The following is a 139,427-nucleotide window of genomic DNA, read 5'->3' as shown; positions in this document are numbered from 1 at the left end:
AAAGTTATGACCAACCTAGACAGCATATTGAAAAGCAGAGACATCACTTTGTAAAGAAAGGTCCATCTAGTCAAGGCTATGGTTTTTCCAGTGGTCATGTATGGATGTGAGAGTTGGGACTATAAAGAAAGCTGAGCACTGAAGAATTGATGCTTTTGAACTGTCATTGGAGAAGACTCTTGAGAGTCCCTTGGACTGCAACGAGATCCAACCAATCCATCCTAAAGGAGATCAGTCCTGGGTGTTCATTGGAAGGACTGATGTTGAAGGTGAAACTCCAATATTTTGGCCACCTGATGTGAAGAGCTGACTCATATGAAAAGACCCTGCTGCTGGGAAAGATTGAGGGCAGGAGAAGAAGGGGACAACAGAGGATGGGATGGTTGGATGGCATCACTGACTCAATGGACATGGGTTTGGGTGGACTCATGGGAGTTGGTGATGGACAGGGAGGCCTGGTGTGCTGTGGTTCATGGGGTTGCAAAGAGTTGGACACAACTGAGCGACTGAACTGAACTGAACTGATCTGAACATATAGGGGAAAGAGGATCTATTTTCCTGAGGGTCTTCCTGAGGGTCTATTTTCCCCCGCCACCGTGTGGGGACTCAGGGTCTCTCATTGTCAAACAGAGCCAGGTTCCTTCCTGTCGGCCCACCCGTTCGTTCCCCACCCCCAAACTTCCCAGCTCCAGGACTTACTGGGAATAAAACCCAGCTTATATCAAGAGTCCTCCTTAACAGCTGCTCGCTGTAACCTCAGAAGCCCCAGCAAACCTTCATGAAGACCGTGCAAGAGACTGCCCCCCTCCCCCAGTCAAGTCAGAAAGGCATGGAGGCCAGGTCATCAGCAGCAGAGGCTGGAGGGCAGGGCCTGCCTCATCTGTCTGCAGAGGAGGAGCCAGCCTCTCCATCACTCACTTGACTTCAGTAGAAGAAAATCAGGCTGTTTACAAACAGAAGATAACGTTGGTGCAGACAGCAGCCCCGAGTGGAGTGGGGGTGGGGAGGCACAGGTGGCCTGTGCTGTATTCCTGGTCACGAGACCCGAGGCCACACAAGCGGCTGTGCCGGTCAGCGTGTCAGCCCCCAGGGGCGCGCCGGTCCCCTGCAGGTGGTGGCCGTGGTCCTGCCTGCTCGTCTCTGAGAGTCAAGACAGCCCGATCCTGTCAATAAACGGTCTCGTGCAAAACAAGCCTGGTGTGCTGCAGTCCTTGGGGCTGCAGAGTCGGACACGATTCAGCAACTGGGCAGCAGCAGCGCAACAGCAGTGTCTTCTGCACCGTCTGAGCCCCTGCCGTGCGCCGGGCTCTGAGCAAGCGTGGGGAGCTGGTGTAGCGCCCCGGAGACATAGGGGAGCCCGAGGCTCAGGAAAGAGACGTGTTTTTCTCCAAATCACAGAGCACTTAACAAGCCTTAGTGCTGAGACAGGGACTTGCAGCTCTGGTGGCCAAATCTTGCACGTTTAGCCAAAAGGCCCATCTCACAAGCACAGTAAAGCCGGCCCAGAGCGTGGGGGGCCTGGCTGCGACGTCAGCCAGCCTATCAAGCGTCAGCTGGACAAATATTTCTTGAGCCGAAAGGACATACCAGGCCCTGAGCTGGACCCCTGGGGTGCCCTCCTGCCCCCAGAACCAAAAGTGAACCAGCTCAGACCATCCCGCCCAGGGAGGGGATATTTGAGCCAAGGCTGAGGGGAGCAGATAGTGAGCAGCTTGAGTACTTCGGGAAAAGGAATGCGGCAGCACCAACTCCCAGCCCAGCCCCAGCCTCCTTGAGGTTCGTTCCAGGGTCCCCTCCTCCTGGAAGCCTTCCCTGATTCATCCCTCCTCAGCCTGGGTCAGGCACTCCTCTAGCTGCCACGGCTCTGTGTTCTCATGTTATTGTGTCTCTGAGTCCCCACCAGCCTGGGAGCAGCTTGGGGACAGGGATTCATCTGCAATACCGTTTCAGAGCCTGGTGCTGCCAGCCACCAGGCACCCCTCACTGGTTGGTGAGCTCCTAATGGTCAGCTCAGCAGGGTTCAGCTCGGATTCTTCAAGATCACTTCCTCTGAGCCTAGAATAGGACCCAGCCAGGGCAGGTGTTTTAAGCTGTTGTTGTTCAGTTGCTAAGTCGTGTCTGATTCTGTGTGACCCCATGGACTGCAGCACGCCAGGCTTCCCTGTCCTTCACCATCTCCTGGAGTGTATGATGCCATCCAACTATCTCCTCCTGCCCTCAATCTTTCCCAGCATCAGAGTCTTTTCCAATGAGTTCGCTCTTCACATCAGGTGGCCAAAGTACTGGAGCCTCAGCTTTAGCATCAGTCCTTCCCGTGAATATTTAGGAGTTCTGCATTTGTTGAAGAAATGAACTTGGAGTCCCAGTGTGCGTAAACAGGCATCTCGTGTGGTCCTCCTGACACACCTGTGTGCTGGAGGGTCTTATAACCGTCTCACGGTGTGGGCTGAGCTAGGGGGTGTGGTTGGTACATTTCTTCAGGTCAGTTCAGTTCAGTCGCTCAGTCATGTCTGACTCTTTGCAACCCTATGAGCTGCAGCACGCCAGGCCTCCCTGTCCAACAGGGAGCCCACCCCGGACCAACTCCCAGAGCCCACCCAAACTCATGTCCATCGAGTCGGTGATGCCACCCAACCATCTCATCCTCTGTCGTCCTCTTCTCCTGCCCTCAGTCTTTCCCAGCAGCAGGGTCTTTTCAAATGAGTCAGCTCTTCGAATCAGGTGGCCTAAGTATTGGAGTTTCAGCTTCAACATCAGACCTTCCAATGAACACTCAGGACTGATCTTGCAGTCCAAGGGACTCTCAAGAGTCTTCTCCAACACCACAGTTCAAAAGCATCAATTCTTTGGCGCTCAGCTTTCTTTATAGTCTAACTCTCACATCCATACATGACTACTGGAAAAACCATAGCCTTGACTAGATGGACCTTTGTGGACCTATTTCTTAAGTAGATAGATTGATTACCCTTCCTGACTGAGCAGCTGGATGAGGTCTCACGAAGAGGTCACATGCCTGAAGCCACCACCCAGATCAGAAATCGCAGACCGGAGCTCTGAGGCCTCCGCCCGCCTCCTGCAGGTAGCATGGTCCCTGATAGTAAGCGAGTCCTTCCTGCCGCAGATGGCCTTGCCTGGGCGGGACCTTCACGAAGGCAGCACGCAACGAGTCTCCATCCGGCTGCCCACACGGCCCTGCACCCAGGACCCACCCGCTCCATGTGGGGCGCCAGGCTGTCGTACTCCTACGCGGTCCTGCCGCAGGCGTGTCGGCTGCTCACCGTTGGGAGCCACTCAAGGGGTTTCCAGTGGGCGGCTCCTGTGCGCACTTCCGCTGGGTGTCCACCCGGGAGTGGGAGTGCTGAGTCACAGTCCAGCAGATGCTGCCAGACGGGGCGACCGAACTTTGGCTCAGAGCGCCGGAACCAGCTTCTCCCGCGGTGACCTGTCTGTACATCTCAGGCCCTCTTTCCGGGGGGCAGTTACTGACCCTCGCTTGGTGTGGTTCAATCTGTACTTCCCTGAGGATGAAGAAGCTGAGCGCCTGCTCATGCTCACCGATCAGCTTTGCTGAGCTGTTCTGTGTGTCTGCTTTATCTGCTTTCTTCCTTCATGATTTGCGGTTGTTCTTTATTCTAGATTCAGATTTTTTTTTGTCCCACGTATGCACCGCGAACATCTCCATCTTTGGCTCGCAGGTTCCTTGGTTCCGAGCCTGGAAGAGGATTCCGCCCGGAGCAGGTGTTCCTAGTTGTTCAGTGGCTAAGCTGTGTCTGACTCTTTGCGACTGCAGAGCCTACGCAAGGCTCAGGGCGCCGTGGCCCCCTGCTCACGGCAGGGCAGGGCAGTGCAGGCCCCATTCTGTCTCTTTTAGAGAGAATTACCCTTTTTCAGGGCCTCCCCTGCGGATTTCATTCCCGTCCAGCCCAGGGCACCAGAGGTACAAAGGGGGCCCTTGCTGCCAGCTGGGCTGGCTGGCTGGCACTGCTCCCACAGATCCCGAGGTATCGGGGCTCCGGTGTGAGCCCACCCGAGACCCATTTCTTGCCTGATCCCCAGCCCTGCCCAGTTCTGACATCACCAGGATCCCACCCCACACTCTGTGTCTCAGGGACCCAGACCCCTGCTAAGCCCAGGCTGAGTGTGGAGGTTACCAGCGCCTGTCTGGTGTTAACCACATGCCCCTTGCGCTGGGTGGCCCAGAGGTCAGCGGCTGCGGCCCTCAGCTGTCCTGCCCCCTGGGACACATGGGGATGGGGGGCAAAACCTACTGAGTACAGGCTCAAGCCGCGGGCGCCCCCTCCCTCCTCACCTCCTCGGGCCCCTTCATGGGAGGAGCTGGTCCTCAGGACGGTGCAGAAACCCTGCTGCCAAGGCTAGAGTTCAGATCTGTGATTGCTTTGTGCTCCTTTGGTCAACGCCAGGAGAGGTGCGATCACAAAAACCTCAGGCTTATCTGCCTTCTAGTTTCCGTGGAAACTCCAAAGGCTCTGGGTCACATGCTGGGGACAGAAGTAGCGTCTGGGCTCTCTGAGCAGGTCGGCTGCCAGCCCTTGGGGGCATTGCAGGATGGGGTGGGAGGCCGGCGCCTGGCCTGGGAAGGGGCAAGGGCCTCAGAGGACCTGGGCAGCCCAAGGCCCTAGAAGTGACTGGCCTGGAGAGGGGCTCCTCCCCCGACTTTACAGGCGAGCAAACTGAGGCTCGGAGAGGGGAAGGGACACTTGACCCAGACTCGGCGGACTGGAGTCTCAGGGCCCCGGGAAGCCTGTGTTGTGGGCACATTGTTGGCAGGCACATCACAGTGGCTGTCCGTCTTACTAAAACTGTGTGACCTTGCTCGGGGCTGGCGGGGTTGAGACAGGCCTCCCTTCCACGCGGTGCGCCTGGGGTCCGAGCATCCACCTTCACGCCGGTGACCAGAGACACCTTCAGATACATCGTCGGAGGAGGCCTCGCCCCTGGCTGGGGAGGGGCCTCCGGGGCTCCCGCCGCCTTCACCTGCCCAGTGCCAACCCAAGGCCACAGGCAGAGCTGGCAGCGATCCCTGTCCCCTCAGCCCCCGGACGCAGGTCAGCAGCAGCGTGAGCTGCCAGGACGTCACCTTCCTGCCTCTCCTGGCCCCATGCAGCTCCATGCGGGGATTTGGTGCTGGAAGCAGGTGGGCGTTGTGAGGGGTGTGCTGTCCCCAGGACGGGATGGGGGAACCGGTGTGGTCACAGCTCCAGTCCTGCCGGGCTGCAGGCTGACCCCTTGACCGGGCGCCGGGTGGGCTCTGAAGGGTGGGCTCCGACTGGCACCAAGGCCCACCCCTCCTCCCACTCCAGGCTGCAGCCAGGCCCTCAGTGAGCCCTTGAGTTGGGGTTTTCACTTGTGCCAGGGAAGGGCTCCCAACACCCCCAGCTGGGCCCCTGCTGGCGCCTGGGGAGCACGGGTAGGCGGGCAGGCTCAGAGAGGAAGGCCCGGCCCACTTCCCTGGGCACGGTCCCGCTCCCCGGCTCACAGGGACCCCAGCAGTGGGAGGGACCTGAGGTTAAACCAGGCTAAGGGAGTGCTGAGTGCCCTGGGGCGCTGGCCAAGGATGGCTGGCTCCGCCAGGGTCCTTCCTGCTCCGAGGCAGCCGCCGGGCGGGCTGAGAGCTGGGCTCTGCTTTGTTTTTAGTGGCGTCGAGTCCCCGTGGTTTAAACAGACTGTTTTAAGAAATGGGGGAATTTGGGCAAAAGCTGTCTTCTGGGCCACTAAGGATATAGAAGAAATTCCTTCCAACTCCCTGCTGTTGAAGACTCAGGGATGGGTTGTCTGGCTCTGTGACCCGCCCCCCCCCCGTGGCTCCTGGGTGCCCCTCTGGGCGCCCCTCTCCTTGTGAAGCACCCGTGAGGGCAGGGGGCCCTCTTAGCCAGCCAGCCTCGAGGCAGCTGTTTACTGTGCAGCCTTATGCAGATGTCTCACCATCTCTGACGTCTTGTCAACATGCAGAGTGATGAGAGGACACCCCTGGGGTGGAGGATGAGAACCCGGCCAGGCCAGCTCCATCCCACCCCGTGACCGCGCCGCCACACCACTGCCTCTCCAGGGCCACAGAGGAGCCCGGGGGGGGGGGTCTCCGCCCACCCCATGCCTGACGAGCAGAGCCTGCAGCACTGCCACCACCCCCACGCAGGGCACTTCCTGGGCAGCAGAGGCGTGCCCTGCCCCTCGGCAGTGGGCACAGGAAGCTGCCAGCCTTTCTGCCCAGGGACCCCCGCCCCCCACATCTCTTGCTCAGAGTCCCACACGGTGAGTGTGTTGCTTCAGGCTGGTTCCCCGGGGTCACATCCTCAGGCCGGGTCCCATCGGCTGCAGGCCCGGCGGGTGTGAGGTTGGGACTTGGGGTAAGAGCTGTATCAGGTGTGGTTTCCTGCTGCCCGGAATCTGACTGCCTCGCGGGAGACCAAGACAGGCCAGAGGAACCACCACCTCAGATATGCGGCTGACACCACTCGAAAGGCAGAAAGCGAAGAGGAAGTAATGCGCCTCTTGACGAGGGTGAAGGACAGTGAAAGAGCCGGCCTAAGACGACATATTAAAAAAAAAACTAAGATCATGGCACCTAGCCCCCTGACCGCGTGGCAAACAGAAGGGGAAAAGGTGGGCACGGTGACAGACTTCCTCTTCTTGGGCTCTAAGATCGCTATGGATGGTGCCTGCAGCCGTGAAAGCGGAAGGCTGCTTCTTGGCATGAACGCTACGACAAACCTAGACAGCATGCTGAACAGCAGAGACATCACTCTGCCAATATAAAGGTCTGTATAGTCAAGACCACGGTCCTGCCCAGTGGCCATGTACGGTGGTGAGAGCTGGACCGTAAGGCAGAGCGCCAAAGAATTCATGCCTTCGAACTGTGGTGCAGAAGACTCCTGAAGTCCCCTGGACAGCAAGATCAATCCAGCCAACCTTAGGGCAGATCAACCCTGAATACTCCCTGGAAGGACTGATGCTGAAGCCCCAATATTTTGGTCACCTGATATGAACAGACGACTCACTGGAAAAGTCCCTGATGCTGGGAAAGATCGAGGGCAGAAGAAGAGGGGGTCAGAGGATGAGATGGCTGGACGGCATCACTGATGCAATGAACATGAACCTGGGCAAACTCCGGGAGACAATGAGGGGCAGGGTGGCCTGGTGTGCTGCAGACCACGGGGCTGCCAAGAGGCAGACATGACTGAACAACATCAGGCGTAGCTCCACCAGGAGTGGAGTACTGAGTCTCAGGTGGATAGAGGCTGGGCCTGTACTGGGTGGACCATGCGAGCCCCCCACCTTCACACGGCTGGTGTGCACGTTCCCATTTCACAGACAGGGAAACTGAGACTCCCTCGCCTGCCCAAGGCACAGAGCTCAGAGGAGGGGACCCGCATTCAGACAAAGGTCTGCTTGGGCCAGTTTTGTTCTCTCACCACCGAGTTGGCTGCCTTTTTGCGCGCTGAGCCTGTGCCCACTGCCTCTGGTGGACGGTACATCTGGCCAAGGATGCCTAGGTGTAGGGAAAGCAGCAGAAGGCACCACACTTGGGGCAAGTGCCCAGCAGCCCTCACCCAGATAAAGCTGCCCGGATGTGCCCGGCAGCAGCGACAGGAACTACAGTTCTGTGGCTTCAAGGATGGACACTCCTCATCTCTGGGAACAACAGCTCAGAGGCTGAGTGGGGCTCAGAGACATGGAGGACCTGAGCTTCTCCCAGCGGCCCTCGCTCCCAATAAGCCAACTCTGCCCACTCCTGGAGCCTGGCCGGGTACCTGCTGGCTGGCCTGTCCTTGACCCGACCACCACGACCACAGCAGGGAAGTGGGGGCAGGGCCCTGGCCTCCTGAGGGTCATTCTGAGGACGGGACCTCACACCTCTCAGCAGCTCCCTCAGGCTGCCCTGAGCAGAAAAGAATGGGTTCTTTCTCATCCCCCATGAATGAACCCAGAGCGCCCCCAGGAGGAACCCTCCAAAGGGAAAGGCCGGTGGACACATTCCATGAAAATCAGGGGGCGCAACAGTGTCACTGACACGGCCTTTTGTGTAAAACTGTAAACAATTTACAACAGAAGCACATCCTCAGGGTTTTTTTTTTCTCCTGGAATCAAGAGTCAACAGTATCTGTGGGGAGAAGACCTAGAACAGGAGGAAGCCCACTCCCAGGCGCCTAGTGGTGGGGGAGCGCGGGTCCAGAAGTCCTTCCTGCACCTGAGGCCGTGGCTCTGCCTGCTGTAAAGACGCAGAGCAGGAGCGAGGCCAGCATTGGGGCGGAGGGCGGGGGAGGAGCTCAGGGTCCACAGGGCGTGGTCGGCCCACGAGAGACGAGAGGAAGATGGGGCCCACGACCTCGACCGCGGCCAGGACGCAAGCCCCCGGCTCGGCTGCTCAAAGAGCTGGCTTCTTCTTGGTGCGGGGCGCCGGCCGCAGCTCCCCGGGCCCGTGGGCAAACGGGCAGCAGTCTGCCGGCAGGACGCAGCCGTCGGGGTGATGAGCGAAGAACCAGCAGATGCGGGTTTTGAAGCTGTCGGAGGACGGCCTCCGCTTCGACTCTGGTTCCTCCTGCTTCCGCGGCCTCTCCTCCCGCCAGTCGCGGATGCGCACGTGCCCGTGCAGAACTGGGGTTGGAACAAAGACAAGAGACGCCGCAGTTAGCTGTGGGCCGTGGGCTCCTGGGGCGGGGGTGGGGGCTCTGTGGGTGCAGGCGTCCCAGGCTGCGGGCACAGCCCCCAGGAGGCGTGGCAGGGAGGCAGATAGAGCCCCCTACCCCCCCCCGAGGCCTGCAGTCGCCCCTAAAGTGGAGCCGGAGGCAGGGGTGAGGGGGAAGGAGGGCAGGGTGGAAGCGCGGGGCTAGGGGTAGTTAGGCGGGGCTGCCGGACACCTTGGGGAGCAGCGAGTAGCCTGTGCCTGAGGCCCTGGTGATGGCAGACCACAGGGACCACACAGGGCTGGGCAGCATGGGCACCAGCTCGAGGGACGGGCCAAGGAGCAGGCAACCACGAGCGTGGTCCTGATACAGGCAGGGGTTCGGGGCATCTGCAAGGCGGCCCTGGCCCCGGAGGACTCGCGGCCACATCACAAACAGGAGGCGGAGTGAGACGGGGTGGGGTCCTTTCTGGCCGGTGAAGACCAGGGGTGAGGTTTACAACCAGAGCAAGTGGGGGCTCACGGCAGCCCCGGTGGCAGGGGCGGGGGCGGCAGGCTGCGATGCGCTGGTGGGTGCTGGGCCACCCCGGGGAGGGGTGCGCCTGTCAGCTGACCGCTGCCTAGCGACCTCCTGAGCTGGTGCCCCGACTCGCGGAAGCTGCCCCAGGGGCTTCCACTGGCCTTTGCCCTGTCTGGAGAAGTCAACATCCCCACGGAAAAGGGCTGAAGCAGCCGAGCCCTGGTGGTTTCCCTGGAAGCGCTAAAACCACGTGGACACACAACGGCTCTGGGAGAAAGAAAGGCCGCTCACTCAACAAATCTGGCTCCCCAACCTCTAAGGAAAACTTCAAAGTGGGAACGAAAGCTTGAATTTCCCCTGCAGACTGCCTCCTGTTATGGCAATAATGGGACCGCCTGTCTCTGGAGACTGATGATTTACTAAAACTGCTCCTCGAAGCCAGAGGAAGGAAGCGCAGAGGCGCCTGTGTGTGTGGAGGACACAACGGGGGATTCAGCCTCTGCGCAGCCGACAAGCACCTCCGAGGGGCCAGGCGGGCCCCGCTCCTGGCGGGGCGAACAGAGAGCTTGGCTCCCCGGCCTGAGAGCCAGGCAGGAAACCACCGCCTTGACGGTGTGCCCACAGCAGCACCTCCTGGCACAGCCGGGAATGACACGGCCCGGCTGGAGCAGGGTGCCCCGGGGGTGCCCCCAAACTCCAGCAGTGTGCATCCGAAAGACGGGGGGCCCTCACTGCCTGGACGGGGTGCAAGATGTCCCCAACTCCAGCAGTATGCATCCGAAAGGCAGCCCCCCGCCCCTACTCCCTGGACAGGCTTGAGAGAAATTTGGGGGAAGACGGTGAGGGGTTTGCTGGGACCACAAGTGGGGACAGACCCCCGCCGTCCAGAGGGGGACTGGTCCCCGCCCCTCAGGGCCGGCAGGCTTGCAGCAGGCCCTCCACTGACTGCGTTTCAGGAGCAGTCCCCGAAGGGTCGGGAGAAGGGGTCCAGCCAGGACTCGTAAGGCCAGGAGAGTGGGCGCTCAGGACGAGGGGCGGCCCCCGAGAGGGCAGAGGCCAGGGCGTCCCAGGGCCAGGATGGCTGACAGCCTCTCCGTCCCCCAGGACACACCCCCTGCCTGGGCAGGCCTGTGCCCTGCGTGTGTGCCCCTCCAGCCAGCTCTCGGGCCAGAAGCAGCCTCTCACCGGGTGAAACATGCCGATTTTCAGGGCATCACAAGCAGGAAACGCGCTGTGCCAGCTCACTCTCTGCCCACCCCTGAGCCCCTCACCTCCCAAAGTGCGAGCCCTGCGGACTCATGAACCCACGGCTCTGCCCCTCCGCCATTTCTGACCACAGACGTCGCCTGGACCAAAGTGTCCCGAGGAAATGGCAGAAGGGTCTCCCAGAAACTCTCTGTGGTGGTTTAGTCGCTCAGTCCTGTCTGACTCTTTGCGACCCCATGGACTGTAGCCCGCTAGGCTCCTCTGTCCATGGCATTCTCCAGGCAAGAACACTGGAGTGGGTAGCCTATCCCTTCTCCAGCGGATCTTCCCGACCCAGGAATCGAACTGGGGTCTCCTGCGTGGCAGGCAGATTCTTTATCAGCTGAGCTACCAGGGAAGCCCCACAAACTCTGCAGAGGTAAATTTACTGGGTGCTGGGGTGTGCGCGGCAGCACCAGTTCTGGGGTCCATCTCGCCCAGGTGACCAGCCAGCCCCCCACTCGTCGGACACCCTGGGCTGGGGACTGTCCTCCACAGCTGGGTCCGCATCCTCAAGGCTGGGCGAGAATTCCAGCCCGGCCCACAAGAGGCTCAGCGCAGGCAGAACTGAAAGGTCTGAAACTGCCTTCACCTTCTCACTCGTGTAACCGTGACTGGAAAACCAGCCATGTTCGTTAAAAAAAATTCTACAGAGAAAAGCCTGAGCTCAGGCATATCTGTTGCGTGACTGGGAGCAGCGTGTTTACTGGCACTCGACGCCCAGGCCTCTGATTCAAAAGCGTTTCCAAAAATAAATGAATATGCCCCTCAATGCCAACCACACAGAAAGCAATCACACACGTGTATTTATGATGGGGGAAACAAGACACGATTTCAGGAAATCAAACCAAAACCGCACCAGGAACAGCAGAGGGCAGAGCAGCGCCCAGCACGGGGATTTTTAAGCCGCTGAAGCTCCATACAGCGGAGCCGGGCCAGCAGGGACAGCCCCGATCTCCACTCACCTGTGGGCTGCCCGCCACAAGCCTCAGGCCCCTACCCACATCGCACCAGGAGCGCTTAGTCCAAGTGGAGATGAAAACAGCTCCGAAAGGCCAGCCAGGCCACCCAGAGGCACCGCGAGTGTGAACACCCGCGCGCTCCTCCTGGGGGGTCTTATGGGCTACGGGAGGGGCTGGAGGTCATGCTCCAGCCCTGCGACCCCCCTACCCACCCCGACCCCATGGGAGGACCACAAAGGTGGGCTGGGAGGGGTACCTGCCCACCCCTTGGGCTCGGACGGCTGCCCGTGTCTGCACCTGGGACCCGGAGGCCCTGCCCCTCAGCTCAGGACCCTGTGTGCAGAGGTCTCGGGAAGCCTGGCCCTCCTCCCCACGAGGGACTCTTTGTGCCCTCGTTGGTCAGAGGCCTGGGGTCCACAGCCCCAACCACACCCACCTGCTGCCCCATCCCACACGCCACTCCCTCTGCCGGACATGCTTCTCCTTATCCCGGGTGCCATGACCAGCACAGATGCCACATCCTGAGCGGAAGCGTCCCTGACAGGCCTCCCTGGGCAGGGACATCACCCACAACAAAGGGCAACGCAAGGGGACGCCCACTGACTTTAAAGCCACACACGAAGTATTTAGGGGTGAAGAGTATGCCAGCTGCGGTCTGCTCTAAGATACTTCCAGAAAGAAAGAAAGTGCACACAGCTAACCACGGACCCCCTGGCGGAAGGGTCCACAGAACTCCCCTCGTGCGGCTAAAGGTGAACAGGCCTCCTCTGAACCCCGGTGCCACGTACACATCCGTGACGCACCCCAGGGAAGGCGGGAACTGCTCCCCACCCTGCAGAGCCCAAAGCCAGGTGGAACACGCAGGCCCAAGCCCTCCTGCTGCTCGCCTGGAAGCGGGGGCGGCAGGGCAGGGCTGGCTGGGAGCTCAGGGTGCTTCCAGTCTACAGGCAGCCAGAGGCCAAAGCAAAGCAGGTACCCGTGCACCACCGGAAATGCTCCAAGACAGGAGGCCCCGCCAGCAGGCTCGTCCCTCCGAGGGCGAAGGGGCACACCCTGGACAGGGTGGGGCTGAGTCTGGGGGCCAAGGCAGAGGCTGGGGAGCATCAGAGAGACAGCGGTGTGAGCCACGCTCCATCCTCGTGTGAGATGCACACGAGGGAGCCGTGCTCTGGCTCTGGACTCCTCTAAGATGCAGTCATTCCTCAGGAACGGGACAGGGGCCACCAGGGCCAGCGCCGGGGTGCACGGCTGTGCCTCACCTTGGAACACCTGCGGGCTGTTCCTCAGCAGCGTCTGCAGGCCCCCGCATTCCCGCTTCAGCCTCTGCAGCGTCTCCCGGTCCAGCTCCCCGGCCACCTCCGCCAAGGACAGGCTCCCTGTGGGAGACGGGGTTGCCCCCAAACATGAGAGCCGTCCACCAGCACCCCCCAAGTCCCGCTAAGAGGATGAGGGGAAAATTAAATGTGGGCCCAGACGGTCCTTGCTGCCCCTGGGGCTGCCCCTCAAGGGCTCCCCAACGCAGACTTGTGCACGCGGCCCCACACACCACCTCTGGCTCGCCCTTCCACGTGTGCGTGTCCCGACCTGACCTCCAGGGCCGGCCCACCCACTTCCACCCCGTGTGCCCTTGGCCAGGCTGCGGAGGGCAGACACCAGGCCCTGGGTCAACGAGCCTTGGTCACACAGGGCTCAGACACACGGGGGTCCTGGGCCCGGGGTCACCAATTCCCATGACTAAGGTGGGGAGCCTGCAGCTCTGGGGCTAAGGGTGGCCCTGCTGGCACCAGGCAGACTTCTCACTGCTGGCCAGGCAGCCAGAGCGCCCCAGGGCAGGCTGACGCTCGGAGACGCACGTGGGGAACGGGGGGGCTGCCTGGCTCCCTGCCATCTCCAGGGGGTGGGTGGCCTGAGACCCCATCCCTGGAGCCACCAGCACCCCGGACCTCCCCATAAGCCCAGGAAGAGACCCCGTCCTCACTCACTGGCAGGGTGTCCCACCCCAGGCAGAGGCCAGCACCTCCTGGGCACAATCATATAAAAGGGCCCCCCAGAGGAACGGACCATCCTGGGAACTAAGGGTCAGAGGCCTCACTTTCAGTGTGGCGTGCAGGGCTGGAGGCTCTGGGCCCTTCAAGGCTCCACGTGGAGCCCACCCGCCTCTTCCTCCTTGTCCAGCCTGGCCCACCTCTGCAGGGTGCCACAAGGAAGGGGGTGCTGACCCCCAGAACTCCTCAGAGCCCCTGGGCCTCGTCTATAGTTACCTGGCGGTCAGCCACCTGAACCGATTCCCCAAGAGGCTCTCCCGGCCAGATGGCCACGGGGTCGAGGATCCCTGGAGGGGATAGGCTTGATGGTGCTGCCACGTCGCATGGACACAGGGGATGGGAGGGGTGTGGGGGTGAAGGAAGAAACTCGGAGCAACGCCCTCCACGCTGGGGGCCGGGGGAGCCCTGCTGTTCACCACCGCCAGTCTGGCCCAACCATGGGGCCAGCAGGCAGGACCCCCGACTGACGGCGGGGCCTCGGCCTTCTCCCCGAAGGGTGAGCATCCCCGTCCCGGGCAGCCTCACAGAGCCCTCCAGGGGCGACAGGCGCCTCCCGTCAGCCTGTCTTAACACTCCTGATAACCTGATCCCTGGCTCTTTAAGTGAGGAAGTGTGTTACTCGCTCAGTCATGCCTGACTCTTTGTGACCGAACCCAGGTCTTCTGCACTGCAGGCAGATTCTTTACCGAGCTACAAGGGAGCCCCCTGGCCCTTTCGAGAGCCACAGACTCCAGCATGCTACTCAGCCTGGGAGAGCAATCAGATACAAACGTCTCCCTTTCATCACGCCTGACTTTTGCGTTTTGGGATTTCAGAGACAAGTCGATCATCAGAGCAGAGCATCTCCCAGGTCTTCCCAGGCCGGGGCTCTTCGCTGGCAGCCAGCAACCTGGCTGTCTGTCTGGACCATCTCAATAAATGGAAAACAAGGAGCTCTAGACCCTGAGACTTCCCCGTGACCTCAGCTTCCACCTCTGAGGCACCAAGGTTCTGCGTGTTAACAGAACTACAAGGAAGAGGGTTTTCTAATGAGCTTGGGAGAAGCCTCCCTGTTTCCTTAAAATAAATTTAATTTAAAAAGACCATACAGTTTCAAGGTGGCTCAGATGATAAAGAATCTGCCTGCAATGCAGGACACGTGGGTTCGATCCCCGGGTCGGGAAGACCCCTTGGAGAAGAGAATGGCAGCCCCCTCCGGTATCCTTGCCTGGAGAATCCCATGGACAGAGGAGCCTGGCGGGCCACAGTCCACGGGGTCGAAAAGAGTCAGGCACGACTGAGCAGATGTACACACGTGCATGTAGTTTCAAGCTCGGTCTGAAGAGAACGAGTGAAGAAGCTCCTGCCTGGCACCCAGTGGGAGCCCGGGCTGGGGGTTACCTCCTCGATTCCAGGCCTGCGCACTCCTGCCTGCAGGACTTCTCTTTCCCAGCAACAAGCGCGCCACCTGCAAAACCACTCGGTCCACAAACTCTCGAGGAAGGGCGGCACAGTTCCTCAGGCGCTCGGCTTTCTCCCGCGGCTGAAACCCAGACAGCCAGAGTCCCCCCGCTGGGGCTCTGGCCCCTTGCTGGCCGGCTCCAGCCTCCGCTGTGTGCCCAGGCCAGGTGTCCAGGGCTCCATGCCCCTCGGGGCCAGGGGCGCTGCTGGGAGCGGCCCCGGGGGGCGGAGGGGCAGGACCCCCGCTGCAGGGGCTCCTGGGGCGGCCCCGCCTGCTGTTAATATAGCGGGTCCTCTCCTCGTCCATGGAAGCCTCTCTGGCAGGCGGGTATGTCCTGGACTTCCCGATGAGACAGACCTGCACGTGGAGAGCAGAGACATGCTTTAACAGGTCCCAACGGTATTTTCCCACGTAATTCTCTCATCCTGGAGAACAAACTCCTCAAGCTTTAGGGACCTATGTTGACAGAAATCCTTATTTTACAAACAAATACGAGCATCAGTGACCTCAAAATAAGCAACTAACAGCAGGAGCCCACAAAAAACCTCACCACTCAGACCCCATGGAGCCTGACAAACATACAGACCCAGGTCGCCTTTACTGAGCTGACCAGGTTTGGCCCACCGTGAACACTTTGCTCGTGTCAGCCCCGCCGCGCACCCACTGCCCCACACACAGACCCTGCCAGGAACTCCCAGAGCTCTCGAGGGGCAGCCTCGCTGGTGGTGGGGAGCATGTGCGGCCCCAGCAGAGCACCAGGCGCTGCGTGGATGGCCCGTTCACGCTGCACGTCCCTCCTGCACAGCCAGACACGGGCTGCCCTGGAGCGAGAGGCCGGGGCTGCAGATGCCGCCACGGGGATGGTGTCTCTGGACGTCCTCCGTGGGCCGGAACCTGATGGAAGTGCCTCCGGTCACACTGGAGCCCCCATCACTGCTCTGCAGCTGCGCCCGTGCCACCCCGGGCAGGTGATGACTTCCGTGAGCGCAGAACGAGAGCGCCGGACCTGTGTTCAGTCCTTGATTAACAGCTGCTGCATGTGGACACCTATGCTTGCATCCAACCCCCGAACCAGACGATCTGTATGAACACTGAGGCTCGGAGAGGTTGAGCGAGGGCCTCTGGCCTCCAGCTCCCAGTGACGGCAAATGCAAACACCGAAACCGTAGGATCCCCAGACACACACGACCCAAACTCTGCGTGCGTGCGTGCGTGCATGCTAAGTCGCTTCAGTTGTGTCCGACTCTTTTGCGACCCCACAGCTTGTAGCCCGCCAGGTTCTGTCCGTGGAATTCTCCAGGCAAGAACGCTGGAGTGGGTGGCCATTTCCTTCTCCAGGGGATCTTTCCGACCCAGGGATTGAACCTGAGTCTCTCATGTCTCCTGCGTTGCCAGGAGGGTTCTTTTACCTCTGGCACCACCTGAGAAGCCCAAATGCTAGCCAAATTCAATTCCAACCTCAGAAGGCTGTGACTTGCCAAGATAGAGGGCATTTGACAGGATGACATGAAGGTTCTGAGTGCTAAAGGACGTTTCCGAAGTGATTCTGAGCAGCGACAGCAATGGTGCGCCTGAAGCCGACTGGGGCCCAGCACCGCCTGGGGGCTGCCGCTCCTCCCGCCTGGCAGCGCCTGTGCTGGCAGGAGTGCGCTGGCAGCACGTGGCGGGGCCCAGAGTTAAGCCCCATCTCCCCCCTTTCACCGCCGTCAGGCCGTGAAGCTGAGATCTGGATGACGGGCTTGGGTGTGCGTGTCTTTTTAAAAGCACTGACAAACCTAGAGTCTCATGGAAGAAAGCGATCAGAGGTTAACATAAAACCGATGTCAACACTTGCCCTGACTCCCAGAGGTTCAAGACCCCCGAGTGGTGAGCAGATCAGCCCCGACCATCTGGCAAGGTGACAGGCAGTCAAGGGTCAACTTCTCCCTGGACAAATTCAAGTAAATCTGAATTAATGAGGCTTTTAAAGAGAATATTTGAAATCATTCTGAAGTTTGGAAGCAATTTCAGCCCATTATTTGGGAGTCTAACTCCATGGTGTCGCAAAGAGTCGGACACAACTGAGCGACTGAACTGAAGTCAGAACTTAAAGCGTTCAGCCTCTGGCAGCACCGAGCCCACAATCCAAGGCCAAGCTGACGCCGCCTCTGGGAGGTGCCCAAGGGCCAGTCACCGTCGTTGGGAAGGAGATGGGGGCCAGGTGAGGGTTGCTGCAGGGGCCGCTGGCCTGGAGACGGGGGTCCAGGACGCCCGTGCGGGAGGGACCGCAGGCACACAGCAAGCCCTGGAAGCTGTCAGCGCCGTGCTGGGGCCGCCGGGTCAGAACCCACTCCTCTGGGCATCACCGACTCGTCTACGGGTCTGTGACGAGGACGGCCCCACGCTTTCCATCGAAATGCCACATGTGCCCGCGGGGGACAGCCCCGGTGGCCGGCACACACCCGCTTGGTAGAAGGGATCCGAAGGCAGTCCTCCTCCACGTGGAAGCCGCAGGCCGAGCCCACCTCGGTGACGAAGTCCAGGTACCCTCGGTACTGCGTCTTGCTGCTCTGCGTCCGCTGGAACTTCCCGACGAAGTCAAAGAAGCAGCAGGGCAGGACGAAGAAGCGGCAGGCGTAGGAAGACCTTCAGAGACAACCGGCGACACGGAAGCTCAAAGTCCTGAACAGGCTCGGTGCGGAAAGTGCTGCGGAAAGCCGCTCGGCAGCGGTGTGTGGGGCAAAAGGCAAATGATGGGCTACTGGCTAACGGTGCTTTTCATATAAAGAGTGAACCACAGCTCTCCTCAGTTTAAATCCTAGGAACAACGCAGCACAGTACCTTTTCAGTAAAACATGAATGTAATTACTCTATAAAAAGTACTCCTTCTGTTGCAGTTGTGATCATCAGCCGGAGCCTGAAACTCCCTGATGCACCTGGAGACTGCAGCTGTGGACACGAAATTTCAGAGGCAGGCGCCACGCGATTACGGTTTGCTGCTTGGCCTACGCTATTCTACAACAGTCCATGTTATGCTTCGTGAAGTAAAGTTGGACAGAGAAGGACAAATATTGTGTGCTATCACTTGTGTGCTGAATCAAAAAAAAACGAATGAAGATAACAAAGAAGCAGACTCACAGATATACAGAATGAAGCAGTGGTCACCATGGGGAGAACGGGGGTTGGCGGGGGGTAGGAGGGGCAAGATAGGGGTCGGGAAGAAAAGAGATACAGACGACCCTGTCCAAGTCGAACAAGACAGAGGATATGCTGGGCAGCACAGCATTTCATGATAGTTTATGATATAAAATATTTTATATTTATATATCATATATTTTATGATAACTACAGACAGTACAACCAAGGAAAATTTTCAGTCACCATATTGTACACCTGAAACTAACACTGTGAATCAACTGAACCAGCAGAGCGTCTTTATACTGACAGGCAATCCCTCCTGCTATGAGAAAACGTCCCAGGAAAAACACATCTCAACACTGGATACAAACACGATAGAAGGAATCACAACAAAAATACAATGTGAACATGTGAACCACTTACGTTACTTTATATTTTTAGATTTAAATACAGCCAATATGGCAACCCACTCCAGTGTTCTTGCCTGGAGAATCCCAGGGACAGAGGAGCCTGGTGGGCTGCTGTCTATGGGGTCACACAAAGTCAGAAGCGACTGAAGCGACTTAGCAGTAGCAGCAATATACCATCATCTTGACAAAATAAACTAGCCACATTTAAGCGCTCAACAGCCACGAGCAGCCAGAAGCTATGGGTCTGGACAGCGAGACTGAGGCAACGGAACATCCCCAGCCACCACGGTGCCAACAGGCCCGCCAGCTCACCTGGCCGCAATGACTGGGATCCATGGCGTCAGCTCATCAGAATGGTTACCGATCAGCCAGTCGACATCAGGGAAAAGGGTCTTATCATTTGGTGTGATTGCACTTTCCTAAAAGAAAGACGCAGAACAAGACTGAATGTCTAGTCCATGAAAGCAGAGCATGGGAGGAGGCAGAGACTGCAGCCCCTGAAGAACCACAGCTGCCCGGGGCAGGTCTCAGCCCCTCAGGGCTGTGGGTCTTCACCTGCAGAAGGTAAAAAGCTGGGTCAGGAGTGAGGAACGCGTGTGGCCAGCCCACCCGCCTGAGGGTATGGGAAATGACAACTTCGAGCATCATTACCCGAGGAGTGAACACCACCCTTCTGAGTGCTCATCAGCTGCGCATAATTAAAAACACCCTTTTTACATGAAGGAGATGGGGGCCACGTGAACTGCTTTACTTTTGGCAGAAGATGGGAGCAGGGAAGGCTTCCCAGGTGGCACTAACTGTAAAGAACCTGCCTGCCAACACAAGAGATAGATAACACGTGGGTTTGATCCCTGGGTGGGGAAGAGCTCCTGGAGGAGGAAACAGCGCCCCGCTCCAGCATGCTTGGACGATCCCAAGGACAGAGCAGCCTGGAGGGCTACAGTCCATAGGGTTGCAAGAGTCAGACAGGACTGAGGCACCGTAGCAGGAGGGCGTACATGGGAGCAAGAAAGGGCCTGAAGAGTGAGCGGGAAGCAGGGAGGTCTGAGGCCGGCCTGACATGCAACCCGACGCATTTACACCTCGACGGCCCGTCAACCCACAGCCTGAAGCGCGTCAGCGGAGAGAGACAGCACAGGAAGACTCCACAGACACTGCACACCAGCCTTTGCTGCTACAATACGACCTTGTGTCAGCACTCGGACAGCAAGCTTCGACCCACAGAACAAGCATGTTTGCCACTGGGACGATTTCTGTGGTTAAGCTGGGGACAGCTTGTTTTTATGATTGAAGAACTTTCAGTGAACACCTATCCCTTCTGCTAGTTAATTAGCAGGCCTTCATTAATTACTTCGTTAATTACTGAAGTCAACAGTCTCAATAGTTTATCTGTCAGTAAGAACTGGAGAGACAGGAGAGTCTATACAGACACTCAAAATCCTCCTAATTTTAAAACTGAAGAATGCAGGCCCCGAGGCAAGCAAGCAAAGCCCCACCTGTTTCAGAAAAAAGCTTTAACTGAAAATCTGAATACAGCAAACTACAATAATTCTTTTGATACAGAGTTTTACAAACAAAGATTTTTTGTGGTCATCACAGTGCTGCTATCAAAAGCACGTTTTTTCCCTTCACCATCTCTAGCTTATAATCAAATGAGGCATCAGAAAAAAAAAGGAGCTGTATCACAGACTTGGCCTCTGAATGTCCAGACTGCACCTGTTCATGGAGATCACTTGTTTACTAGTAAACAGACAAGCGCTGAGCACTTGTGTACGTGTACACACACACACACGCAATGGGGTAATAAGAAGACTGAAATAATGCCATTTACAGCAATATGGATGGAACTAGAAATTATCACATTCAGTGAAGCAAGTCGGATAAAAACAAACATCAAGCGGGACCACTTACGTGTAGTACCTAAAACACAACATACATTAACTTATTTCCAAAACTGAGAGACTCTCGGACACAGCAAACAAACTTACGGTCACCAAAGGGGAAAGGGGTGGGGGAGGGGTAGATTATGAGTCTGGGATCAGCATGTACAGACCACTGTGCACCCAACCGATCACCAACGCGGCCCTGCTGCAGAGCACCCCCATTCAATATCCTGCAATAAACCAGAACAGAAAAGGACGCGGAAAATATACACGTGAATAACCGAATCCCTCTGCTGTACAAAAGAAACTAACCCAACATTACCACTTCCGTGGAGACTCAGACAGTAAAGAATCTGCCTGCGATGCAGGAGACCTGGGTTTGATCCCTGGCTTGGGGAGATTCCCTGGAGAAGGGAGTCGCTACCCACTCCAGTATTCTTGTCTGGACAATCCCATGGACAGAGGAGCCTGGTGGGTTACAGCCCACGGGTTGCAAAGAGTCGGACATGACTGAGCAATGAACACTTTGATACTTCAACTTGAAAAAAAGGCCCCCAAAGTAAAAAAAGAAGTAGAATCCTCTACCTGTCCTGCAAGGGGCATAGCATGCCAGCCAGCTTCCACAGAGACAGGACTTGAACAGACAGCCTACTCAACTGCTATCTGAACTTTCCACGAGAAGAAATCATCTTGCTTCTTCACCTGGGACACACAGCATTGTGAAAACCACCATGTTACTCCCTTAGCTTGATCATCAGCTGCTGCTGCTGCTGCTGCTGCTAAGTCGCTTCAGTCATGCCCGACTCTGTGCAACCCCACAGACGGCAGCCCATCAGGCTCCACCGTCCCTGGGATTCTCCAGGCAAGAACACTGGAGTGGGTTGCCATTTCCTTCTCCAATGCATGAAAGTGAAAAGTGAAAGTGAAGTTGCTCAGTTGTCCGACCCCCAGCGACCCCATGGACTGCAGCCCACCAGGCTCCTCCATCCATGGGATTTTCCAGGCAAGAGTACTGGAGTGGGGTGCCACTGCCTTCTCCGTTGATCATCAGCCTCGTATTGCAATTCAGAGCCCAACTTCATTACCTGTGTAAGAATACATGGTCCGCGTATGGATCTGCAGAGCCACCCCTAGCAGGAGTCCGTTCCCTGGTTTACCAGAGTTCTTCAAACCTGAGACTTTTTAGATATTCTCATGTGTTGTAATCTATGAGCATATCCCTGTTGCTAAGTCATGTCTGATTCTTTGCGACCCCATGGACTGTAGCCTGCCAGGCTCCTCTGTCCATGGGATTCTCCAGGGAAGAATCCTGGAGTGGGTTGCCATGCCCTCCTCCAGGGGATCTTCCTGACCTTGGGGTCGAACCTGCGTCTCTTGCAGAGCAGGGAGATTCTTTACCCACTGAGCCATCAGGGAAGCCCTGTCTGACTGTATAAGCAAGTGCAAACCCTCACAGCATAAAGCAGAGCGTAAATATATAATGAAAACCTAAGAGGTAAAGAGGTGCCGGGCAGCTGCAATAAACATCACTTCCTCCAACCTTTTTAATTTTTGGCAACACTACTCTCAACTTTAAAAGAAAAGTGAAGAGAAAATATAGCCTTGAAAACTTTGTTTTCTATTCACAGGTGAAATAATATATTAGAGATTTGTTTCAAACACAGTGAGGCTAATGCTGGGGTTGTGGGAGAGGGGATGAGACAGAAGAACCACTGCTGAGCTGGCCCGAGTTTCAGGGATTTACTACAAACTTCTCTCTACTTCACAGGCTCCTGACGTCCTCCACACTGAAAAGTAAATGCTTCTCCTACCTGTCAGTCAGCATCCTGTCCTTGTGCACAGAGAGGTGGTGTCCTAGCCACACCCACGCCTCTTATCAGCAAGGGGACAAGGGTCTGGAGGCGATGTGGGTATTTGGGCAGCAGAAGCCCCCGCGGCACTCCAGAGCCAAGGACGGAGCCCAAGGCTGGGCGCCCCCCTGCTGATCTGGAGGTCTGGATGAGAGGCCAAGGCTGGGAAACGCTGGAGCCCAGACCTGCCGGGCGGGTGCTGTGGGGGAGATCCCTACCAGCCTGCCCCCGAGATACCTCCCTGTCTGACAGCTTGGACCTGCTCCAGGCCTCGGTGGGGCTGACTGCAGCCCTGCGGCCACAGCTGAGACCCGGCCGCCAGAGAGCTGGAAGCCATCGTGCTGTCTGCACGAGACATCCACACATCCGCAGCCCAGCCCTGCCCGTGCCTCTGTGCTCCCCTTCCTCTGACTCCCTGACAACTTCTCCCTAGCTAGAGGCCTCTCCTGGCCACGCTACTCAAGCAGGAGTGTCCACGCCACCCCCAGCCCCGAACCAGTCCCCGCAGGGAGGGCACCCACTGCCAAAGGAATGTTTCAACTGCAGCCTGCAGCAGGCTCCAGAGCTGATGCCCCCAGAGCAGCTGCAGAAGACCCGGGGCCAAGACAGCACCCCCGCTCCGGAGGCCAGCACCCTCGCTTCAGTATCACCGGAGGCAGGGAAGGTCTAAGGGGGCGTCCTCCGTTCAAGCCTCAGAGCAGCGAGCCAAGTGTGGGGTGCTGCAGTTACCAGCACCTCTGACTGGCTCCCCACACACAGACCCTCTCGTGGAAACAACCGCACTGGGAGCAGCCTGTTGAGGTCAAGCAAGGGGACAGAGCCAGTACCTCTAGGTGGGTCTGGGGTCCGTACATGTCCCAGATTTTTCTTCTTCGGACGTCTATCCCTCGGCCTGGATGCTGAAACGATGAATTTCAGGAACCAAAGGTTAAGGTGGGTATGTCGTCAGAAATGAGCGAGAACAAATCAAACGCTGCAGAGACCGCTCCCTGAGAGGCATAGGGACGCTGAGCTACTAAGAAACAGACGCTTTCAGCCCCAGGGCCCAGACACAACCCCAGCGAGACACCTCCAGGCTCACTCGCAGCCCCGGGGGACATGCCTCTCTTGAAGGGAGCCGCCACCTCTGCGCTCGCCCGCCTGCTCATCCAGCCCAGAAGAGCCCTGCTCCGGGGTCCTGAGCACCCAGTGCGCCCTGACCACCTGCAGCTCTCCCCAGGCCCCACCCCCGGCTCCCAGTCACCATGCGCCATGCTAACACCACAGACAGGCTGTTCCAGGGCCCACAGACTCTTTCTATCAAGCACCTCAGAAGGCGGCCCAACAACCTCACCCCAAAGTCCCGCAGGCAAGGACATGTGTGTTCGTCCACAAGGCAGGATAGTACGGCCCTGGGGGCAGGGGGCAGTGGGCACTGCCACCTGTGTGCCCGGAACCGCTCCTGGGGCCAGGGCAGCTCACGGCCTCTGCTTCACAACCAAGAAAATGGCTGCAGAACTGAGCATCACAGTTTCACACGTGCTCAGTATGCGGGTGCTGGCCGTCCCAAGCTAGACCCCAGGCTCCTCGAGGGCAGAGCTGCCCTCACCCTGTACCCCTCCCTGCGCCTTGAAATGCTGGGTTTTCCAAAGAAAGCACCACCAAGAACACCCCTGCTGCTGCAAGGGTGTCATTCGCAGGCCGCCTGTCCCCGAGGACCCTCTTCTCGTCCAGCAAGGCGGCTGCCTCACCCTCCCATGGACAGGCTGCCTGCTCGACGGCGTCACCAACAGCCACTGCAACTCTGACAGCCCGGCCACCTCCGAACCCAGATCGCACCAGCAGAGAAAGGCCTTGTGCTGGAAGTGAAGACACCCTAGAAAGGTGTAGAGACAGCCCCCAGTGCGCTTTACCCCCTCATTGCTCAGGATGTGGACCAGGAGGCCGTTCCCGCAGCCGAGGTCCACGAAGGACTGCCGGGCGGTCTCTCCCCGTTCGGCTCTCTCTTCCTCCCAGAGGATCTAAAGTCAACAGGAAAAATAAGGTCAGTCTGTAGTGCACTCTGCCCCGGAGTAATTCAGACACAATGCCACGTGGGACTGCAGTGCTCTCCCAGGAGAGGCGGAGAGGCCTCTGGGCCCGGGGCCCCACACAGGTGACGCCCAGGTGAGCAGAGGAAGGTGGGGACAGCCCCCCCGCTCACCCGAGGCAGCGCGGGCAGGGACCTCCTCGTCTCCTACCCAGAGCCCACGCTTGCGCGGTCAGCTCTGGGCAAGAGTTTTACAGATCACTGTTAGTTCCTTCTGGCCTTCTCTAAGTTCTTCTGGTTTTGTATACTTTGAGAGGCCTTATTACTTCTAAGACTGAGACAATTACAGTTGAAAGGAATTCCGAGATTATCTCTTCTAGACATTTCACAGATCAGGAAACCCAGACTATCAAGCTAAAGGTGTGCCCGAGTCCAGGTGGTCAGCGAGCTGGCCAGGAAGGCCGCGAACCTGAGTCACCTGATGTGAGGGCGGGAGGCAGGAGCTCATCAGATGGTCCACCAAGGGCTCCCCAACGCCAGCCGGCGTCTCCGTGCTGACTAGTAATTTGGAAAAAATCGAATTTCTGCTGGTTCACAATCCAAACTTGTTCTACATTTCACACAAAAGCACCATGCAAAACGTAAAAAAAATTACACGTGTATCCAACCTTGACAAGTGAAAGTCACTCAGTCATGTCCAACTCTTTGTGACCCCATGGATTATACGGTCCATGGAATTCTCCAGGCCAGAATACTGGAGTGGGTAGCATTTTCCTTCTCCAGGGGATCTTCCCAACCCAGGGATTGAACCAGGGTCTCCTGCATTGCAGGCAGATTCTTTACCAACCGAGCTATCAGGGAAGCCCAACGTTGACAAACAGAACTATAAAAGCCCTGAGCTGCCGCAGGCACCCTTCCACCCACTCAGGTCACAGTCTTACCAGCAGGTAGGCAGCAATAGCCACATCTTCATATACAAACTTCTCAGGGTCAGTGACTTCAGGCCACACCTACAAAATCATCAAGAGCTTTTGTAAATTTTCACCGTACCCGTGTGTAACAGGACACATGGAGAGCAATGGAGTCCAAAGCAAGATTTCCGAATAAAGACACTTAGATTAGGCCACTGGACATCAAAAGAAAAGGCTCAGCTACATTACCTGCACCCCGCACCCCCAAAGACTGAGTCTGATAAACAAGGAATCAAGGGTGGGGGTGTCAAGGAAGCCAAGGGGTAGGGGTCATGGGGGCAGGGGGCAGTGCTCCACCTGCGGTCTGTGGGCGTCTTGCTGTCATTCGCCAGGAGTGTCACTCAGCTGTTTTGCCCCATCTCCCTATTTGTAAAGCAGGGATAAAGATACAACCTCACGCCCATACAGGATGACCGTCAGGTTCCTTGAACCTGAAAACGCTGGCTGTGCAAGTGCGAGGGCTCACTGTTAACACCAGTGATGCGCAGAACAGGTGTCTTGCAGATGAGAAAAAAACAACGGCCAGTATTAAAAGCTCAGACTTCTGATTCCAATCTAGTGGATTAGACAGTTCACATGAACCGTCTCACCAAGGACAGTTTAAAAAGCTGGAAGAAGAAAGGAGTGCCTCCGTGAAGGTTCTAAATAGCAGGATAATGAAGGACCACTAGGCCAGGACCTGGGAGGGAAGGGGGATGTGCAGTGAGGTCAGCCAGCCCGGGACAAGTGTGGGATCCCCAGGAATGAGCGGGCACTGCTCAAGCCTGAGACTTGGAGATGCTTTGTTACAAAGCAACAGCAGATTAAAAACAAAAAACACTGCAGTGATAAATCATGGTCACTTCTAGACGGGAGGGAGACACACTAGGAAGAGGTCAAAGGAGGTTCAGCTGTCAGCACAGGCGCCTCGGTTCCAGGCACCACCACAAAGGAGATATTGTAGCAAGGCGCTATGCACGTGCGCACTCAGGCGTGTCCAGCTCTCTGCGACCCCTCGGACTGCAGCCCGCCAGCCTCCTCTGTCCATGGGATTCTCCATTTCTCCAGGCAAGAAGACTGGAGTGGGCTGCCATTTCCTACTCCAGGGGAAGTACGGTGAGCCAAACAGATTTTTTGGTTTCCAAGTGCATATGAAAGTTACCTTGAAACTATACTGTAGTTTATTAAGCGTGTAATATCATTATGCAAAAAAAAAAAAAAAAAAGTAGGTACTTTAATCAAAAAATATTTTTACTGTTGGGACTTGTTGGCAGTCCAGTGGTTGGGACTGCATGCTCTCACTGCCGAGGGGACAGGTTCAATCCCTGGTCAGGGACCTAAGACCCCACAAGCGGCATGGTACAGCCAAAAAAAAAATTTTACTCCTAAAAAATGCCAACCCTCATCTAAATCTTCAATGAGCTGTAGTACTAACTTCAAAGGTCACCATGATCACAGGTCATGACAAATATATTAATAGTGAACAAGCCAGAAATATTGGGCAAATTACAAAAGCAGACCCAGACATACGAACTGAGCAAATGCGGCTGGAAAGCAGTGTCTACAGACCTACTCCACACAGGGCCGTCACGGGCCTGCAGCTTGCGGAAAATACAGCATCTGCAAAGCACAGTGTGCCGAGACGTGCCTGTAATGCTCTCTCTCTTAAGCTGGGTGTGAATACACAGATATTTATCGTTATCTGCCCCCCTACACACATTTTAGATATAAAGTTATAACATTTTATAAAATTGATCTCCTTTTTGGAAGTATATGCTTTTGTACTTTAACTTTTCTTATATTTTCTCCGAATGTCTTTTTGTTTATACTCAAGAATTATGGCAATTTAGTAATTAGTTTAATATTCAATTATTTTTAACTAAGAAGACTTCCCTTTTGTTCTCTTGGGAAAAAAAATAGTAACGTGCCAAAAAAAATAATCCTTTTCCATAACACAACTGCCAATGTTTTTACGGTTTAGTGTGTCAAAGTACAGGCTGTAACAGGGGCCGCAGGTGGGTATAGTTTGCCTTAATATCTGTCTCTATGAAACTAAAAGGCACACAGGGAACACGACGTTAGCTGGAGTCGTCCGGTACATCACCTCTTTTAAATGGGGGTGGGGGTCCCAGGCGTCTCTCCCCAGAATCACCTTGACCATGTCCTTGTACTTCTCCTTGAGCGCCTGGTAAGCCGCGCTGTACTTCACGATGGAGACGAGGGACAGGGTGCTTTTGAACCCACTCTGCCTGCTCTCCACACACCACCTGGCCAACCTGGCCAGCAACTCTTCTCCAAGCCAGCTGGGTTTGGGATACACAGTGCCATCTGAATGCCATTGTTCTGGACAGAAAATTAAAACAGATATGAACCTTTGAAAATAAGAGAAATATGAATGAGCAGGGCTGGTTTCAGGTCTTGTTTTTAAACTCTACGTTTATTTACCAAAAGAAGACAGAAGTTAGAGTAGCTATCTGTGATTTCCAAATATGTACCCAAAACACAAAACAATCTGCAACTAGTTATACAATTTTCATCCTGTAGAGAAAAACACATTTAAAAAGCAAAAGAATTCCTCCTCTATTGCAGATGTTGTTAAACATGCATTTACATACCTCAACAAAGCCCACTGGAAGGAGGGTTAAACAAGGTTCCTCTCACATCCCACTCACATGCTAACCAGCCAGATTCTAAAGCGTCCACGGTTTCTTTAATTTTTCTACGTTTTATACATTTCACATGGGCAAAAATACACAGTGCTGGTTCACCAACTACTTCCTGGCCAGGAAGGTGACGCTCAGTCACCACACTGAGGACACACAGGCAGTCACTGGGGCTCCCAGTCCACGCGGACCCCTGTGCGTCCTCCGCCAGCAGCGTGCAGGGTGGCTACAGCCCGGTCTGTCCAGCTCACCGTGTGACCCGGCCCCAGCAGCACCTGGCCAGGGCAGGTGCTCGGTCCCGAGGACCCAGGTCAGGACAACATACCCTCCAGGGCTGCGATCCAGGCAGCGCCATGCAGGGGAGAAGTGCCAGGATTGCCGGGCTACAGTAAAGGCGTTGCTGTTCAATGGGGGCCCCCAAGAAGGAGCAGACGCACAGGCAGGTGGGTGGGGCAGGGCACAGGGTAGGCTGGTGGGCGGGGCGGCCTGGCAAGGAGTGCCCGGCTGGCGAGCGCTGCGCTGTCACGTAGCCTGTCTGGTGATCTGTACAGTCAGACTTTTGCCCCCAGGCATGTCAGAGGACACAGTTCACTCTCCTAAGAACCAGGAGCCGAGTCTCCACTGAGAGCTGCAACCAGGTGGGCATCACCGGGTGGGTGGCAGGCGGGGAGAGGCAGGGAGGGAGAGGCGGGGAGGGGCAGGGAGGGGAGGGGCGGGGTGGGGCGGGGAGAGGCCTGGCTGCTCCCTTCTCCTTCCCTGCCCTTCGGAAGTGATCCTTCTGGACTCACTGGGGCCCTTCCCCTGCTCTTCCCGGGCCTCATGCTCTTTCCCAGGTGACCCCGGGGCCGCCACACTAACCCTCACCTGCTCAGGCCTCGGGGTCATCCCCGCCCATGCTGGTACAGTGGGCAGAGCCCTGCCCTGGTCAACGAGGAGACTCCTCCACCTCTGCGCTTGGCAGCACCTGCCTTACAGCATCCATCTGTCTCTGGGCCTTGCTGACCCCCGGGGCCCAGTGCGACCACATGGTGGGGAGACCACGAATCCTGCCAAAACGAGGCACTGACCGCGAGTGCCACGCCCCACGAAGGCAGCCACCAAAAGTCCATCATGCTCCACTGAGAAGGCCACACAGGCTTCACCACGCCAGCCATGCTGGGCGCTGCCGCGGCCAGGCCCTGGGCCGGGCTTCCCCACCGGGGACGGCGGACAGCGGGCTCTGGGGCTCACCCCCCAGCTCCTACCTCAGCACTCTCCAGGCATCCCCCAGGGGCACACACGGCTCTCCCTGAGGGTCTGCCCACCCTCTCCAGCTGAGAGGAAGGGGCCTTTGGGGAACATTTAACACCTGTCAGGAGGCTCCCCGCCGGGGCAGACTCTGGGCACCCTACGTAGTGTCTGACCTCCAACAGGTCCCTGGGAAGCCCAGCCCAGCCCCCTCCTCAGGGGCTCACAAAGTATTAAACGAGTTTCAGAGGTGAGAAGAGTGGGGGGCAGAGGCGACACTCCCAAGGTCGCATTGCTGGGAGGACCCAAGTCTATGAGACTCCCAAGCCCAGCTCTCCTGCTGTGCCCTGGCCTCTTTGTGAAACCATGCGCACAGCTCACAGCGGTTAAAGAGACACACTCCAAGGGCTGTCGGGGAAAAAGAGACCCGTGCAAATCTCCAGGAAAAGAGAGAAGAGCAACACATGATCTCTTGCTCCTCTGACTTTTCCATTTAAAAAGTACCAAGTGGAAGTAAACTGAATGTCACACTTTCCGGACAGAGCCGAACACCATGTGGATTTAAGGGAACAGATTAGACTGCTGTGTTTAGAATAAAACATCACTGAATACTCATTACGTCTAAGACCACGTGAGCCTCAGCAGGAAATACAAAAGGATGCTTCCAACTACCCCTGTTACCAAGGTGTAAGATATAACAAAATAACAGAAGGATCGTGTTTATTTGAATTCGGTACTAGAACCAGGTGGTATGAACCATCATGCCTACACAGAAAGTAGGGGCCAAAGACTCCAGCCAGGCTGGGACCACCCAGGTGCCAAAAGGAACAAGGATGTATCAGGGTAAAACACTGACCAGAAAGCGGAGCCCACAAACCTGATCTGCCTGAGGGTGAGTCCCTGTAGCTCCTTGGGGACCTAGAATCTTTCAGCTGCCCAAAGAAATCACTGCTTGAAACCAGAGATCATTGAGAAAGAGGAATCAGTTATCCAGTACTTACCATTCTCCTTCACTATGACTGAGCTGAATTTGATACACATTGCTCATCTTAACCTTTAAATTCCCTTCATCATCCTCTTCCAAAGGTAAAAAAGTTACAGTTCCATTGAGGACATCTGGGGAGAAAGAAGATAGGGATGATCAATTAAAACTGCTTAGTTCAGGGGCTCGCCAGAAGTGGTCTTAAAAGCACAGCACTGAATCCACCCCCATCATTGTGCCTTCAACCCCCAGGGCTTTTCCCCACTTGACTGACTGCAGTGACTGTCCTGGTCATGGCTGTATCTCCAAGCCTAGCCTGCCCCACTCTTCACTGAGACCCACATGAGCATGCAGACCTCCATGTCTGAAGGCCTTGTGAGCATGGATGCGCTCATCCCCGCAGGCCAGGAGAGTTCGGCTCAGTCTGTCAGTCGGGTCCAACTCTTTGCGACCCCATGGACTGCAGCACACCAGGCCTCCCTGTCCATCATCAACTCCCAGAGCTTGTTCAAACTCATGTCCGATGAGTTGGTGATGCCATCCAACCATCTCATCCTCTGTTGTCCCCTTCTCCTCCCACTTTCAATCTTTCCCAGCATCAGGGTCTTTTCAAATGAGTCAGCTCTTTGCATCAGGTGGCCGAAATATTGGACTTTCAGCTTCAGCATCAGTCCTTCCAATAAATATTCAGGACTGACTTCCTTTAGGATGGACTGGTTGGATCTCCTTGCAGTCCAAGGGACTCTCAAGAGTCTTCTCAAAAAAAAAAAAAAAAGAGCCTTCTCCAATACCACAGTTCAAAAGCAGAACTGTAAAAGGTGCTGAAAGCCGAGGGCTCCTAAGCTAAGTTCTACCCTCAGAATTAGAGAGGGTCTCCAGGAGGAGGGGACACCTGGGAAGAGGCACAGAGGCCAGCAGTACTGGGGGGGCGGGGGTAGAGGCACGCACCCACCAGCGACTCAGCATCACTGCTTCTGGACAGAGCTGCATCCAGAGCAGCCCACACCCTAACACCCAGAACCTGTGACCACACAGTGTTACACAGCAAAAAGGGACCTACACACGTGCCAGGGTTACGGTACGGGCCTAGGAGAGAAAGAGGGTACCCTGGATTGTGCGGAGGCCGGGGGTGCCTGTCTAGCCACGAGGGCACCGGAAAGCTGAGAAGTGTGTCCAGCTAGAGGCAGAAGAGACACAGCAGCAGGAGAGGCCACCAAGGCTCGAAGCCAAGAAGGATCCGGCTCGGCCGCCGGCTCTGGCAGGCAGGGAAGCCACTTTCCTCATCCCTTTCACTACTGGAGGCCTCCCGACCGCTCATCGTCCCGCCCTCCTTCACCTTCTCCCCCAAGCCTTCCAGACAACACTCCAGTCGACAACCCCATCCTCCGTGTTGAGGATCCACATTTCTACATGCCCCCTCCACAATCTACAGCCTCCCCAGGGCATCATGAATTTGAGCAAACTCCGGGAGATAGTGGAGGTCAGAGGAGGCTGGCATGCCGCAGTCCATGGGGTGGCGAAGAGTCGGACAAGACTTGGTAACTGAAGGACAACAAGGCCGTCATGAGAAAACAGGCGGACTAGGTGCCTTTAGTCCTTTGCACTTACTGACTGCTTTTTAACCCAACCACATCCCCTGCAGAAGATGCTCTGCTGGACCAAACTCTAGGCTTGCTCCTCTCTGTTAGGGTTCAGCCACGGCCCACGGAGACTGGAACAAACACTGTCACTGTCCCCAAGAACTCAAGACCACATCCCGAGCAGGACTCTGGGCCCCCCTGAAGTGCCCACTGGGGAAAATCAAGGCTGACAGAGGAACAGACTGTTCCAGCCCATACCTGAAGGTGGGGTTGCTATGACCCCGGCTTCTGCAGGAGGGGAGGACCTAACTTCAGAAGGCACCAGTTGGCAAACCCCCGATGGGCTGTGCACGACCTATCCCCCCACCTTTTCCTGCTTGTTGTTAATCTTTCACCACCCTCACAACACTGCCCCATTCTCTTCTTTCACTCTCCCTGTAAAACGCCCAATCACTTCTTGCACTTAGCAGAGTGGAGGTAGGTTCACGCTGGACTCTTCTCCCTACCGTGACAAGCCTGCGCCTTCTCAGTCGCTCAGTCGGTGTCTGACTCTTTGCGACCCCCATGGAATGTATAGCCCGCCAGACTTCTCTGTCCACGGGGATCCCCAGGCAAGGATCCTGGAGAGGAGGTTGCCATTTCCCACTCCAGAGCCTGACATCCTATCACCAATTAAAACTCATCCCTGCCACCGTAACTTGTGCCTGCCTCTGTGGGGAATCTCTTGACAAACTGCCACTATGAGAAACACACTCTTTATACCTTGCACGACCATTTCTCTCCTCGGACCACGAAGCGGGCAATGCGGGTTCGTTTTGGGGATGACGGTTCTGAGCATCAAGTCGAGCTCGCGCCGACCCTCTGGCGGCGATCCTGCCCCGGTGCCGGTGAGGAAGGCTAGCACCTCTCGATTGTCGCCGGCGAGGCTCTGAGCGAAGGCGTCCCAGAGAGCATCCAGGTCGGCGGCGGGGAGGTCACCCTCCCGGGCTGCAGCCTTGCCAGGTTGCTCAGGGGTCCCTGAGAGCTGAGCCGCGGCGGCGGCGGCGGCTTCCCGGGGCTCCTCCTCTGGCTGGCGCCGGCCCTGGGCCTCCTGGCAGCCCTGATCGGGGCCCGCGCTCGGTCCAGGGCCCCGGGCCCCGTCGGGCCCACATTCTCCCGCCTCCGCAAGCCTCTCGGGCTCGGGGCCTGCACTGGGCCGGGGGTGGGTGTGCCCGGTCTGGGGCAAGGAGACGCTCCGCCGGGCCTCCAGGCGGACGCCACACAGCCGCTTGTTGGCCACCTGCGGCCTCTCCACCCACACGGCCACCGCCGCCCAGAAGCCGCCCGGAAGCCGCCGCGAACCCGGGCTGCTCACCGCAACCCTACCAACCTCAGCCATGATCAGCCCCAGGCCCCCGGGCTCAAACGGCGCGCGGCGATGACGCACACGGCCTGGCGCGGCCCGTTTGCGTCACGGGGCGGGGCGCTAGGGACCGGAAGTGCAAGGGAAGATGGCGGAGCCATCGCTTCTCTTGTTTTGAGTTCCTTGGCGTGTGGTTCCGGTGGAGAGTTCTGAGCTGAGGAATTGCTCAAAGGTCCTCCTAGTCAAAGCTGTGGTTTTCCCAGTAGCCATGTAGGGATGTGAGAATCGGACCATAAAGAAAGCTGAGCGGCAAAGAATTGATGCTTTTGAACTGTGGTGCTGGAGAAGACTCTGTAGAGTCCCTTGGACTGCAAGGAGATCCAACCAGTCCATCCTAAAGGAAATCAGTGCTGACTATTTATTGGAAGGACTGATGCTGAAGCTGAAGCTCCAATACTTCAGCCACCTGATGCGAAGAGCTGACTCATTTGAAAAGACCTTGATGCTGGGAAAGATTGAAGGCAGGAGAAGGGGACGACAGAGGATGAGATGTTTGGGTGGCATCACTGACTCACACACATGAGTTTGAGTAAACTTCTGGAGTTGGTGATGGACTGGGAGGCCTGGTGTGTTGCAGTCCATGGGGTCCCAAAGAGTAGGACACAACTGAGCAAGTGAACTGGGGTACATTCAAGGGTGTCAATGCTGACAGTAACACAACCCGAGTTGACTTGGAGAATTCTGGCTGTGGTGTATTTATGGAATCATTAAAATCATTCCTGTGTCTGGAATCTGGTTGTCTCCATATTGGTTACTGATCAATGTCAAGGAGCCCATGTTTGGCTCATGAATGTTCAGGATTAGCCCCCTTATGCGAGCTCCTGCTTCTGTATTTCACTCTGGCCTTGTTTCTCGTGTGAGAAAGTTGCAGCCGATGCATCCCTGCGTCTGAGTGCTGCCCTGTGGTGTTTATTAGGACAGGTGGTCAGCTGTCACCCACCTGTCCCCAAGTGAAAGTGTTAGTTGCTCAGTTGCATCTGACTGCGACCCCATGGACTGTGGCCCTCTAGGCGCCTCTGTCTTGGAATTCTCCAGGCAAGAATACTGGAGTGGGTAGCCATTCCCTTCTGCAGGGGGTCTTCACCCAGAGATTGAACTCTGATCTCCTGCGTTGCAGGCAGATTCTTACTGTCCTAGCCATGAGGGAAACCCTGTGTCCAAGGAGGAGCAGAAAAGGGCAGCTACTCCCAGCGTAGGTGACCATCACCTTCACAGTCTGTAGAATCTGGTGGTACTGAAACCGTTTACCTCAGATTGGGCCTTGAACCCACATGGCTGAGACTCAAACCCAGCCAAAACCCTCCTTGGGACTTGAACCCACGTATCTGAGACTTAAACCTAGCCAAAACCCACAGTACGTGGTTTCAGGACCTAATGAAGCTCAGGTTCTTGATGTCTCATCACAGGATGAATTCAATGACACATGAAGTGATAGATAAGAAGTGGGTTTATTCAGATACAGAGAGACACAGACTCCACAGACACAGTGTGGGCCATCACAGGGCAAAGGTGGGCATGAAACATGGCATGGTTAGCTTTTATAGGCTGGGTAATTTCATATGCTAGTGAGTTGGAGGACTATTCCAACTATTTTGGGGAAGGGGGCCGAGATTTCCTGGATTTGGGCCATCACCCACTCCTTGGTCTTTCAACAGGCATTTCACTTGCTGATTCAGGATCAGGGTCTAGGCTCGTCTGCCATCTTGGTCCCATCGGATTTTAATCAGTTCATGTTGTGTCCTTGGGCTATGCCATCCTTTCAGAAGTTGTGCTCTGCCCCTTCCCTCCTGTTACAATACTCCAAAAACACCTCAAAGATTCTTCAGTCTTTTTGAATGTTAATCCCTCAGTTGGGATTTTTTTTTCTAAAGGGTCTCTATCGGAATCAAAGATTGAAAACTAACTCAAGTCATGTAGTTTATCAGAGAAAAGAGCAAAGCCCAATGTCTGTGGAGTCAAGAGATAAATGATTGCTAAACCTCATAGTCTTTGACCATGTAATTGATTTTCATGCTGTTTTGGTTTCCTAGGGTTGTCATAACCAATTAGCACAAACTGGGTGGTTTAAAACTGTAGAGATTTGCCATCACAGGTCTGAAGGCTTGGTGGGAGGATCTATTTCTTGCCTCTCAGCTTCTGGTGATTGCCAGCACCTGTGAGTGTCCTGGGCCTGTGGCCATTTAACTCTAATCCTTTCCTCCATGCCCACTTGGCCTACTTGTGTTTCTCTGTGTCTCTTTTCTGGCAAAGACCTGACTTCCAAGTAAGGTCACAGGCACAGTGGGTTAGGACTTTGGTATGTCTTTGGGGGGAGGCATAATTTAACCTCCTGTGCTATCCAAAGATGTTTAGCCTGTGGAGCAGCCAAAAGATTAATCATTACAAACCTTGCTAGTTGCTCAGATGTGAAGGGACCTGGGCTTAGCACTGAGGATGCAGAGCTAAATAAGATCCCACCCTTGAGGAACCTTGATCATGGAATAGGAAACGTACAACAGTCAAGACGTATGGGATCCAGGGGTCGCAGAAGGAGGAAGTTTTGTTTGGTTGTTGTTGTTGTCGTCGTTGTTTTTAAACGCTACAAAACTCCTCCAGTCTTGAAGGAAAGGTGTTGTGAAAGGAGGACTCAGTGACAACTGAGTTAAATAGAACCAATTGTGGTGGGGGGAAAAAATTCTTCAAGGGAGTCCTGGCTTCAGAAAACCCGGCTCCAAATACAGAGCACAGAACAAAACAGAAGACTTCACAGGGGCACAGTTTCATTCACTCTGGGGGGTTGGGGGGTGGAGGGCAGCCTTCTCCCATGTTTCTCAGTTTTGCAAAGATCATCACCTATCTGCAATCATTGGTTTCATCAAAGCCAAGAGCAATGTTTTCATTAGGAACTTGGACTGACTTGTATTAGTGGAGCTCAGGATGCAAAATGCCTTTGTTTCCTCATTCAACTTGTTATGTAATGTCTATAATCAAAACAGCATTGAGGCAAGGTGTCTACTTGGCTTCTCGTGTGTAACAAGCATGATGTTTCATTTAACTGTGGGCTCAGTTCTTCAGAAACATAGCAAAATGCCTGTTTCTCAGCCTCTGTGCTGTTAAGCATCTGGGCCCTGAGGCTGTCCCCTTGTGGTCCTGACTGATTTGGTCCCTGCAGCCCTGATGCATGTCATATGCACAGACAAGTGATCTCTGAGCAGAAACCTGGAGGCCAAGGCCTTCAGATAAGAGTGAGACAGAGCAGGACCCTTAAGTCTTTCCCCTCCGTGTCCTCCACCTGCCTTTTGTCTGTAGAAAAACTTTAGCCAAAGAATAAATTAACCAGAGAAATAAAATGCAGAAGCAAAGGAAAGCAGTCAAACAAGACCAAATAATAAGGGAGTTCCCTGGTGGTCCAGTGGACAAGACTCAGAGCTCTCACTGCCATGGACTGGGTTCAAACCCTGGTTGAGGAACTAAAATGGTACAAGATGGATGGCATGGCCAAAAGCACATAAAACAAAACAGAAAACTTTTAAAATACCAAATGATAATAGTTTAGTCATTAAACAAAGTCAAGGACCTTTACTTCCTCCTCAAAGCCTATAGATAATATTCTGAGCTTTATCCTTTGAGCTGTTTTGCAAATAGTGAACTCCCCACCCCCATCAAGTGGAAGAAGTTAAACTCCATGATGACCAGACGATAGCCATAACATAAGCTGCCACAGTTCTGAGAACTGGTCTCAAGGAAGTGGGAACAAACCAACCTTGGAACTGAAGATGAACTGTGCTTAAAACAAGCAAGATGACACTGAGTAACCAATGGGAAGTGAAAGTCGTGTCCGACTCTTGGCAACACCACGGCCTGTACAGTCCATGGGACTCTCCAGTGATGACTAACCTGATGAAGTTCCTGCTCCTTAAGTATCAGCCAAGGAGCTGACCTCCCAGGCGGAAATGCTGAAGACGGCCCTCAGGGATAACCAGGAGCACTTCCCTGTGGTCTCCAGTCACGTCTCGCAGTGCCTGCAGCTGGTCTTTGGCGTGGAGGTGAGGGGGGTAGACCCCAGGGAGCACACCTACACTGCGGCCCCTGCCCTGGGCCTCACCTGTGATGCAATGCAGAGCGGTGGGCAGGGCCTGCCCAAGGCCGGCCTCCTGGTGCTGGTCCTCAGCCAGATCATGAGGAATGGAGACCCCGCCCCTGAGGAGGTGGTCTGGGGAGCACTCAGCAGATGGGGGGGTGTGTTGGGAGGGAGCACTCCATCTTTGGGGAGCCCAGGGAGCTGCTGACCCAAGTGTGGGTGCAGGAGGGACACCTGGAGTACCGGCAGGTGCCTGACAGTGACCCTGCTCGCTACGAGTTCCTGTGGGGTCCCCGGGCCTATGCGGAGACCAGCAAAGAGCAAGTCACGGCATTTGGGCTCGGGGTCAGACAAAGGGCTTTGAGGGCTTTCCCACTTCAGTCTGCAGAGGCTGCGAGGGAGGAGGACAAGGAGGCCTGAGCCAGAGAGGCAGCCGGCCAATCCTTCCCTCTGCGATTGAAGAGGGAGTGTTCAGCCTTCTCAGAACTGAGGGCCTGGCCCAGTTGGGGGAGCCATTCTGTAGCTTCTTTGGGTTCCTGTTCTTTATGATGATAGGCAGATTCGTCTCTGTTTCCTTTAGAAAATTGTCAAACTTGAATTGTTTTAATGGAAGGCTAAATAAACTTCAGTGTCTCAGCTTTGTGAATGATGTTGATCACAGGGTGTTTGTGCTTACCCAGTTCAAGAACAAGAGTTTCGCTATTTTGTAAAAGCAACTGGGAACTCTTCCATTTTGTTTTGTGGTCCTGAACAGGATACAGTGGAATTGGAATTAGGATAGATTGCCAAACCTTTGTTGTGGGTCCAACATAACCAGCTTTGAGAGTTTTATTTGCATCAGTAAAATACACGGGAGCATTAACAAGAGGAATTGTTTTCATAATAATAGGAATTATTCATTTGTGTTTAGCAGCCATAGTAATCAAAGGTGACTTTGGAAAATGGTTATGAACCTCACCTATGAAATCACCAATGGCAATTTGCCAATCCATACTAGTAACTGGTAACAAACAATCTATGAATTTGATCATTAGTGAAAGGAAGAACAATTTCTTATGGATCCTAACCAGAAAGTTGTACACATCTGGATCTCATTTTTGAAACAAGAAAGGAAATAAGCATTATGTAAGTAGTCATTATTTTCTTAGGAGTGTGGGATAAAAATCCCCATTCAAGAATACCCTGTGGTTGCCATTATATTCCTATAGGGGAGTCTAAAGTAGGAAGAATAAATAAAGAAATTGCCACAGTCAGATCTACTTGTTTAAGTTGTCTTTGCTCAATAGCTTGATTTACAAAATCCAACTCCTGTTTAGCCTGTTCTCCTAGTACCTGGGGGTTATTTAAATCAGTCTTCTTGTAGGATTTGAAATAGGTGTGTTAAGGAATGATTGGGAATTCCTAAAGATGGTCGTAACCAATTTATATCTCCTAATAATTTCTGAGAATCATTTAAAGTTTTCAAGGAATCAGTTTGAATTTGTATTTTTTGTGGTTTGATAATATTTCTTTGCAATATATATCCTAAATAGGTACATGGTTCCTGCTCTTGTAATTTATCAACAGCAATATATAACCCATATGCTTTTAATTTAATCTCTGTATTTAAGAAGATATGTTGAAGTTCCTTGGCAGAAGGAGACACTAAAAGAATATTATCCATATAGTGGATAATATAAACATGAGGGAATTGTTGTCTAATAAATTCAAGTGATTTGGAGATGTGTAATTGACATAACGTAGGACTATTAAGCATTCCTTGTGGCAATACCTTCCAGTAATATCGAGACACTGGTTTTCTATTATTAATTGACAATACAGTAAAGGCAAAATGGATAGCATCAGATTCTTGTAGAGGAATTGTAAGGCTCGGAGGGCCGTACTCTGAAGGGGACACTCAGTGACAGCCTCTAGTGGACTGACACATTTTATTATCCAGCTTTCGCAGATGTATGGTCTCAGGGAGCAGAGCATAAAACAGACTTGCACATAGCCTTTCTCAATAAAACATCAAAGCATTCAAGCATAAAATACAGTTCCCACCGCCCAAGCTATAACATAGCTTTGGCAAAACTCTAAAGAGAGTCTTATCATAAAACAACAATCCTTGTTTCCAAAAACAGGTGGTCGGAAAGAAGCCTCCGAATGCCTCAAGGCCGGGCGTGTAACCTTTCGTTATCTATTCCCAGCCTCAGACACTCGGTGAACGCTCATAACCCTTTGTTATACTCGTTCTAGCTTCCAACCTTCATGAGTAGAGCAAACACATTCTCAGTATTTGCTTAAAGCCTTCCAGCTCCTCCACAGGAATAGGATAGAAACAGTCTTTAAGATCAATGATTTTTATTTTCCAATTTTGTGGTATCATAGAGGGTGATGGCGGAGAAGGCAATGGCACCCCGCTCCAATAGCCTTGCCTGGGAAATCCCATGGATGGAGGCGCCTGGAAGGCTATAATCCATGGGGTCGCTAAGAGTCGGACACAACTGAGTGACTTCACTTTCACTTTTCACTTTCATGCATTGGAGAAGGAAACGGCAACCCACTCCAGTGTTCTTGCCTGGAGAATCCCAGGGACGGGGGAGCCTGGTGGGCTGCCATCTATGGGGTGGCACAGAGTCGGACACAACTGAGCGACTTAGCAGCAGCAGCAGCAGCAGAGGGTGACGGAAAGCCTGGTTGTAAAGCAACTATAGGTTTGATTATAGCATTAATTTTTCTTAAATCAGTTAACATTCTCCATTTCCCAGATTTCTTCTTAATAACAAAGAAAGGAGAATTCCAAGGACTAGTAGTTGAGGTAATATGATTAAGAGATAATTGTTCCTCTGCTAACTGTTCAAGAGCCTGTAACTTTTCATGTGATAGGGGCCACTGCTCTGTCCAAATAGAGAAGGCAATGGCACCCCACTCCAATGCTCTTGCCTGGAAAATTCCATGGCCGGAGAAGCCTGGTAGGCTGCAGTCCATGGGGCTGCTAAGAGTCGGACATGACTGAGCGACTTCATTTTCACTTTTCACTTTCATGCATTGGAGAAGGAAATGGCACCCCACTCCAGTGTTCTTGCCTGGAGAATCCCAGGGACGGAGGAGCCTGGTGGGCTGCCGTCTATGGGGTTGCATAGGGTCGGACTGAAGAGACTTAGCAGTTAGCAGCAGCTCTGTCCAAATAGGCTCATCAGATTTCCATGTCAGTTTAAGTGCTGTTTTTTGTTGTTCGGCAGTGGCCCCCACTAAAAAGCCTATGTATTTTGAACTGGATTATATCCCATATTTGCCATAATTTGTTTAGCTTGAGGAGATATAGCAGGGATTGTTAAATAAGCTCCCCGTTGTATCAATAGATCCAGTCCCCATAGATTAATAGGGATATCTGCACTTAAAGTTTGTAAAGTTGCACGTTGTTGTTCGGGATCTTAACAGGTCAAAATATTAGTACCTTTTTGAATATTTTGCATAGTTCCAATTCCAGTTAACACAATAGGAACATCTGATAAAGGCCAAGAAATTGGCCAGTGCTTTTCAGATATTATAGAAACATCAGCTCCAGTATCTACAAGTCCTGAAAATTGCTTATTATTGGTATACACAGATAATGTGGGTCTAGAATCAGGTACAAAAGTTTGCCAATATACCTGTTTTCCTGTCCTTCCAAATCCTCCAGTTCTTGAAATATGAGATTTACTAGTATTGACATAGGTAATAATGACAATTGAACTATACGATCTCCTTTTATTCTTTGATAAGGATACTCTGTTTTCATCATAACAGAAATCTTGCCCTCATAACCTTCATCTGTAATCCCTGTTAGGACTTGAACTCCCTCACTTGTAAAGTGCTGCACCCTAATAATACCCACCCTTCCTTTAGGCACTGGGCCTTTAATTGCAGCAGGGATTTTATAAATTCTCATCGTTGGCAGAAGAAGTAAATTATCAATGGCGAGGACATCTAGTGCTGTGCTCCCGGATGTTGCAGGAAGGAGGTCGGTAAGCAGGTGTACGGTTTGCAAGGGGTGGATGAGGTTGCTGTTCGCTGGCTGAGTACACAAAAGGAACAGCGTTCCAGGTTTGTTGAGAGCTCATATTGTTTGCAGAGAAGGCACTGGCACCCCACTCCAGTACTCTTGCCTGGAAAATCCCATGGACAGAGGAGCCTGGTGGGCTGTGGTCCATGGGGTCGTGAAGAGTCGGACACGACTGAGAGACTTCCCTTTCACTTTTCACTTTCATGCATTGGAGAAGGAAACGGCAACCCACTCCAGTGTTCTTGCCTGGAGAATCCCAGGGACGGGGGAGCCTGGCGGGCTGCCGTCTCTGGGGTTGCACAGGGTCGGACACGACTGAAGTGACGCCGCAGCAGCAGCATATTGTTTGACAGGCCCTGAGCGGGGCCCTCCTTCCAGTTTCCCAACAAAGGGGATCCATTTTCATGAAATTTAGATCTACACTGATTAGCCCAATGATGGCCTTTATTATAGCAAGGGCATAATCCAGGTGTCTTTTCATTTTCGTTTATGGGAGCAGGCTTATTGGGTGTATTTTTATTAGTCTTGCAATTTTTCTGCGCATGTCCTCTCTTACCACAACTAAAACATTTAACCTGTTGATTTGCTTGTTGTTGCAAGCCCATAATGGCTTGAGTCAACAATTGCATCTTATAGGTTCCCGATCCAATATCATGACAAGCCTTAATAAAATCCTCTAGAGGCTTTCCTTGTACTTTGCTGCTGCTTCTGCTGCTAAGTCGCTTCAGTTGTGTCTGACTCTGTGCGACCCCATAGACGGCAGCCCACCAGGTTCCCCCATCCCTGGGATTCTCCAGGCAAGAACACTGGAGTGGGTTAACATTTCCTTCTCCAATGCATGAAAGTGAAAAGTGAAAGTGAAGTCGCTCAGTCGTGTCCGATTCTTCGAGACCCCATGGAGTGCAGCCCACCAGGCTCCTCCGTCCCGGAGATTTTCCCGGCAAGACTATTCCCTATGCTTTAAGAGGCTGTAAAGCGTTTTGACATTCTGAATTTGCATTGTCATAGGCAAGTATCAGTAACAATATATCCCTTATTTCAATTTGAGCAACAGTTCTCACCAGATTTTGTTTTAGTCGGGCGATAAAATCAGTATAAAGTTCTCCATTGGATTGTTTTACATTAACAAAAGAAGGATGAGACTGTCCCGAGGGGGCTAACTTTTTCCCATGCCCTAAGACAAATAAATCTAATTTGACTTAAAAGTTGATCATCGAACTGTAGTTGTCTCTGAATCCCTTGATACGCCCTGACCCCATTAATTGCTCCACAGTAATATTAAGAGGAGGATCAGCAGCCGCAGTTCTTTGAGCCTGTTGAGAGGCTTCATCTTGCCACCGTGTTCGGGACTGTAAAAATTCCAAAGCGGATAGGCAAGTTCTAGCAATCATTTCCAATCACATGGAATGAGTCATTCAGACTGAGCCAGCCCCTGAGTAAGACCTGTGGTGTGAGGAGGTGAGTTCCATGCTGTGTGCATGCCTCTTTAATCTCCTGAACAGTTTTAAAAGGGACAGGAGTATGCTCAAATTGTACTCCGCCTTGTGGAAGTAGAGCACTGGGGGGCACCTCAGTCACGATAACAGGCAAAACCAAAGCATCAAGGTCACCTTCTCACCTTACTGCTCATACAGCTTGCTGAAAAGATGAGAGAGCAGGCGCAGACGTCTTTGGTATTGTGACTGCAGCTCTCAACACCCCATCATCCAAAGGTGTGTCAGGATCCAGTGGAGGGGATTCCTGGACTATGGGGGCCCCAGCTAAGGAGCCAAAGTCTGTGAGACTGGTGATAAAGGGAAAGCTCCAGGATGTTGCTCAGCACCATAGTTAACACGGGATTTAGGACTCAAAAACTGAGCCTCTCTCTCCCCTTCCAAATGATTCTATTTCCCTTTATGAGGCAGCCGGACAGGTGACTCCTGAGGTGTAGGAGCAGGAGTGTTAGATTCTGAATCAGAAGAGTCTGGCCGTTCAGACTGTAAAGGGGAAAAGTGGTATAAACAAGGCTATGCAGAGACCACACTCTTTAGGAATGGGTTCCTCAGGATAGGCTCTATGCAAACAGCGCATCACTTCTTTCCACTCACTAAGACGCAAAGTCCCTTTTTCTGGATCTAACCAGTGACAGTGCTTATGAATTGCCTGAAATAGTTCCCAGAAGTCTCTTCTTTCACTTTCACTCCAGAGCTATGTAGTAAAGCTTTTAGAAACGCAATATAGTCAGCATGCTTAGAAGGAGATTGCCCTGTGTGTCCCTGAGTGACAAACCCATGGGGGTGTATTCACCAAGCACTTTCACTGTCTTCCCATCTCTCGGCTAGAATTCCCCTCATCTACTGGCACTGTCAAAAAAGCCTTGAAAGCTACTAGCGACCTCACGCCCCTGTTTGGGCACTCTGTTTGGGACCAGCCCAACAATGACACAACCCTAGGGAGTGGTGCCGCAGAAGAATCAACAAAAATAAGACTCAGAAATAAAGTGGGGATCAGGGGGCTGATGCTATTCACAGGCAAAAGCCCAGATCCTAATCCTTGCATGCCTTTTATTGCTAACATCTACTTCCTGGTACATGCTCTAGAGATAACTAGTTTTTACAATCTCGGATCAGGGATAAAGATATACAATGCACAGTCCTCAATGTTAAACCTTCAGGCCTTTCATGAGTGTGTTTAGCCCTTCAGCTAGTGACGACCTTTCTCAGCAGCTCCCTCAAGGCTCTGGTTACTGGTCTTCCATCAGTCACACCAGTACTTCAACAGCTTGTTTTCAAGGTGTTTTTCCACAATGTCCTTTTTACTGCTTCCAGCCCTTCGCCTGGGGGTGATGAGAAAGTCATTCTTATTTTTCGAAGAAGCCCTGTTAATAGTACAGGCCTGTGGATAGCATATTCCCTACATCCAGGCCAGAACACTGGAGTGGGGAGCCTTTCCCTTCTCCAGGGGATCTTCTCGACCCAGGGATCAACCCCAGGTCTCCCGCTTTGCAGGCGGATTCTTTACCAGCTGAGCCACGAGGGAAGCCAAATCAGACAATGGCATGATTATTTTCAAGCAAGATGACTCTCAGAGCTGACTGGGTTGTTTCTTCATGCAGCTCCTACCCCCTTCCTATAGAGCCCTAAAACTCCCCTTTAAAAGTTCTTATGCACTGACTGGCAGTGAGGAGTTGGCCTTTGAACCTGAGTCCACCTTCTTCTCTGGTTGCTGGACTCCTAAATAAAGCAATTTTTCCTTTATATAAACATTCGCCTCTCGCACGTTGGCCTTCAGGTGGCAAGCAGCTGCAGCTGAATTCAGTAACAAGAGGTCTTAAGTCCAGAGGTCAATGTTTAGAGGTAGGAGGAGAAGGGGACGACAGAGGATGAGACAGTTGGATGGCATCAGCGACTCAGTGGACATGAGCTTGAGTAAACTCTGGGAATTGGTGATGGACAGGGAGGCCCTGTGTGCTGCAGTCCATGGGGTCATAAAGAGTCGGACACAGCTGAGCAACTGAACTGAGCTGAACGTTTAGAGGGAAGGTGGAAATTTTTCAGTTCTATATGGGCTGTTATCCTGGCACAAGATCATACCAGTTCCTTGCCAGAAACCCACATGTTGATTAGGGATACAGTTAGCCTGCATCTGGGCTCCTGCCCCCAAAGTCCCATCCAGCCTGGTTCCTGCCCCTCTCCCAACCTCATTTTCCTTCCCTCACTCCTTCAGCCCCTGCACAGGGCATTTCTCATGCTTAGAATTTGGAAGGCCATTCCCCTCACCCCCACCCTGTTCCCTCTGCCCAGAATGCTCACCCTCTATCTTTTCCCAGTTGAAAACTCAGATTAAATGTCTCCTCCCATTATCCAGCTGAACATGGCCTTCAGGCCTGTTCATCAGCCCACCTCCCTGTTACTTTCCAGACCCTCAGCCAGACACTCCCCTGATGCCAAGCTTCCTTCAGTATTTAAACACTTTGGATTGCACGTCTTGGGATTACAGTTTAAAAAAAATGTTTTCTTGAGACTTCCCTAGTGGTCCAGTGGTTAAGAATCCTCTTTGCAATGGGGAGGGGGGGGTATGGGCGTTTGATCGCTGGTTAGGGAACTCGGATCTCACATGCCTCACAGCAGTTCAGTTCAGTTCAGTTCAGTTGCTCAGTTGTGTCCGACTCTTTGCGACCCCATGAATCGCAGCATGCCAGGCCTCCCTGTCCATCACCAATTCCTGGAGTTCAGTCAAACTCACGTCCATCGAGTCAGTGATGCCATCCAGCCATCTCATCCTCGGGCGTCCCCTTCTCCTCCTGCCCCCAATCCCTCCCAGCATTAGGGTCTTTTCAAATGAGTCAACTCTTCGAATGAGGTGGCCAGAGTATTGGACTTTCAGCTTTAGCATCAGTCCCTTCCAATGAACAACCAGGACTGATCTCCTTAAGGATGGACTGGTTGGATCTCCTTGCAGTTCAAGGGACTCTCAAGAGTCTTCTCCAACACCACAGTTCAAAAGCATCAATTCTTCGGCATTCAGCTTTCTTCACAGTCCAACTCTCACATCCATACATGACCACTGGGAAAACCATAGCCTTGACTAGACGGACCTTTGTTGGAAAAGTAATGTCTCTGCTTTTCCACATGCTATCTAGGTTGGTCATAACTTTCTTTCCAAGCAGTAAGCATCTTTTAATTTCATGGCTGCAATCACCATCTGCAGTGATTTTGGAGCCCAGAAAAATAAAGTCTGCCACTGTTTCCACTGTTTCCCCATCTATTTCCCATGAAGTGACGGGACCAGATGCTATAATCTTAGTTTTCTGAATGTTAAGCTCTAAGCCAGCTTTTTCACTCTCCTCTTTCACTTTCATCAAGAGGCTTTTAGTTCTTCTTCACTTTCTGCCATAAGGGTGATGTCATCTGCGTATCTGAGGTTTTTGATATTTCTCCCAGCAATCTTGATTCCAGCTTGTGCTTCATCCAGCCCAGCAGTTCATATGATGTACTCGGCATAAAAGTTAAATAAGCAGGGTGACAATATACAGCCTTGACGTACTCCTTTCCCTATTTGGAACCAGTGTGTTGTTCCATTTCCAGTTCTAACTGTTGCTTCCTGACCTGCATACAGGTTTCTCAAGAGGCAGGTCATATGGTCAGGTATTCCCATCTCTTTCAGAATTTTCCACAGTTTATTGTGATCCACGCAGTCAAAGGCTTTGGCATAGTCAATAAAGCAGAAATAGATGTTTTTCTGGAACTCTCTTGCTTTTTCCGTGATCCAGCGGATGTTGGCAATTTGATCTCTGGTTCCTCTGCCTTTTCTAAAACATCTGGAAGTTCACAGTTCACATACTGTTGAAGGCTAGCTTGAAGAATTTTGAGCATTACTTTACTAGCGTGTGAGATGAGTGCAATTGTGTGGTAGTTTGAGCATTCTTTGGCATTGCCTTTCTTTGGGATAGGAATGAAAACTGACCTTTTCCAGTCCTGTGGCCACTGCTGAGTTTTCCAAATGTGCTGGCATATTGAGTGCAGCACTTTCACAGCATCATCTTTCAGGATTTGAAATAGCTCAACTGGAATATCCATCACCTCCACTGGCTTTGTTTGTAGTGATTCTTTCTAAGGCCCGCTTGACTTCACATTAGTGCTGCAAATACTGAGTCTGAGTGCTCCAGAGGCCTCGTGCCACCACTAGGGAGTCCATGGGCCCCAGTGAAAGATCCCACGTAATACAACTAAGACCTGAAGCAGCCAAAGAAAGAAAAAAAATTTTTTAATTTTTCTTCATTGACTCATGCCTGTAACATTTGCCAAAAAGATCAAAGCTTCAGGCCTTTGTATGTGCATCGCATACAAAGCCTTGCTGCAGTGCCTAACTCCTCCCCATCGCCATTCTCAGCCACCTACTACTCCATGTAGTTTTACTCTGGGGAAGGAGGTTGCTGCCTGTGGTCCCGGCTCTCGTGACAGGTCCATGTTGGTGAAAGTGAAAGAAAGAAAGTGAAGTTGCTCGGTTGTGTCCTACTCTGTGTGACCCCATGGACTGTAGCCCACCAGGCTCCTCCATCCATTGGATTTTCCAGGCAAGAATACTGGCGTGGGTTGCCATTTCCTTCTCCAGGAGATCTTCCCGACCCAGGGGTCGAACCCGGGTCTCCCGCATTGCAGGCAGACACTTTACCGTCTGAGCCGCCAGGGGAGTCATGTAGGTGAGTCTGAGTGAAGGTCGCTCAGTTGGCTCCCACTCTGCAACCCCACACATTATATAGTCTGCCAGTCTCCTCTGTCCATGGAACTCTACAAGCAGGAGTACTGGAATGGGTTGCCATGGCCTCCTCCAGGGACTGTCCAGACACAGGGAATAAACCCAGATCTCCCACATGGCAGGCAGATTCTTCACCATCTGAGCCACCAGGGAAGCCGTAACAGGACCATACTCGGTACCAAGTCATTATGGTCCATCTCAACCCAGTGACCTGGTAACTCCTTCCCTACAACCCTTTTGTGGATCCTGAGCCAGTGAGGGAAGTGGATGGGAGGCAAAGCAGCAAGGGGATACAGAGGGACAAGTGGCCAGAGTTTGCAAGGAGACTTAAGGGTTAACGTGTCCAAATAGCGGCAGGAACCAACAGCAGCCAACAAACCAAAGAACTCAAAAGGAACAGGGGACAGGTGTGCCCGACGGGGTGGAGGGGACAGAGGTCAAACGAACCAGGGTGGGGGACTGACACCAGAGCCCTCGCTGAGGCCTGGCAGATTATGGTCAGCTGAGCTACCGGAAGAGCTTGCACTCTGCTCCACTGACCACACAATCCCCTGGCAGCTTTACCAGGAACCAGCTAACAAAACCTGGACAAAACAGAAGCCCCTCTCTCCTCCCCCAAGTAGCTCCTCCATGTCGGTCCCCACTGCATCTCTCCCCCGCCAGGTCCCTTCAAAGCAACCCCAGGAAGTGTGTGAGTCCGTCCTCTCTCCCTACCTCACCACCACCCAAAAAAGTCTCCAAGTCCACTGAGTCCCACCAAACGACATCCAAAGCACGTTCCCTGCTAAATGCAGGTCAAGCAGTGTGGTAAATCAGGGAGGGGACAGGATCCCAGGGATTCTGATGCAGGAAGGTCCACCGGGGAGAGTCCCAGGAAGGCTCTGATTCTGGGCTTCCCTTGTGGCTCAGCTGGTAAAGAATCTCCCTGCAATATGGGAGACCTGGGTTCCATCCCTGGGTTGGGAAGATCCCTTGGAGATAGGAAAGGGTACCCACTCCAGTGGGTATTAATCATAAACTCCTTTTTGCCAAATTCAGACTTAAATTGAAGAAAGTAGGGAAAACCACTAGACCATTCAGGTATGACCTAAATCAAATCCCTTATGATTATACAGTGGAAGTGAGAAATAGATTTAAGGGACTAGACCTGATAGACAGAGTGCCTGATGAACTATGGATGGAGGTTCATGACAATGTACGGGAGACAGGGATCAAGACCATCCCCAAGAAAAAGGAATGCAAAAACCAAAATGACTGTCTGAGGAGGCCTTACAAATAGCTGTGAAGAGAAGCGAAAAGCAAAGGAGAAAAGGAAAGATATACCCATTTGAATGCAGAGTTCCAAAGAATAGCAAGGAGAGATAAGAAAGCCTTCCTCAGTGATCAATGCAAAGAAATAGAGGAAAACAATAGAATGGGAAAGACTAGAGATCTCTTCAAGAAAATTAGAGATACCAAGGGAACATTTCATGCAAAGGTAGGCTCAATAAAGGACAGAAGTGATATGGACCTAACAGAAGCAGAAGATATTAAGAAGAGGTGTCAAGAATACACAGAAAAACTGTACAAAAAAGATCTTCACGGCCTGGATAATCATGATGGTGTTATCACTCATCTACAGCCAGACATCCTGGAATGTGAAGTCAAGTGGGCCTTAGAAAGCATCACTACGAACAAAGCTAGTGGAGGCGATGGATATTCCAGTTGAGGTATATCAAATCCTAAAAGATGATGCTGTGAAAGTGCTGTACTCAATACGCCAGCAAATTTGGAAAACTCAGCAGTGGCCACAGGACTGGAAAAGGTCAGTTTTCATTCCTATCCCAAAGAGAGGCAATGCCAAAGAATGTTCAAACTACCACACAATTGCACTCATCTCACATGCTAGTAATGCTCAAAATTCTCCAAGCCAGCCTTCAACAGGACATGAACTGTGAACTTCCAGATGTTCAAGCTGGATTTAGAAAAGGCAGAGGAACCAGAGATCAAATTGCCAACATCCACTGAATCATCGAAAAAGCAAGAGAGTTCCAGAAAAACATCTCTTTCTGTTTTATTGACTATGCCAAAGCCTTTGACTGTGTGGATCACAAAAAACTGTAGAAAATTCTGAAAAAGATGGGAATACCAGACCATCTGACCTGCCTCTTAAGAAACCTGTATGCAGGTCAAGAAGCAACAGTTAGAAAAGGACATGGAAGAAAAGACTGGTTCCAAATCAGGGAAGGAGTACGTAAAGGCTGTATCTTGTCACCCTGCTTATTTAACTTCTATGCAGAGTACATCATGAGAAACGCTGGGCTGGATGAAGCACAAGCTGGAATCAAGATTGCTGGGAGAAATATCAATAATCTCAGATATGCAGATGACACCACCCTTATGGCAGAAGGTGAAGAAGACTTAAAGAGCCTCTTGATGAAAGTGAAAGAGGAGAGTGAAAAAGTTGGCTTAGTGCTCAAATTTCAGAAAACTAAGATCATAGCATCCGGTCCCATCACTTCATGGAAAATAGATGGGGAAACAGTGGAAACAGTGGCAGATTTTTCTGGGCTCCAAAATCACTGCAGATGGTGATTGCAGCCATGAAATTAAAAGATGCTTACTCCTTGGAAGGAAAGTTATGAGAACCTAGATAGCATATTCAAAAGCAGAGACATTACTTTGTCAGCAAAGGTCTGTCTAGTCAAGGCTATGGTTTTCCCAGTGGTCATGTATGGATGTGAGAGTTGGACTGTAAAGAAAGCTGAATGCCAAAGAATTGATGCTTTTGAACTGTGGTGTTGGAGAAGACTCTTGAGAGTCCCTTGGACTGCAAGGAGTTCATTGGAAGGACTGGTACTGAAGCTGAAACTCCAATACTTTGGTCACCTGATGGGAAGAGTTAACTCATTTGAAAAGACCCTGATGCTGGGAGGGATTGGGGGCAGAGGAGAAGGGGATGACAGAGGATGAGATGGCTGGATGGCCTCACTGACTCAATGGACATGAGCTTTAGTAAACTCCAGGAGTTGGTGATGGACATGGAGGCCTGGCGTGCTGCAGTCCATGCGGTCACAAAGAGTGGGACAGGACTGAGCGACTGAACTGACTGACTGATTGACTGACCCACTCCAGTATTCTGGCCTGGAGAATTTCAGAGAATTCCTGGAGAAGGGAAAGGCTACCAGCTCCTTCAGTATTCTTGGGCTTCCTTGCTGGCTCAGCTGTTAAAGAATCTTCCTGCAATGCGGGAGAGCTGGGTTCCATCCCTGGGTTGGGAAAATCCCCTGGAGAAGGGAAAGGCTACCCACTCCAGTATTCTGGCCTGGAGAATTCTGGCCTGGTTGCAAAGAGTCGGAAAGGACTGAGCGACTTTCAGTTTCACTTTCCAGCAGCATGGGCTCGCCCAGGCGTCCTGCGTTTCCCGGGTGACAGGGTGCAGCGGCGGCCGCGATGACGTCAGGCCCGGGGGCAGCCCGCAAGGCTTGTCTGCGGCTGCGCGCGCGCGCGCGGTCCTCCGCTTCTGGGATCTGGGTGGATCTCCGCCGGACCAGAGTTGGGAGCCTGTGGTGTGTTCGCTGGGCCCTGCGGTGGCCGCGATCGTAGGGTCCGGCGACATCTGAAGGTCCAGTCCGCCTTTGCCCAGAGGGAATCAGCTGCTCCAGCCACTCTCAGTGTTTGCTCAATAACTGGAGGTTGTTGTAAGATTTCTTGGCTCAAAGAGAAAAGACAGGATTTGTTCAGTATTAGAGAGGTGCAGTGAGGAAGGGGCTTGGTAACTAATTGGATTCTGAGAGAGGGGGGAGAGAGGACTTCCAGGCTGGCACTTTGGTTTATACATCAACTAACCCTATAAAAAATGTTTTATAGTTTTCTGAGTATAAGTTTTACACTTCTTTTGTTGAATTTACTTCCAAGTATTTTTATTATTTTTGATGCTGTTATAGATAGAACTGTTTTCTTAATTTCATTTTTGAGTTGTTTACCATTAGTGTATCGAAGTCAGCTGAGTTTTGCTCCCTGGTCTTGTACCCTGCAAACTGGCTAGACTGATTTATTAATTCTAATAGTTTTTTAGTGGATTCCTTAGGAATTTCTGTACAAAATCATGTCATCTGGAGATAGAGATAGGTTTCTAATCTGGATGCCTTTTATATCATTTCTTGCTTAATTGGATTGGCTAGCACCTTTGGTCGGAGAAGGCAATGGCACCCCACTCCAGTACTCTTGCCTGGAAAATCCCATGGACGGAGGAGCCTGGAGGGCCACAGTCCATGGGGTCGCTAAGAGTCGGACACGACTGAGTGACTTCACTTTCACTTTTCACTTTCATGCATTGGAGAAGGAAATGGCAACCCACTCCAGTGTTCTTGCCTGGAGAATCTCAGGGACGGGGGAGCCTGGTGGGCTGCCGTGTCTGGGGTCGCACAGAGTCGGACACGACTGAAGCGACTTAGCAGCAGCAGCAGCAGCAGCAACACCTCCGGTACAGTGTTGACTAGAAGTGGTTGAATGGACATCCTTGTCTTGTTCCTGATTTTAGGGGAAAGGCATTCAGTCCTTTATATTTAAGGACAATGATAGCTAGAGGGTTTTCGTAGATTTTTTTTATCAGGTTCAAGAGTTTTATCAAACTATTTCCAGTTTGTTGAGTTTTTATCATGAAAGGGTGTTGGATTCTGTCACATGCTCTTCTTCATCTGTTGATATGATCATTTTTGTCCGTTTATTTTGTTGATACGATCATGTATCTTTTATCCATCTGTTTTGTTGATATGGTGTATCACATGAATTGATTTTCAAATGTTGAGTCAACCCTACATTCCTGGGATATATCTCACGTGGTTGTGATATATAATCTTTTAATATGTTGCTGGATTCACTTTACAAGATTTATTGAGGATTTTTACTTTCATATTCACGAGAGATATTAGTCTGCAGTTTTCTTGTCATATCTTTGGTTTGGTTTCAATGTAATGCTGCCTTAATGGAGCACTTCATAGGTGTGTTCCCTCCTCTTCTTTTTTTTTTGTAAGAGTGCATACATTTTAATTTTTCTTCTTTAAATATTTGGTAGAATTCACATTGGAAGCCCTCTGGCTTTTCTTTGTGGGTGTTGATTCCTCACTGAGTCTCCTCTTTATGGATCTGATCCCATATTCCGTTTCTCCATGAGTCAGTTTTGGTAGATTGTGTCTTTCTGGGAACTTGTCAGTTGCATGGAAGTTATCGAGCTTGTTGGCATACAGTTCATAGTATTCCCTTAGAATCCTTTTTATTTCTTTAAGGTTGGTAGTAATAATCCCTCTTTGGTTCCTCAACTTAGTAATTTGTGTTTTCCCTCTTTTTTTTTTTTTTAACTGGGTCAATCAAGCTAAAAGTTGTCAGTCTTTTCAACGAACCAACTTTGTTTTTGTCAATTTTCTGTCTTCTACTCTACACTTTTTGCTCTAGGCTTTTGTCTCTTTTCTTTCTGCTTGCTCTGAAGTTAGTCTCTGCTTCTTTCTCGGCATCTTTTTTTTTTTAATTTGTTTTTGGTTGTGTGTGTCTTAGTTGTGGCATATGGGATCTAGCTCCCTGACTGGGAACTGAACCCATCTCCCTCACACCAGGAGTACGGAGTCTTAGCCAGTGGGCCACCAGGGGAGTCCTCTCAGCGTCTTAAACTGGTGGCTAAAGAGCTTGCCCAGGGCTCGTGTTCTGCGGAGTTCAGATCCTTCCTGTGCCACTTCTCAGTGGTGGGAGCTTGCAAATGACAGCGAGCTTCTCTGAATTGGGGTTCTTGCGTCTTTTGAGAGGGACAGTAGTACTTGGCCCACAGTTTAAGGGATGAAATAAGCTGCTGTCTGTCAAGGGCACAGTCCGTTTCACACAAAGTGAAAAAGTCGCTCAGTCGTGTCTGACTCTTTGAGATCCCTTGGACTATCGCCCTCCAGGCTCCTCTCTCCATGGAGTTCTCTAGGCCAGAATACTGGAGTGGGTGGCCGTTCCCTCCTCCAGGGGATCTTTCCGGCCCAGGGATTGAACCCAGGTCTCCTGCATTGCAGGTGGATTCCTTCTTGTCTGAGCCACCAGGGAAGCCCTCTGACACACAAGCAGGTCTTCACATGTGCCCTGCAAATCTTTCCCCTCCCGCCGGGAAGACACAGGGGTCTCACCAGCAAGAGTGACCACGTTTCCACCGTGTGCCAACAGTGTTGACCGTCATGCTCAGAGTTCGACCTGCCAGACTATCCTAATGTTTAATTAACTACAGGGTTTAAATGTTCTCACGGACCTTAAAGAGTTGCCCTGAGAGTCCAACCCAAGACTCTGCTCTCCGGCTGTCTCTCTAGGTGTTTGTTCACAAGCCCCTCCCATCCCTGCCTTCATTGACCTGGGCACTGGAAAAGGAGCTAGTCTGCTCAGTAAATTCCAGAATGATCCTCTGGTCAAGAGGGCTAGGTTGCTCTGTTAGTGGGAACCCAGATGCTTCTGTGTCAAGTAGAGTGACAGATTCTGCAGACGTCCCCCGTCCAGGTGGGCTCCAGGGGCGTGGCTGGAGCGGGCCGGCCAGCACGGGCTGGACTCCGGGGCGAGGCTTCCCGGGCTTCGGGTCTGGTGGCCCTGGGCAGGTGAGGCGTCCTCTGGCCACGCTGAGTGCTTCACAGCGCTGGCCACAGGGCTGCCCTTTGCCCCCATCTGACTCCTGGTCACCTCGGTGCAGGAGTGGAACCCAGGGCACTCGCCTCACCCCCTCCCCTGGGAGAGTGGACGCCAGCTGTGTGGGGTCATCCCGGCTGCCCTCCTTCACAATCAAAGCTTGTCTGTCTGTCTTTCACATCCCGCGGCACGTCTGCCCTTGTTGGTGATGGCATGAGAAGGACACGCACTCACTCGGGTTGCGTGTCTGTACAGGTGGTGGCTGGGAGTGATGGCGCCCCTCGGGGAGAGGAGCGATGACCCCGTGCTGCCGGACCTGCCCCAGGGGCCCCTGCACGTGGCCCGCGCCCGCGCTTCATTCCCCTGGAAGGAGCTGGCGCTGTTCTGGGAGGGCGAAGACACACTGCGCTTCAAGGTGAGGCTGGGCTGGTGGCTGCTGGGCGCCTCGGTGGCACTTGGGGAGGGGGCTCCCTGGGCTCCTGGTTCATCTGCAGAAAGATGGCGGGGGTCCTCAGGGAACTCTTGGGAGCCCAGAATGAATGGACACAGGCTGGGCTTCCTAAGCCTGGTGCCCTCTGCTCTCCCCTGAGAAGGCCTCTCATCTCTGTCCCTGTGTTTCTGAGTTAGACTGCCCACCAGAGGCAGCCCGTGGCCTTGAGGAAACCATGTAAGTCAGAGCTTAGTGAAAAAATTCCATACTTTGCCTCCAAATCTGCTATTCCTCACCTGCTGCATTTCCAGAAAGCCATCTTCTCAGCTCTGGAGAACGACCCCCTCTTCGCCCATCCCCGCGGCAGCCGGCTCTCGGTGGAGAAGTACCAGGAGCTGAACTTCCTGCGCTGTAAGAGGCTCTTCGAGTACGACTTCCTCCCCGTGGGGGACATGCTGGGCAGCCTGCCAAGGGTCCTGGCACTGATCGAATGCCTGGGCATGTACGACTGGTCCCTGGCCACCAAGTTCTTCCTGCACGTGCTGGTGAGTCGCCCTGGGAGAGGGGAGGAGTGGCGAGGGGGCCGCTCTCGCGCTGGGCCTTGGGGCTGAGCAGTGCTCTGTCCACTGAACCTGAGATACACTTAGCAGTTGCCTTTGTGGTTTCCTGGTTGGCAGCGTTTGCCCGCTTCTAGAGCTTTGTGAGACTTATTTAAAGAGAATTCTAGAAAATGATGAAGGAAACGGAAACAGAGACGAGGGACTTCCCTGGTGGTTCAGTGGCTAAGACTCCGCGTTCTCAGTGCATGGGGCCCTGAGTTTGATGGCTGGTCAGAAACTGGATTCCCACAAGCTGCAACTAAGAGTCTGCATGCTGCACCGAAGTAAAGAAAAAGAGAGAGAGAAAGAAGAAATTTCATGTAAAAACAAAAGCAGAGATGAAAATATGTAGGTAGACCCTGTGACTTGTAGTGAGAAGCCCAGTTTTTCTCAGCTGTTTATGCAGACTTGCACAGGTCAGTCCTTGGATGACGCAGTGCAGTTAAAACTCCACAGAAATAGCAGCTCTGGGACTTCAATAAATGGAAGGAAGGGAAGGAGGGAAAATAGGTCAAAGGTGAGGCCTGTGTTTCCACCTCTTTGATATGCGGGTGGAGATGAACTCGGGAAGGTGGTGTCGTCCACGTGCTGTCTGTAGGAAAGATGGGCTCACCTTGCCCATCCCACACTCTCGTCCCCCAGCCAACTGCCACCTCCTTGCTGTTCACGGACCCTCTCCTGGTCCTGTTCAGCGCACGTAAACGGCTTGCAACAAGGACCCGGGTCTCGTGACTCCGTGAGCTCAAGGCCAGGCAGCTGAGTCCCAGGGTCTGCCCTGGGCCTTGGACCCCAGTGCTGCTTTGTCTTGGAAGCTGGAGCCCTTGCTGGGGGCTGGTGTGGTACCGGGTGTGTGTGTGTTTGTGTGTGTGTGTCGGGGTGGGGAGTGGGGGTAAAGTCCCAGGGTGGCAACAGCCTTAGCTTCCACCTGTTTACATGGTGATGTTGTATTTTCAGACTTTTGGATCGGCGATTTACAGCTCTGGTTCCGAACGACACTTCAAGTACCTTCCAAAGATCCTCAGTTTGGAGGTTAGCTGGCGCTCATGGGTGACCTCGCGTCCTGTTACGTGTTCTCCTTGGAGATGTGTGGAGGGCACACTGCCGCAGAGGGTCTCCAAGTGCGGGGCCGGTCCTCTCCTTTCATGCTGTTGTGGGGCTGCTCACCAAATAGTTCATGCTGTTCTTTCCCAAACTGGGGCGTGCCGGATTCCCAGCACGATAGGAACTGAGCTTTTTCTTATCGAGGAAGCGCCTTCCTTTTCTTCTGCCGCCTGAGAGCTGCTCTTAGCCACTGTGCTGACTTAGCGAGGCCCCCAGCAGCCCACCTACCAGCTGCCCTCCCCGGGCGGGAGCTGCAGCCGGCGTCTCGCGCAGCAGGCTGGCTCAGTGAGCCCGCTGGGCGTCAGGCAGGAAGTGGAGACTTGGGGCTTTGCTCGGTGGTCTAGGCCGTAAAGGAAGCGTGGTGGCAGGGTCCCTCCAGGAAGGTGCAGAGAGGACCTTTTCACCTGACCTCATTCTGTGTTTCCGTGCTAGATTTTTGGATGTTTTGCTCTGACTGAAGTGAGTCATGGGAGTAACACCAAGGCCATACGCACGACCGCTCACTATGACCCCAGCACCCAGGTAGGTGACCCCCGCCCTTCTGTCTCCAGCTTCGAGCGTGTGAAACATGCTGTTGTCACATAATCAGAGCAAAAAACCCGGCTCTTGCCTCAGTGCACACCGAGATCCGCCACGCTGTGAACAGTAGAGCTTAGCAGATAAAGGCTGTGAGCGGTGAAACCTGGTCGCACCCGGAAGCCCGCTGTGGTTTGGATTTGGCGAGGATGCGAGAGTGGCGAGGGCACAGGCTGTCTTTTTATAAAATCTGTTTGTTTACCAGGTTTGTTTGATGTGTGATTAGTGAGCGGTGCCAGCTTCTCGTGCTTTATGGGACAAACAGTAAGGAAGGTTCACCTTGAGCCTCATCCCTCTCTAGCGGCCTGTCTGGGGCCAGGCTCTCTGGACAGCAGCCCAGCCCCTCTGGTCCTGGGGCCGCTCCTGCACTGGGGGACTCTCCGTGGCACCTGTGTGGCTGGCCCCGCTCCCGCACTGTGTGTTGAAGGCTGCTCTGTGCAGGCTCGCCCCTTAGTGCTGTGGGGATCTGGCAGTCCTCAGGGAGGGCGCTCTAGAGGAGGCCCATCCGTCGGACCCAGCAGTCTTTGGGGAGGGAGCACGTGCTCTAGAGGAGGCCCGTCTGCGAGCAGACAGGGGCGTGGTGCGTCAGCTGCTCTGTGCTGTGGAGGGCAGCGGGCGTGGGGGAGAGGGCGGAGCGCGTGGGGGACCCCTGGCCTCTGCCGCTCCTTGACCCCCACGTCTCCCAGACAGTCACATCCTCCTGCCCCTTCCCCACGGGGCCAGGGTCTGCGGCCCTTCCCCCGACTGGTCTGTGTGGCTTGGCCGAGTTGCGTGCAGCAGGGTGAAGCCCGGCCCCGTGCGTCTGCTCACCGTGAGTTTGTTCATGGGACAGGTGGGCTGTGTGTGCTGGGGGCACTGTGGGCAGGGAGCTCAAGAGGATGAACCTGAGAAGCCCCTGGAGGAACAGGGGCGGTGGGGGCGCAGGTCGCAGTGGGCGCCCTGCAGGCTGCTGGTGGCACCTGGGAGCAGAGGCGAGGGTCCGCCACACCCCAGGGGCTGAGAGCAAGCCGTGTGGCCTCTTGGAATCCTTGTTGTTCAGTGGCTCAGTTGTGTCCGACTCTGTGACCCCACGGACTGCAGCATGCCGGCCTCCCTGTCCATCACCATCTCCCAGAGCTTGCTCAAACTCATGTCCATCGAGTCGGTGATGCCATCCAACCATCTCATCCTCTGTCGTCCCCTTCTCCTCCCGCCTTCAATCTTTCCCAGCATCAGGGTCTTTTCCAACAAGTCAGGTCTTCCCATCAGGTGGCCAAAGTATTGGAGCTTCAGCTTCAGCATCAGTCCTTCCAGTGAGTATTCAGGGTTGATTTCCTTTAGGGTTGACTGCCTTGATCTCCTTGCAGTCTAAGGGACTGTTGTTTAAGCCACGAGATAGCTTTATATGCACCCGGGTCTTTCTGGCTCTCAGCCCTTCTTTTTGCTCAGCTCCCTGGTGTCCCTGGGCTCTCAGTGCTGGGCTGGAGGACGGGGAGGCCCTTCCTGACTCTGCGGAGGGAGGGTGGTACGTCCGTGGCCTCGAGGCCTGGGTGAAACTCAGTTGCCTTTGAGACTGTTGTTTCTGACTCTCTTCCTCTTGGCGTTAGTCCTTGAATGAAGATCAGCTCAGGTTAGGCGCCCCGAGCCTCCCGCAGGGTGTTTGCTGAGCATGCTACTGTGTACTCAACACTGCTGCAAAGGACAGCTCCTGGCATCTAACACGCCAGTGGGACTCTTAGGCTGGAGGGGAGACGCAGTCCCATCACCAGCGTGGAGAAACTGGCTGTGCCAGGGGCTGTGGGGCAGGGATCGGGTGGGACCGGCATCACCGATCCCGTCTGGGAGTGTCACTACCTGATGTCACTTCTGTCGAGTGACAAGGAGGAGATGCAGCGTGTCGATGGGGAGGAGAGAGCAGTGGTGTGCGCTCGAGGGAGCCAGCTGGCTGGGTGATGCCCACAAGCAGGTGGGACCTCCCTGGGGGCAGGCCCCAGCCCTGCTTAACCCTCTGCCCCCTGCTGCCTCCCCAGGCCCCAGGCCATGTCCTCAGGAGACCTGTCCCCTCCTGTGTGCTCCTTTAATTCATGTGCTCGTCCACTCTGTGCTCCTGGACTCTCGGGGAGCTTGTCGGGGGACAGACAGGGTGGGCATAGGAGCCAAACTTGGCAAATTGGCAGTGGGTGGGGGATTTAGGCAGGCGTGAAGCCTAGGAGGGGACCCGCCGCCCCGATCGGTGCTTGGGGAAAGCTCGCTGAACGGGTGGACTCTACTGGGGTGTTGGCAGCTTGCAGAGTGCTTCACATGTGTTTTATTCTTTGCCGTGTTGGTCATCATCGTCCATAGGAAGGTTCTTCTTTAAGTCATAAGACCCAGGATATGCTTTTTTTTTTTAATGGGGCTCCCTTTGCCACTCAGGAAATGACCTTCCATCAGCTCTTACTCATGCCTCCAAGGTTTCAAACAGAGAAGAGACTGAATGTGTCAAAGAGATGAAGGCCCCAGTGTGCATCGGTCTCTAACGTCCATTTTTTTCCCTCGTGCAGGAATTCGTCATCCATTCCCCCGATTTCGAAGCCGCCAAGTTCTGGGTTGGCAACATGGGCAAGACCGCTACCCACGCAGTGGTGTTTGCTCAGCTGTACACGCCGGGGGACCAGTGCCACGGGCTACACCCCTTTGTCGTGCAGGTAGGGGCAGGTTTCATCCCTGAGGTGGGGAGGTCTGGCCACGTCCGGAGGTGTTTTTATTACAGCTGGGGGCAGGGGTGCTTCTGGCATTTCGGGGTGCAGACGCCTGGTGCATACAGGTCAACCCCTCGGAGCACACAGGACACCCGCCCCCCACCCCCAGGAAGAATGATCAGCCCCGTATGTGAGGTGCTGCCGCTGAGGAACACCAAGTCCAAGCTCACCTCGGGGAGAGCCTCCATCCTGCTGGATGCCAACGCCCAGGCTCTGGCAGCCAGTCTGAGGGGCTCCAGAAGTTCCGAGATGAAGTCTGACTCAGGGGTTTTCATGGAGCCCCTTCCCAGGTCACAAACAGAGCTCTGGCTGTTGGGGGTGCCTGGGACAGCTGGCTGGCCCGTTCCCCACTGCCCAGGGCGGCTGCAGTGTCCACAGACCTGGAGCCCCCAAGTTCACCCAGGACCTTTGTGCCTGGGCTGACTGGATACCGAATGAAACCCGGCTCCCGCCATCGCCAAACCCATTCTGGCATCTTTATTCTCCGAGACGACTCTGACCGTGGAGAGGCTCTCTCACATACAAAGGCTTCCCAGGCGGCGCAGCAGTAAGGGACCCGTCTGCCAACGCGGGAGACGCAGGTTGGACCCCTGGGTCGGGAAGAAACGGCAACCCACTCCGCTATCCTTGGCTGGGAAATTCCCAGGATAGAGGAGCCTGGCAGGCTGTACAGTCCGAGGGGACGCGGCTCAGCACACACGGCTAGCCACGGGAAACTGAACCGTTGGTGGCACTGAGCGCATCCATGATGCCCTACTGTCCTAGTTTCCGAGCGTCTCCTCTTTAGAAGAAGCCTCACACCCATGCAGCACGCCCTCCCTGCCACCCCCTGCCCAGGCCTGGCAGTCGCTTGGCTGCTTTCTGCCTCTGCCGGATGTTCTGTATGAAAGGAGTCACGCACTGTGTGACCCTCTCTGTCCGGCCTCGTCCCCTTCGCCTGTGTTTGAAGCTCACCCACGCTGTGGCCTGTCCCAGAACCCCCTTCCTTTCTGAGGCCGAACGATCCACTGTGTGGCTGGTCCACAGGTCATGTGTCCGTTCTTCCTTTCCTGGACGTTGGGTGTGCTTCACTTTTTGGCTGTTGGGCGTGGTGTTACCGTCAACGTTCATGAGCACTGTCTGTCTGTACATGGGTCCTCAGTTTTTTGGGGGGGTTTGTACCCAGGAGAATTGCAGGGTCTTATGGTCACCCTGTGTTGAACTTTTTATCGAATCCCATACTGGTTGCCAGCATTTTACACAACCCACCAGCAGGGCTGAGGGGTCTAGTTTTTCCATATCCTCACCAACACAGGTTATTATCCTCTTTTTTTTTTTTTTTTTCTTTTCTGTAACCATCCTAGAGGTTGTGAAGCAGTATCCGGTTGTGAAGCAGTATCTGGTTGTGGTTTTGATTTGCACTTCCTTAATAACCAACGGTGTGGACTGCCAGGGTCCAGCCTCAGTGGATCCAGGGAATTCGAAGCGGGGACGGAGTCGGCGAGGAAAAACTTAGAAATATAAAGAGAATAGTGTAGTAGGAAAATTAGTGGAGAAAAGATGCTGAATAACTTGGTTTACATGGAAAGGTAATAAAGTTTCAAGACAAGAAACTTGCACCACCTACATAGGCCACTGGCGCCTGCTTGAATAGTGGAGGGTGCCCTGCCTTGGGCTTCCTCTCACGTGGGTCTTAGAAGCCAGGGCAAGTAAGTAGACATGGCGAGCCTCCGCACTCCAGATGGGAATTCAGCCAGAAAAGAAAAGAAGGAGAAAAGACCACACGGGGGAAACCAGTCTTTCCAGTGACTGGTCCATCCTTTATTGTCTGGGAAAGCTTTTTATACTTTTGGTTGTACACAGAGATCAATGGATAATACAGAGTCATGCAGGGTCAGCAGCCCTGACCCTTATCGAGACCAGGCTTTCTCTCTGCATACCTAGCTGTATACACAAGTCTTAGGTGATTTACATCATCTTCTGGCCAGGAGGCCTATTAGCATTTTACAGCCCTTTTCTGATAAGGGTCTGTCAACCAGAAAACTTATTTGCCTTAAAAGTGTTGTTCTTTCCAAAGTCTGGTGCCACTCTCAGAAAGCACTAATTAAGGTTACATTCTTATATAGCAAGGACACAACAATTTATAACAAGGAAAGAGGAGTACAGTGATTTATAACAAAGAGAAAGTTCATTAACTCAAAAGTCTAGTGTTGCTAACATCAAAACTACTATGTTCCTTTTTCTATATCCCAATTACATTGATTAATATCCTCCAGGTGCCTAAAAGATAAAGAATATGGAGGCCTGGCAGCAGTCATTGACTCAACAATGAAAACCCGTCACCAATATAATTCTTAGCTCTTTAGAAAAGGCTCTATATCTTTAAGATGTTTTAAGCTGTGTGCCTCTTGCGCTTGGGGGGCTGTAAACAATCACAAGTTGTAAAAGTCCAGGGGAACCTGTCAGGCAAGTTAGAGAGCCATCAGAGGGATCTGAGCTGAGACACTCCTTTCATATGCAGGAGACCAGTTGGAGCTCTAAGTTAACTCTTTCCAGAGAAAGGTGGTCAGGGATAGCCCCTGTAATGTCAGAAGGGTGGAAAGCATAGCGTAATAAAGGAGGCAGACTCTGGTTTTGGGGGTAGATGCTCAGGAAAATCCAGGGGTACCCCTGAGGCCTGATCTCAGCCTTTGCCTTTTGCCAGGCCCCCTTCCTCATGACCTTTGCCATGGGCAGGATTCCCCATGCTGGCTCCCATATTTTCACCTTCCAATTGGCCATTTCTGTATGTTCTTGGTAGAAATGTCTGTTCAAATCCTTTGTCCTCTGGAACCAAGCAGGGACGGTGAAAGCAAAGGCTGTTTGCTCAGAGCTGGCTGAACTTGTGCTTGGCAGAGACTCAGAGACAGGTGGAGGATTGCGCAAGCTTCCTAGTGGAGAAGAGGGTGGCTCAGGGTGCCTGATGGGGGCTGGGGACCCAGTGGGAGCTGGGCACGGCTGCCAGAAGAAGGGGCATCCTGGGTGACTGGTCAGGTGGGGCCTTCTCCGATTGATTCTGTGTTGGAAGCAGGACGATGATTAGGCCATCAGTTATTGATTGAGTCCTGGCCAGTTGTCTGGGCCTTGCTGTGCAGCTCCCTGGGATCTGCTGTGGGTTGAAGGTCAGAGTGCTGCTTTTCCACGAGGTCTGATCATTGTCCACATGTGCATTGAGTCTCTCGGTTCATTTCTTTCTTTCTTTTTCTTTTTTTTTTTACAGTTTAATTGCTCTATGCACTTATTAGCTAATATTAATGGAGCAGAGGGGACAAAAGCTCACAAACATTTCACACATTTCACAAGCTGCATTGCAGGACAAAAAGTGACTAAGAAGGATCAACAGTATCCTAGGGTCTTGGTGGGCACATTCCTGGGGGAGGTGGACCTCTTATCCCTGGTGGAGCGGGTCTCATTCCTGGAGGTGGCATGCCTATTGGTGTCCCGCGAGTAGGAGGAAGCCCAACTGGTGGGCCCATGAGCGGTCTCATACCAAGTGGAGGAGCCATAATTCCTGGAGGTGGGGTTGCTCGGCCAACAGGTGTAGGTGCAGTCCCCCATCCTGGTGGATACGGAGTTGGAGCTCCAGCAATGCTGGCAGTAGCAGCAACTGCAGCAGCTGCTACAGTGCCTCTTCCCTGTGGGGTCATTACCTGTTGAGATGGCCTCCAACCCCTCAGACAGGGCCTGCTAATCCAGCAGGAGCCTGGGGAATTGGAACAGCAGCTGGAATGCTTCTGCCAGTTGCCCTGCCAACCCCAGGGCCCCCTGCAGCTCCAGCAAGTGGTACTGGAGCAATGCCAGTATCTTTGGCGGGGGGGTGGGGGGGAGTGGTGGTCCCTCCACAGTCATGGAAACCAAGTTCTCCCCACGCAACAACACCAGACCCAAAACTCGCTTTTCTTCACACTCTGGCTGCTTAGCATTCTTTGGCTTGATCTTCCTGAGCTCATCACAGTCACAGAGGATCAAGTTCATATGCTTGTCAAAAGCCTTAGAGGTGCCAGTGAAGATGGACCGTCTTGCAGGATACGTCTCATCCTGTAGTCAGTGGGCTGCAGCGTCTTGCTACTCTTTCCCACAGTTATGACTGCTGTCCCACCAAATTCAGTGTCCACAGGAAAGTTTCAGGACCCTTAAGACCTAAGGGAAGGCTACAGATAAAGGTATGACGCAGGTTCTCTTACAAACAGTGCAAGTTGAGGCAGAAGCTTCAAATAGTAGATGGAGCCTTGGTGTTCCGATACTGCTTCAACCACCTCTTGATGTCTCAGATAAGAATGCATGTCTCAGTTCTGCCTGGAAATGCACCACAGGTACTTGCTTGCTGCTGAGATCGCCTCGGGTACACGCGACACCCCTGGTTGCTCAGTGAGGCTGTCCTTCTACCTTTGACTTGGACTTCCACCTCTGGTACTAGTCTGTCTCAAGTGTAAAGGGTCCCTGGTCCGCTCCATCGCGCCGCTGGCCGCCCCTGAGAACACAACCTCACGCATCTCCGGCTGGCAGACCGCGCTGCGCTCCTCCGCCGCCACGGCACCACCCCCGCAGACTCCGCCTGCGCATGCGCGCAAGCCGCCCCGCTCCGTGCGACCGGACTCTGCTGCGTCTGCGCAGTCTGGTGCTCGGTTCATTTTTAAGTCGGATATTTTTGTTGTTGAGTCACAAGGGTTCTTTATGCACATTCGGCCTTCTCAGACCGATGATGCGCAAATATTTCCTCTCATCCTGTAATTATCTTCACTTTCTCAGTATCGTCTTCGGTGCACTGGGGTTTGAATTCCATGACGTCCAGTTGATCCGTTTCCTCCAATGCTCATGCCCTTATTTTTAGTTTATTTTGGCCACACCACTTGGATTGTGGGATCTCAGTTCCCCGACCGGGGATTGAAACCCGTCCCTCGGCAGTGAACGTGCAGAGTCATAACCACCAGGGAATTCCTTCGTGTTCTTAGTTTTCAATTTACAGTGATCACCGGCAGACCGTGTGTGTTTTTTGATACCTGAGGCCACCATACCTTGCTTCTGGAGTACAGATTTGTACCTGGAAACTGGACCCGAGGACAGTGTCTTCCGGCGTTTCCGTCTCTTAGACTGTGGAGCTGCGCGTGATGCCCTGCATTCCCTTACACGGTGCTCTTTGAACCCTCAGTGGGCATTGTCGCCTCTCCATCCGGCCCACGCTGTCTGTGTACCTAGCGTGTCTCCTGTGCGGCCCTGAGGGCAGCGTGAGTCCTGTGCTCGTGGAGTTCACCATCTACTGGGAAAGAGAGGTTGGAACAAGTCATCACAAAAACGGCGCTGATGGTAAAGAACCCGCCTGCCAGTGTAGGAGACACAGTTCGATCCCTGAGTCGGGAAGGTCCCTTGGAGGAGGGCACGGCAACCCACTCCAGTGTTCTTGCCTGGAGAATCCCGTGGACAGAGGAGCCTGGCGGGCTACAGCCCACGCAGTCATGGAGTTGGACACGATTGAGTGACTGAACATACACACACACACACACACACACACACACACACACCTGCACACATACACACATGCTATATGTCATTAGGTGATGGGTGGAAGAGTATAATTTTTTGAAAATTTAACAGAATTAGTTTAATACATTGTAGTGACTTACACTCTCTAGGTAGTAATACTTTTTTCTTTCTTTCTTTTTTTTTTTCTGGTAGCAGGAGACAGATTTATTACCTTATGTCCAAGATGTCATCAATTGTAAAATACACAGTTGGCTAGAAAACAGCTTTTTGAGGGGGGCGGGGAAGCAGCCTCGTTAATGGACCCATCAGTTTTATGACATATTCTGATTCATTTAAGTGGGAGCAAGTGTACGTCTTGCAGTGCAGGAAATCCGCCATGATAGTGCTGGTTCCCACTTGTAAAGCCTCTGCTGGGTGCCAGGCCCCTCCTGAGCTGTTTCACTAAGTCCCTGACTTGTTGGGTCACCCAGAGGCAGACGTTAGTCCCCGTCCATGCTAGGAAATGGAATGGGGAGGGGTCCAGTCACTCTCCCAAAGCCACACAATCAGGAAGTAGGACTTGGAAGGCAGGTCCTCTGAATTCCAAAATGCTTTCCCCTGTCAATAGCTTGTTCTGCAGGCTAAGGATTCAGAGGTGAGTTCTCTCCGGAAGAGCAGCTTGTGCTTGCAATGCTTGGAATATATCCTGACTCTTGGCAGGAGGACCAGGAAGGGCAGAGGTAACACAGAGCTGTCGTCTGATCAGCCTTCAAATACTAGACCTTAGTGGTAAGATGATAACTGGAGAGAGGATTACTCAACGTCCAGAGAAAGGGGAGCCAGGAATGAGTCAGGCTTAACCCAGCCCCTTGCTGGGGGTGGGGGGTGGGCACCAGCCACCAGGCCCCTTCCAGGCCCGTGCACGCTGCCGCAGGCTTTCATCCTAGAGGCCATCCTGTGTCTTTCTCAAGGTCATTCTATGTCTTTGACTTTGACTCTTTGCTAAAGAAGTAGACACCTTTGGAGAAGAATTGAGTTTTTCCCAAAGCCTTTCTTAAAGAGGGAGAGAGGTTCTAATCCATCGTCACAAGCCAGCTAGCAGTCATTTAGTGCCGAAACAAGTCATAAAGCAGCAAGTTGGGTATTTGGTTAGTGGTTCAAGAGAGTTGCCCTGTGCCTGACTGTGGGGCTGAATGTTTTGCTCTGTGAACTGTGGATGTGGCCTTCCCTCTGCCGTCACCCCAGGGTAGCCCCTCTCAGGAGCCTGTCTTGACCCCTGACTCCTGACCACGAGGCTCCTGGGCTGTCTGTCTGCCTGCCTGCCCGTCTGTCTAGCTGTTGTGTTTGGGGGAGACAGTCAAACCCACATCAGGGGATTCCCAGCATAGCACAGCTTTTTGGAAGGGTGGTGGCAGGGATATGGACAAAGCAGGGGTGGGGCCGGGCAGGATGGGGCTGGGGGGGTGGGTTTGTGAAAGAGATGCCCTCCTTGGACCTAACTAGAAGGAGCTCACAGAGAAACTGCCAGAGGAGGACTGAGCTCGGTCTTGACTGAAAGCTGTTTCGACAGTGGCCGAGACAGCATCGTGGGGAGGGGGCCCCGAGTCCCCACCTGGATGTCTGCAGGGCTGAAGGTCGAGGCGGCGGGGTGCCGGCTGCTGTGGCTTTTGGGGCCCAGGGCAGGAGGGGTGGCTGGCTCGGGGCCCTGGGGCTCCAGCTCCCGTCTTGCCCTCGTTGTCCTGCTATACCCCTTCGGCAGGATCAGAACCTCAGTGATGATGATGACAGGCCACCACGATGGCAGCAGCAATAGCTCCGGAAGTCTTGTACACAAAGGCATCTCCCCCGGTGGTCGTGGTCCATGGGGAAAAGGAGGTACACCCCGCCGTCCCCCCTGCAAGGGATGGCTGTGGTCATCTTGACCCACTGCTCAGGAGAGCCCTGTGCACCAGCTGCCTCCCACGAGCACCACAGCCACAACACTTCTTTTTCTCTGATTAAGAAAGACGTTTTAAATTGAGGTATAATCGATTTACAGTGTTTTATTGTTATAGCCATATTAGTTTCAGGTGTATGACACAGTGATTCAAAATTTATAGATTATACTCCATTTAAAGTTATTCAAGGTCATGGGCTTCCTTGATAGCTCAGTTGGTAAAGAATCCACCTGCAACGCAGGAGACCTGGGTTCGATTCTTGGGTTGGGAAGATCCGCTGGAGAAGGGATAGGCTACCCACCCCAGTATTCTTGGGCTTCCCTGGTGGCTCAGCTGGTAAAGAATCCGCCTGCAATGCGGGAGATCTGGGTTCCATCCCTGGGTTGGGAAGATCCCCTGGAGAAGGGAGAGGCTACCCACTCCAGTATTCTGGCCTGGAGAATCCCATAGTCCATGGGGTTGCAAAGTGTCAGACACGACTGAGCAACTTTCACAAGTTATTATAAAATACTGGCTCTAACCCTGTGCTGTGCCGCGTCTCCTTGTGGCCTGTTTACTTTCTATGGAGCAGCGTGTACCCGAGGGTGTACTTTATTGCAGGTATGTTGTATCTTATGAGATTGACAGTCTCCAGTTATTGTGGGAAATGTTATATGTACATCAGTTAAGTTCAGTTGCTCAGTCGTGTCCGACTCTTTGCGACCCCATGAACCACAGCACGCCAGGCCTCCATGTCCATCACCAACTCCAGAGTTCACTCAAACTCACGTCCATCGAGTCAGTGATGCCATCCAGCCATCTCATCCTCTGACATCCCCTTCTCCTGCCTTCAATCTCTCCCAGCATCAGGGTCCTTTCAAATGAGTCAGCTCTTCACATCAGGTGGCCAAAGTATTGGAGTTTCAGCTTCAACATCAGTCCTTCCAGTGAACACCCAGGCCTGATCTCCTTTAGGATGGACTGGTTGGATCTCCTTGCAGTCCAAGGGACTCTCAAGAGTCTTCTCCAACACCACAGTTCAAAAGCATCAATTCTTTGGTGCTCAGCTTTCTTCGCAGTCCAACTCTCACATCCATACATGACCATTGGAAAAACCATAGCCTTGACTAGACAGACCTTTGCTGGCAAAGTAATGTCTCTGCTTTTGAATATGCTGTCTAGGTTGGTCATAACTTTCCTTCCAAGGAGTAAGTGTCTTTTAATTTCATGGCTGCAGTCGCCATCTGCAGTGATTTTAGAGCCCAGAAAAATAAAGTCTGTCACTGTTTCCACTATTTCCCCATCTATTTCCCATGAAGTGATGGGACCAGATGCCATGATCTTAGTTTTCTGAATGTTGAGCTTTAAGCCAGCTTTTTCACTCTCCTTTTTCACTTTCCTCAAGAGGCTCTTAATTCTTCTTCACTTTCTGCCATAAGGGTGGTGTCATCTGCATATCTGAGGTTACTGATATTTCTCTCGGCAATCTTGATTCCAGCTTGTGCTTCCTCCAGCCCAGCGTTTCTCATGATGTACTCTGCATATAAGTTAAATATATGTATATTGATACAATTACATATATTTGAGAGGAGGATACAGTTGCCTAATTCTGCTCTTGACTTTAGTGAGTATCCTTTCCTTGGTTCCAAAGGTTAACATGAAGTCTGTAGGGACTTTGTTATTTATTGGTAGATGAACTGAAAACTGGCATCAGCAGTAGTTTTCTGTTTGATATCTTAAAAATCAGTAACTGATTTTTAAAATTCGGTCTCTATCTTTTTAAAACTATTGTCTACTTTATAAGAGTTTTAAAAATAATTTTTGTATTTTAAATTTTCTTCTTATTTTTTTAGCTGTCTGCACTGTTTGTGGGCCCTTAATTCCCCAACCAGGGACATAACCCATGCCCTGTCCAGCGAAAGCACAGAGTCCCAACATTGGACCCCCAGGGAATTCCCAAGATTTTTTTAAGAGTTTTTATCTGAATCTTTACTGAGCCTTATTGTTTGTCACTAACATTCTATTTCATTTTAATTATCAGGATTATAAAGTTCAAAGAAGATAACTAACTGTTCCGCTGAAATAAACAGAAACTTGCAATTCATGCAAACAGCTAAATTCGAAACAGTACAAATTCAGTGCTTCTTTAATGCAGATTTTTTTCCCAGCCTTGGTGCTTTTGACATTGGGAACAGGTTAATTTTCCATGCTGCGGGGCTATCCTGTGCGGTATGGGCAGTGTTGCTGGCCTTCACCCAGTAGCATCTGTGGTAACCCTACTTGTGACAACCAGAAACGCTGGCTGATGGCCCTTGGTCGGAGGGGAGGGTGATGGAGTCAGGCCTGGTTGGGAATCACTAAGGGTCTCTGAGAAGGACATTGCATCCCGTCCGCAGAAAGGGCACGCAGTGAGGACCGACTGGCTAGCCATCGCTGTATGTTTCAGTAACTGTCTTTGTTGGCAGCTCATCTGGGGCTTCCGGCTGGCTCAGCTGGTAAAGAGTCTGCCTGCAATGCAGGAGACCCCGGTTTGATTCCTGGGTTGGGAAGATCTGCTGGAGAAGGGCTAGGCTCCCCACTCCAGTATTCTTGGGCTTCCCTGGTGGCTCAGCTGGTAAAGAATCTGCCTGAAATGTGGGAGACCTGGGTTCGGTTCCTGGGTTAGGAAGATCCCCTGGAGAAGGGAACAGCTACCCCCTCCAGTATTCTGGCCTGGAGAATTCCATGGACTGTTTAGTCCATGGGGTTGCAAAGAGTCGGTCACCACTGAGCGACTTTCATTTTAACCTTTGGGGCAGCGGAAATTTACAAAAATAATCCACACACATGTGCACGGCCCTTTTGTCATCCCCTTAACACCCAGTGGAAAGTCCTGCATCTAAAGCATGAATGGGAAACGCCTGGTGTCCTGACACACACTGACCTGTGTCCTGGGGCCATGGTGATCAAGCACAGTACCACAGGCTAGGGGCCAAGTCAAGGTGTCAGAAAGGCCACATGCTGCCCAGAGGCTGCAAGAGAGGGTCCCTCCTGCCTCTGCCAGCTTCCGCTGACCCCCTGATGCTGCGCTGTGGCCGATTCCAACCACTCTCCGCCTCTGTCCGCATGTGGCCCCTTCTCCCCATGTCCTCTCCTCTGACCCTCAGAGGACGTGGGCCATTGGATTCAGGCCCCCGTGGGTAACCAGGGTGGTCTTCTCTCCAGATCCTCAGTCAATATCTGCAAGGACCCTGCCTCCCAACAGGGCCACGTCTCAGGAGGTCAGTTTAACCCACGGCAGCCCCACGCGGGGACCCTGTGGCCCGGTCATGGGGGGAGTGGTCTTGGACATTCTCATCTGCTTTTCCACGTGGCCCTCACCGCTGCTGTCTGTTTTTTTTTTTCTTTTTTGGTGGTCTGTGCAGATTCGGGACCCAAAGACCCTTCTTCCCATGCCGGGGGTGATGGTCGGCGACATTGGGAAGAAGCTGGGGCAGAACGGCCTGGACAACGGGTGAGTCTGGCCCTTGAACTTGATGGTCGCTCCTCTGGGGCCCTTTCCGCAAGGCTGCCTGCTCAGCACCAACCACCTCTGAGCCCCCCAGGCCCCTCAGTGCCGCCCCGCTCCCTGCAGGACGTGCCGCACCTCCGCACGTGGGACCGTGTTGGGAAGGGCCGGGTTCTGCTCCAAGCCCAGCCTCAGGAGCTGTTAAGTGGCCCTGTGTGCTGAGTAGCGAATTTGTCCCTGGCAGGTGGCCACTCCAGCTCTCAGCCCGAGACCCCGGTGTGCTCCCCTGGACCGGAGCTTGGGCACCCAGCCTGCGCCCACGCCGTTCTGTGGGTGAAGCTGGGTGCTGCGTAGTGGGGGCAGTGTGGTCTGAGATGAGACCCGGGCTTGGGGAGCTGGAGGGGGCAGGTGGGCAGGAGAGCCATGTCAGGAGGGGCCTTGCAGCCTCCAGGAGGGATTCTCCGGCTCATTCAGGGCACAGATTTGGGAGTGAGACGATTTGGGCTCAGATCCCGGGTCCACCCCTGCCTCTTGGTCTGACCTTCAGCAGCTTTTCCGGCCTGTCCCCTCGCCTGCCTGCTTGTCCATGATGTCCCCGTGCTGGGCCCCTCACATAGCCCTACCTGGGACCCCGGGCATGTCTTCCCAGCTGTGTGCCACCTGTCGGTGCCCCTCACCTGAGCGTTCAGGCAGGACTCACCCGCTGTCTCCCAGAAATTCTGGCTGAGACGCTTTGCATCCCTTCTGTTCTCCTGAGGTACTTCCTATGTGGGGAAGCAGAGCTGGGAAGTTCCTTAGGCCTGTATCTCACACTGCATCTTAGGAACGTCTGTGTACTTGCCGCTTCACAGGGAGCCAGAAAACAGAGAAGCACGCCCGGCTGTAGTTGGAACCCTCTGGTTACGCTGACTCTGGTCATTTTGAATATAAATCAGAGGCAGGTCTTCTCCGAGACAGAAGCTGGAGCAGGCGGTTGGCCTCCCAGCACCCTGAGGGTCCTTTCCTCTGTCCCTCCCCGTAAGTTGGGGAGCTGGTGACCTGGAGAGTGTCTCAAATCTCCGCTCAGACCCTCAGGACAGGTGAGGCTCCAGCCTGTGCCCGAGAAGGGGAGACCCATCGATTTTTTTACTCTGTAGCTAGAGGAGAAGACAGCAGGACGTTGTTAAAAAGCAAAACCAGGCCTGTGCACGCACGAGCCTCCTTACTAATTACTGTCAAGAGCTCTGAGCGCCCCTCTTACTGGCCTGTGAGAAGACCTGTTAATTACCTGGTGGGGAGGGGGCGTAGCTCCGTCCATCGTGGCTTGGTGCAGGTACATGGGGCCCCTGGTCCTCTGGGCAGTCGGCAGCATCGCAGGGGCCACGAGAGCGGTCGGGGTGGAAGGCCCTGTTGCCATTTTAGATCCGCGTGCCCTAGCATGGGGCCCAGAAAGCTTGTGTGTGGTTGGCTGTATCTGCCTGGTCTGTGAGTCCACGTGCAGCCTGGCGGCGGGAGGTGACCCTCCAGCCGTGAACAAGTGCTACCAGGTCACTGCAGTCTGTGGATGTTATCAGGCGGGCTCACAGGCTCCCAGTCCCCATACGTTTTGGTTTTACAAGTTAGAACCTTTAACCTTGTTTTGGGACATCAGTGAAAATCTCTGCACTTGGTTCCCACCACCCCCCAAAGTCATCTCCTGTTTTAAAGCCTGAATACTGTGTCTACAACAGCCTCCCCACACTGACCGCACCCCCCGCCCGCCCAGGAGACACAGTCACACCGACATAGCAAAAAAAAAAGTGAAAGTGTAGTTGCTCAGTCATGTCCGACTCTTTGTGACCCCATGGACTGCAGCCCGCCAGGCTCCTCTGTCCATGGGCTTCTCCAGGCAAGAGTACTGAAGTGGGTAGCCATGCCCTCCTCCAGGGGATCTTTCCGACCCAGGGACCAAACCCGTGACTGAGCCCTGGTGTCCCACACTGCAGACAGAAGCTTTCCACTAAGGCCCTCCTCCAAGTAAACGTGTCACGTGGGAGGAGCACAGCTCTTGTAAGTCTCAGCCGTGCCAGCCTGGGAACCACCAGGGGGCAGCATGGTGACCACCCTAAAGCCAGGCCCAGAGTGGCTCCCCGAGACCAGAGGCACCGTTCCGAGGGGAAGCTCGGCGGACAGGACTTGAAGCAGCCTCACTGGGTCCCTGAATCATTGAAGGTTCTATAGCGCCTGGGGCCCCGTGGCCCCCTGCCCCGGGCTGGGGCTGGGATCGGGGCCAGGGGCCTGCCTCGCTAAACATGCCACTGTCCCTGCTGGCTGCGGGGCACATGCCCAGCAGAGGGCGCCCGGGATGGATCTGAGTCCCTGCTTCCCCCACTTGCTGGATGCTTGCAGGGCAGTGTTGTGATGGAGTGACTTTTTGTCCAGAGACCTCTTGTTTTTTTTTTTTTTTTTAAAAAGCAGTAACAATTTGTAGGTAGATCACAGGAGTGTGTAAGTCTGTAGGAAGGCTGTCTAGAAATCAGCGAAGTGAAAGTTGCTCAGTTGTGTCTCTTTGCAACCTCATGGACTCTAGAGTCCATGGTGGTTCTCCAGGCCAGAATACTGGAGTGGGTAGCCTTCCCCTTCTCCAGGGGATCCTCCCAACCCAGAGATCGAACCCAGGTCTCCCGCATTGCAGGTGGACTCTTTTTTTTTAATTATTTATTTTAATTGGAGGCTAATTACTTTACAATACTGTAGTTTTTGCCACACGTTGACATGAATCAGCCATGGGTGTACATGTGTCCCCTATCCCGAACCCCCCTCCCACCTTCCTCCCCATCCCATCCCTCTGGGTCATCCCAGTGCACCAGCTTTGAGTGCCCTGTTTCACGCATTGAACTTGGACTGGTGATCTATTTCACATATGGTAATATACATGTTTCAATGCTATTCTCTCAAATCATCCCACCCTCCCCTTCTCCCACAGAGTCCAAAAGTCTGTTCTTTACATCTGTGTCTCTTTTGCTATCTCACATGTAGGGTCATCGTTACCATCTTTCTAAATTCCATATGTATGCGTTAATATACTATATTGGTGTTTCTCTTTCTGCCTTAGTTCACTCTGTATAATAGGTTCCAGTTTCATCCACCTCATTACAACTGACTCAAATGCAGGTGGCTTCTTTACCAGCTAAGCCACAAGGGAAGCCCAAGAATACTGGAGTGGGTAGCCTATCCCTTTGCCAGGGGATCTTCCCAACCCAGGAATCAAACCGGGGTCTGCCGCATTGCAGGCGAATTCTTTACCAGCTGAGCCACAAGGCAAGCCGGTCTAGAAATCAGAGGCAGGTGTAAATTACCTGGGTTACTTTTAGTCAAATAACTCTGAAAGCAAGATAGTAAAGAGCCCTCGGGTGAGCCGTTGAGCCTCACCTTCAAGATGGGCGGCGGGCATCCTTGCACCTGCTCAGTGGCCACTCAGGGAAGCGTCTGGTGGTGGGCGGGGCCGGGGTTATGTGCTGAGACCTGCTGGGTATCTTTGGTTCCAGGTGGGGCTGGGATGGCGGTGGTGGGAGGCCTCAAGGAGCAAGGAAATTGTTAGGACCTGACGTGGGGGCCCCAGGGGGGAAGGGTGCAGGGCGGAGAGCCTGACACACTGCCTGTTCACACCTCCGTGTCACACCCGGTGCCCCCCCAATGCGCGCAGGCGCACACACACACACCCGTGTCCTCCATGGACCCGGGATTCCGGCCTGCAAGCTGGCCGGCATTGACTGTCTGTGACTCAGAAAAGAATGCGTGAAATTCTGATTTCGGTTAAACCCCAAGCGACTACTTTTCCAAGTATAAATACGTTCAGCCTGGTTCCGTCCCCTGTGTGGCAGGGGCGGGGGAAGATTTTCCACTCCTTAAAAAGGGCGCTCCGCGTCTACAGCAGCAGACTTGAAAGAGCGTCCCGCGGCTTTCCAGTCACGGGCTGGACCGCTCGGGGGGCGTCGGCACTGCGGCCAGGCATACTCAGAACGCAGGAGTCTGGGCCCCACAGATGCCTGCTGCGTGGCCGCCTCCAGGCCAGTGCTTTCAGACGCTCAGCCCCGGCCTGTGTTTTGTACACGGGAGGGAGACCCCTCACCTGGACGCTGGTGGAGGCCTCGGGGCCTGACGTGCAGAATCCTAGTCGATTCTGAAGCATCTGGGAGGAGCCTCCAGATGCCCCGCCCCCAGGGCTCGACTCCTCCCTAGTGGCATTGGCTGTGTCAGCCCCGGGCCATCCCGGACTTGGGGGTCAGTGCAGACTGTACCAGCTCCCAGGGGACGAAGTCTCACTCCTGGCTGGCTCATCCATGGCCCTAATTGCCCGGTTCCGGCACGTGGCCCCTCATTATAACAGGATGGCTTAGCTCCCACTGAGAGGCAGGATGACTCAGTGAGCGACGTGGATGGGACCACCGTCTCGGGGTGCTGTGGGACCCCCCGGTGCTCGTCATGGGGAGGGGTGGGGAGGCGTGGCAGGCCTCTCAGAGGAGGTGGCAGTGCTCAGAGGAGCCACCTGCCAGTCTGGAGAGGGCCTGGATGGCTTGAAGGTTGCATGCCGATGTAACGCGGTGGGGAGCTGCGAGGAGCAGGCAGTGGTCCCGTCAGGGGGCTTACCGCGTCTTCCTGTGGGTTTCGATTCTGTTGGTCTCTGGGATCCAGGGTTCTCGTGCCAGGCGTGACTGTTCTGAGCTGCAGTTTGCAGAGGCCTCTGCCCCTGTGTGCAGGACGGCGGCGGGGTGGGGGGGGTGGGGGCGGTGATAAGGTGGGGTTTGGAGAGACCAAGGCAGAGACTGTTGAGGAAATCAGAAGAGGCACAGACCATGAGGACGCTGGGTCAGAGGTGGAGGGGAGCATGCTGACTCTGGACAGTGGTGGGGGGCTGTGCACGTCCTGGGGATCCGGGGGTGGGCTGGGGGCGAGGAGCTGTCCCCCTTCTCCGAAGGGCGCTGCTCTCCCTGACAGAGCTGCTTCCTATGGTTCAGTAAGAGAGGTTCCCCATGGCACTGAAAATGCTTAGAAATCCAATAAGGCACTATGCTTGTGTGCCTTAAGTCGTGTCCACTTTAGTCCCATCCAACTCTTTGTGACCCCATGGACTGCAGCCCACCAGGCTCCTGTGTCCATGGGATTCTCCAGGCAAGAATACTGAAGTGGGTAGCCATGCCCTCCTCCAGGGGATCTTCCCGACCCAGGGACCAAACCTGTGTCTTTTATGAGTCCTGTATTGGGCTTCCCTTTTGGCTCAGCTGGTAAAGAATCTGCCTGCAATGCGGAAGACCTGGGTTCAATCCCTGGGTTGGGAAGATCCCCTGGAGGAGGGCATGGCTACCCACTTCAGTATTCTTGCCTGGAGAATTCCATGGAGTCCATGGGATCACAAAGAGTCCAGCACGAATGAGTGACTTTCACTTCTTAGATCACTTTGGGCTCCCCTGGCGGCTCAGAGGTAAGGCTTCTGCCTGCAATGTGGGAGACCTGGGTTCGATCCCTGGGTCTGATCCCTGGGTCGGGAAGATCCCCTGGAGAAGGAAATGGCAACCCACTCCGGTATCTTTACCTGGAAAATCCCATGGATGGAGGAGCCTGGTGGGCTGCCGTCTATGGGGTTGCTAAGAGTCGGACACGACTGAGTGACTTCACTTTCACTTTCCACTTTCATGCATTGGAAGGCAATGGCACCCCACTCCAGTACTCTTACCTGGAGAATCCCAGGGACGGGGGAGCCTGGTGGGCTGCGGTCTATGAGGTCGCACAGAGTCGGACACAACTGAAGCGACTCAGCAGCAGCAGCAGCAGCGCCACCTGGGAAGCCCAGGGTGCTCCAGCAACTGTTGACAGACGGTTTGGGGTTTTTGTTTGGCAGTTTCTGCACCACCCGGTACTTTGTACAGCCTTGTCCCCTGGACTACTGCGAGTTAGGTTTTCCTGCCTGACAACCATAGAAAACACCTTTGATTACTGACACATGCGCGTGACCCCTGGGGATGTGTGTGCAGGCGTGTTCTCTAGCTGCTCCGGGGAGCTGGCCCCTGCGTCTGGAGCCCCGATGGGACAGCTCGTGCTCCTGCTTGACTTGCGAGGTCTGAAGCCCAGTTTGCTGGCTCTGCCGCCCCGTGTGGGAGACTCTGGTGTGGGGTCCAAGCGTAAGAGTCAGAGATCCTCACGTTTAGGGAGAAGGTCCTCGTTTCCTGCTGAAGGACCTCATCTGGGCTTGTCCGGCCACGTCGAGGGCGTCCCCTCCCAGCATAGGAAGAGCCAGTGTGCAGCCCTGAGGCCTGAGCCTGGGGGACAGAGGGGGGCAGGGGTCTCCATCATTACCAACAGACGGCGACCGATTTGTTTCACGCAGAACCCCCCACTCGCACCACATCTTCTGTTTAAGCTTTCTCTGGGCAAGCCAGGCTGTCCAGTGGTTAGGACTCCACGTTCTCACTGCTGAAGGCCTGGTGGGTTCAACCCCTGGTCCAGGAAGTAACATCCCTCAAGCCATGCAGTGCAGCAAACAACAACAACAACAACCCGCAAAAAATAAAAGCGGAATAAAGCCCGCTCTTAGATAGGAGGCTGTGCTGAGATGCCCCGTCTGCACTCTCTTCCCTCCTGCGTTTGCTCTCGGAGTTTTCCTGTCTCTAGGGGCTTATCTCCCCTTCTGAGCTGACCTCCGCTTTGATTTGACCAGGTTTCGGGAGGCGGGGGTGAGCCCCGGGGCCGCCCCCCCTGTTTAACCAGAAGCCATGTCCCCGCACAGGTTCGCCATGTTCCACAAGGTCAGGATTCCACGCCAGGACCTGCTGAACCGCTCAGGAGACGTCACCCCTGAGGGCGCCTATGTCACCCATGTCAAGGTGCCGGAGCCTCCAGGGTTGGGGGGTGTCTGTGGGTGAGGAAGCCATCCCCTCCGGCTCCGCAGGACATGCACCCTGCTATGGGGGGAGCAGAGTCGCCACGGGAGCCAGAGGCCTGTGCGAACCTCTCCAGGCTCAGGTCCTGGCGCCGCCACCAAGGAAGGGGGTGCCCGCGTCCACCACACCTCTGGGGCCCCAGGCATGACATCTCCTCCCTAGTCCTCACCAGCCCCCTGGGGTTACAGCTGGGGAGGCTACCCCCACCAGCGCTGTTTCCCGCAGCGGGGAGAGGAAAGGCTTGCCCACTGGGCCGGGCACCGCGTCCTCCGGTGTCTGGGATTGACCTCGCCTGGAAGTTCATTGAGGGTGGACACATAGGGGCCTGGCCCTGGGCCCTTTGCAGCCTGGCCAGGTCAGGGTGGCTGAGCCCTCCTGGTCCTGAACCCACGGCTGGGATGACCCAATGCCACTTGTAGGCTGCTCGGAGCTGAGAGCAGGGCTTGAACGAACATAACAAGTACCTTCCGATCAGGAGAGAGGCTAGAGGTGACAGAGGAGGGCATTCAGAAAAGGAAACTGATATGAAACCCGGGAGCATGGAGGCAGACGAGAGAGCCCAGCAGAGGGGGTTGATCCAGGGCTGAATATCAGTGAAGCAAGCGGCAGGCAGGGATGGAGAGAGCCCAGAGACGGTTTGTAGAAACAGCGGAGACAGGCCTCTAAATTACGGAAGGAAGACTGTCTTGACTCGGGGGTGCTCACACACGGGGTCAGGGGCTGTCACCCCAGGCTCACTGTCGAGAAATAGCAGAACCTCAGAAGACCCTGAGCCCTCCCCGGGACAGGAGGCAGAGCGGCTCCTGTGGGATCAAAGCCCCTTTGGCTCCTATTTTCCCTGCACAATGCTGCCTGAGAGCAGTCAGAGAGAGGACGCTTCTCACCACGGACGGAAAGCAATGTACGCGTGCTCTTTCTAAGTGCAGCTAAGCTGCCATTCGTGCGCGAGAACACAGTAAATATTCATGGCCAGGGGCTTGGAAGGCTGCCGCACAAATACCAGAGTGGACGCAGTTTAGGAAGAAAAGCCTGAATAATAAAATAAATGAAGCGGGAGAAGCAGCAGGGGTGAGGGAGGCGCACGTGATCGCGTCGTTTGGTGAGACTGTCAGGCCGATGTACCCAAGCGCCGCCGATGGGCCTGAAAGCCAGGCTGCTGCCAGGGACCACGGTGAGCACCTTGAAACTCAGAACAGACTGAAGACACATGCACACAGGCAGTTCCCTGCTTTTAAAGCCTGATGCTGGGAGGGATTGAGGGCGGGAGGAGAAGGGGCCCACAGAGGATGAGATGGTTGGGTGGCATCACTGTCTCAATGGACGTGAGTCTGAGTGAACTCCAGGAGTTGGTGATGGTCAGGGAGGCCTGGCGTGTTGCAGTCCATGTGGTCGCAAAGAGTCGGACACGACTGAGCGAGTGGACAGCAGCCACAACAGAAGATCACAGAGAAGGACAGGGGAGCATTCCGATGACCGTCAGGGCCCTTGGGATGGTGGCTCGACAGGGAGGCAGGAATCCCGGCGGGGGAGGGCGCCCTTTTTATGAACGAGATGTTGGCGCCAGCTGTGTTCTCCGCCCTCACCTCCAGCCTCGCTCTCGGCACAGCTGTGTCTGGTCCTTGGTGAGGTCGAGAGCAGGGCTTCCTGCCTCCATGTGGCAGCTCGTAGGTCTGCACAGATGGCGTGTCTGCCCGGGGCCCCTTCCCTCGTGTGGGCTGGGTGTGCCCCCGTGACGGGCACACCGGCCCCCGGCTGCTCAGCCCTCCTGGCTCCAGGACCCTGTGTCTGGGGTCCCCTGGGGGCTGGGCCTGGGGTGTTGAACAAGGACAGGCGTGCCCCTTCACCCCTGTGCCCATCCCTGAGGTGGCCTGCGGTCCTGGGTCCGCCGCCACCTGCTCTCCTCCCGCAGGATGTGGGGCAGCGCTACAGCGAGTCCCTGGGCAGCCTGTCGTCCGGCCGGGTCGCCATCGTGGGCATGTCCGTTGTGAACCTGAAGCTGGCCGTGTCCATCGCTCTGCGTTTCTCAGCCACCAGGCGTCAGTTTGGGCCAACGGACAAGGAGGAAGTCCCGGTGCTGGAGTACCCGATGCAGGTAGGGCACCTGTGGGCGCGGGCTCGCTGGCTTTCCATCCATGTGGCGCCTGCAGGCACGGGCTCGCTGGTTTTCTGTCCGTGTGGCGTCTGCATGTGCGGGCTCGCTGGCTTTCCGTCCGTGTGTCACCTGCGGGCGCGGGCTGGCTGGCTTTCCGTCCGTGTGGCGCCTGCGGGCACGGGCTCGCTGGTTTTCCGTCCGTGTGGCGTCTGTATGTGTGGGCTCGCTGGCTTTCCGTCCGTGTGGCGTCTGCATGTGCGGGCTCGCTGGCTTTCCGTCCGTGTGGCGTCTGCATGTGCGGGCTCGCTGGCTTTCCGTCCGTGTGGCGTCTGCATGTGCGGGCTCGCTGGCTTTCCGTCCGTGTGGCATCTGCATGTGTGGGCTCGCTGGCTTTCCGTCCGTGTGCAAACATACCGCCTCTCAGGTCTCTGCAGCTGGGTCACAGGGAGCTGACTGGGCCTCTTCTGGAGTTACAGGGGTGACGCCAGGCCTTGGAAGGGGCACAGCCTCAGGGGCCACAGATGGTCTCCACGATGGTCTTTACTTGAAAAGAAATGAGAAGCCTGGAGGAGGCGCTCTGGTGAGGTGGGGGCGCATGCTCACCCCTCTCTGGCCCTGCGTATCCAGGCTGTGCTCTGACACGGCCCTCCATCCCAGGACGCAGTGGCTGAGTGTGCAGCGGCATTCATGGTGGCGTCCTTTAGCAGAGGGGACACACCCCACTCCGGGCCCTCCGCGGTCGAGGCAGCCCCGGACGGCAGGGGAGCCCCCCCAAGCTGAGCATTGCCTGGTCGCCTGGCCGGGCTGGGGGCAGGCGTGGCATTGGATCGCAGTGTGCCCCCACCAGCGCCTCTGCGTCCCCAGCCCTTCCATGCCTACTCTGCAGCTGCCCTGCGCACCAGGGGGGCTGGTGGTGGTCCCCAGGTCACAGGTGGGGCCCCAGAGGCAGCAGCTGGACCGAGCCTCGGTCTTGGGCCCAGCGATGCGTAAGCAAAGGTGTGTTTGAGTGAGAGTTTCAGGACATTGTAACTGGATCGAATTTATTTAACCCTTAGTTAGGACCACGAACCTGGTTTAATACCAAATGAGCAAGCGAGGAAGAGCCTCGTGCCTAGTTCGTGCCTGGCCAGCACGCAGCATCCACCGCACCGCTGGACCCTGTGGTCCTTGTGAGGTCACAGCACGCCCCCCTGCCTGGGCTTGAAGCCTGGCTTCAGCGGTCAGCTGAGCCCACTTAAGCCCCTCGAGTGGGCTTCCGGAAGTCCACCCCGTCCTTGCTGTGCACCCCTGGGCGAGGCACTAAGCCTCTCTGTGCTCTGGTTTTCTCCTTTGCACGTTGGAGCGGTGATCACACTGCTGTGGGTGGTTGCAAGGATGGGCCACGTTAGGGTGGTGGCACGGTGACCGCACGCAGGGATCGCTGCTGGTGGTGGTGGTGATTGTCTTCTGGTTCCTCTCAGCCTCCCCCCTCCATGCACGCCACAGCAGACACGCGCTGGTGAAATGGACGTGCTCCCTCGGCCTCTGGGAGCCTGTTTCCCCTTCTGGCCCGGGGGCAGTCGCTGTCTTCCTCCTAGGGTCACAAAGGGCAAGGTGTTGCCAGGTTGGCCCTGCGCTTGGGCATGGTGACCTGGCTGTCTCCGTTGTATTCAGTGTTTACTCTGGCTGAGGGATCGCATGGCCAGGATAACGAATCTTATTATAGTTCAGTGTTTACTCTGGCTGAGGGATCGTGTGGCCGCAACAGCAGCGAGCGCAGGGCAGGGCAGTGCCCGTGGGCGCCTCTCCTTGAGCGCCTCTTCTTGAGCGGGGCTGTCAGGGTGGCTGGGTATCGGGGCAGCTGTCGTGGTGAGGGGTGGGGCGTCCGGGAGAGGGGCAGGGCCTTGTGCACTAACGGGACCGTGGGGGTGGGTTCCGGCCACCCCCGCCCTGCCGAGGACGTGGGGTGTTCAGGTGGGGATTTGTCCATTTCAGCAATGGCGCTTATTGCCGTACCTGGCTGCCGCCTACGCCTTGGACCACTTTTCCAAATCACTCTTCCTGGATCTGGGGGAGCTTCAGCGAGGCCTCCTGGGGAAGGACCGGAGTGTCAGGCAGGTGAGAGCCTCCTGCTTTTTCTCTGCAGCGTTTATCCTCATTTAAATCTCACTGGGTTTGAACAGGGCAGGCTCAGCCTTTCTTTCAAAACAACGTGGGTGTGTGGATCTGCAGGGATGATGCAGGCTCGTCTGACTTGACCCCTGGGCCATGTCCTCCCAGAGCCCGTCGAGGGGATGGGGGCCTAGTCGGCACGTGTCCGCATCCCCCGTTCTCAAGGACGTGCTGACACGGCTCCTGGTTCCCGTCTGTGAGTTCAGCTGTTGTTCTCCTCTGGAGAACAGGATGCTTTTGCAAAATCCACATTACCGGCCCCCTCCGTGGATTTCACGGTTCTGATCCTTTCGTAAACAACCCCACAAAAGGTCTGTGTCCAGCTGACTGGATGTGAGCTGACAGGCGTGGCTTTACGCCAGATGCAAGCGTGCAGACCCGCTGAGATCAGCCCCTATGCACAGAAAGGGTCTTCTGCTAATTTCCGTGTATGGATGCCTCACGTGTTGATTTTTTTTTTCTGCTTTCACACTGCCTCCTGGGCATTGCGAAAAGGCACAGCGCAAGTGCATCTGAAAACTCATCAGAAATGCTACAGAGGGCGGGCTTACCGACCACGCCCTGAAAAGCCTGTATCAAATTAGCACATTTTGGAATATCCAGCATAGACACCCAGGCGTCAAGAGGCGGAGGGTGAAGGGGTGGGGGCGGCTGGCAGGGTGCACAGCCATGCAGTCAGGCTGACGTGACCCCAAGGACCGTTTCATCAGGAATGTGGAGCTAATGCATTTTTCCCCCCCAAACATGAGTCACTGAAGTTTTGCCAGCTGACAATGGAATTGTCCTGTTAATAATGTTTCAAGTGTCACCGTCATCTATTTTTTTTTTTCTGAAGCTCAGAAAAGTAGTTCAACCCAGGCATGGGTTACAAGGTAGCGCTTCTGTGAAGCCGAAATGCTGGCAAAGCACAGCGCCTTCCTTAGCAGGTGTGTGTAGGCGTGTCTATCTTGTAATTGTTGTTACTAACGATCACGCTGAAGTAAAAGAATGTTTCCTAGATGTGTTAAAGCTAGGAACCCTGAGCGGGGCCTGCACAGGGGCCCTGAAAGGCCAGGGCTTTGTAGCCCTCTGGGGCTGCCCCCCACCCTCTCCCCTGGGGGCAGCGAGTCAGCGCTGTGTCAGTCCCTTTCCTTGGGTTTCCTCCTCGTCTCCCGTGAACTATGGGGGCTTGAACAGCCGTTGCTCAGGCTCGCACTGTGAACTTCATGCACACCGGGTCATGACGCACGTCCCTCTGCGATCAGCCTCCCCACCAGGGTTCACCCGCTGAGCAGCCGCGGTGGTTTACCTTCAGTGCTAGGAGGCCGTGTGACTAGACCGCAGGGTGTCCACGCGTAGATGAATCCTGCTTTTTAGCTAAAACTGGCTTCCTACTATTGTAGTTGTCAGCCGTCTGGGGTCAGACTGGAGGGGGCGCAGGTCTCTGAGGCTGAGCTTGGACTGTCCCCTGCCCTCCGGGGTCAGAGCCTCTCTTCCCCTGATCTTGTTGGCTTCTCTCCCTCCCAAGGCAGAGCTGGGACACGAGATCCACGCCTTGTCGTCGGCCGGCAAGCCCCTGGCCTCGTGGACGGCCCAGCGGGGGATCCAAGAGTGCCGCGAGGCATGTGGAGGACACGGCTACCTGGCCAGTAGGTCTCAGAGACATGTGGGCTGGTTTCTGTCCTCATCCCTACCGTGTGACTCATACCCGACCAGGGGTCAGTGCGTGACCAACCAGGGGTCAGCACACGGCCAGGGGTCAGCGCACAACCAGGGGTCAGCGTATGACTGGGATCAGCACCCAGCTAGGGGTCAGTGCATGACCAGGGGTCAGTGCATGACCAACCAGGGGTCAGCACACAACCAGGGGTCAGCACATGACCAACCAGGGGTCAACTCAAGACCAGGGGTCAGCACATGGCCAGGGGTCAGCACGCGACCAGGGGTCAGCGCACAACCAACCAGGGGTCAACTCACGGCCAGGGGTCAGCGCACGATCAGGGGTCAGTGCACAACCGACCAGGGGTCAGCTCACAACTGACCAGGGGTCAGCGCACAACCAGGGGTCAGCACATGACCAACCAGGGGTCAGCGCACAGTCAGGGGTCAGCACACAGTAGCCTATGGGCCAAAGGCTTTTTCTGTGGATAAAGATTTTTGTAAACAATGATTTATCGGCGCCCGGCCGTGACCACTCGTTTACACACTTCCTGTGGCCGAGTTCCTGCTCCTCTTGCAGAGCTGAGACATCTCAGAGCCTAAAACATTTACCGTCTGGAACTTTCCAGAGCAGGTTGGCCGGGCCCTGCCCTCGTCTCATCCCTCGGTTCCCTGGCACCTGATGTTCCTTGGCCGAAACCTGGGGGTCACGAGGCAGCGTGGAGACTGGAAAGCAGAACGGAAGCGAGCTTATCCATTCATCTGAGTTGGAACTTTCTGGTTAATGGCTTGGCAGTTCCCTGGCACCACGCTTTGTTCCGATGAAGCACCCTGGGACTCAGCGTTCACTTCTGTTGGCGCCGGCAGCTATTTGAGCAGCTGGTGGGTGGCACACAGAGTAGGTGACCGACAGGCCAGGCCCAGGTCCTGTGTCCTCTGTCTCTCTCTGCTGCCTGCTGGCTGCGCATCTGAGGGCAAGCTGACCCCACACGCTGCTCCTTGCTGTTCTTCTCCATAAGATGGGGCTGAGGATAGCATGGCGCGACAGGGGTTCCGCAGCGAGGAGTGAATGAACACACTTGAAGGGTTTAGACGACGTGTGGCAGGTGGCCTGTGCCCCGTTACTCTGATCTATTATTATCATTATGAAAGTGAAAGTGTTAGTCGATCAGTCGTGTCCAACTCTGGGACTGTAGCCTGCCAGGCTCCTCTGTTCATGGGATTCTCCAGGCAAGAATACTGGAGTGGGTTTCCATGCCCTTCTCCAGGGGGTTTTCCCAACGCAGGGATCGAACCCGGGTCTCCTGCGTGGCAGGCTGGTTCTGTACCGTCTGAGCCGTCAGAAAAGCCCATTATTATTATAGTCATCTTTACTATTTGCAGCTTACCTGCCTAACTTCCCACGTGCTGATCTTCAGTCACCGATGGGTAAAGTCTGGTGATTCAGATGAGACCGCAGTGGAATTGGCAGAGACCTTCCCTGATGGTTTATTCCTCCGGAGCCTCTTAGCCCCTTGTTGAGTCTGTGGCAGAGACCTTCCCTGACGGTTTATTCCTCCGGAGCCTCTTAGCCCCTGGTTGAGTCTGAGCATCTCGGCGACACTCTGTAGATAGCTGTGTGCTTTTGGTGAAGAAGCGCCCGGCTCCTCCTCGTGCGGTGGGGGGCAGACGGGGGGTGGGGGGCGCTCAGCTTCTCCGCTCTCCGTGTCCCTGGCGTGTGGGCAACCATGGCGCCACAGAAGTTCCTCTCCCGTGTGTTCTGTCTTCTGTGCACTGTCCTTTGTAGTTTTTGTTTGTTGTTACAGCTCATGGAGACGCTATAAATAGTTTAGGACGAGGAGCTTGAATCATGCAGCCCGCAGACAGCAGAAATGACTGAATCAAGGGTCATCACATAACTCCTTCTGGGCTGAAGCCAGTGTGGCCAAACTCAGGGATAAACGTAAAGCCCTTTATCCAGATGTAAATGTCAGTTTCTAGTCGTCTCTCTAAGGTCGCTCTCAGATACTCACGTTCAGTGCTCTGACTGTGGCATGGGGCAGCAAGTCAGCAGAAGACGTTCAGGGTGTCACAGGTGACCACAAGCCTGCTACAGAGCACCTTCACACCCTCTTGGGCTGTTCACAGCAGTATGTGACTGTGAGAAGTTGGGGGTCCTACCCATTCTCCCATCTCAGCCTCACATCTGGAGAACATTCTATTAATATGCCAGAGACCCAGGTGGGGAGAGTCTGGGAAGAATCCTTTATGAAATCTGCGAAGGAATTGGGTTATTTCACTGGTAGGAGAGGCAAGATAAAAAGAAGCGTCGTCTTCAGATATTTGAGACGTCTCGTGTAAAGAGAAGGGTGCCTTTAGTTGTACGAGGAAGAAAGCCACCTGCCCAGGTAGTCCGCTCTGTCAGTGGCCCCCTGGAGGGAGCTTTGCCAGGCGATCCGTGACTCGTGGTGGTGATGGGTTGCTGGTGGCAGTGGACACTTCCTGAGTGCAGCACAGGGCTTCCCGGGGACCTTGCGGGTGCTCCCAGTGTGTCCTTGAAGAGGCAGCAGCCAGATGGATCGGGCACACTGCTGGCTGGGGGCGGAGCTGGACCTGGATAGGGCAGGAAGTGCTTCGTCCAGTCATGCTGGGCCTGGGACCTGACCTCAGAGTCCCAGATGGCAGGGGGTGGGGGCATCTCTCCTGCCCGCAGCCCCAGTGATGAGCACACCCCCTTGCAGTGAACCGACTGGGTGACCTCAGAGATGACAACGACCCCAGCTGCACGTATGAAGGCGACAACAATGTCCTGCTGCAGCAGACCAGCAGCTACCTGCTTGGCCTGCTGGCTCGCCGGGACCGAGGTGAGGCGGCCGGCACCCCTGCAGCCCCGAGGGGTGAGGGGGTTCCCAGGGCCCCCTGAGCTGGCTCTTCTGTCAGGACGGACTCTGTGTTTGCAGGCAGGAAACACGCGATCAAGTGGGGCTGGACCAGCTTCTGAAGTGATGGGAGGGGCAGGTGGCAGTAGTGGGGGTGGGATTCGTCTGCCAGACACGCCCTGGGGTGGGGGTCCTTGGCTCTCCTTAGAGTCACCAGCTGTGCCCCTAGGTGGTGCCCGCATCAAGAGCCCCCTGAAGACCGTGGACTTCCTGGATGGCTATGCAGACATCCTGGGCAGGAGGTTCGAGGGCTCCAGCCCCGAGGACTTGTCGGACTCCTCAGGTAAATGCGCGTCCTTCCCTGTCTCCAGGTGCGCCATGCCTGGCGGGAAGCAGCCTGTTGCTTTGCCACCTCATTCATTCAGTGGTGATTCATCCACGGACACCTCCCTGTGTCCAGTGCTGACTCAGGTGCTGAAGCCAGCAATGGAGAGAAGGGAGCTTGCTCTCCCCTCCCTGGAGTCCCGGCTCTCACCTGCCCCCTCCCCCGGCTTCACAGTGAGTGGTCAAGGAGAGACAAGTTTGGTTATAGCCTCTCCCCTCCCTACCACATGTTGATGAAGTCTGAAGGATGCACCTTCCTCCCCTAAGGGCCCACGCATCTTCCTGTCAAATCCTGTGTCCACAATAGCAGCTTCACGCCACAGCGGAGCCTTGCAAAGTCCTCACCGCCCCCTTTGTGGGATTCAGTGAGCGTGTGTCCCTCTGCACCCCCCAGGACTCCTGTGGCCAAGCACCTCGGGGCCCGTCTCTGTGGTCCCACCCAACCCCCAGGCACACGCTGCCCCCCTCCGCCATAGATGGGCAGAAGCTGACCCTCTGGCCGGCCACCCAGGAGCCAGAAAGGCAGCCCAGCTGCCAGAGATGGAGGGTGCTGGGCCCACTCCTGGACCCGCACCAGCTGTGGGGTTTCGGGCGCACGCCTCTGTTGGCTGGTGACGCGGTGGGGACACACGGGTGCAGCCAGCATAGTGCTCGGCTCCACGCAGGGCTCGGGACCAGCCCGCAACATGCAGGCACCCCACCCTGTCCCAGCCGCAGTTTTCATCACAGAAATCGCTGTTGAGACGCCGTTACGTTCCCACGAACAGTGTTAGCAAAGAGCCTTTCGCGTGGCAGGAGGGCACCTGGCTTACAGAGTGTGTGCATGCCCCGCGGTCCTCTGGATGAAGGAGCCGCCTCCACGCACCCGAAGGGCACGTGACCCATCACAGCACGCGGGGGGGTTGTGTGTGTGTGTGTGTGTGGCCCTGCCAAGCCGCGCCACTGCCTGGGTCTCCAGAAGAGGAGCTTCGGCCGCCCAGTCCACGTGCGCAGCCGGAGCGAGCGTCGGACCCGGGCGGGCCCACTTGCCAGCAGGTCTGTCCTCCATTTTCACCGACAGCAGCAAGCAGAGGCGTTTCTGCTCGTCACTGCCTCAGCTCCCTCACCACCGCTTGTTACAGCTTTTCTGACAGTACACCTTCTTCATCTCCGTTTTTAAAGAGCTGGGAGGATGCTGGGACACACGCAAAGGTCTTTCTGATGGTTCCGGAGCCCCCAGATGTTGCTCCAGGAAGCCCAGGAAATGACCTCATCATTCTCGTAACATCCACCCCACCGGAATTTCCCCCCTCCCCAAAGCCAACCCCCATAGTAAAATCAGAGCGTAAACACATGGTCGGCCAGCTCTCGGACATGTCACGGGGCCTGCCGTGTCCACCCCCCCACCCCCGACCAGGCCTGCCGCGCGCCCCACCACCACCCCGCCCTGCTCGCTGGCGCTGTGAGTGCAGAAGCTGCTTTGTGCACAGCGGCAGGAAGGGCGCCAGGGCCGCGTCATCTGTTTTTCCTGTGAGTGCTCTAATTTTCACTCGTTCCAACCAAGTGAAAACATCTTCTGGAGGGAAGAGTGCAAGCAAAACTCATCTGGCAGAGGAGGCTTGGCGTGGAAGGAACCCTGACGATGTTCTCCACAGGGAGAAGGGAGCCCGAAGCTCGTGGCCCTCCCTTCATCCTCAGGGTGCTCGATCATTTAAACCCAAGACCTCGGGGCCAGGCCTCGTCTCAGCTGCATCTTCGGTAGAAGTCCCACTAGTGACATGTGACCCTGGGGCTCTGCAGGACGGGACACTCGGGACCTTTCCAGGGTTGAGCAAGGCCTGTTTGCAAGGTCAGGAGATTTTTTTTTTTTTCCCCTTCAGGAATTAGAAGGTTTATTTGGAGCGGGAGGGGCAGGGCGGCTCTCCGCCCGCTGCCTCTGATTTATGTGCTGTGGGTGCGTGTGTGCCCAGGGTGCGTTTAATGGGCCTGAGCGCTGGGGAGCCGCACATCACGTGATCACGTGAGACCCAGTTCTTTCCTCTCATTGGCTCCTCACTCGCAAAAATATCAGATAATTGGAGTGCAGTGGGTTGGCTGGGCTCTCCTGGCAGCTAAGACAGTGAAAAATCTGCCTACAATTCAGAAGACTGGGGTTCAATCCCTGGGTTGGGAAGAGCCCCTGGAGAAGGAAATGGCAACCCACTGCAGCATTCTTGCCTGAAGAATCCCCAAGGACAGAGGAGCCGGTGGGCCATAGTCTATGGGGTCGCAAAGAGTCGGACACCACTGAGCCACTAACACTCAGTGGGTTGGCTGCTCTGATCGCTCTGTGGGTCCGAGGGTCCCAGGGCAGTGGGGATGCATCGCATCCTGTGTTCAGAGAAACTGGGCTCAGGCTCTGGAGTCAGCTGTGTGACCTTGGGCTGGATGCTTACCCTCTCTGATCCTCCATTTCCCCATAAGGTATTAGGAGGAAGTGCCCTCTCTGCAAAGACCCTTTGCCCAACTGATAGCACGTTCACAGGTTCAGGGGGTCGGGACATGGACGTGACTTTGGGGGCCCCATTCCAGCCACCATACCCAGCAGAACTCTGGGAGGGGTGCCCTGTGTCAGCTTCCGCACCCCTCAACCTGCCTTGCTAGGCTCACACACACGTGGTCGGGCTGCTTGCAGCCTCTGAGCCTCTGGCTCCTCAGCCCTCTGAGATGGAGCGTGTGCTCGTTACTGAAAAGCTCAGCTGTGCTGTGAGCTTTGTTAACCCATACGGCAGCACGAAACGGCTAGAGGTCTGCAGTGGGTACCACGGGATGTCCTCCCAGGGAACAGGCTGTGCCACACGGAGGGAAATTCCAGGGCCCCTGTATCCAGCCTTTGGGTCCAGGCCCAGTACCCCCAGGTCGGTCCTGGGGGTCAGAGCAGCTGCGGGTCCCTCAGGCCTGGGCCCTCTGCCTGGTCTCATCCCCCTAAGGGAATGAGAGTGTGGACCCAGAGCCTCGCAGCCAGCTCAGACCCCACCTTCACCCCCTGCTCCCTCTCCATGTGCCGAGGCGCCTCCTTGTTGCCCAGTCTCACTGGAGGGGGCAGGAACAGCCCTGCCGGGCTGGGTGTTCTCAGTCACCCAAGCCCTCGGAACCAGTGAGAGGTGAAGACAGAAGGACCCACAGATGCAGGCACAGTGCTGGAACGGGCCAGGAAGATGGGGGTCTCCCTCCAGCCCCTTCCAGCCGGTCCCTGTCCATCCACACCCCCGTCAACAGCTTCCTCTCCTCTCCCCTTAAGAGCCGGAGGAGGGGGTGAGGTCTCAGGAGGCCTGAGGTGAGGCCCAGGGCCTGGCCTGCCAGGTGGATGGGGCTTCACTCTCCCACCACCTGCCAGAAAGTCTCCCCGACATCGTGCAGGTCCGAGTTTCATCCGGACTGTGTATCCTCATCGCGGATGAGGTGGTTACCCCCAAAGGACCAGAAAGAAGGCTGAGTGTTGAAGAATTGCTGCTTTCAAACTGTGGTGCTGGAGAAAACTCTTGAGAGTCCCTTGCACACCAAGGAGATCCAGCCAGTCCATCCTGAAGGTGATCAGTCCTGGTTGTTCATTGGAAGGACTGATGCTGAAGCTGAAGCTCCAATACTTTGGCCACCTGATGCGAAAAGCTGACTCATTTGAAAAGACCCTGATGCTAGGAAAGATGGAAGGCAGGAGGAGAAGGGGATGACAGAGGATGAGATGGTTGGATGGCGTCACCGACTGGAGGGACATAAGTTTGAGTAAACTCCGGGAGACAGTGGAGGACGGAGGAGCCATGGGGTCGCAAAGAATCAGACACAACTTAGCAACTGAACAGCAACAAGCCCAGAAGGGGTTCCATGACCTCATGGACTCTGGTTGCTAGAACTGTGTAGAACTAGGGCCGGCCTCACAGCAGAGCCAGGAAACACCCGCCCCCTGTCTCAGCCTGACCACCACCAAGGGGTGGGAGGTGGGTGGGCGCAGATTCCGGGTCTGTGAATTGGCCCCGTCTCACTCACTCAGTGTGAGGGCTGAGGCCGCGCCAGAGGGAGACGCCCTGCACTCACGCATCTCTCCGTTTCTCACTTTGAAGTCCCGCTGGCGGCATATGAGTGGCTGGTCTGCTATCTGCTCCGTGAGAGTCACCAGAAGCTCAGTCAAGAGAAGCACTTGGGGAAAAGCGACTTTGAAGCCAGAAACAACGGTCAGGTACGTGTTTGTTTCAGAAGTTGCTTTTCTCGGGAGTTGCTCCTGATTCCCACACCGCCGCGTCCTCTCCGGCTCTCTGCTGTCGGGACCAGAGATGCACACGAGCCAGCCGAGCCCTGAGCCCATCCCTTTCCCCTACACCATGTGGCTGGTGTCCAGACTTGGACAGCTCAGAGCTCATCTCTGCCTGAAGTGTTTGTAACTGAGGCTTCCCTGGTGGCTAAGCTGGTAAAGAATCCGCCTGCAAGGCGGGAGACCCAGGTTCGATCCCTGGGTCAGGAAGATCCCCCCGGAGAAGGGAAAGACTAACTCACTCCAGTATTCTGGCCTGGAGAATTCCATGGACAGAGGGTCCTGGTGGGTTACAGTGCATTGGATCGCAAAGAGTCGGACACGACTGAGCGACTGACACTTATTCGTAACTTGTTAAAATGCAAATATACTCAGGAATCAGAGCGCACCAGAAATTGAGACCTGGGTCGGAATGTTTTCCCTGGGCCTGGAGGTTTATCGGGGGTGAGGATTCGTGAGAGAGGGACCCGTGCAGGGAGCAGGCAGCGGGCCTTCCTGGCCTGCAATGTCCAGCTGCCGGCATCTCTTGGGAGCTCTTCATGATCACGGAGCGGCAGAAACACTGGTTATGGAGCAGCTTGGGCTGTGCAGACTAGGACTGCCCCCGAGAGTTTCTGTTCTGTGGTCCCCACCACGGCCCCAGCGCAGGCACCTCCTAGGATCCTTCGTGGGCGCTGGCCCAGGTCTGTTAATACTGTGGGCGGATCTCTGAGGGCAAGGAAGTCCGTCCAGAAGTCAAGGGTGGGCGCTGAGTGTGAGGACTCAGGAGGGAAGCAGAGGGTGCAGGAGCTGGAACAAGGCTCTTACCCCTAGGGATGTTGGAGCTGTGTGATTTGGGGGGCCCTGTATGTGCACTGCGGGGGGCCCAGCAGCACCCAGGGCTCTGCTCACCAAGATGCCAACAGCACCCCTGAGTTGTGACAACCCCAGACCATCTCCTGACAGTGCCAGGCACCCTGGGGCGCAAACTGGGCCTGACAGTGCCAGGCACCCTGGGGCGCAAACTGGGCCTGGCCAAGAGCCCTCACGCCAGTGGGGCCTCCAGTCTGGGGAGCAGGTCCACTCTCTGTGGCTCCGGGAATCTCGGTCCTAACGCGTCTCCCTTCAGACACTTCCTGCGTGCCCCTGGCCCAGTGTGGCTGCCTTTCTGGGTCCCTGTGACCCTCCAGGCCCCCCACACCCCGCCTTCCTGAGTCCCTGTGACCCTCCAGGCCCGCCACGTGCCGCCTCCCTGGGTCCCTGTGACCCTCCAGGCCCCCCACACCCCGCCTTCCTGAGTCCCTGTGACCCTCCAGGCCCTCCGTGCGCTGCCTCCCTGGGTCCCTGTGACCCTCCAGGCCCCCCATGCGCTGCCTTCCTGGGTCCCTGTGATCCTCCAGGCCCCCCACGTGCCACCTCCCTGGGTCCCTGTAACCCTCCAGGCCCTCCGTGCACTGCCTCCTGGGTCCCTGTGATGGTCCAGGCCGCCCACGTGCCACCTCCCTGGGTCCCTGTAACCCTCCAGGCCCACCATGCCCCGCCTTCCTGGGTCCCTGTGATGGTCCAGGCCCCCTATGTGCTGCCCACGCACCACCTTCTCCACAGCTGCTCACTGGGATTCTCAGACAGCAGCTTGGTGGCCCGATGAGAAGCCAGGAGAGCCGTCCAGCCTACCCTTGGTGCCGTCATTGGGGTCAGCTGTGGACATGGTCTACACCTGAGCATGCTCCTGGCCTGGGCAAGGAGGTCTTGGAGGGCAACCCCCAGGGCCCTCCAGGCGGCTGATGGCCTCCTCTGAACTTCTTCCAGAAGGAACACACAGTAGCCTGTGCGTGTCCAATACCGGGGACTGAGGCCGGGGAGAGGAGCTCGTGGGGTGCGGTGCAGGCCCTGGACCCCTGAGGTCTGTCGCTGCTCCTCACGGCAGCGCCCGCGGGCCAGCTCCCTCCTGCTCCCTCTCACAGACCAGGATGCTCGGCCCGAGATGAGAGCCACTTGCCCGTACACAAATGCTCGTAAAAGCCAAGTGGAATTGGAAGCCGGCCTCTTGGCTCCAGGGGCTGGGCCCTGAGCTGGCCCACCGGGGACTCAGAGCTCGGTGCTTTTTTAGGGCAGCCACGCCAGAGGTGGGGCCGCCTTTCCAGGCCCACACCAGCCGATGCCATGGCCGAAACTGACCGTGTGCTGCTTTCTCGGAAAGATAGGATGAGCACAGTGTGATTGACTCTAGAAAATCCACGTGGTTGAGAAGGAGCGAGTAGAGAAGAGCAGAGTTTGGACTCAGTCCTGGGCTGGGACTCACAGGAGAATCTCCCCAAGTGGAGAGGAGCCCATGGCATGTGAGCACATTGGGGGGTGGGGATTAATTCAGGGACACCCACTCGGAGAGGTTGAGGGTGCACACGGGGGCCGGCCTACCTGCACCGAGTGTGTCTCCACCAGTTGCCGATGGCTTGACCTTGTTTCACCCTCGGGGTCCAGGGCGGATTGAGGTGATGCCCTGGGGGCTCTTAGGTTAGTGCCTGGCCCGGGGTTGGGGGGAGCACTCCCCTCCCGCCTCCATTATCAGCTTTGTCAGCTCCCCTCCCGTGAGCACGCTCCCCTCTCTGCGTCTCTCTCCCTCCAAAGGTACCCACGACACGCTGAGCACGAGGGGGCAGCTGCCCTGAAGGCCCGGCTGGCTCTGCAGGCAGGACACAGGGACATAGGCCATGTGACCTGGTGGTGTCAGAGGCGCAGGGGGTCTTCAGATCAGACCAGGCAAACTGGCCTGGGGAACATCCTCCCCTGAATTCCCTCCTGAGGGTGCCTGGTTCTCAGGCAGACCCTGGGAGAGCCTTGGCCTCGAAAGTGAGGACCCAGTGCTTGCCCTGAAAGTGAAGAGGAGGCCTAATTCAGAGCCCTTCCCCCTGGGCGACCACAACCCCCTGCCTCCCCGGAGCGTATTCTGGACCCCGCTCTGCAGATTCTGGCTGACGCACATGTGTGCTCAGCCGCTTCAGTCGTGTCCGACCCTTTGCGACCCCGTAGACTGTAGCCCGCCAGGCTCCTCTGTCCATGGGATTCTCCAGGCAAGAATACTGGAGTGGGTGGCCATTCCCTTCTCCAGGGGATCTTCCCAACCCAAGGATTGAACCCAGGTCTCCTGCACGGCAGGCGGATTCTTTACTGCCTGAGCCACCAAGAATTCTGGGGCAAAGTCATACAGGGATTGAATAGGGGTCTCTTTCCTCCCCCATCCTGGGTCACCTCTTTGCTGGATTAATTTCAAAAGGAATGCATGCTCATTATAACAGATGAGAAATGCATGTGTAATTGTTCTAATTAAAAAAAAAAAAACACAGTAAACTGATAAACTAGAGAAGGGAAAGAAAAGCTGGCAAGCAAAGCTAATGATGAGCAGATGTGTTGACTATTGGTTAAAAGAGAAAAAGCCGGGGCCAGAAGCCCCGTGGTGACTTCCTGCTTCCACAAACCGAGCCAGCATCGGGATTCACACGCGAGTGCAACCCGGCTGGCCCTCTGTGGAGCCCTTCCCTTAGTTCTGGACGTGATGGGAGTGGGAGAGAGGGGCTCTTTCCTTGAGAAACTCGGGGGACAGGGGCGGGGCCAGGCTGACGTTGCTTTCAGGTGAGTCCGGGGAGCGTGTGGAAAACCTTCTATGTGGTTCTCAGTGCAAGAGAACTGACCTTGTGCCCTTGGGGAGGCCCCCTCCCCGGGGACGCCCCAGTCCCTAGTTCCAGAACGACCCGGGTGAGCCCGTGGCAGCTGTGTGTCAGCTGTGGGGTCACCCAGGTCCCAGACAGCGCTGAGCTGAGCGGGGTCACAGGGCCCGAGGTCCCGAGCAGCTGCTGCAGGCGGGCTTGTGTTCCTGCCGCCCCTTCCCCAGAGGCGCTGCCCAGCCCCGGCTGGCTGTGCCCACTGCCCCGGGTGCTGCCGGCACGCAGGCCCCGGTGTGCCCTCCCCGGACATGAGCGCTGTGCCCTTGCAGGTGTACCACTGCCGGCCCTTGGCCCTGGCGTTCCTGGAGCTCACGGTCGTGCGCAGGTTCCATGAGCATACGCACCAGCCCCTCGTGCCGCCCCCGCTGCGGGCCGTGCTCCGGCGGCTCAGCGCCCTCTACGCCCTCTGGTCCCTGAGCCAGTACACCGCCCTGCTCTACCGAGGTGAGACCCCGCCCTGGAGCCGCGTGGGGGCTTACTGAGCACTCGTCACAGGGAGCAGATGAGCCCAGAGGCCATGGGTGGGGGGAACCGCCAGGGGCACAGCAGCGCCAGGGTGGTGCCCGTAGGGCTGAGCCATGGCGGGCAACCCGGGAGGGCTTTCCGTAGGAGGTGATGAAAGGGCTGATTCCTGGAAGATGGGTGGAAACGGATAAGTTCAGTTCAGTCGCTCAGTCGTGTCCAACTCTTTGCGACCCCATGAATCGCAGCACGCCAGGCCTCCCTGTCCATCACCAACTCCCGGAGTTCACTCAGACTCACGTCCATCGAGTCCATGATGCCATCCGGCCATCTCTTCCTCGGTCGTCCCTTTCTCCTCCTGCCCCCAATCCCTCCCAGCATCAGAGTCTTTTCCAATGAGTCAACTCTTCACATGAGGTGGCCAAAGTACTGGAGTTTCAGCTTCAGCATCATTCCTTCCAAAGAAATCTCAGGGCTGATCTCCTTCAGAATGGACTGGTTGGATCTGCTTGCAGTCCGAGGAACCCTCAAGAGTCTTCTCCAACACCACAGTTCAAAAGCATCAATTCTTCGGCGCTCAACCTTCTTCACAGTCCAACTCTCACATCCATACATGACCACAGGAAAAACCATAGCCTTGACTAGACAGACCTTAGTCGGCAAAGTAATGTCTCTGCTTTTGAATATGCTATCTAGGTTGGTCATAACTTTTCTTCCAAGGAGTAACCGTCTTTTAATTTCATGGCTGCAGTCACCACTGCAGTGATTTTGGAGCCCCAAAAAATAAACACTGACACTGTTTCCACTGTTTCCCCGTCTGTTTCTCATGAAGTGATGGGACCGGATGCCGTGATCTTCATTTTCTGAATGTTGAGCTTTAAGCCAAATTTTTCGCTCTCCTCTTTCACTTCCATCAACAGGCTTTTTAGTTCCTCTTCACTTTCTGCCATAAGGGTGGTGTCATCTGCATATCTGAGGTTATTGATATTTCTCCCAGCAGTCTTGATTCCAGCTTGTGTTTCTTCCAGCCCAGCGTTTCTCATGATGTACTCTGCATATAAGTTAAATAAGCAGGGTGACAATATACAGCCTTGACGTACTCCTTTTCCTATTTGGAACCAGTCTGTTGTTCCATGTCCAGTTCTAACTGTTGCTTCCTGACCTGCATACAGATTTCTCAAGAGGCCGTTCAGGTGGTCTGGTATTCCCATCTCTTTCAGAATTTTCCACAGTTTATTGTGATCCACACAGTCAGAGGCTTTATAGTCAATAAAGCAGAAATAGATGTTTTTCTGGAACTCTCTTGCTTTTTCCATGATCCAGTGGATGTTGGCAATTTGATCTCTGGTTCCTTTGCCTTTTCTAAAACCAGCTTGAACATCAGGGAGTTCACGGTTCACGTGTTGCTGAAGCCTGCCTTGGAGAATTTTGAGCATTACTTTACTAGCATGTGAGATGAGTGCAATTGTGCGGTAGTTTGAGCATTCTTTGGCATTGCCTTTCTTTGGGATTGGAATGAAAACTGACCTTTTCCAGTCCTGTGGCCACTGCTGAGTTTTCCAAATGTGCTGGCATATTGAGTGCAGCACTTTCACAGCATCATCCCTCAGGACTTGAAACAGCTCAACTGGATTCCATCACCTCCACTAGCTTTGTTCGTAGTGATGCTTTCTAAGGCCCACTTGACTTCACATTCCAAGATGTCTGGCTCTAGATTAGTGATCACATCATCATGATTATCTGGGTCGTGAAGATCTTTTTTGTATAGTTCTTCTGTGTATTCTTGCCATCTCTTCTTAATATCTTCTGCTTCTGTTAGGTCCATACCATTTCTGTCCTTTATCGAGCCCATCTTTGCATGAAATGTTCCCTTGGTATCTATAGTTTTCTTGAAGAAATCTCTAGTCTTTCCCATTCTGTTGTTTTCCTCTATTTCTTTGCATTGATTGCTGAAGGCTTTCTTATCTCTTGTTGCTATTCTTTGGAACTCTGCATTCAGATGCTTATATCTTTCCTTTTCTCCTTTGCTTTTTGCCTCTCTCCTTTTCACAGCTATTTGTAAGGCCTCCCCAGACAGCCATTTTTGCTTTTTTGCATTTCTTTTCCATGGGGATGGTCTTGATCCCTGTCTCCTGTACAATGTCACAAACCTCATTCCATAGTTCATCAGGCACTCTATCTATCAGATCTAGGCCCTTAAATCTATTTCTCACTTCCACTGTATAATCATAAGGGATTTGATTTAGGTCATACCTGAATGGTCTAGTGGTTTTCCCTATTTTCTTCAATTTGAGTCTGAATTTGGTAATAAGGAGTTCATGATCTGAGCCACAGTCAGCTCCTGGTCTTGTTTTGTTGACTGTATAAAGCTTCTCCATCTTTGGCTGCAAAGAATATAATCAATCTGATTTCGGTGTTGACCATCTGGTGATGTCCATGTGTAGAGTCTTCTCTTGTGTTGTTGGAAGAGGGTGTTTGCTATGACCAGTGCATTTTCTTGGCAAAACTCTATTAGTCTTTGCCCTGCTTCATTCCGCATTCCAAGGCCAAATTTGCCTGTTACTCCAGGTGCTTCTTGACTTCCTACTTTTGCATTCCAGTCCCCTATAATGAAAAGGACATCTATTTGGGGTGTTAGTTCTAAAAGGTCTTGTAGGTCTTCATAAAACCATTCAACTTCAGTTTCTTCAGTGTTACTGGTTGGGGCGTAGACTTGGATAACTGTGATATTGAATGGTTTGCTTTGGAGACGAACAGAGATCATTCTGTCGTTTTTTAGATTGCATCCAAGTACTGCATTTCAGACTCTTTTGTTGACCATGAGGGCTACTCCATTTCTTCTGAGGGATTCCTGCCCGCAGTAGTAGATGTAATGGTCATCTAAGTTAAATCCACCCATTCCAGTCCATTTTAGTTCGCTGATTCCTAGGATGTCAACGTTCACTCTTGCCATCTCTTGTTTGACCCCTTCCAATTTGCCTTGATTCATGGACCTAACATTCCAGGTTCCTATGCAATATTGCTCTTTACAGCATCGGACCTTGCTTCTGTCACCAGTCACATCCACAACTGGGTATTGTTTTTGCTTTGGCTCCATCCCTTCATTCTTTCTGGAGTTACTTCTCCACTGATCTCCAGTAGCATATTGGGCACCTACTGACCTGGGGAGTTCCTCTTTTGGTATCCTATCATTTTGCCTTTTCATACTGTTCATGGGGTTCTCAAGGCAAGAATACTGAAGTGGCTTGCCATTCCCTTCTCCAGTGGACCACGTTAAACCTGAGTTTTTTTGAAACTTTGTTTTTATTATCCTTCTAAGAAGCATTTTTTAGACATTTTCCCAAAGCACCCCCATGACGTGTTAATACTAGAGCTGTCCTGGGTACCTGCTCACGCCCCAGGCGTGTATCTATGCTGTCTGAGGAGTATGTTTTTCCCTCTGCTTGCAAAGAACCCACATTTTCCTCCTTAGGGCTGGTGTTGCCCACCCCCCTTTTCTTTTAAGTTGCTCAGTCGTGTCCGACTCTTTGTGACCCGATGGACTTTACAGTCCATGGAATTCTCCAGGCCAGAATACTGGAGTGGGGAGCTCTTTCCTTCTCCAGGGGATCTTCCCAACCCAGGGATCAAACCCAGGTCCCCTGCACTGCAGGTGGATTCTTTACCAGTTGAGGTATACAAGGGCTCCCTGGTGGGAGCGGTGGGGTGTGGGGAAAGGAGCCCACCCCCTCTGAGTGAGCATGCTCTGTTCTCTGTGGCAAAGATGAGACAGCAGCCAGTTCTGCAGCAGACTTGGCGTCCCCTCCTTGGGCCTGTGAGATAGCGCAGCACGGCCTGCCTGGGTGTGGGAGGCGAGGCCGAGGGGGCGGGTCCCCAGCCCATCCCCTGGTGGCTGCGGACACCCCCGCGTGCCCCCGGACGCCACTTTGAGCCGCAGGCCCCTGCCACCTTGCCCAGCTTCCCTGCCCAGTGCTCTGCTTGGGGTCTTCTCTACTCCCATGGACCCCCGCCTGCTGGCCCTGCCTCCTCCTCCACCCCGGCCCCCCTGCGGCCACCCTTCCTGAGCTTCAGCATCCCCAGCTCCCAGCCGTGACCGCCACCCCCACCCCACCCCCCAGCGCCTGCTCAGTGAACTGGCCGGCCGGGAGAAGGACACAGACCCTGGGCCCGGCCTCACCTTTCTGAAAAGGGGTCACAGCGGGACCCAGGCAGCGGGAGTGAGACACCTTCACACGGAATGGGCTGTTCCACAATGTGTGTGCTGTTTGTGGGTAACTTGGGGTTTGGGCTTCCCCAGGGGCTCAGATAGTAAAGAAGGTGCCTGCAGTGCAGGAGACCTGGGTTCGATCCCTGGGTCGGGAAGATCCCCTGGAGACGGCAATGGTAACCCACTCCAGTATTCTTGGCTGGAAGACTCCATGGACAGAGGAGCCTGGTGGGCTATAGTGCAAAGAGTTGGGCACGACTGAGTGACTGCTCCTTGGGGGTGAGGGTACCAGACCCCAGAGTCATGCCCGCTGTGCTTCCAGGTGGCTACTTCTCCGGTGAGCGTGCAGGTAAAGTGATGGAGAGCGCCATCCTGGCCCTGTGTGCACAGGTGAGTTGTGATTCCTTCTGTCCGTATGTGGCTTACATGTGATCACACTTGTGTTACTGTCTGGTGACCTTGGCTTCCCACTCATTCCTGTGTGTGCCACCATTCAGCTCAGTCGAGTCCGACTCTTTGCGACCCTATGGACTGCAGCGCGCCCGGCCTCCCTGTCCATCACCAACTCCCAGAGTTTACTCAAACTCATGTCCACTGAGCCAAAGTAGCGCCACCATTAGCACACCCAAGAAACCTACAGAGAATGTGCTTCTGTCGGGAGAGTCAGGAGGCACCACTCTGAGGGACCCGTGCACACCCAGCTCACGCTGATGCTTTCTACAGCAACATCGGCCTCTCAAGTTACCTCCAATTTAAATTCATTTCATGGCATTTTCTTTTTATTTTTTTACTGTGTCCTTCTGCCCTCGTCTCCCAGAGGACTCAGGTGGTGCTCAGTCCACTGGAGCTCGGTACAGGGAGGGACAGGTTCCGGGGCCGTGTGGTCAGCACCGGCTACCTGGGGCTGCCAGGGGTAGAGCCGCGGCGGGCGTGCCCGAGGATCTGGGGTTTTCTTTAGTTTTAATTCAGCCGTCACGTGTGCCCTGGCTGCTGTATTAGGCAGTGCAGTTGGAGGTGCTTCTCTGCTTTGGATGATCAGATGTGAACCAGAGCCCCCCAGCACTCTGTCCGGGGTATTGTCTGTGGTATACACAGCAGATATATCTACCCAAGTGTCTCAGCTACAGGCGAGAGGCTGCTGGGCTCCTCTCCGTGCTTCCGAGCTGAGGCAGCTCAGGTGATCTCCTTGTTGGCATCAAGCCCCTCTCCTCCCAGGCTCCTTTCTAAGTGCCTCTCTCTCCCCACATGGGTTCTGGGTAAGGGTGTCTCTGGGGTCATTCTGTCTGGGTTCGGGCCATGTCCACTTAAACAGGAGGGGGTTTTCCCTCTTGTGTTTTGTGGGGGTGAGTTGCCTTTATACAAAATAACAGCAGTCGTTTCCCTTGCTGTGCAACGTGACGTTTAGACTGTGGAGCTGACGGCTGGGGTGGGTGGAGGGGCAGTACCTGGGCCCAAGCTGCCTGGCGGATCTGAGTCCTGGTCCCACCTCGGGGGGTGGGGCCGGGGCCAGCTGGGGCGGGGGGTGCAGGCTCCTTCCCTTTCGGGGTGTCCTCGCTGTCTCACGCTCACCTCTGCTGAGAGTGGCCCCCACGGCCTGCAAAGACGGGCTCTTTCCCGTGGGCCCCCTGCATGAAATGCTGGCTGGCCCCCGATCCAGGGTAGGGCCTTGTTCTGCTGTTGTTTCTCCCTGAAGCGGGGCAGGCGCATCCCCCCCCGGCCCCCTGGGACCTTGGTGCCGAGGGTGTGTGGGACTGTGGAGCAGCGCCTGAACCACGAAGCTGGGCTCCTCTCCTCTTGTGACTCTGCCCTGCGATTGCTTTAATCGGCCTTGTTCCAATCACCCTGGCTCCAGCCTGCTGTTCAGTTCAGCCACGGGGTGGGGCCTGGATAGCTCAGTCTGTGGAACACCAGACTTTTCATCTGGGGGTCCAGGGTTCCAGTCCCCGTTCAGGCATGCTGTCCTCTGTTTTATCTTTGGGCTTCCCCGGTGGCTCAGACGGTAAAGAATCTGCCTGTGATGCAGGAGACGCCAGTTCTATCCCTGGGTCGGGAAGATCCCTTGGAGAGAGGAATGGCTACCCACTGTAGGATTCTTGTCTGGAGGATTCCATGGGCCAGGGGAGCCTGGCGAGCTGTTAGTCCATGGGGTCACAAAGAGTCGGACACGGCTGGGTGACTAAGCACACATACCGCATATGGCATTTCACAATTATTTTAAGTAAAAAATGTTTTTTTGCATTTCAAGAAAATTCTTAGGAGTCTACTCATATAAATTCCACTTGTCATATTGTAGAATAATTTGTGTAACGGGGCAGGAGAGTAATAAAACTACCGCAAACCAAAGCACATTGGGATGATGGCTTTTCCAGGGGCTTATAAATGCTTTTACTCTTACTTTTTTTTTTTTCTGGACATATTTTCCTCTGTTGGAACAGTAATTGCCCTGATCAGTCAGGGTTCAGAGACAAACCTCTGAAGACAGTTGCCAGTTAGTGAGCCACAGAACCATCAGTTTTACCAGCAGTCCCTACCTTGTTGGAAAAAAAAGAAAACGTTGGAAGTCTTGAGTGGATAGCAACATGGTGAAAATATTCAGATGCATACTCGGGGAACCTGTAACCCAGGCCAACGAAAAGACGGTGCCTGAGGAATGGAGCCTCGCGCCTGCTGGGGTTACCATTGCTCGTGGGTTGCAGGCTCTGTTACTCGGTGGTTGCCATGGAGATGCCGGGCGTTGCCAAGTGTATGGACTTTGTTTTCTAACAGCTGAAAGATGATGCTGTTGCCCTGGTGGACGTCATCGCCCCTCCGGACTTCATCCTGGACTCACCGATTGGCAGAGCAGATGGCGAGGTATGAAGAGTGGCCTTCCTCCCGTGGGTGGCGGGAGGCGCTCCAGGCCCCGGGGCAGTTGTGGCAGAGCTGAGATGGCAACAGGGCTCGGGGCAAGGGGGCGGGCGGTGGGGGGCGCGTCTCCAGCATCACGTGGGCGGCAGGGGGGGGGGAGCAGCTGGGAGAAGTTGGGGTGGTCGTGGGCGGGTCAGCCATCCCCCACCCTGCCCTCCCCTGAGAGACAGGGTGGCCCCGCCACTCCGTTAGGCCGTGACGCTGAGGTCAGCATGGGCCTGTGCGCAGCTGTGGTCTTTGCACACTCTCCTGAGGGCCCGCCCCACTCCTGGGCCTTCTGACTGTCCCTCGGCCGTCCTGACCCCCTCGCCCTTCTGCCTGGGCTTCCGGGGCAGCCCCCAGGTGGCTGCCCAAGCTCCTCCCTTGCCCCCACCCCTCCCCATGCTCCAGAACAATTGCCTCTAAAGCTGCCCTGAAGTCCCCCACACCAAAGTGGTACCAGATCCTTCCCTGCTCCCGCCCGCCACTGGGGCTGACCTCTGCCTGGTTCTCCAGGGTCGCCTCACGCCCGCTCCCACCCTCCTGACTCCAGCCTCACTGTCCTTCCGTTTCTCCATGGTACTGGGCTCACTCCCACCCCCAGGGCCTTTGCACCTGCATTCCCACTTTCATTCTAAGTGGAATGCTGTTCTTCTAAGAGGTCTCCTCCGGCTTCTAGGTGAAGCGTCCCCCCTCTTTGGGGGGTCCCCCACTTTGTCCTGCAGTGTGACCCTCACAGCGCCCCTTCCTGAGCCCACAGGCAGCCCTGTGCGACCTCCACCACGTGGAGAGGCCTGTGCGAGACAACACCCACGGGTCTGCTCACTGCTCCCCGGCTCCGCACCACCCATGGGTGGTTGTCCCTGTGTTTCCACGGAGACGTGGCATTTCAGTGTTAAAGTCACATGGTGAGGGCCCATGCCTATCGTGTTGTTTCTCCTGAGGCTTATCTTGCTAACCCAGGAGACTGAATGCTGGGGGGCAGGCGCCTTCTCTCTGTCCCCAGGGGACATTCCAAGGGGACAGGAGCCCTCTGTCCTCAGGGGACACTGCCGTCCGTCCAGGGGGCAGGTGCCTGGACCTCTGCCCAACCCAAGCCACACCCAGGGTTGGGATGGAAGTGCAGGCGCTGGGGTGGGCAGGTCAGAAGAGCCCCCAGTCAAGTCAGGAAGGCAGGGACCACACATCTGGGGACGGCCAGCTGTCCTCTGGCTGTCGAGCTGGGCCAGGCATCCTCCCCTGAGGTGGCCGCTTTGCCAGGGAGAGACCCAGCCTCTGGGGGGAACAGGCAAGTTCGCCTGAGTTGGCCCAGCGGGGAGGCGGCAAAGATGGGCTCCTTGGAGGGAAGGCGGGAGAGTATGAACCTTGGTCCCTGGTGTGGCCGGGGCCCAGGGGAAGCATGAGGAGGATGTGCTGATCAGCCCCTGGGCAGGGAGCTGGCCTCTGGGATGCGGGCTCCTGGCAGCACTAGCCCTGTATGGGCGGTGGGGCGCCTCTGCAGGCGGCAGCCCTGACTCGCGGACGGGTGGGCGACTGCGGAGTAGGGGAGGCCGTGCCATCCTGCCCTGGCCTGAGGTGGGGCCCTGGACTCCACATTGAGACTAGAGTACCCCGGGCCTTGCCCGGCAGAAGGCTTTACGCGGTGCATGTCTCTCCCAGTGTTACGGGCACCGGGTGCTATATGAGGTAGGAAATCCATTTTAGACAGACAGACACAGCTGTCAGAGGCCGAGGCTCCATCTTTAAGGGAAGCGCCACGTCCAGGTCAGGCGGAGTTGCCTCGGATTTATGACCCGCAGGGAGAGAGCCTTGCCTGTGTCTCCGTGGGAGCCAGGAATAGCAGCACGCGGGCAAAATCACTGGGCGTGTTTAGCAGGTGCAGAGAGAGGGCAGCTTCTTGACAGTAACACCTGTCAATGTCAGCCAGATGTAAGACTGGCCCCTTTCCTGCCTCCACGGACCTTGGCCTGGACGCTGGCCGTGCTGGGAGCAGGGACGCGTCAGGCGACTGCCTGCACGCTGACGACCTTCCTCGAGGATGGCTAATGAGCGCAGTCCTGCCTGGGGGCCCAGAGGCGGCGGCTGGCTGGCCTAGGGGGCTCAGTCTGGCGGGGTGGGCAGAGAGGGGACCGGGCCTGCCCAGGCCTGGGGGCCCAGAGGACCAGCCGTCAGCCTGCTGCTTGGCCATGCCACCACCCGCCAGCCGTGTGGCTGCGGAAGGACAGATTTCAGAGCAAATGATGGATGTCGACTTGCAGAATCCACCTTCCTCGAGAATTTCCAAAGAGAAGGCCAAGCAGAATGTTTTCATCATAAGTGTACATTAGGGACCTTGATAGTTGTATTTTCCCAGTTTTTCTCTACTGACAAAGAATGGGCTTTTGCAAATTGAATTTAAATCATCTTAAAATGCTTCCAGGAAGTGACGGAGCTTCCTGTGTTATGCACAGTTGCATTGAGACGCTCAGAGTCTTTCTTATTCCATCTGTGTGTATCATGTATGTATTTTTTACAGCTCTATAAAAACCTCTGGACTGCCGTCCTTCAGGAAAACAAAGTGCTGGAGCGGGCGTCGTGGTGGGCGGAATTCGCGGTCCACAAGCCTGTCGTAGGAAGTTTGAAATCAAAGCTGTAGCAGCACCGGCTAAATCTGGCCAGGCCGTGAACACCTGGACCTCACGTTCACTTCTGGAAGCCCCAGACCCGCAGTTCTACCTGGCTGCTTGTCCTGTTGAGTCCAGGGCTGGAGTGGCTTATCCTGGCCTGGCCCCGCCCCCCGCCCCAAGTCCCACCAGGATGGGTAATGTCCAAAGGGTAGGACTGATTTGGGTCATCCCCATTTGCTGGGTGAAAAGAAAGTTTATACATAGGATCATGTCTTCCTGAGAGAATGAACACTTTCGGATAATTAGAGCTTTAGCATAATTCTGTTTTCATATGCTGATTATGAAGCTGAATGCTTGTAATTTGGGATTTTTCTGGCCGGGTGATCTTTTACCTTCATCTGAGATTTCTTCCAAGGTTTTGCTTCACTAAGCCCTGAACGATGGCAGTCCGATTCTTTGTTCACTCTAGTTTGACTTTCTCATGTCATTAAATCATAACTTTACTAATTTACACCATGGACCACCCGAATGGCATAGTTGAAGATTTTGAAGGAAAATAAAATCAGTTTTATTACTTTCTTGTGTGGAACTAGAAGTTTCCATCAAAGAAGTGTTTCCAAAGGATAAAAAATACATAATGATTTGAAGATCTGGTCCTCCTTATGTCCTGACCTCCCTGTCGTATGCACATTACGTAGTCACTTTGTTACTTGAATGAGTTTCTTTCTACAGGCAGTGGAGCTCCCAGGCTGCCTGGCCCCGTGGGGGGTTTGCCCCACGCTTCTGCACTCTGCACCCTCAGGCCCGAGTGCCCTGCGGACAGCGGGGACTGATGGAGGCTGATGGCCATCTCCACCCATGATTCCTTTGTCCCAGGTCAGGCCGACGGCCGGTGGGTGGGCTCGGACTCTCCACCCTGTCTTGTCCCCCGCTCCCCGCCAGCTTTCGATCCCTCTAGGAGGTTCAGGAACTCTGACATCAGCAGCCCCGTGCCCTCCCCACCCTGCCGTGGTGCCCACGGAGCACACTAGTACTGAACAAAGGTGGCTCTTATTTTCCAAGAGAGCCCAGAAATGCGTCTGAGCACGTGAAGGGCCTGAGAAAGCATTATTTTTGAGGCCCTTCCCTGGTGGTCCAGTGGTTAAGACTTCACCTTCCAATGCTGGGCAGCAGGTACAAGTTCAACCCCTGGTCAGGGAGATAAGATCCCACATGCCTCGTAGCCAAAAAGCCAAAACATAAAGCGAAAGTCATGTTGTGTTGAGGTTGGTGCAGCGGTAACTGTGGTTGTGCACTGTGGAGCTCAGCTGTTTGATCCTGGAATATGTCCTTAAATAAGCCTGGTTACGCTGTGGTGGTGCTCAGTCGTTAAGTCACTTCTGACTCATCGGAGCCAATCCTCTTAAAACTACATGGGACGCCGTCAGAGACCTCCCTGTCAATGAGTCGATGTCAGGGTCAACTCAGTGCCATTCTACAGTCATGCGGCATTTGAAGCAAACTGGAAAGGTGAAAAAGCTCAGTAAGTGGGTGCCTCATGAGCTGACCGCAAATTAAAACAGTTTTTGAGGTGTTGTCTTCTCTTTTCTATGCAACAACAATGAACCGTTTCTCTACTGAATTGTGATATGTGATGAAAAGTGGATATTATACACCCAGCGACAACCAGCTTAAGTGGTTGGACCAAGAAGAAACCCCAAAGCACTTCCCTAACTAAACCAGACTCACACCTAAAAAGGTCACGGTCACTGTTTGGTGGTCTGATGCCAGTCTGATCCACTACGGCTTTCTGAATCCTGGTGAAAACATTACATCTGAGAAGTATGCTCGGTGAATCTATGAAAAACCGCGGTGCCTGCAGCCAGCGTTGGTCAACAGAAAGGGCCCGATCCTTCCTCACGACAACGCCTGACTGCGCATCGCACAGCCAACGCTTTGAAAGCTGAGCAAGTTGGGCCACGAAGTCTTGCCTCATCTGCCATATTCACCTGGCGTCTTCCCAGCCCACTACCACTTCTTCAAGCATCTCGACAACTTTTTGCAGGGAAAACACTTTCACAACCAGCTGGAGGCAGAAAATACTTTCCAAGAGTTCATCCAATCCTGAAGCACGGATTTTTATGCTACAGGAATTAAAAAACTTATTTCTCATTGGCAAAAAAATGTTGATTGTAATCATTCCCCTTAATGATTAATTAAGATGTGTTTGAACCTAGTTATGACTGACTTAAAATTCATGGATCAAAATTGTGGCTACTTTTTCACCAAACTCCTTAACAAATGTAATAAAGACTTTAAAAATAGTCCACATCAAAAAAGAAAAAAACAAAACCAAAAAACCTTAAAAAAAAAAAAAGAATTGGCTTTTGAAGACTGAATTACATGGGTGGAATTACGTGGGTGGTTCCTTAACTTACCTTTTCATGCCCAGAAAAGGGGTGCACACACCGCCACCAGGAGTGTCCCAGTGGGTGCCAGGGTTAAGGTTAATGGTCAAGGTTAAGGTTAAGGAGAGTATGGCCTGTCCCTTGCCCTGTTGAGCTGTCACTCATCTGCCCTCCACACATGAATAGCCCAGGGCCCTGGACACACTGACTCGCTTGTAGTCAGTCTTCCCACTGGTCTGAAAGCTCTTTGAGGTCAGGAACTAGGTCTGAATCATCTGTTTCCAGCTCCCAGCTCAAGGCCACACACAGGGAAAGTGCTTGGCAAGCCCTGGAGGGAAGGTATGGATGGTGGGTGGGGGATGGATGGCTGGGGATGGGTAGGTGGGGGGGGAATGGGGGGGTGAGGGATGGATGGATGGGGGATGGGTAGTGGGTTGGGGGATTGAGGGGTGGGTGGGGGGTTGGGCGGATGGATGGGTGGGGGATGGGTGGGTAGATGGATGAATGAAAGCAAGTGAATGAACAAAAGAGTGGCTGAAAGGGTGACCTGGTGGCTCCAGAGCTGCTGAAGGAAGGGCCCGATGGTGGCGTGGGCGGCTGTGGTCCCTGTCACTCCGTCAGGTGGGGCTGCTCCCCCTCCCTGTATGAGGCGTGGCCGTCCACCCTCTCTCCACCTGGGGCTGGTGCTGTTGCTCTGAGCCCACGCCGACCCCCGCCGGCCTTTCCAGCCCCACTGCTGGCTGCCTGCCGCTCCTGGTCAGCCCTGTTCCACAGCAGGAGCCGGAGGTTTCTACCCTGGGAGGGGCTGCCTCCCGCCTGGATCCCTGTGACCAGGGATGGTCTGCTGGCTCGGCTCCTCACAGGGCCCTGCCCATGAGGTGCTGCGGGGAGGGGGACGTGAGTGGAGGAGTGGACACGTCCCTCACACTGAGGACCAAAGCATGCTGTCTGCAGCAGGCAGGGTGTATGAACCACCGTGGGAACAGAGCCGGAACACGGAATGGCGTGACAGCCCAGTCGCCGGTGTAGAATCCATTTCTCATCTTGCAATATCCTTGCGGTTGAAATTCTTTAAAAATCGTCACAAGGAAAAGCCAGAGCCGCTGCTGCCCTCTGGCCCTATTAAATGAACAAATGCCGCTTCCAGAACTACTCGCTTGTCAGCCTCGGTGACTGAGGGTTTGTCAGGGTGTGTGTTTCTGCTCCCACGTAGGAAATCGTGCCTCTAACGACAACACTGGCGGCGGGCTTTGTGAATGTAAACTCTGACCTTGGCCAGGGAGACAGCAGTGGTCACGCTCATCCCTGGCCGTTCAGGGAGCGGATGCCAGCCTTCCATGGGAACTTACAGGAGGGAGTCGGCGTGGGAAGGGTGGCACGCGGGGAGGAGGGTCCTCGGTGTCCTTTGAAGAGGGGTGTGCTTGGCAAGGAGGACTTGGAGTCCCGGGGCTCCCTTGTGGCCAGAATGCTCCTGCACCTCGGATTTGACGTCCTCTTTCCCTAGAGGAGGGCTTCCCCTCAGTGGCTCAGATGGTAGAGAATCTGCCTGCAATGCAGGAGACCTGGGTTCGATCCTAGGGTCAGGAAGATCCCCTGGAGAAGGAAATGGCAACCAACTCCAGTATTCTTGCCTGGAGAATCCCATGGACAGAGGAGGCTGGCGGGCTGCAGTCCATGGGGTCACAAAGAGCCGACTGAGTGACTTAACACTTTTCTTTTTCTTAAAGTTGTATTTCCCTGGTGGCTCAGATGGTAAAGAATCCACATGCAATGTGGGAGACCTGGGTTCGATCTCTGAGTTGGGAAGATCCCCTGGAGAAGGGACTGGCAACCCACTCCAGTACTCTCGCCTGGAGAATCCCATGGACAAAGGAGCCCGGCGGGCTGCAGTCCATGTCGCAAAGAGTCGGACACGAGTGAGTGACTAACACTCAGTTTCGCTTCCCTAAAATAACGACCACACAAGGTGTTAGGCCTGAATTGTGTACCCCTCCCTCAAATCCATGCCCCAGGGCCCCACCCCCGCACTCAGATGTGACCGTACTTGGAGATGAGCCTTTACCGAGGTGATTAAGGTAAAATGAGGTCACGCACGTGGGTCCTGCTCAGATCGCTGTCCTCATGAGAAGAGGGAAGCAGGACACAGACATACACAGAGGGTTGACCACATGAGGACCTGGGAGAAGACAGACGTCTACACGCCAAGAGAGAGGCCTCGGAAGACATCCTCACTTTGATCTTGGACTTCCAGCCTCCAGGGCTGTGGGAAGTCAGTCTGTGGTTTGGAAGCCCAGGCAAGCTAGCACACAGGACCCATTCCCAGGCGGTGTCTGTGAGCCCAGCCAGCGGCCAGGAGGCTCCACCCATTTCAGAGAGTGGTTGGGTGGCTGGCCCAAGGTCCCTCTGACAGCGGGCACTCTGCACCCAGAGTGTGCAGTTTTCCACTTCTGTTAGCACTGTCCAGAGGGAAGAGGCTGAGGGGACAGGGACGATACGCGTCCAGGGAGTCCCCGGGTGTGTGGATGCTGGCCAGTGGGGACATTGAAAGGGGAGACGGGAAGAGATGTGTGCGAGGCTGGCTTGGGGAGGGGGTCCAAGTGGTGCCCGACCTATAGTCAGCATCCCCTCCCTGCAGCCGGGGGTGGGGGTGGTGGCCAGAGTGAGGAAGTTGGCTCTGGGGTCAGCAGTCAGGGCCGGGGGTGCAGACTCAGGTGCCCTGGTCCACAGCGTGCCAGGCTGCCTCTGGAGAGAAACTGCAGCCACCCAATTCCAGGGGTGGTTTGTCCCCACTTTCCAGGTGAGGACGTGGCTCCTTGAGAGCTCAGGTGGCCAGCCTACAGCCCCAGGCGCTTCCACAGCTCCCGTTGAGGGTGTGGGGAGGTTCCCAGCTGGGGGCTGAGCCCTCCCTTGAGGGCTAATGTTTATGAGCCCAAAGGAGGCCTCAGGCCCGCTGCCCGTGGTGTGAGAGAGGGGGCCGGCTGCCTGGTGTTCTGTCTGGGTGGTCTGCTGTGAAATCATCTTTCCAGAAGTTTCCTTTCTCCTCCCTCTCCAGGCAATGGAGATAGCAGGGGCCTCCACCAGTGTGGAGGTTCTTTCCAGAGTGCTGGGTGGGTGGGTGTTAGGAGTGGAAAAGACGAGAAGCTGGGATGACGATCCTCCCCAGGACCACGAGGAACCATGGGCCTCTGGCTGGCCCCCAGGGCATGTTCCAGGCCCGAGATTGGGAGAGTCTCGCCAGGAGCCCGGGTTGGGGGCCAGGGATGGCATCACCAACACGATGAACATGAGTTTGAGCAAGCTCTGGGGGTTGGTGATGGACGGGGAGGCCTGGTGTGCCATAGTCCATGGGATCGCACAGAGTCTGACACGACTGAGTGACTGAACTGAACTGAGGCTTCCTCCCAGAGAGGGTGGGCTGTTCCAGGAAGGCACTCTGCCCCCGAGGGATGTCCTGGGTGGCGAGGTGGGGTGGGGGGGTCGAGAGGTGGGGGTGGGAAGCGGTGAGGGCTGCGGGCTTGCTGGCACCTCTGAAGGACCCTCATTCACCTCTCCACGTGCAGCCTTGAAGGTGGTGACCGCTCTGCGGACCGGGCTGCCCCACCCCACCGGGGCCACAGGCACCAGAGGCAAGACTACTCAGAGCTGTGGCACGGTCCAGCTGAGGGGACACAGGGCCCCTTTGTGGGGACGGGAGGGAAGCAGGTGTGGGCGTCCTGCCCAGCTGCTGGCCTCAGACACTGTCTGGTCTGTGTTTGCTCCATGTCTTCCCACAGCTAGGCTGCAGAAGCGCCCCACCGCGGTCCGGCCACCAGGGAGGGGTTTCCTCTCCCCACTGTGCTCCAGGACCACAGGGGTTTCAACAACCCTCAGCCTTGGACTCGGTGTCACTCTCTCCTGAAGCAACCTCGAAAACTCCAGGGTGATAAGCTGTCTGAGAGGCATGAAAATCACTGCAGATGGTGACTTCAGCCTTGAAATTAAAATATGCTTACTCCTTGGAAGGAAAGTTATGACCAACCTAGACAGTATATTAAAAAGCAGAGACGTTACTTTGCCAATAAAGGTCTGTCTAGTCAAAGTTTTGGTTTTTCCAGTAGTCATGTATGGATGTGAGAGTTGGACTATAAAGAAAGCTGAACACTGAAGAATTGATACTTTTGAGCTGTAGTGTTGGAGAATTCTCTTGAGAGTCCCTTGGACCGCAAGGAGATCCAACCAGTCCATCCTGAATGAAATCAGTTCTGAATATTCATTGGAAGGACTGATGCTGAAGCTGAAACTCCAATACTCTGGCCACCTGATGTGAAGAACTAACTCATTTGAAAAGACCCTGATGCTGGGAAAGATTGAAGGTGGGAGGAGAAGGAAAGAGTGAGATGGTTGATAGCATCACCGATTCAATGGACATGAGTTTGGGTAAATTCCGGGAGTTGGTGATGGACAGGGAGGCCTGGTGTGTTGCAGTCCATGGGGTCGCAAAGAGTTGGACACGACTGAGAAACTGAACTGAACTGAGAGGCATGAAAAGGATCAGCACCCTCTCCGCCAGCCCCGACCTTTGTCTGGCTCCACGCAGCCCCGCCTACAATCATCCGGCCCCGCCCCAGCCCGCCCCCAATTCACTCAGGCCCTCCCCCACTTCCACCCAGCCCCGCCCACAACCAGCCGGCCCCCCCCCCCGCCTGGCCCCGCCCCCAAGCCACTCAGCCCTTCCCCACTTCCTTGAAAGCCTCGACCCACTCCAAGCACCGCCCTCACCACTCGGTCCCGCCTCTTGCACCACCAACCACTTATTTAACAAACACCTACAAAGCATTTTTTGGGCTTTGCTTGTAGGTCAGCTGGTAAAGACTGCAATGGGGGAGACCTGAGTTCGATCCCTGGGTTGGGAAGATCCCCTGGAGAAGGGAACAGCTACCCACTCCAGTATTCTGGCCTGGAGAATTCCATGGACTGTACAGCAACTTTCACTGAGCCACTTTCACTTTACTAAGCCTTTTGGACTTCCCAGGTGGTACAGTGGTAAAGAACTCGCCTGCCAAAGCAGGAGACCACAAGAGAAGCAGGTTCAATCCCTGGGTTGGGAAGGTCCCCTGGGGAACGGAGCAGCTATCCACTCCAGTATTCTGGCCTGGAAAATCCCATGGATGGAGGAGCCTGGCGGGCTATAATCCACAGGGTCGCAAAGAGACCAGACTGAAGCAACTTAGCATGCAGGCATGCACTAAGCCTCTGCTGGGTGGTCTCTGCACAGGCGAGTACTGAGTACGTGGGGGTGCTGGCCGGTCACTGTGCTCAGAACCGCCCAGCAGAGAGAGGGCTGGCCGCTCTGGTGCTCTTTGCTGCAGTCCGTCATGCTCTCAGGCGCTGTGGGGACAAAGTCTGGGACGCAGAGCAGTCCGAGGGCCCCCAGGAGGTGGCCGTGCCCAGCAGAGCCGCAGTGCTTGGCCGGGCGGGCCGGGGCAGGCTGCTCTTGTTTGTGCAGCTCCCCCGCATTGCTACGGGCGCCCTCCAGCGCCAGCGGCTCCTGAACCCCTTGACCTCGGGCGCCCAAGGGAGGCCGGGTCTGCCTGCCTTCCTGCCCCCCGCCCCACCTCCCCCAGCCCCTGTACTTCTCACACCCGTGCTCTGTCGGCTCATCTCCGAGGCCCTGCTCTTGGTGGTCCTGGCGCTCACGACTGTCCCCGCAAGCAGGGCAGACTCTCCACGGCGGCTGATCCATCCCAGATGCGGGGCCCTGGCCATCCCTTATCACTGAGCCTGGGCGTTGTGTGGAGCCGCCCTGTGAGGCCATGACTGTCCAGTTAATCAGCCTGCTTGTGAGTCAGGCCCAGGCCTGGGAGGCAGGCGGGCTTCTGAAGTGGCCCAGCCCGCAGGAGAATGTCTTGGGACAAAAAGCCCCTGGTGAACTCTGACAGCACTCCTTTGGCAAACTCCCTGCCTCTCACCAAGCGACACGTTAACCACTCAGTTTCCCCCGAGCTCTCTGTCCACAGGTGAGCTGCAGGATTCAGTCCACCTCTTGGTGAGCACCAACTGTATACTGCACCCTGAAGCTGGGCCAGGCGCCTCCGCTAAATGACCTGTTGAATCTCCCGCTTCCCCAGATTTCGAAAGGTAGGCTCAGCAAGGTCATGAGCCTCACCCCAGGTCGTGTGACAAGGCAGGGGGTCCCGTCAGACCCACTCTCTTGGGCCCCCTTCACTGGCCTGGGCAGACCTGTGGGTGCTCAGTCCAGAGCCAGGATTGGGATAGGGTGAAGGAGGGTGGCGTGCAGAGCCAGGCAACTTGGGTCTCCCTCCCTCCCAGCATGAAAAGGATGGATGACCATGGTGAGTGGGCAGGTGTGCCCCCCACCCCCAAAGCCTGCAGAAGCAGACAGAGGGCCCCAGGCAGGACGGGGACTGTGGGGGTGGGGGGCTGCGGAGCTCCATTGCCCTGCTGGGCTGGCAAACGGGGCTCTTAAAGCAATTTTTAAAAATATAAGCAACAATGACTGTGCCCACTGACGCCACTCATGTAAGTGGCATGTCCTCTGGGTGTGTCGTCCCTGCCCCTCTTCTCACTCCACCCGCTCATGGTTCTTGCCCAGTATCCCTGGTCTCAGGCCTTCACTCCCCACAGCCCCTCCGTTCAGACCTCGTCCCTCCCCCACCCACTCGTGCCTCCCCAGGGCTCCCCCTGCGCACTGGCCCACACCTGAGTTTCCAGCCCCGTCTGCTGCCGCCTGCAGCCCCTCTGCAGGTGGCTGGGACTTCAAACGGTCTGTTCCCCTGCCTGGGACACCCTTCCCTCTGCCCTCTGGACCGTGGCCCCACAGGAAAGTCACTCCGAGGGACCCTCCTCTGTGCTCCCAACACTGCTGCCATGCCAGGCACACGCTAGGGGAGCTGTTGGTGCCAGCAGAGCTTCAGAAGCCCTGGCCATGGAGGAAGCCAATGGACTTTCCCAACTTGCTACCTTTGTGCAAACGTTCCTTCATGGCAGAGCGTGTGCATATAGTCCAGTTGAAACAGCGGCAGGAAACTGAGCCCAAACAAGGCAGCAGTCAGCCTTGGGAGTGGACGGTATCATGGCCATGCAGAGGCTGGGGGCTCTGTGCACTTCCTGCTTCCCGTGTGCCCTTCACCAGCCTCGGGGTGGGCGGCAGGCCCACATGTGTGTGGCCTGCAGCCGTTTCCTCCTCTGTGCAGCTGGGCCTGACCAGCCTGCTTTCCCAGCCTCCCTTGCAGCTAGGGGCGGCTCTGTGTTACGGGCTGGATGGTGTTCCCAAATCCAGCCCCTAACCCCAGTACCTCGGAGTGTGCCTGGCATTTGGAGTTAGGGCCTCTAAAGAGGTGATTAAGGTAAAACAAGGTTCTGAGCGTGAGCCTTCGTCCAGTATGACTGGTGTCATTTCAAGAAGAGATGAGCACACAGGCGTGGACCGCAAGATGAGCCGTGAGCAAGGTGGCCGTCTTCAGGCCGAGGAGAGAGGCCTCGGAAGGAACAGCCCTGCCTGCATCTTAGACCTGCAGTCTCCAGGACTGTGAGGAGATGAACTGTAGCCTGGTCCTTTGCTCCGGGGCCCCCAGGACCTCTCAGCATGGATGGAGCTTGCCTGTCTCCTCTTGATGGGCAGGGAAGCGTGGAGTGTACCTGGTGTCCGAGCCCCTTCACCCGGTGCTGCCTTTGAGAGCATCGCCTGCCGATGTGCCTGGTTGTGAATAACTCATCCTCTTGCCGTGCTGTTTTCCATCGCATGGTTATCGCGTGGTTGGTCCATGCTCCCAGTGATGGGCGTCTGAGCTGTGTCTGCTCTGGGGTCATTGTGAGCAGAGCTGCTCTGAATGTGTTGTGTGTCTGCCACATGTTCTCCGAGGGGACCAGCGTCTGCAGGCGGCCCTGCTGGACAGTCTCCAGAGCGGCTGGACTGATTTCTGCTCCCACAGCCTCACCCACATGCAGCCCTGTCCTTGCACCCCGTACCCCTGTTGGTCCAGAGGAGCGGCTGGCTGGGGGTCCAGTGTGCATTCCCTGGTGGCCCCGGGGAGAGCGGGGGCAGCGCATCTCCATGCGGACGCTGGGACATCTCCTCGTATGGAGTGCTTATCTGCATCCTGGTCTCTGCAGCGTTCTGCCCCACGGCCTGTCGTGCTCTTCCCATCCGGGCTGACAGTGTCTGCACTGGGGTACTCGACCCGCTTTCCTTAAGGATTTCAAGGTGTAGACTTTCGTCCCTGGAGAGCCCAGCTTGTGGAGATGGGCCGGGGGAGGAGGGGGTCTCTAGCTTCATCAGTGTTGGGGAAGTGCATGGTTCCAGGTTGTGGAGAGCAGGTTTCCAGGAGCGCTCATCTCTACCCTGGGGGGCTGTCTCCTAGTCCACCCCCCCACCCTGTCCCTGCCTCAGAGTCAGACCCCCCAGAGCCCTCACAGCTCCTGGTCCAGCAGGGGTCACCTGGGCTTGGCGGACCTCACCTCGCCTTCTGCACACCAACTTCCCCAGGGACCATATGTGTGTATTCAGTCACTTCAGTCGTGTCCCACTCTTTGCGACCCCATGGACTGCAGCCCACCAGGCTCCTCTGTCCATGGGATTCTCCAGGCAAGAGTACTGGAGTGGGGTGCCCTGCCCTCCTCCAGGGGATCTTCCTGCCCCAGGGATCGAACCCGAGTCTCCTGTGTCTCCTGAATTGGCTAGCTGTACCTGGGAAGCGCGTGTGAACTCAAAGCTCCGACTTGAGCCTTCCAGCTGACATCATCTCTCTCCACTTAGGGATTTTAAAATCAGAAAAACAATATAAACACATTGCATAAAATTTTCAGCTCAAGGAAGAGTCAGTCACCTGGAACCCCAGTCACTCACCTCCAAACAGCAAACCCTTCATCATGGGACTCCACTCCACACCTTTACCTGCAGTAAATTTTCTGAACATAGTTATGCTCCTAGGATCACCTGATTTTTTCCTCATTTCCTCTGTAAATACTCAACACTCAGTATTCCCTGTGGCTCCATTCAGCACCCACATCCGTCTTTTTAAAGAGCTTCGTGGTATTCTGTCCAGCGAGGGGGCCCGTGGTTGCCATTGCCGTTTCCCTGGGGTTGGACAGGAGGCTGTTTCCTGGTTCCCGCTGCAGCTGCCGGCCCAGACAGGGGTGGACAAGGTTGTGTGCGTGTCCTCCCCTCTGTGTTTGGGATTATTTCTTTAGGGTGCCCTCCCAGAGTGGGAGGTCTGGGTTGAGGCTGGCGCACATGGTTGATGTTTTAATGGCTCGTACGACTTTGCTTTTCACACCCATTACCCCCAGTCCGTAAAGTCAACAGTGAGGCTTGGGGATGCGGCTGCCAGCTCACTCCCCGGCATGGGCGATGCTGCTTCAGGGCATTTAACTTTAATAGGTGGGAAGAGACAACCCCCCTCCGCAACCCCCGCCATGGCTCTAACTTGCTCCATTTCTTGGCGGCTCAGAGGACCCACACTGAAAGCAGGTTTTATTCTGCACTCTCTAGTGACTGACCCTCGTTCCCATGGCACAGCCAGGACTCAGGGGAGGTAGGCTGGACACAGAGAGCTCAGGGCAGGCCGGCAGCCTGGGTCCCCATCTCACCGCCCCGACGACTGTGGTCAGTTTACCCCTCTGTTCCCCAGGTCTCCCTCCAGGGAAGGGCACGGCTGTGGGAACCCCCAGCCAGACACCCCAGGGGTCACTGTCAGCCCCTAGGGCCTGGTTCTGATGAGGCCCTGGGGGGCCCCTTCCCTTGGAAGGCTCTTCTCCACGCCCACCCCCACCCCTCCCCAACAGCACTCATCACCTGAGCCTGAGGCAGGGGCCGCATTCTGCTCCCCACCCCTCCAGGTCAGGTGGAGGGTCCTTGGACTGGCGTACAGGGCCCTTCATGGCAGTCCGTGGACCCCCCACCCTTCACCTTGTCCCGCCCTCGCCCCTGCCCAGCACCAGCCATCCCAGGGCACTCAACACCCCTTTGGCCAGCTCCACGTGGACCTTCTCTGGAGCACCGCCTGCCTCCCCCACCCACAGAGGCTCTGCTTCACCTCTGAGGCACGTGGGGACCCTCCTTCCTGCCCTGGGTGTGGGAGGGCAGTGAGCAGAGGGTGGAGGGAGGTGAGGACCCCACCCTAAACCTTTCTGGGTGGCACTGATGCAGGAACCTGGCCGGCAATGCCAGCCTCCATTCCCAGGCTCGCACTGTTCCCCGAATCCTGCTGCTTCTCACCCCTTGTCTAGGCTGGACCCACACCCCGGAGGGGAGAGAACTTGTGCACTGGCGTCAGAGGTGCCGACCCCCTCTCCGGGGTGCAGGCAAGTGACACAAACTGCTGGTGCCTCAGTTGCCACACCTGTAAAATGCGTGGCACCGCCTACCCAGCAGGGCTCCTATGAAGACTAGGGGAGAGAGTGGGCCTGGCTCCTAGGACATGTCCAGGAGGTGGTGACCGGCCACTGCTGTGCAGGGTCACAGTGGTGTACACGGTGCTGTCGGGGGCTCTGGGGGCATGGAGGGTGGTCCCAGGCCTTGCAGATGTTCAAGGTGGAGCCCCTGGTTGGGCAGCTGAGGACTCGGACCTGGCCTCAGCCTGGCCAGGTAGAGCTGGGTTCCCAAGAGTGTGAGAAACACACTGAGGGGCTCTGCCTGGAGGGAGACCCTCGCTTTGAGGCCAGTGTCGTGCCGGCCTGAGTCTGAGGCCTGCCGGGGCAGGGCTGTCACCTGGCCTGGTGGGGCAGTGGGCCAGCCCTCCCGGGTAGCCCTGTGCCCAGGCCCGTGGGAGTCAGTGGGGGAACCAGCACTGGCCGGGCTGTGACCTCAAGAGTCTCTCCAAATGTCCATGCTCTTCTGGCCTCCCAGATGTTTCTCCTTAAAAAGAAAACACAAGCCCAAACCCAAACACTAAAGCAGGGTTTCAGCGGCACGTTTGCCAGGCCACTGGCGGCCACGTGAGCGACGCCAACAGCTATGTTGGAGAAAGTCTGCTTGAAAGGGCCCTGGAACTGCTGTCCAGCCCAGCATCTCACCACGTCCTTCGAGGACAGAGGGGCAGCCAGGGCCTTCTGCTCAGAGCCTTTGCACAGGCTGTTCCCTCTGCCTCCAACACTGTTCCCCTCATTGTCCTCCCAGCAGCTTCTCTTCCCCAGACCTACCTTTAACGCATCTCTGCACCCCAGGTGGCCTGCCTCTGTTCCACAGACGTTCTCTCTTGGAGAAGTGGGCTCTGTGGTCCCCCCCTCCAGGCCCCTCGAGCCTCACACCTATATAACAAGGTCCAGTCAATACTTGCTGGATGGACGCCTCACTGCATGGATGCCTATAGCTCCCGAGGCCCAAAGCCGCATGGCAGGGCCTCATCCACTGCTCCTTCAAAGCTGGGTTCAAATAGCAGAGCTGAGGTGCCTTCCTGAGAGCCCTTGCCGATATGAGCCACTGAGTGTGGGCGACCATGTCACTGAGCACCACCTCCTTCAGGAAGTCCTCCTGGGCCCCTGGGTCAGCGCCCTTCCTTTCTCCATCAGAACACCGTGCTCTGGGTGGGCCTCCCTGCCCATGCCTGCCCTCTGATGTCTTTCTGGAAAAGGCGTGCATGTGTAGGGAAGAAACAGAGAGCACTGCCCCTGGGGGGCTGACGTCCCATGGGGAGAGGTCGACTAAAGCAGGGGCACAGACAGGAAGCACAGACCGCTGGGCCGCGTGCTCCAGGGAGAATAAAGGCAGGATGGGGCCGGGCTGTGGGCTGTGAGGGCAGGAGCAGGGAGACAGAGGCACCAGCTGACGGCGGCTCCAAGCTGCCAGGGAGGTGGGCAGGTTCTAGGTCTGCTGGAGGTGGAGCCTTTGGGACTTGTCGGTCAGATGCTTGAGATGGTGGGAGAAAGAGGGGCGAGGGCCAGTCTCCAGAACGCCAAGCCCGACGGGGTAGATTGACTTTGAAGGTGGTGGGGAGGCGGATTCTGACGGGCCTGAACCCAGCCCTCTGACCCTGTGACTTGGGACAAGTGGCAGGGCCTGAATCTGCTTCCGGATGGCGGAGGGGACACCTGCTTCTGGGCAGGTCTGGGTGCAGCCGCTGCCCCGAGAGCGTCTGGCCCGCGGGTCTGTTTGGGGCTGTTCCTGTGAAGGCTGGTCCTCCGCCCGGGCCCCAGGTACTGCCTCCGGGAGGGCTCCGAGCTCTGCTATGGCCCCGCTGGGCTGCTGCACGGCCTCCCTGTCCCTGCCCGGCCCGGAGCCTGTGACCCTGGACCCGGGTCACACTCTGAGCCGCAGGCCCGGGGGTCTCGGCAGAGGGTCCCGCACGTGGAGCCCCTGAGCCACACCCCTTACACTCCCCAGCCCTGCCTGGCACATGGCACGGGGCTGGGGGCAGGATGGAGCCCTTTGTGAGGCCCCGGGGTTCACGGGGCGCGAGCAGAGTGTTCACAGCTGTTGCCACAACTGGAGGATTTGCCAGAAGCTAGCCCGAAGCCTGAAGGACAGATGGGGCCTAGAGTGTGATTCTGTGTGTGCGCGCACACAGACACACACACACACACTTCAAGGGTTGTTTGTTCCCACGCTCGGGGCAGAGGGACGAGATATTGTATTCTCTGCCCTCATTCCCACGTCCTCCACTTTGCATCTGATGGAAGCAGGAGGGCAGAGTCCCCATGGCCCTGGAGGTGGTCAAGTCAGCTCAGCGGCAGTCACCAGCAATTGCCCAGGCCCATGTCACCCCCCACCCCGACCGCGAGGGTCTCCAGTTAGGACGGAAGGGCAGGCGAGACCAGAGGGGGAAGACCTGGGTCCCCTCCCACACGGTCTTGCTGTGACTCCTTGAAGGCCTCTGGGCCCCTCAGCTGAGGGTCTTCTCCCGAGCTGCGATGGGAGGGGGGCACCCCTCCGGAGCAGGTGCCCCCACACTGCCTGGTGGTCTCTGAGACCTCCATCTCCACCAGGGAACCTCAGTCCCACCTGCCGCTCAGGTGAGGCGGGGTCTGCACCCACCTCTGGGGACCAATTGCTCTCTAGTCACAATGAGCGCCCCTGCTGCCATTCACAGGAAAACCTTGTCTTTACAGCCTTTAAAATCTAAGTTGTATGTGTGCATAATCTGATGAGTTAAGTAATTCCCAGGGCTTTTATAAAAACAGCCATCCCCTTCCCCCAACCATAGTTATTCTTCCCCAGAGGCGGCCACTTCCCCTTTCTCAAAAAAAAAAAAAGCATTTCTTTTGGTATTTATGTTTGTGTTCCTAAATAACGTTCCTAAATAACATTCTCCTATTTCTCAATCTCGTTTTTATCAGCTTATGTGGTATCTACTGACACGCCTTATGGGGGAGAGGCATACATTTTCTCTTATGCACTGCCCCCTTCCTCACCACCTCCTTCCCATCGCCAGCCCTGCAATGCAAAGAATGTGGTTGAGTTAGATTTACATGACGGTGTAAATGGAACTCAGCAGAGCCAGGTACTGTTCTGTGATTGCTTTTCCTGGCTTATCTTTCTCCCCCCACAGTTATCCATGGCTATGTTGTTTGTTCTGTTCTTCCCACCCTCCCCGTTATGTGCTTATTGTTAATCCAGCTTCAAATCCTCTGCCTCTTGTCTAAATCTCCAGACCTCAGACACATGGGGCGTATCCTCCCTGGTCTGGATTTATTCCCTGCTCGGAGGAGCTTGTACTCTGCAGGCTTTCCAACAAGAGAGCTGGGGAGAGTTCAACTGTCTGAAAAGCCTCATCCTACCCTAAACTTGACCAGGAGTTTGGTGCTGCTGCAGCAAAATGCCACCGGGTGGCTTGGAAACAATGGGTACCTACCTCTGACGGTTTTGGAGGCTGGAAGTCCAAGATCAAGGCCCCAGCAGACTCAGCATCTGGCGAGTGAGACCAGCTTCCCGCTTCACAGATGCCGCCGTCTTGCCGTGTCCTCACATGGAGCGGGGGTGAGTGAGCTCTCTGGGTCTCTGTATAAGACCTCCAGTCCTGCTCCACCCTCATGATCCAGCCACACAAGGAGACCCCGCCTCTCAACACCAGCACACGGGAGGTTAGGATTCCAACGTGTGAATTTGGGGGTAGGGGACACTCCCAAACAACATCCAGTCTATCACACTGGGTATAAAATTCTAGTTTGGAAAGCATTTTCCTACAGGTAAGGGCGGCTGGACAGAAGCCCATTTGGCAAGGATTTCGCCGTCATCTCCTGGTTGCCAGCATAGCCATTGTCGAGTCCAGAACCACCCTGATTCTGAATTCTTTATGTGACCTTTCCCTTCTGTATTCAGTTCAGCTCAGTTTGGTAGCTCAGTCATGTCCGACTCTTTGCAACCCCATGGACTGCAGCCCGCCAGGCCTCCCTATCCATCACCAACTCCTGGAGTTGACGCAAACTCACGTCCATTGAGCAGGTGATGTATTACAAGAGTTCCTCTTGTATTACTTATTCAGAAATGAAAATAAAGTCATTTTTAGAAAATAAAGTAATTTTGAACAGTCTCATTGGGCCCTCATGCCTGCATCTTTCAAACAGGCAGAAGCAAGTCTTGGTTTCCCGTATGGACATAGGAGTCGATTTCGTGCCCCAGAGAAATCTTAGGAGTAAGTCTTGGCTTTGTTTCCCGTCTAGTGTGGAGCCACTGGGCACTGTGATGTGAGGGGGTCAACCTTATTGTCACAAACCTTATTCCTGGGTCTGTGTGCGGTGGAACTGGCCGTGGACACCCTGTGGAGGGCCTGACATGCAGTGGGCTCTCATCAGGGGAGCACCCGACATCAGGCCATCCCCTGCACCAGGGCACCTTCTCCCACCCCCCTGCAGGAACACCCATCTCTGCACCAGCCCCCGCCTGCATCCCTGTGGCCCTTCAGGGAGCTGACTGTGGGCATCTCTCCCAACTCTGGGTGGAGTCGGGGGCATGTGAGACCCCCAGAGCTGCAGGTGACCCTCTGAGGCAGGCAGACTCTGTCCCCTCCTCCTGTCGACCTTGAGTTTGAGAGTCTGGCTTTGAGAGTCGCTCTGGCTTGAGAGTCCCTTGGACAGCAAGGAGATCAAACCAGTCAATCCTAAAGGAAATCAACCCTGAATAGTCATTGGAAGGACTGAAGCTGAAGCTGAAGCTCCAACACTTTGGCCACATGATTTGAAGAGCTGACTCATTGGAAAAGACCCTGATGCTGGGAAGGATTGAAGGCAGGAGGAGAAGAGAGTGAGAGAGGATGAGATGGTTGGATGGTGTCACCAACTCAATGGACATGAGTTTGAGCAAGCTCCAGGAGATGGTGAAGGACAGGGAAGCCTGGCGTGCTGCAGTCCATGGGGTCGCAAAGAGCTGGACATGACCGAGCGACTGAACAACAATGAGCGTGGATTAGAAGGTTAGAATCACAGGGCTGGGACCTCCTGATGGTGCAGTGGCTAAGAATCTGCCTTACAACGCAGGGCGTGTGGGTTCAACCCCTGACCAGGGAGCTAAGATCCCACAAGCCACAAAGCAACTATATCTCCATGCCACAGCTGGAGACTCTGTGCTGCAATGCCCCTGCATGATACGATTAAGACCCCAACTTGCCCAATAAATACTTAAAATAAATATATTTTAAATAAAAAATAAAATCACAGGGCTGCCATCATATCATGTAAACTAACATTAGGGGCTTGATCCCTTGGGCCATGGTTTCCACACCTACAAGTTGGGGGGAAGAGAGTATTTTGAAAATTGAAGCGGTAACGAGGTGAGGTTTGACGAGCACCAAGCGGCACCCAGCAGGTTCTCACACTCGGGGTTGGACTGTCTGCCCAGGAAACACGGGTTGCTGGGCCCAACACTGCTGAGCACACAGACCGCCTTGGGGCTTCACTCAGACAGGGTCCAGGCTGGTCCTCAAGGAGAAGGCATCTGATGCAGACCACAGCCCCCATGTCCCCAGCCCAGAGCTGTACGTACCATTTTGGGATGTGGGGGACTCCTGCCAAGAAGGGCCAGGCGCCAGCTCCCTCCGTTCCCGTCAGGACCTGTCACCTCCCCGGCCCTCCCTGCCAAGCTGTAGTCTGCTCAGAGCCCCCCTTGGACCATCAGAGCCCAAATCCTGGTGGCTCTGCAGGGTCAAGTCAGGGGACCTGCGACTTCCAGAGAGGAGGCGGCCTGCTGGGGACTCAGGGTCTGTGAACAGGGCTGGGCTGGGCTGCATGCCAAGCCTGTGGGCCTTCCATGCATGACTGAGGACCACGTCTGAAGCCCCTGTTGTGGGCAGCTGAGTGTGGCTGAAGAGGGCAGCCCGAGGGCAAGCAGCTGTTTCCACGGGTGGGCCGCCCGCTCCCTTTGCCCTCACTGCCTCCCAACAGCCACAGGCAAGGCGTCAGCTGAGGCCAGCCCCCTTGGTTCTGACAGCTTCCGGGCGGGGGGTGGCTGTGCATGTCTGCAGCGGTGAGGACAGGTCCGAAGGCCCGGCTGAAGTGGGCATGGCGCGCTCCCTCCCTTCCTCTGGATGGCGAGGCTCAGAGGCTGCGTGCGGGACTCGGTGCCAGCTGGAGGGCCGAGGAGGCTCCCTGGTGACCTGAGATGGGGGCACTGCCCACGCCTTCCTGGGGCTTGGACCACATGGGTACGCATGTGCACACGCATATATGCACATGTGTGTGCGTGTGTGCATGGACGTGCCTGTGTGAGCGTGTGTGCCTGTGTGTGAATGCGCATGTCCGTGTGTGTGTTCATGCCTGTGTGTGCGTGTGTGAGCATGTGTGAGCATGTGCATGTCCGTGTGTGTGTGTTCATGCCTGTGTGTGCGTGTGTGTGCGTGTGTGAGCATGTGCTTGTGTGCCCACGTGTGTTTGTGCATGTGTATATGTGTGCTAGTGCGTGTGCATGTGTGTGTGTGTGAACACGAGTTCAGTGCTTGAGAACTTGTGCATCTGTTGAGTACAGATGTGAAGTTCAGTAGAGGGGGAGTGTCACCTCCTGGCTGGCAACCTCCTTGCTGCCCACCCCTGCAGACCCCAGACCCACCAGCCCAACCCTCTCCCCGGGCTGCCAGGGGACCGAGGCCCACCAGAACCCAGCCCCCAGACCAGGCGTCCTGGTCACCCCCACTCCCACCTAACACACTTCAGTGGCTACTGCCTTAAAACAGGAGGGGTGGGGAATTCCCCGACGGCCCAGTGGTTAAGACTCTCCACCTTCGCTGCCCACGGCCTGGGTTCATTCCCTGGCTGGAGCACTAAGATCCTGCAAGCCACGTGGCATAGCCAAAGAAACAAACAAAAAACAAAAACAAAACAAGCCCCAAGGGGCTGACGCCCCTGTGGTCTGGTGTCCTGGTTGCCCGGGGAGACCGAGGCCTCTGGTCCCTCTGAGAACTTCAGGGTCCACTGGGCCGAGCGGCTGACGCCCTGACGGCCCGCTGCTCACAGGTGACGCCTGTCACCTCCTTGCTGTCCAGAGGAGCCGCGGGCTGACCACTGAGGCCCCGCCTGCCCGGTCCTCTCTGCCCAGGGCTGCCCGTCCGCAGGCCTGTGCGTGCGGCTCCCCAGTGTCTCTGGCTGTGGGTGTCTGACTATAAACAAGTGACGTTCTCTTTCCCCATGACCTCATCTTCCTGCCCTTGTCCCCCCGTCCCCTGGGCAGGAGGCCTGCTCTGTTCTCTCTCCTGCCGCCCAGGTGGAGGCTGGGGTCCAAGTGGGGAAGGGGCTGGGGGCTCACTGCACCTTCGTTTCCCCCAAAGTCCTGCTTTCTGCATCACCCAGGCCCCTTATGTGCCCACACCGTGCCCACAGGAGCCAGGCCGACACAGACACTATCTCACCCGCCCGGAGCTGCCAGCTGCGGGACCGTGGCCACAGCCAGCCGCTGAGAGGGGATAGAAGATCCTGCGTCTGCTTGGAGCTGCCTGTGGGATCCGGGGGTGTTCCCTTCATGTCTCAGACTCATCCTGCTGCTCATAGCCCGAGGACAGAGGGGCAGGAGGTGTGTGCAGCCCTGGACCGCTTGCCCGAGGGCGCTCTCAGACACTCTCCACAGTGACCCCGTGAGGTGGAGACTGTATCCATCTAACATGAGAAAATGGAGGTCAGAGAAGCAAAGTGACTTCTTCAGGGTCTCAGGGCTGTGGGGTGGAGGAGTCAGGCTGCACCTCTCTCTGCCTGCCGATGACAGGAGGCCCAACCACTTCCTGAAACACCACCCGCGAGCCTCAGGCTGAGTGTGGAGCCTGCCAGAGCCCTTCCCGCCATCAGGAGGGGACAGGTCGCTGTCTTCTGCGGTCTAGAAGTCCAAGGTCGAGGTTTGCGCCAGGAAGGGGCCGGGGTAAGGAGGGACAGGGATCAGGGGCGGCATCTGAGGGAGCCCCGCTCTCTCTCAGGTGTCAGCCTGAGAGCAACACCTCTTCCAGCGCTGCTCTGGGCACCTCGATTTCCTTGTCTGGACCCTGCCAGGCAGGGGGTGGAGGTGGGGCTGGAGGCGTGGTTGGGCAACAAGGACCTGCCTAGAACGTGAGGGCGGGGAGCTTCTCTGGAGGTCCGGTGGTCAGGGCTCCATGCTTCCACCCTGCGGCTCAGCTTCGATCCCACAGGCTGCATGGCACGGCCAAAATAATAATAATAATAAACAGAATTCATGGGCAGGACAAGGCGTCCGAATCCTGGAGTCAATGTTGCAGAGATGGTCCAGTCTCACTCTAGAGAGTCTGATCTCTGGTTCTGGGAGCGATTCACCCTGGAGGGTTGCACTGCTAAAAACATTCTCATATTTTAGTTTTTGGTTGAATGCAATTTATTTCTTCCTGTTTTGAAGACAAACGTAGTCTCTTCAAACGTGCCGCCTTCAGGCTGTGAGAAACAGCTGCCGTTCCATTCGGCCTCCCTGGCTGACGGGGCCGGGGCCTGGGACCACCCTCTCCCCCCACCACCCCGTTCCCACCCTCAGTCGCAGCCTGTCCGCTCCCTCTGGTGTCGGGGGAGAGACGACACCCCGGAAGCTCCCAGGTGTCCCCCCACCTGACGTCCTCACGTGCCAGCTCTGTGCAGGGCCCCGTCCTGCTGGGCCTGGTGCTTGGGAGGTGGGCGACGGGTGAAGTCTGCCCAGGGCGCCCCACATGCCTACCTACGGGTCCCTGTGTCCAGAGGCTCACATGGGGCTGGTCTAGGGTGGGTGCCCAGGGCACAGGTTACCCAGGTGTCTGCTCCGGGAGGGTGGGGCGTGCAAGCCCAGGGACCTGATTTGGGCATCACAGGTGCAGCCTGATGCCAGTTCAACCGCTGGGTACCCCAGGGGCCATGGGGCTCGGAGAGGGCAGAACCACCTGGCCTGGGCTGCCAGGCAGCCTCCAACCTTCCAGCAGTGTGGATGGCGGCAGGGGCGGGGGTTACCTGATGCCAGGGACCAGCCAGGGGGTCCTGCTGGTCAGCTAGCTGCACGCGGGCTCAGAGAGGCTCCAGGCTCCCTCCCCTCCCGCAGACCCCGTGTGCCTGCCTGGCCCCTGTTCGCAGCACCCGCCCGCAGGGCCGTTGTCTGGCCTCCAGCTTCCCTGAGAGGTCGCTGCCTTCCGCTCTCTCCTGGTCTGCCCAGCTCCGGCCTCCTCCCAGTCTGGCCCTCCTTGCGCCCCTCCGTCCGCTCCAGCTGCCTGCTCCCCAGCCGCCGGCAGAGCTAGTGTCTTGCCATCCTCCTGTTGTTTCCCGGTCGGGCTCAGTGCGGGGGCTCTTGGGGGCGCAGGCCTCCTGGGTCCATGTCTGGGGTGCCAGCATGCTGGGGATTCTCCACCACCTCTCCTCCTCTGGAGTGTCCTGTTCCTCGCAGGGGCCTGGGGTGGGGTGTCTCTCCTCTCCTCCAGAATCTGACTTGGGGGCCTGCCTGGTGCCAGGGCCCTGTCAAAAGTGGGACCCTGGTGAGCGTCCTCTCGACAGCTGCCATGCCTTTAGTCACCTGTCCCTGACCTCTGAGTCAGGCACCACTCCGAGTCTGGGCTGGGGAGGCGGGATCCCCGGCCCAGGCAGGGTGTGATCAGAGTCCCTGAGTCTGGGCTGGGGAGGCGGGACCCCCGCCCACGCAAGGTGTGATCAGAATCTGGGCTCAGTGACTGGGGAGGACAGAAGGGACCTAGGGGGATGGTGACCTGACTCCAGGAAGACCCAACTGGGCCAGGGTTGGTTGTTGGATCAGTAAATCATCCTCCTGCAATGCCGGAGACCCGGGTTCCGTCCCTGGGACGGGAAGATCCCCTGGAGAAGGGAACAGCAACCTGCTCCAGTGATCTTGCCTGGAGAATCCCACGGACGGAGGAGCTTGGCAGGCAACAGCCCATGGGGTCGCAAGAGTCAGACACGACTTAGCGACTAACATCAACCAGAACCAGTCTATGCAGTTAGAAATTAGGATAGACCGGAGTGGGGGTTTCCCAGCCCCTGCACTGCAGTCACTGGGGGCTGGGTAGCCTTCCATTTAGGGGCCAACCGGTACAAGCAAGGTGTTGAACTGCGTCCCTGCCCACTCAATGCCAACAGCACCCTCTCAGTGGTGACAGTCAAGTGTCTGCACTCACCGCCAGGACATGCCCTGGGGGCAGCACTGTCCCAGGCGTGAACCTCTGGACCAGAGGTGCCCACGGGTATTCCTGGTACTGTCCCCTCTCTCTCTGAGCTGGTCTGAGTGCACGGCATGGTCAGCCTGTGAAAAGCCACCAGCTGTGCCCTTGGGATGGGAGCTGCTTTGCATGTACATGACAGCCAGGAAAAGGTTCATTAACAAAGCAAGCACAGAAAAATAGGGTGAAGGACATGGGGTAAGGGTCCTGGGTCTTCATCACCTCATTGACAGCGAGCTCCAAGGGTGTCCACGGTGTGTAGTGTCTCCAAGAGCCCCCAGGGACTCAGTCTGGGGCACTTAGGAAGCAGAAGGGGCTAGGCCCAGGAGGAGGCGAGTCCCGGCCACAGGCTGGTGGATGGGGCTCCCGTCCTGACTGCGCGCTCCTGGGACATTCCTGCTCTCTGAGGGTCCTGGGCCTGCGCACACCAGGCCTCAGCATGGACATGGGGGTGGGGGGTGCAGCTCGCAGAGCGAGAGGACAGCTGACTGAGCACGTGTGAGCTGTTTCCTGAGCTTTTTACTGAACTGCTTCCAAGTGTTAGTGAACAGAGGCATTTCTCCATCACTGCTGCTGTTCAGTCACTCAGTCATGTCCAGCTCTTGCGACCCCATGGACTGCAGCACACCAGGCTTCTCTGTCCTTCACTATCTCCCACAGTTTGCTCAAATTCATGCCCATTGAGTCGGTGATGCCATCCAACCATCTTTTCTTCTGTCGTCCCCTTCTGCTTGTGCCTTTGATCCTTCCCAGCATCAGGGTCTTTTCCAGTGAGTCAGCTCTTCCCATAAGATGGCCAAAGTATTGGAACTTCACCATCAGTCATTCCAACAAATATTCAGGACTGATTTCCTTTAAGATGGACTGGTTGGATCTCCTTGCTCTCCAGGGGACTCTCAAGAGTCTTCTCTAGCACCACAGCTCGAAAGCATCATTTCCTTGGTGCTTAGTCTTCTTTATGGACCAGCTCTCACATCCGTGCAGGACTACTAGAAAAACCATAGCTTTGACTATACAGATCTTTGTCGACAAAGTGATATCTGTGCCTTTTAATATGCTGTCTATGTTTGTCATAGCTTTTCTTCCAAGGAGCAAGAGTCTTTTAATTTTACGGCTCTGGTCACTATCCACAGTGATTTTGGAGCCCAAGAAAATAAAGTCTGTCGCTGTTTGCATTGTTTCCCCAACTCTTTGCCATGAAGTGATGGGACCGGATGCCATGATTTCATTTTTCTGAATGTTGAGTTTTAAGCCAGCTTTTTCACTCTCCTCTTTCACCTTCATCAAGAGGCTCTTTATCCCTCTTCACTTTCAGCTGTTAGAGTGGTGTGTCGTCTGCCTGTCTGAGATTCTTGATATTTCTCCCGGTGATCTTGATTCCAGCTTCATTAATGTTTTTTAGCTCAAAACAAGCCTGGAAACAAGCTAGAGCTGCCATTTTTAGCCTAAGAGGCGCGATCATAGGGGATGACGGGGGCACTACTGTGTCTCCTCGTGTCACAAAATAAAGCGAGAATTAGCATCTGTGCTTGGAAAAGGCTCAACATTAAATAATGTGAAGTGGGAGAGCAGGGCTGACATTTACCTGCAGTGTGATCTCAGTGCAACAAGGTTTAGAAAAAAGTTGAACATCAGAGAAGAAAGAGAGATATTCCACGTTCACGGAAGAGAAGCCTCGAGAATGCCCAGATGTCAGTTCCCCAACTTGATCTACAGATTCAAGGCAGCCTAACTAAAATCTCCACCTGTTCTCGTGTGTGTGTGTGGACGTCAATCAAAGACCTGGAAAGACTCACAGACACTGGCAGGTATTGCCGCTGCATCCTGACATTAAAAGCGGTTTTTGAAAAAGTTTCTGTGTTTTAACTTTTAGAGTGCTGTGTTGGCTTCTGCCGTGGAACAATGCGGAGCGGTCATAATTGTATGAGTGACTTTAGTTTCTTTTTCTTGTGTTTTCCTGGGTTTTCTACAGTGAGCGTCAACTACTCCTAACATGAGGAAAGAGCACTGGAGTTCTGTATATGTGTATATATACGTATTTAATTGGAGGACAATTGCTTTAAACTGTGCTGACTTCTGCCGGGCAAAGGTGTGCGTCAGCCTTCCCACCCGTCGCCCGTCCCCACCGCTCTAGGTCGCCGCAGAGCAGCGGGTCGGGCTCCCCGTGTCACGCGGCAGCTCCCCGCTAGCGCTCCGTTTTACACACGGGAGCGTTTGCGCTCCGGTGCTTCGCTCTCAGTTTGTCCCGCGCTCTCCTTCGTCCTCTGTGCCACAGGCCTGGTCTCCGCCTCTCTCGCCCTGCCCTGCAAACAGCTTCGTCAGGACCAGTTTTCTAGATCCTGTGTCTATGAGTTAATATGAGATATTTGTTTTCCCCCTTCTGACTTACTGAAGCTATATATTTTTTCAAAGAAATAAACGCAGAAAGAAGGGTAGGCAGAGAGGGGCCAGGCAGATGAGTTAAGCAGCAAAGCCTTTTGGAGTGGGCTGGACGGCACCCAGGAGCGTCACGGGGCAGCTGTCCTATGTCTCCTTCCAGTGCCTGGGGCCCCACCCCCATCCCGCCCCGTCCAAGGGCTTTGGTGGGGAGACAATCCCATAGGCAGGCCTGGGGTCTGGGCCTCCCTGCATTTTCCATCTGCGGAGATGGAACACCTGGGAAGTATCCATTTGCGATGGTCTGGATGAGCCAAGAGGGGATTACTTCTCCAGCTGGGGTCCTTTCTTTTAAAATAGATGACGGAGCAGATACTGTCGAAAAGGCCAACTGCAGTTCCTCACGATCAAGTCCCCCGTCTCAGAGCCCACAGTGGAGAGGCCCCAAAGAGGCCCAAGGTCTGTTAGGGGCTTGCTTCTCTGTCTCTGCCCAGCCTTTAAGGCCTTTCTCCGGTGCCACCTCCTCCAGGAAGCCTGCTCTGTTTTCCCGGCTCCACAGAGCTTGCTCCTTTGCCTGGAGTCCTAATGCATGTGACCAGCATGTCTTGGGTCACTGAAGTCTTTCTCCTTGTGGAGGAGCCTGGTGAGAGGGATCAAGCCTTGGCACAGAGTGGGAGAAGGAGGGTACACCAAGCATCATGGCTGTGGGCTCAGGGGCTCAGTCCCAGTGGGGTCCGTGGGAGACTGTGGAGCACACCCCCACCAGGCCATGGTGATGGTGATGGTGGTGTTGATGGTGATGGTGGTGATGGTTATGGTGATGGCGGTATTGATGGGGATGGCGGTGGTGGTGTTGATGGTGATGGTGGTGATGGTGGTGTTGATGGGGATGGTGGTGTTGATGGTGATGGCGGTGTTGATGGTGATGGCGGTGGTGGTGTTGATGGTGGTGGTGGTGTTGATGGTGATGGTGCTGTTGATGGGGATGGTGGTGTTGAAGGGGGTGGTGTTGTTGATGGGGATGGTGATGGTGGTATTGATGGGGATGGTGATGTTGATGGTGGTGTTGATGGGGATGGTGGTGGTGGTGTTGATGGTGGTGGTGGTGTTGATTGTGGTGGTGATATTGATGGGGATGGTGCTGTTGATGGGGATGGTGGTGTTGATGGGGATGGTGGTGATGGTGGTGTCGATGGGGATGGTGGTGTTGATGGGGATGGTGGTGGTGGTTATGGTGATGATGGCTCCTAACATCTGGGGGACACCTACTTGGTCTTAGGCAGGGCTTTAATTTTCCTTGATTTATCTCATTTATCTCAGGAACCCTCCCTAAACGTGCATTATTATAGCCCCATCACGGGTCCTCTGTCCTTGTTGCTCCAAGTGAAAGAGCGGCTCATGTAGGCCTAAAAAAGTCCAAGGGCAGCGTGGAAGGGGGCGCCTGGGTAGTCTGAACCTCACAACAAGCCCTTTGAGGAGGAAATTCTCTCTGCCTCCCAGGTGCAGACAGTGAGACCCAGAGTAGGAGAGCCTGGGCCTGAGGTCACAGAGCTGGAGACGCAGAAACAAGATGAACACTCATGTGGGTTCGGCCCGAAGCTTCCACTAAACACCTAGACCAAGAGCTAGGAAGGGAAAGAAGAAACAGACAGACTCGGCCCTGCCCCTGTGCAGCTCATATTCTCGTGGGGAAGACAGTAAGCCAATCACAGAGGATGATAAAAAGAGGCCACCCCAGCCGATGGGCCAGGAAAGCTTCCTGGAGGAGGCGGCTCTCGGCCCTGGGAAGATGGATAGGCATGCTCAGATGGTGGCCAGGGGAGACCAGCAGGCAGGGTCTTGTAAGCGCTCCCCTCACATTCTCCCTCCAGAGGCCCCAGGCCTGCCTCGGGCCGTGCAGAACGCTGGCCTCAGCAGCCATCTCTCCCGGACCTATTTTTAGACCCAATCCCGCTCTGAATGCAAACACATTGTCAAGATAGTGGCCAAGTTGGACCCTGTCCACAGAGCCTTCTCTGTGACACCAAAATAGAAAATGGCTCTATCCGCGGATAAGCTGAGCTGTTGGCGGAGTCTTCGCCTGCAGCAACGCAGCCAGACCGTGGCCCAGCCCTTGGATGACCCGGACGCGTCGATGCTTCCTACCCAAATACAGTATAAAAATGCTCGTAGAAACGTGCTACGGTTAACCTCACATAAAGGCAACGTCTTCCTGAGACCGATCTTGGGGCCAGGCATGTGGGAACAGGCAGACCTCGGCGAGAGAGCGGGTCCTCCTCACTAAAGGGAGTGTGCTCAGGGTTGTTTACCGATACCATGGCTTCCCAGAGTTAGAAAGCCATTGGAGGTGGAAACAGGGAATTTGGACCATTTTAGGAACACACAGTCATGATGGCCCCTGGTTACTCCATCTCAATATGAGCCGGCTGATTCTCCACCTGCAGCCTCTCTCAAGCCACGTAACCACCCCATGAGATGGACATAACTATCCCATTTCACAGATGAGAGAACGGAGGCGCAGACAGGAGCCTCCCCTTCCTCCTTCTCCTTCCTCTCCTCCCAGTAGGATTGTGCCCACCAGCTTCTTGGCTTTTTCTCGTCCCGACCTGTCTCAACTCCGCACACCCTGCAGTGCTCCTGGGGGCCACCTGCACCTGAATCCGTGGCTCAGGGTCAGCCCTGGGGGACCCAGCCTCTGACACCATGTGTGTAAATGCTTCCACACGGGTGTGCTTGACCCTATAGCATGCACATATGGGAGCTTGGGTTCTGACGAAGGGGGAAAGAATTGCCTTTTATGGGACGGTGATATCTCCGGATGTCCAGATGGAAGAACTCAACTTGACTTGACCCCTCCTTTGCATCACACACGAAAGGCAGTTCCAGCTGGATTATGCATCTAAATGCAAGATAATAAAGCTTCAGGAAGGTAGCGATCCCGAGGTAGGAAGATTCTTTCTAAATCAGGCATTAAAAAGTATAGCTAGGGGAAGACCCCACACGCGTTGGATCAACTAACCCCGACTGCTGAGCGCGGGTGCCTGGAGCCTGGGCCCTGCAACAGGAGAAGTCAATGCCGTGAGAAGTCGTGGACCGCAACAAAGAGCAGCCCCCGCTGGCTGCAACTGGGAAAAAAACCTGCATGTAGCCAAATAGACCTCAGTTCAGTTCAGTCGCTCAGTCGTGTCCGACTTTTTGCGACCCCATGAACCGCAGCAAGCCAGGCCTCCCTGTCCATCACCAACTCCCGGAGTTTACCCAAACTCATGTCTACTGAGTCGGTGATGCCATCCAACCATCTCATCCTCTGTCGTCCCCTTCTCCTCCTGTCCCCAATCTTTCCCAGCATCAGGGTCTATTTCAAATGAGTCAGCTCTTCGCATCAGGTGGCCAAAGTATTGGAGTTTCACCTTCAATATCAGTCCTTCCAATGAACACCCAGGACTGATTTCCTTTACAATGGACTAGTTGGATCTCCTTGCAGTCCAAGGGACTCTCAAGAGTCTTCTCCAACACCACAGTTCAAAAGCATCAATTCTTCTGCACTCAGCTTTCTTTATTGTCCAACTCTCATATCCATACATGACTACTGGAAAAACCATAGCCTTGACTAGATGGACCTTTGTTGGCAAAATAACGTCTCTGCTTTTTAATATGCTGTCTAGGTTGGTCATAACTTTTCTTCCAAAGACTTAGTGAAGCCAATAAATAAATAAGCACATAGACAATAAATACCAGTAGCCAGGAAGGAAAAGAAGGGTAAACTGGGCTATTAAAACAAACCCATCAAAGCACACCAATTCAAGAGTGGAAATGCAAACTACAGAGACAGGGAAGGTATTTTCAGCGCAAAAAAGACAAACGAGCTCATTTCTACAGGGCGTAAAAGAACCACCAAGCAAAGAGGAAAAGGCCATTCTAGAGACTAACAGGCAAGAAGTGAAAGGCCCTGCACCAGAGAGGAATCTAATCAACCAGCGATGTTGGCAGAGCTGTCCTGCCTCCCAGGAGTCTCGGATTCACAAGCTGAAACCCACAGCTATGGCTCCGTGGCCACAGAATGCCTCCCATTCAAAGCGGACCACATCAAGTGCTGCTGAGGGTGTGAAGCAGCAGGGACCCTTGTACACACGGTGGGGGAGTGCAAGTTAGTGAAACCACTTTGAAAAGCTTGCATTTCTACCCAGAGGGGGCATCCATGCACCCGATGACCTTGACATTTTTACTCCTAGAAATGCACCCAACAGAAATGAATGCCCAGTCATCAGAGACACACACTCACACAGATGCTCAGGGCTGCGTGGCCTGGGGCCAGGGGGTGGGTACGGCCCTGAGCTGCAAATAGCCTGGGTGTCCATCACCAGGAGGCCGGAACTCATGGACCAGACACGCTACAATGATGAGCATCGGTAGCTACTGTGGAGGAAACTCACAACCCGATATTCTGAGGAAGAGTCCAGTGAGGACACGTGGTGGAATCCCATTTGAACAGTGAAAGGTGCAGGGAAAACTCGCCTCGCGTCGAGTGTCGCAGACGGAGGAGTAACACCTCAAAGCAAGGGGAGGAAGCAGTGACCACAATGTGAGGGAGGAGCGGGCATCAAGGGAGGGGCTTCGGGTGGTCTGGGGCCGGCGGGGTTCTGCTCTTGACTTGGCGGTGGGAGGGTGGTGTGGCTTTGTCCTCGGATGGTACGCTCCGCCGTGGGCGTGGGTCCTTCCCTGTCTGTGTCACGCTTCACAGGGAAAAAATTTTGAAAAAATTAAAACATTTCAAGCATGTCAGCTCGCCTGTCACACCTTGGGCTTCTTTTAGAAAACATTTACTTGAGGAAACATTTCAAAGAAAATGAAAAAGAAATGATAAAAGAAGACGACGTTGAATCCAAGAAAGGTGGGCGTACCGTGACACGTGGTGTGAAAGGAGTTGTGTACAACACGGCGCGCCGACGGACAGGGCGATGGGGAGAAGGGCGGCACGCGGTGTGTGCATGCACACGTGCCTGTGCGTGTTCACGTGTGTGCATATCATGTGTGCACACGCACGTGTGTGTTCACCTGTGTGCCGTGTGCACACGCACATGTGCAGTGGGCACATTCTGTACATCCTGGTTGTGTTTGCCCTGGCTTGGAGAGCCCGGGGGTACAGGGGGTCAGGACGTCAGAGAGGACTTGGGCAATCAGTGGGTGAGGGGTAAGGTGAGGGGCTCCTCCTCGGAGCCCTGGGGGGCCCAGAGTGGGGGTCTCCTTTGAAGTAGGGGGAGGGAACGGGGCAGGGGCTGGGGCTGGTAGGTGTGAGGAGGCGCGTCCGTTCCCCCTGGAGGCTCCCCTGCCTGGGGGTGTCCCTGGAGGCTGCAGCGGGTCTCGGGCAGGGCTTGGTGATAAAGGAGCCGCATGCCTGCTCCATCTGCAATGACGCTTGCGGGTGGGGGCGGCGCTTGCTCCTGGGGTTCAGAGAAACGCGTGGCAATGATGAAGGTGGTGCCCTCCCCTCCCCGGGTCCCGCCCCTGGCACCAGGTCTTCCTTGATGTGGAACTGGGGGTCTGGTCTGCAGTGATGCGGCAAGCGTGGGCCCAGGAGGGTTCTCCCCAAGCATCTGCTCTGCTGCGGGCACTGAACTGGCTCTGGGGATACGGCTGGGACCTCAGAGACGTTCACAGTTCGCCTGATCCTGGAGCTGGCCTTCTGGGGCAGGAAGCGGTCGGCGTGGAGGTGATCAATGGGACAGGAGGGATGCGGGAGAGGTGGATGGGGTTCCGAGATGGTCTGGGGTTCCTGCCCTCAGGGATCACAAGTAGGCTGACTGAACAAAGCCACTGATTGTCACGGTGCTCAGGGTGAGGGTCACCGCTGAAGTCCAGGTGTGGGCGGGGCGGGTTCCTCTGGGGGTCTCCAGGGGAGACCTCATTTTCAGCTTCCAGAGGCGCCCACAGTCTTCAACCCCTTTCTCACATCACCCTGACCTCGTGTCCATTGTCTGACCCTCCTGCCCCTTCCACTAAGGACCCTGTGGTCACGTGCCCGGGCCCCGGAGAATCCAGGATCTTACATCGGATCACACCTGCAAGCTCCTTTGGGCCAGGTGAGCTGACATGACAGGTTTTCCGGGGCTATGATGTGGACACTTTGGAGACCACTTCTCAGCCCATCACGGAGAAGATGGTCAGTAGAAAGAAGCAGATACAGAGCAGCCTGGGGCAGATCCCGGGAGAAGGGCAGCTTCCACAGAGGCGAGGAAAGCGCGGGAGAGGAGACCAGAGCCAGACCCTGAAAGACCGGAGAACCGTGGACTGAGGTCAGGGCAGCCACGGGGGCAGCGAGAATGGAGACGAGCATCCGAGCCTGCGGGCGGAGGGGAGGTGTGGGCAGGAGGCGGGAGGCTGCCTGACACAGACCCGGAGCTGGGCAGTGCTGGCAGGCGGGCCCCAGCCGTCCCCCAGGCGCCGCTGCTCAAGGCTAGGGCAGCTGTGCCAGGCCCCCTGCTGTTTCCCTCACATCTCACCCATTCCAGAACTTCCATCTTTGGTCACTGTGTTCTGGATTCACTAATCCCGGAGGGGAAGGGAAGGAGGATGCCCTGCAGGTCTGTAGCTCACAGGAACAACAGCCATCCATCCCCAGAACACCGGCTCCTGGAGCTCCCGGCCCGGGCCCCACACACTCAGACAGATGGATGCTTGTCCGTCTGCAGCTGCGGCCACAGCTGTCTGCTCCGGCTCAGCTCTGTGCCCTGCAGGAGCCAGTCCTTGGCTCACATGTGACCCCATGTCCTTCTCCCCTCCGGGCCTCAGTTTCAGCCTCTGTGCAATGGGTTGTTTGAACCAGGGAAGCTGTGATGTCCCGTTCCAGTCCGGTCCATCTAGAGATCCAGGTGTTTTGGACAGGGGTGGAAATCCCAAAGCCAGAAGTGGGGGCTGGTGCTTCTGACCTTCTCAGAACTCTGTTTTCAGCTCCCAGGACACAGCAGGGGGGTGGAGGGCTTGCGTCAGGAGCCTGAGGGTTGCACAATGGTTCGGGCGGCAGCTGGCGGGCTCTGAAAAAGTTGTTTTTCACCAGGATCCACTGAAACAGCTGCAGAGAGGCCAGGTCTGCCTGGATGCAGGTTGTTGGGGCTGAGTGGCAGGCGGGGATTGGAGGCCTTGACCCCCACAGAGCCTGCTGCTGCAGAGCCAGCCCACGGGCAGGTGAGTGGGTCTCCCCCAGCCTCAGGCAAGGGGTCCCTCCGCCCCAGTGGTGATATCCATGGGCCTCCCTGAAGGCTGAAGCACAAAGTCAAGGGCGCCTGCAGACAGGCAGCAAAGGGCTGAGCTGAGACCCCAGCCCGGGCCTGAGCTGAGACCCTCACATCCCACCTCCCATTTCACACACAGATGGCCTGAGGTCGCGGAAGGCCAGGTAGCCCTGTCCCCCAGGGCCTGGTGGAGGAAGTGACCGGATATGAAGTGATATTTTGGGCACTCTGGGGCCAGACTGTGAGTCAGGAACCTCCTTTGTGACTTCTTTTTTTTTTTTTTCTGATTACACACAGGGCTTGCAAGACCTTAGTTCCCTGACTGGGGACTGGACTCTTGCCCCCTTAAGTGAAAGTGCCAGTTCCTAACCACTGGACTGCCAGGGAAGCCTCCCTGCACGACATTGAATTTGACACTTGCTGCAGCAAAGCGGCTTTGGGGCCAGATGGGCCTCAGCCCTGCCCCTTCGGGGCCACAGTCACGACTCCCCTCCAAACATGAGGGTTTCTGGGTGGTGGTGGAAGTGGGGCGCAATGCTGATGGGCTGGTCATCAACACCCGCAGAGGCCATGTCAGGGAGCCTGGTGCACCCCAGCACCAGACCTCAGGGGAAGATGGTTCTGGAAAATGCCGGGAGGGTGCTGGTGACCATCCTGGGCACTTGCAAGTATGTGATGCCTCCGGACCTCTGGGCAGGTGATGGGCACCCCGCTGTCTGTCTCTCCAAGTCTCAGGCGGGAACGGCTGGCCATGTTCCCCCTACACCTGCACTTCTGAGGACGCCTGCAGCTGCAAGGGACAGTTCTGGGCTCAGGGCTCCCTCTGGGGCCTGGGGGCCCCCTCTGGGCCCAGAGGACACTAACTCCGCCCCCTGGAAGGAAGGCAGGTGGGGCCAGCACTGCCAGCAGCTTTCCACCTGCACAGCTCTTCAGAGAGGCTCAGCCAGCTTTGTCACCCCCTGATCCCTCCAGCACAACACCCGCAGGCCTGTGTGTTTCCCTTGCTTCCCCGCTCCGTTCCTCCCGACCTGCGCCACTGCGCCAAGGACTGGACCGTGTCCCTCAGTTTCACAAGCGGAAGCCCTCCCTATCCTCGGCCTCGTGGGAAGCGGAGGCGAGGCCTTGGGGGAGTGAGCAGGGTTAGACGAGGCGGGGAGCTTCACAGTGGGATTACTACCCCTGTAGGAAGGGACTCCAGTCCTCTCCTGCCCCCTCCCCACTCCCACCCTTACCCCTGCCTCCTGGGCATAGAGCCATCAGCAACCTCTGCCAGGCCAGGAATCGAACTGACCCCCTTGATCGCGGGCCCCAGAGCCCTCTCAGACCCCTGGCCCCACTCAAGTCCAACCCTCCGCTTTGAGTGCCCTACTTCCCACTCATCGTCCACCCAAGCCCAGGCCCGCGGCCAGCGGCCTTGACCTGGACAGATGGCCCAGCTCCCCTGGGCTCCCTACCCCTAAGGAGGACCACGGGGCCGCTGGGCACACTGTCAGGGGGCCAGAGATGGAGAACAAGGACCAAGCTCTGTGCGCCATTGTGGCTGTGCAAAGCAGGGGCCCACTCAGGGCCGGGGAGAGCAGGGACCTCAGCAAGAGGACCGACCCTGGGCATCAGGACTGCTCCAGACTGGGCAGTGGATGGGGGAGGGGCGGGGGTGAGATGGCACAGGCCTGCTCTGTGGGGATGGGCTGGTCCACCCTGGGCGAGTGGCATGGGGGCTGGCTGCAAGGAGGGTGGTCCCACAGTGCGGGCTGGGCCAGGCTCCGGGGAGGTGCCCGGACAGTTCTGGAGGACGCTGGCTGTGGCGGGCGCTGTGATAGGAGCTGGCTCAGGGTGGACTGGGTGGGGGGTGAGTGGGCTGGCCGGTGGGCGGCAGGGACCACCGCGTGGTGGGGCTGGGAGGTGCCTTGCAGGGTGGCCTCTGTGCCCAGCCCCCTCCTTCCTCAGCAGGCCCTGGACGTGGCCTGGCGGCTGGGGAGTGTGCTCAGTTCTGTGATCGTCTGAACCCTGGGATTGCAAGCCTAGGATGGTGAACGGGGTCACAGCATCATCAGACGGCCTCGGGGTCTTTTACGGCTGTGGGTGCTGAGAGCTCTTCAGTCGGATTCCCTATCCACCCCCACCCCATTTGTCCAGCCGGCCTGCGGCCACACAGTCAGCCCCCCTCAGCACCTCCAGCCCCCCACCCTCTGGGCCCATCTCCCATGAGTCCCTCTAGGTACTGAGCGGGATTCCAGCTACCACCGTGGCTATCCGAGGCTAGCTCCTAAAATTAGCCCCCTTGGCGGGTCATTTAAGTTTGGACCTGTCGAATCTCAGGCTTTTGCAGTTGGGAAAGCGTGACGTCTGTAGTTCCCCCACCCCCGAGGGACAAGCTGGCTGTGGTCACACAGAGGCCAGCTGGGGGCAGGCCCTGCTGCTCTGAGAGGTTTGGACCAAAGGGGTCTCCATCTTTCCAGGATGGTGGTCCAGAACTCCGGGCTGGGCTCTCCTTCTCAGCCTGGATCAGCGCCCCTCACCCTCCCGCTCACGCGACCCTGGGGGCAGGCTCTGAGCGACTTCACAGCTCTCG

The 139,427-nt window shown here is 55.3% G+C and overlaps 2 protein-coding genes, 1 long non-coding RNA gene and 3 pseudogenes across 6 annotated transcripts; 2 read left to right on the top strand and 4 right to left on the bottom strand.

Moving 5' to 3' along the window:
- Positions 1–8,011: 8,011 nt before the first annotated feature.
- TRMT44 (tRNA methyltransferase 44 homolog) lies at positions 8,012–32,906 on the bottom strand. Of its 2 annotated transcripts, none has more exons than XM_040237635.1 (11): positions 32,287–32,906; positions 29,964–30,078; positions 27,225–27,444; positions 25,064–25,132; positions 24,007–24,114; positions 22,942–23,013; positions 18,694–18,800; positions 17,296–17,479; positions 14,794–15,211; positions 12,628–12,744; positions 8,012–8,613 (listed from the first exon to the last, which is right to left on the bottom strand). In XM_040237635.1, exons 1-11 carry the CDS (start codon positions 32,900–32,902, stop codon positions 8,384–8,386), a joined length of 2,256 nt encoding a protein of 751 aa, XP_040093569.1. In that variant the 5' UTR covers positions 32,903–32,906; the 3' UTR covers positions 8,012–8,383. The 2 variants fall into 2 exon arrangements, with proteins under 2 accessions (XP_040093569.1, XP_040093570.1); XM_040237636.1 differs by having other exon boundaries at positions 8,017–8,613; positions 27,225–27,415; positions 32,287–32,375.
- Positions 32,907–36,793: 3,887 nt separating this feature from the next.
- Positions 36,794–37,406, top strand: LOC120861806 (annotated as a pseudogene).
- Positions 37,407–41,864: 4,458 nt separating this feature from the next.
- Positions 41,865–43,953, bottom strand: LOC120861805. The gene is made up of 3 exons (XR_005720610.1): positions 43,924–43,953; positions 42,680–42,681; positions 41,865–41,959 (listed from the first exon to the last, which is right to left on the bottom strand). It is a non-coding gene; the product is annotated as an uncharacterized LOC120861805 (long non-coding RNA).
- Positions 43,954–50,758: 6,805 nt separating this feature from the next.
- On the top strand, positions 50,759–106,629 carry ACOX3 (acyl-CoA oxidase 3, pristanoyl). Of its 3 annotated transcripts, XM_040237633.1 has the most exons (18): positions 50,759–50,878; positions 54,127–54,286; positions 54,613–54,846; positions 55,855–55,929; positions 56,434–56,523; positions 59,100–59,243; positions 70,096–70,184; positions 76,921–77,017; positions 78,984–79,166; positions 81,141–81,263; positions 82,825–82,945; positions 85,676–85,798; positions 86,043–86,156; positions 90,274–90,389; positions 94,432–94,606; positions 99,154–99,221; positions 101,598–101,684; positions 104,233–104,899. In XM_040237633.1, the coding sequence occupies exons 2-18, from the start codon at positions 54,143–54,145 to the stop codon at positions 104,350–104,352; spliced, it is 2,103 nt and encodes a 700-aa protein (XP_040093567.1). In that variant the 5' UTR covers positions 50,759–50,878; positions 54,127–54,142; the 3' UTR covers positions 104,353–104,899. The 3 variants fall into 3 exon arrangements, 2 of the variants coding, with proteins under 2 accessions (XP_040093567.1, XP_040093568.1); XR_005720609.1 differs by lacking the exon at positions 99,154–99,221 and having other exon boundaries at positions 104,233–106,629; XM_040237634.1 differs by lacking the exons at positions 101,598–101,684; positions 104,233–104,899 and adding an exon at positions 101,267–101,587.
- On the bottom strand, positions 62,536–63,433 carry LOC120862241 (annotated as a pseudogene).
- LOC120861804 lies at positions 63,394–63,887 on the bottom strand (annotated as a pseudogene).
- Positions 106,630–139,427: the final 32,798 nt, after the last annotated feature.

This window comes from Oryx dammah, unplaced genomic scaffold (assembly GCF_014754425.2).
Source record: "Oryx dammah isolate SB20612 unplaced genomic scaffold, SCBI_Odam_1.1 HiC_scaffold_3, whole genome shotgun sequence".
Taxonomy (NCBI): domain Eukaryota; kingdom Metazoa; phylum Chordata; class Mammalia; order Artiodactyla; family Bovidae; genus Oryx; species Oryx dammah.
The sequence above is the reverse complement of the archived record's forward strand: the minus strand, read 5'-3'. Positions and strand labels throughout refer to the sequence as shown.

What these genes read in the sequence shown, in the direction of transcription:
- TRMT44 (XM_040237635.1), bottom strand. Translation starts at nt 32,902, where the DNA reads ATGGCTGAGGTTGGTAGGGTTGCGGTGAGCAGCCCGGGTTCGCGGCGG. An exon ending in GAGAGAAATGGTCGTGCAAG is followed by an intron (nt 30,079 to 32,286) that starts GTATAAAGAGTG and finishes CTTTCTCCCCAG; the next exon opens with ATGTCCTCAATGGAACTGTA. An exon ending in CTATTGCTGCCTACCTGCTG is followed by an intron (nt 24,115 to 25,063) that starts GTAAGACTGTGA and finishes TGTTGACTTTAG; the next exon opens with ATCCTCTGGGAGGAAGAGAG.
- ACOX3 (XM_040237633.1), top strand. Translation starts at nt 54,143, where the DNA reads ATGGCGCCCCTCGGGGAGAGGAGCGATGACCCCGTGCTGCCGGACCTG. An exon ending in CAAAGATCCTCAGTTTGGAG is followed by an intron (nt 55,930 to 56,433) that starts GTTAGCTGGCGC and finishes TTTCCGTGCTAG; the next exon opens with ATTTTTGGATGTTTTGCTCT. An exon ending in TGCTGGAGTACCCGATGCAG is followed by an intron (nt 79,167 to 81,140) that starts GTAGGGCACCTG and finishes TGTCCATTTCAG; the next exon opens with CAATGGCGCTTATTGCCGTA.